At 45.0% G+C, this 138,307-nt stretch overlaps 2 pseudogenes across 1 annotated transcript; both read right to left on the minus strand.

Moving 5' to 3' along the window:
* Window positions 1-5,898: 5,898 nt before the first annotated feature.
* On the minus strand, window positions 5,899-107,941 carry LOC147700866 (GTPase IMAP family member 7-like; annotated as a pseudogene). The gene is made up of 3 exons (XR_015297361.1): window positions 107,886-107,941; window positions 106,724-106,836; window positions 5,899-8,319 (listed from the first exon to the last, which is right to left on the minus strand). The product of XR_015297361.1 is annotated as a GTPase IMAP family member 7-like (transcript).
* LOC147700867 (ubiquitin-ribosomal protein eS31 fusion protein pseudogene) lies at window positions 14,522-15,003 on the minus strand (annotated as a pseudogene).
* Window positions 107,942-138,307: the final 30,366 nt, after the last annotated feature.

A 138,307-nucleotide genomic window follows, 5' to 3' on the forward strand; every position in this document is an offset into this window, starting at 1 on the left:
ACAATCAAGATCTATAATTTAGCTGCAGAGGTATGATTTAGCTAAAAGGGTCTATAAATAGCTAGTTGCTAGGTAATGGCCAGTACATATGAGCTATGTAACATGCATCAAGGCGGTGTCCTGCTAACAAGTAATATGTGATCAGTGAGCTGCAGGGATATGATAATACAAAGTTTCCCGGGTGCAGAGACATGTTTACCAGGTGGTTGCCGATCACGTAGTAGGGAGCCAAGGTGGGGATGGGATCGCGGAAGGAGCGAGTACAGTGTACTAAAGTGCTGGTAGATACGGGGAGGCTGGTGGTGGGAGGCGGGAAAAAAGGATGGGCGGTAGTGAGACGCATGGATATAATCATCGTGAGTAAATACCAGGCCCGAATTGGAGAAGCCATGTTGAGGCGAACAAGCTGTTGGAAGGTTACTGGCCTGAAGCACGACTGGAGGCAAGGTATAGTGTGGCCAACATACAAGTTAAGAATAAGAGGAGTCAGCATGTTTGCCAAAGCGAGTGGCTGTGTAGGGAGTGAGCAGGGAGTAAAGGAAAGCTTGGACCAACGTGGAACACTCGACATGCTTAGAACGTGTTGGAACAATCAGCAGGTCAACCATTAAGCTGTGTGTGGAAAACTGGCATGCTGGTCTTGCTGTTAAGCTGGGGGCTTACTAACCAGACACGCGACGCTGAAAGGAAAGTTCTCGGGTAGTGTTCTGTACATGTGTGAGGAGACACAGGGACCTGGGTGCGGGCGGGCTAAAGTTGAATGCCACAAGAAAAAATTGAAATAGAACACCTTCAAATTGAAAAACTTCCCCTGGCTTCGTATAATTGCACATGTGCACGATTGCAAATCTGTAAAACCCTTGACCAGTAAATGCATATGACAAACAGCCACTAACATTAACATTAAAGGCGAGCCTTAGCCGATTGGTGAAAGATTATACGAACGCGACTCACCCCTAGAGAAACCGTCATGGGCCGACAGGAATGGCCGGAGCAAAACGTTACTCCGGAAGTCTGAAACACAGTAAAATAGAAATAGTAGTAAAGACAGCAGGTATGCATGCTGAGTAACTCGGCTTACTGGAAAGGCAAGGTGGCATGCTGGAGCGGAGGAATACTTACAGGTTCTCATAAGCAACTTGGCGATATCCTACCCAAGCTCCAGGGCCCCGTGTCAGGTGGTTCCGGTCGAGGATATTTATGTGGAAGGCTAGACCGGCAGAAGAGGGGGGCCATCTTGGATGGGAAAGTTTGAAGTTAAAAACTTTATGGAGTGCAAGAGATCACTGTTGGGAAGCAGCGGGCAATAGGGTTATGAAGGTTGTGAGTAACCTGTGGTGTAGTGGGTATAGTAACACTCTCGTTGTCTAGTCGGAATCTGATCTGGCTAATAGTTCAGAATGCATTGAATTGGTGGGGAATCTTACGATTACGAGTGAACAACCCAGGAGTGTTGACCGAGTGATCTATAAGGTGGCCAAATTATGGTGGTATAAGATGAGCCTGCAAGTGGTGACTGTCCCACGGGGGGCTCTAATGGGGGCCAAGAGTAAGTGGGTGTGGGTTTAAAAATACCCGTAGAGGTCTGTGGATGTACACTGAGTGGATGTACACTGAGTGAAAGGAGTTGATTGGCCAGTGGCTTTGCTAGGGAGAATACGCCAGTGAAGGAGGTAGACCAGGGGGTGCGAAACTAGAGCAGAAGGAAACTGAGACGGTTTAGTCCCAATGGTCTGTTGGACAGGATTTACCATCGTGGTTCAGAGAAAGGTGGGGAAACTGGTAATCTGACCGGTAGATAGTAGGGTCAGAGGTACATGTGGTTAGCTTCAGTGGGTCAGTTCTGCCCAGGGAATATCATCGTTAAGGCCTATGGTGGGTGTCCCTAACTTGAAAACCCAACATTGTTCCTTTCTAAAGAGTGCCTTCTTAGTGATTGTGGGGAACGCCTCAATAATTGTCCAATGTAACTCATTGAGTGAATGATTGGATGCCACGAAATGGGTGCACATCCTGGTGTTAGTTTTCTTGCACCGAAGATTGCTCCTATGTTCTGTGATCCTTGTTTTTACAGCACGTCTTGTCATCCCTATGTATTGGAGTCGGCAGGGGCATTTTATTAAGTAGATGCAATTTCGCGTGTTACAGTTTGTGTGTTTGTTTGGAGTCCACTTCCAGCTGTTGGTCAGTGAGATACTTTTGGTGGCTTGAGTGAATGGACAGACTGCGCATTGACCACAGGGGTTGTGGCCAGTGACAGGTGGAAGGTCCTAGAGCATATTAGGGGCTCTGGGGTTTTGCTTTTTTGGTCTGGTGTTCACTAATAGGTCTTTAATGTTGGCTGTCCTTTTGAACGTGAAACGTGGTTTGCTGATGCTTAGTTCGCCGGTCTCCGAAATTCTCCAGTGTTTATTAACAATTCTTTTTAACTGGTTGGATTCAGGTGTAAAGGTGGTGACACATGTGATGATATCAGTGGCAGGTTTGGTGTGTGTTTCTAAAAGGCTTGGGCAGTCAGAGTTCCTAGCTTTTTGTGTGCATTCTTTACGATTCTGGGGAGGGTGGGGGGTTACTGTCTCTTGATCAGGTTGGTACTGAGGTCTGCTGCTTGTTTTTTGTAGTCCTCAACATTGCTGCAATTCCTACGGTTGCGTAGGAAATGCCCATAGGGTAGATTCTTCCTCCGTGCCTTTGGATGAAAACTTTGGTACAATAGGGGACTATGGCTATCAGTTGGTTTTTTGTATGTTATCATCTCCAGCATGTTGGTTGTTTTCTTGATCATAAGCTCTAGGAACGGGAGTTCTTGTTCAGAGCAATTTGTTGTGAAGTTGAGATACGGGTTGCGGGTGTGGATCCAAAGGAGGAATTCATGGATGGTATCCCTATCTCCTCTCCAGAAGATCAAGATGTTGTCGATATAACGTCTCCAAAGGAGTAAGTTATTCGAAAAGGGATTAGACTCAGTGAGGACATACCTTGCCTCGAAGTCTGACATGTAGAGACATGCCAGACTAGGGGAAAAGGAACTGCCCATTGAAGTACCCTGTGTCTGGTGAAACAATTGGTCTTCAAACTGAAAGAAATTTTCAGTGAGTGCTATGTGGGCACATTCCATCACACAGCTGATGGGGGTGGGTGAGGTCCAAGTTGTTTCCAATAGTATTTCTTCTATTACCTCCAGTGTGTTGATTTGGGGGATGTTGGTGTAGAGGGCCTCCACATCCAGTGTCAAGAGTAGATCTGGGAGGAGGCCTCTGTGTTAGTTGTTTAAAATTATTTTAAAACAACCCTGGTGTCCTTGGGGAAAGTAGGTGTTTTGCGAACCAGTGGTTGGAAACAATGGTCACAGAATTTGGACAAGGGTTCCAAGACTGACCCTATGCCTGAAACTATGGGTCTACCGGGAGGTGGAGTGACCTCCTTGTGGATGTTGGGCAGGATGTTAAAATAGGGCAGTCTAGGATTTGGGTTACTAAGAAATTCTGCCTCATTTTTGGTGATCCACCTCTGATTGAGGGCGGCTGTGACCATGGATAGTATTCGGGTCTGCAGGCGAGAAGTGGGGTCTTGGGTAAGAGGGGTGTAGTACTGAAGGTCAGACAACACTTGCCACAGTAATGTCTATCAAAGTGGCTGGCCATGAAACCTCCAGCACCACACTCTTCAGATGGACACTCGCGGCGCAGACGGTGAATCTTTACATTCTCGTCAACTTTGCAATAGTTAAGCACAGCAAGTGTAACCTTCTTTCTCTTATGCTTGCTCTTTTTGGAAGACTTCTTTCTTTTCTATGCACCACCACAAAGTCTTAGTACAAGATGAAGAGTAGATTCCTATTGAATGTTGTAATCAGACAAAGTGCGTCCGTCTTCCAGCTGTTTGCCAGCAAAAATCAGTCGCTGCTGATCAGGAGGAATTCCTTCGTTATCCTGAATTTTAGCCTTCACATTTTCGATTGTATCAATAGGTTCAACCTCTAGGGTGATGGTTTTGAGCACTTAGCTACCTGTGACCCCATAGTGAGTTTTAGTTTACCTGTTATTTACTGCTTTTGCTATATTTACTACTCCAATTTCTTCTAGTTTACACGCACAACATATGCACCTTCTCATCCTTTCACACTTATACAGTATCCCTACTTTCACGCAATGCTGGTCTGTTGTGCATGCTCTTAACATGGGTGACAAATTTGTAATAAGCCGAGAACAATTTCATACATAAATCGTGGCCCAAGAACAGATGATAAACTTCCCTCTAATTAATCAATAGATGAGGTGAGAATAACACAGACGCTATTCAACCCAAACACGTCTTGAGCACGGGCAGGCTCACAGGAAATGACAGTAAATATACACCTGGTCATAAACAACATGTATATGAGGGCAACGCACAGAGTTATTTTGTTTTTGGATGTAAATTCCCTTTGCGAGGCAGGGGACATTTCTCAGAATTCCACATAATGGAATCCGGAAACATCAAATAGAAGTAAGACATTTAAAATGGTCAAAAATTTGCCATGATCAGAATCTTTAAGGTAGAAACGTGCAGCCTTTTTTCTCACCACTTTCATGGATTATTTTTTAAATGAAGTTTATCACTGGCAATTATGAAAATTAGCATTTCAGATGAGGGATATCACTGTTGACGGCTTATGACATAATGCCCAGCTTTAAACTTTCATTGGCACAGTCGATGAAGCATTCAGTTTGTGGGTTATCGCTGGAAATGGACCTGAGAAACGGTTTGCTGCCTACAATAAAAAAATACCCATTGTATCTTGCGAGTTGATGCCTCTTCAATTTTTTGGGTATTTTTCACACTCTGACCTCTTGAACTGGGGAAGTGATTGCCCTGGATGTTTGTATATCAATCAAGAGTAAGGCTAAGTGCACCGCTTTTTAGTTAAGTGACTTTGTGGAATGGTAAACAATGTTGTAGTTGATTTTTAGGGAGGCGTGGGTGCTCCTGTAGGTAACGTATCCGTCCGTGTACGTTTATGAAGTACCATGAAATAGTGCACACATCAAAGGTGAGTGCATCCCTGCGTTGGGCACACCACTAGTTCTTCATAGAAGACTCCAAGTGAAACATTTAGTTATAGTTTGAGTTAATTTATTTTTCACAGCTTTTTTAACCTTAGTTTCATTCAATATTGTTTCTTCATATCAAATGCGTTTGCCAAACATTTTGTCTGTACAATACATTCTCTATAGGTTTTTTTAGTCTCTCCAATGCATTTCGGGCTATTTAGCCCTTTATCAAGGAGCTGTAGAAACGCAAATAAACCATAATGTACATCATTACAAAATTCCCAAAACATGGTCATACTATACATTACATTCATAAGATTTAGCAAGTACACACGCTGAAAATAATCATTAAACGAAAATATTGGTACCTAATCAGTGATATATGTTCAAGTGCTCCGGTGCAATAAAGTGCATCATGCATCGCGCTGGGAGTTAATAATGCTTACGTGAGCCGGATTGGGTTGGTTCACCGACTGAAAAAAGTAATAAATTGAGGATGACGACTAACGGCCTCTCGGGCAGGCGTTTTAGAGAAATAATAATGGTACCAAAAAGTGTTTGCGGGTCAACCGCCGACTTACTTGCAAGTTGTTTGGAGGTTAATGCCGAACAGGGGTCAGAAGCTCGGTGTTAGTCATTGCACGTAAGGTGTTTCACGAGGGTCTCACAGCTGTTGGTGGTTCATCAAAGAAACAGTGGAATATGGGAAAACGGGCATCACAGTTGTGTTTCATGTGTCAAAACGATGCAAGATGTATATTGAAGCAGTTAACATACTCAAAGAATTCAGATGCTAGTAGTTAAATATCATCAAAGGGAATGACACGTACATATAAAAACAAGGAATTGTGGCCCCTACAAGTGATTGCCTTGAATACATAATATTTATTTTTTTAGGTCTGCCTGCTGGCATCTTTTGCTGCCAGGCAGACCTCATGTTTCTATTAAATGCAACACTCCGAATATACATTACATACAAAACATACACCTCGCTCAAGACATATACAGAAAGGAGCATTTGGTCACTTCCTTCAGTCATACGACTAAACTGGAGAACCCTCTTATGGTATTGGCTTGCTTGGTTGCCCACAATGTCTTGGACCAGTCCATTGTATAACTCAGACTTGGCTTCACGTTTGAAGAGTGCCATCTGTTGCGGTTCTTTTGCTGATAAAGTGTTGGGATTCCCTCTGTGTCCTGCCTCCCTCTGTGTCTATCCCATCCATGACCAATGTCCCTGACTATCCTAATATAGCCAGCAGGCGTGCACACTGTGTGAATTTGGCAAAATGCATCTGTAGGGGCCACATTTGAATCGTGGGGCATAAGCTTCTTTGCAGAAGAGTGCCAGTACTCATGCTGCGGCTCGCTGCCTCCAGATAGAAATGGACCGCTGCACGCACATCATGCTGCATTTAGACCCAAGCAATACTGCTCAAGTAGACCAGTTAAGCAGGAATAATCGCTATTAGAGGCTGCTATAGTCTTGTCCGTGCAGAGTTTCCCAAGGGTCGACGCAGCTTCACCCTGCTTTTTGCTTTACCACTAGTACCTGACATGGTTCAGTCCTGGGCCCTTGAAAAATGTCTTCCGTGTTTAAAAGGCGATATAAACTGCAGTAGACCCCATGCAAAGCGAGGTCAGACATTTTACACATGAACAATTTGGCTTCTTTGCAAAATAACAGGGGTGGAGCACAGCACACAATATATAACAGAAGCCCTCAAAATACCACAACACATGATATTGAAAGATAACAAAATAACACAATACAATAGAAAACAGGGTAGCAAAACATATCTTTTCAAAGCAAACCTCAACACAATACCATGGCGAAGCATAACTCAACATGAGGTCTCACAGTAAATCACAACGTACCAGAGAATACCATGTCAAAAGCTGAGATACCACAAGATGAGAAAATAAAATAAACCACAACAAAACATACGTCATGCAGGGACCTACCCGTTGCAACAACAAGAGAGAGTTTTCTTTGATTTGATGGCTGCACATTTGCTTGTCTGATACAGCACCTGTCTTCAGCTCTTCTTTTACCCTCCAGTGGGGATGCCATCTTTCAAGAGAGAAATACTGGCCATTGGTTGTTGTTTAAGAGTCTGCAGTGGCCCGGACATAATACTTTGTAGGGCTTTAAACAAAATTGTGTGTATTCATTTGTAACAAGACTTTTCTGCCTTTATTTACTTTTTATTAGTCGGGAACTATAAAAGCGGCTCCTGAACATATTTAAAAGTGTTTTCTATTAATATTTAGTGTTTGAAGTATGCACAGATAAGGGCTAAAATACGGGGCCGCCCTACCTTCACGGTATAACTGAAGACTCCTCCTCCCGCCTTAAAGTAAATCCACAGAGAGGGTTTATTCTGAGTCACTTGCTTTCCTTACGCTCCTCAGCATCAACAACACCAACAGCAAAACCAGCCTCGGCGCCCTCCCGAGCTCCCTCGAGCTTTACTTGGTATTTCCTCTCTGACTCTCGCAGTTTTCTCCTCATTTCCCACGTCACTTCCTGAATGAGTTTGGTTTTCTCGGCGCTCTCCCGCTCTCCCTCTAGATCTTTCATGATGTCCTCACACTGGCGCTCTATGGCCTCCTCTTCCAGCTTCGCTTCCTCGCGGTTCCGCGCATTAACAACCTCCACTGCTTCCTGTAAGCTCTTCTCCACCTGCTGATAGAGCTCCACTGTGTAAAAGGCCCCTCCTTGGAGCCGCAGCGCCGCGTCTATCTGCGCCATGACCTCTGCCCTCTCCTGCGCCCTCGCGCTCTGCTGCTGATGACGCAGTGACGCCCCCGCACCTCTCAATGAGACCCTTTACAGCTGCCCGCGACCCCTGGACGTGGCTCTTTATCGTCCGCCCCCCCAGCCTCTCTTTCCCCGTGAACAGGACCAGCCCGTGCCCCGGGCGCCCTTCTTCAAAGCAGGCAAGTGTTTCCATTCCTTCTGTGATGCTCTGCCCCACGCCCAGCGCAAGAATGATGGCATGAGGGCCGGGTGCAGAGAAAGTGATAAACTTTACACATTCTACCGGACATTCCACCTCAATATCTTCAAGGTCTGGGGGCAAAGCGAACTCTGTAACCAGCAGCCTCCGTCCACCTTGCACACAGCTCCTCTTGGTGCACTCTCCCATCGCTGGTCTGCATTCTAGCTCGCCCTCTCTGCCGAGGAGGGTGTCCAGTGCAGCGTGTGTCCCATCTCCTGTCAGGTCAAACAGGACAATCCTCAGCTCCTCCACCCCTGGGCCGCCGCTGACGTCACAGGCACCTGCAAGGAGCACAACACACAATGGATAAGACACTTTACGGAAGGAGGACCAAGCCATACAGGCCCAGCCCTGAGAACATTAACAAAGCATGACTTGTGCATCTGGTCAACACCCAAGAGGTGAGAAACGGATGCATAAGATTCCATCTATGGAGGGGATATAATAGTAAGAGGGTGGAAAAGGAGTGGGAATTCATGAATTACAGATCAGGTGCAAAAGAAGTTCTGAATACCCATGAATAGGTCCAAGGGGAGAGGAGTTGGCCTAAAGGCTAGCGCTATCGCCCTCGAATCTGGGGAACTGGGTTAGAGTCTCGGCAATGACAGCTGAACATCCTGTGATTCGGAGCATAAAACTTAGTGGAAATTGATGTCGGGGTACTTTAACAGAAATTCCGCAAAACTACACTGATAAAAGCCGATGACAAGGCTTTTTATATGATTGGCTAATGACTGCCTTTACAAAATGTAAATGTTGTCTTTTGTCCTTATTGGCTGTGTTCTTGTTTAGGATGTTAAATACAGGTAAATTAGTAGGTTTTGTAATTTTTCCCTACCTATTATGTAGTATGTAGGTAAAATTGATTATAATGCCTTCTACTTAAAAAAAATATATATTATGACGTAGAGCAACGCTACTTCCTAGAAAATACAGTGCCCCCCCCCCAAAAAAAATATAAGATCATGTCTTGGAACACAGCTGGTTTAAGGTCTAAGATAAATGACACTGAATGATGTCATTCAGTGGATGGATTTCATTTATGCCTGTTTCAGGAAACCTGGTCGGTTGAGCAGGTACACAGGGGGTATTTTACTACCTTTAACATAGAGGCCAGGCAGTCTGCAGCAGGCCGTCCTGCAGGAGGACTTCTAATTTGGGCCAAAACCTCTTTAGCATGTAAAATGAGGGTGCTGAAAATAGGCTTAGAAGAGATACTTGGCCTAGAATTGAACTCCTTGAAAGAAAATATCCATCTCAGATTGGTTAATATTTATAATCGTTTTAATAGTCCCCATAGGACATCAGACAAGATAACCACACTATCCAATTACATTGACACAATCAAGGGGAAGTACCAACTCATAGTCGCTGGAGACTTTAATATAACTTTCGAACCAGTTGATTACATACAATTACTTACAAGAGTTATTGTATGGAGAAGATCAATCTAGGGGGTTGTAAAGCTCCAGATCCCAGCTATTAAGAAATGCGCTACAGTTGGGCAACAGGTTCTAACATTTACCCTCACCCATGGGGTTCGAGCCTGTAATGGTTGGACACACTCAGACAGTGAAGCCTGCCACACGCAGGGGAAGGTTAAGAGCAGAAGTTAAGAGCAGGGTCAATTATATTTTGGTTGATCTTGATCTATGGCCCAACGTTAAGGACTTTGCTGTATTGGAACGTGAGGAGAGCGACCATAACACTTTGGCACTCACGCTGACTGGTCTTGCAATCTTGCATGGACAATCCCGGCACAAAATGGTCCCTGCTATACCCTCCAATAATAACAAAAGAGTAAATTGGCCGCAGGTTTTAGCTGATGCAAGCCATCTCCCTAAAATGTATTCCCAGGTAGCACATTTCCTCCCTGCTATGAGCAATCCGGTTGCCAGTGTAGTTGACATTATGGCCAATTTTCAGCAACTGACTCGTACACGTAGACTGCTCTTTAACAACAGTGTAATCCAAAATTATTTGAGCGTAGCACTGCACAGTGGTATAATGAGGTCTGCAAAAAAGCGAGGGATGCTCTAATTGTGGCTTTTAAGACAGAATCTCGGTTAGATATTAAAAACAACAGGAACCTATATAAAAAGTCACAAGCTAAGGCTAAAGGGGATTGGGAAACCGAAAACTGGCGCCTACTAATAGAAGCGTCAAGGCAGAAGGATAGCCAATTATTCTGCCATCTTTTATCGAAAGGGACACCCAAACAGAGAACAGAAACAGATTTCTATATACAGCCCCACTTTTGGGAGGAGTATTTCATGATCCTCTTTGCAGGCAAACTGGATGTCTAATGTAATGTTTTTGTTTTATTTACACATACATGTACTTGTCTTATGGCTTATTGAAACAGTAGTGTTTGAGGAGGGTGTGCAGTTCCTATGTGACAGGTGGGGGGGTTGGGGAGAGTGAAGGGGAAAGAGAGGTCTTTCAACGTGCTGCCCTCACACACCCCAAGAGGTGTCATGCTTCATCATAGGGTCGGTGCCCCTCGTCGGGCCGGCACTGCAATGCCCGACGTGCTCATGAAATCGGGGCTCTTTATCAAGGATCTTTTGAGTCTGAAGCCGTTTGGTGCATGCAGGTGTGGGGGCTGGGTAGTACACAGTGAGGTAAGATAAAATGGGTCTAGGGCAGTCCTTTGCAGTAAATTTTAATGAAAAAGGTAGCTCTAGCCTAAGTAAAACAAGTGTGTGCCCCTGTGGGGGATTTATAATGTTCCTAAGGGGCAATCTAAGTGTGTACGGTCAACATGTTTCGTGCCTGTATTAGCCCCTAACGGGTCAATTTGCACTTCTTCAGGATCGTTGATAAGTGAAGTGAATGGGTGCACTACCACCTGGTATTCGAAAATTGGAAATGAATTACAAGGGGTGGTTGGAACCCTAGTTGAGGTTCACTGGGGTAAAAGTAGACCTGTAAGGGGAACAAAAGGAGGGTGTTTTTTTTTGAACGTTCAAGTAGGTGTGAGGCATTGCAATATCACATATGTCAACACTAAATTCAAAGTTGCTGGTGGAATTCCAGAAACTAATAAAAGAACAACTCATCATGTGAAAAAACAATCAAGGTCTATAATTTAGCTGCAGAGGTATGATTTAGCTAAAAGGGTCTATAAATAGCTAGTTGCAAGGTAATGGCCAGTGCATATGAGCTTTGTAAAATGCATCAATGCGGTGTCCTGCTAACAAGTAATAGCACTATTAGCCATTTCATCAGTGAGCTGCAGGGATATGATAATACAAAGTTTCCAGGGTGCAGAGGCATTTTTACCAGGTGGTAGCCGATCACGTAGTGGGGAGCCAAGGTGGGGATGGGATCATGGAAGGAACGAGTACTAAAGTGCTGGTAGATACGGGAAGGCTGGTGGTGGGAGGCAGGAAAAAAGGAAGGGCGTTAGTGAGACGCATGGAAATAATCATTGTGAGTAAATGCCAGGCCCGAATTTGAGAAGCCATGTTGAGGCGAACAAGCTGTTGGAAGGTTACTGACCTGAAGCACGACTGGAGGCAAGCTATAGTGTGGCCAACATACAAGTTAAGAATAAGAGGAGTCAGCTTGTTTGCCAAAGCGCGTGGCTGTGTAGGGAGTGAGCGGGGAGTACTGACAAGCTTGGACCAACATGGAACACTCAACATGCTTAGAACGTGTTGGAACAATCACAGGTCAACCATTACGCTGTGTGTGGAAACCCGGCAAGCTGGTCTTGTTGTTAAGCTGGCAGCTTACTAACCAGACACGCAACGCTGAAAGGAAAGTTCTCGGGTAGTGGTCTGTACATGTGTGTGGAGACACGGGGACCCAGGTGCGGGTGGGCTTAAGTTGAATGCCACAAGAAAAAATTGAAATAGAACACCTTCAAATTGGAAAACTTCCACTGGCTTCGTATAATTGCACATGTACGTGATTGCCAATCGGTAAACATGTTGACCGGTAAATGCACATAACAGACAGCCACTAACATTAACATTAACATTAAAGGAGAGCCATAGCCGATTGGTGAAATATTATACAAACACGACTCACCCCTAGAGAAACCGTCATGGGCCGACGGGAAAGGCCGGAGTAAAACGTTACTCCGGAAGTCTGAAACACAATAAAATAGAAATAGTAGTAAAGACAGCCGGTATGCATGCTGAGTAACTCGGCTTACCGGAAAAGCAAGGTGGCATGCTGAAGTGGCGGAATACTTACAGGTTCTCATAAGCAACTTGCCGATATATCCTACCCATGCTCCTGGGCTCCTTGTCAGGTGGTTCCGGTTGAGGATATTTATGTGGAAGGCTAGACCGGCAGAAAAGGGCGGCCATCTTGGAGGAAAAAGTTTGAAGTTAAAAACTTTATGGAGTGCAAGAGATCGCTGTTGGGAAGCAGTGGGCAATAGGGTTATGAAGGTTGTGAGTAACCTGTGGTGTAGTGGGTATAGTGACACTCTCGGGGGGGCTCTGATGGGGGCCAAGAGAAAGTGGGTGTGGGTATAAAAATACCCAGAGAGGTCTGTGGATGTACACTGAGTGAAAGGAGTTGATTGGCCAGTGGCATCGCTAGGGAGAATACCTCAGTGAAGGGGGTAGACCAGGAGGTGCGAAACTAGAGGAGAACGAAACTGAGATGGTTTTGTCCCAATGGTCTGTTGGACAGGAGTTACCATCGTAGTTCAGAGAAAGGTTGGAAAACTGGTAAACTGACTGGTAGATAGTAGGGTCAGAGGTAAATGTGGTTGGCTTCAGTGGGTCAGTTCTGCTCAGGGGATATCATCGTTAAGGCCCATGTGTGTGTCCCTAACTTGAAAACCCAACATTGTTCCTTTCTGAAGAGTGCCTCCTTAGTGATTGTGGGGAACGCCTCAATGATTTTCCAATGTAACTCATTGGCTGAATGATTGGATTCCAGGAAATGGGTGCACATCTTGGTGTTAGTTTTCTTGCACCAAAGATTGCTCCTATGTTCTGTGATCCTTGTTTTTACAGCAGGTGTTGTCATCCCTATGTATTGGAATCGGCAGGGGCATGTTATTAAGTAGATGCAATTTTGAGTATTACAGTTCGTGTGTTTGTTTTGGGTCCACTTCCAGCTGTTGGTCAATGAGATACTTTTAGTGGCTCAAGTGAATGGACAGACTGTGCATTAACCACAGGGGTAGTGTCCAGTGACAGGTGGCAGGTCCCAGAGCGTATTAGGGGCTCTGGGGTTTTGCTTTTTTGGTCCGGTGTTCACTAATAGGTCTTTAATGTTGACTGTCCTTTTGAAAGCGAAACCTGGTTTGCTGATGCTTCTTTCGCCGGTCTACAAAATTCTCCAGTATTTATTAACAATTCTTTTTAACTGGTTGGATTCTGGTGTAAAGGTGGTGACACATGTGATGATATCAGTGGCAGGTTTGGTGTGTGTTTCTAGAAGGCTTGGGCGGTCAGAGTTCCTAGCTCTTTTTTGTGCATTCTTTACGATTCTGGGGGGTACTGTCTCTTGATCAGGTTGGTACTGAGTTCTGCTGCTTGTTTTTTGTAGTCTTCAACATTGCTGCAATTTCCACGGATGCATAGGAATTGCCCATAGGGTAGATCCTCCCTCAGTGCCCTTGGATGAAAACTTTGGTACAAGAGGGGACTATGGCTATCAGTTGGTTTTTTGTATGTTATTGTCTCCAGCTTGTTGGTTGTTTTTTTGATCATAAAATCTAGGAATGGGAGTTCTTGTTCAGAGCAATTTGCGGAGAAGTTGAGATACGGGTTGAGGGTGTTGATCCAATGGAGGAATTCATGGATGATATCCCTATCTCCTCACCAGAAGATCAAGATGTCGTCGATATAACGTTTCCAAAGGAGAACGTTATTCGAAAAGGGATTAGACTCAGTGAGGACATACCTTGCCTCGAAGTCCGACATGTAGAGACATGCCAGACTAGGGGCAAAGGTACTGCCCATTGACGTATCCTGTGTCTGGTGAAATAATTGGTCTTCAAACTGAAAGAAATTTTCAGTGAGTGCTATGTGGGCACATTCCAACACAAAGCTAATGGGGGTGGGTGAGGTCCAAGTTGTTTCCAATAGTATTTCTTCTACTACCTCCAGTATGTTGATTTGGGGGGTGTTGGTGTAGAGGGCCTCCACATCCAGTGTGAAGAGTAGATCTGGGAGGTGGCCCTCTGTGTTAGTTGTTTCAATTAATTTTAAAACAACCCTAGTGTCCTTGAGGAAAGTAGGTGTTTTGCGAACCAGTTGTTGGAAAAAAAATTCACAGAATTTAGACAAGGGTTTCAAGACTAACCCTATGCCCGAAACTATGGGTCTACCGGGAGGTGGAGTGACCCTCCTGTGGATTTTGGGCAGGATGTAAAAATAGGGCAGTCTAGGATTTGGGTTGCTAAGAAATTCTGTCTCATTTTTGGTGATCCATCCCTGATTGAGGGCCGCTGTGACCGTTGATAGTATTCGGGTCTGCAGGCTTGGGTTGGGGTCTTGGGTAAGAGGGGTGTAGTACTGAAGGTCAGACAACACTGTAATGTCTATCGAAGTGGCTGGCCATGAAACTTCCAGCACCACACTCTTCAGATGGATACTCGCGGTGCAGACGGTGAATCTTTACATTCTCGTCAACCTTGTAATATTTAAGCACAGCAAGTTTAACCTTCTTTCTCTTATGCTTGCTCTTTTTGGAAGTGGTGTAAGACTTCTTCTTTCTTTTCTTTGCACCACCACAAAATCTTAGTACAAGATGAAGAGTAGATTCCTTTTTAATGTTGTAATCAGACAAAGTGCGTCCGTCTTCCAGCTGTTTCCCAGCAAAAATCAGTCGCTGCTGATCAGGAGGAATTCCTTCCTTATCCTGAATTTTAGCCTTCACATTTTCGATTGTATCAGAAGGTTCAACCTCTAGGGTGATTGTTTTGCCCGTCAGGGTCGTCACGAAGATCTTCATGGCGGCCGCTCCACCTCCTCCCAATGGCGGACGGCGAGAAACCTAGACTCACCTAGACTCACTGGTAAATTGTACAAATCCTCCATATATGGAAGAGATTGCCTTTACAATAGAGGAAACTGATACTGATATTAATTCTTTGCAGGATGGGAAAGCTCCAGGCTTAGACAAGCTTTCAGGAGACCTGTACAAAGCAGAGCCTACAATGTAGGGACCACTGTTACAAATGGCTTTTAACGCCATTCTGCCGGGTGGTGATATTCCGGAGTCCTGGAAAGGCGTGGAAATCCTCTCAATTTTTAAAAAGGGGGAAAAGGGCACATCTGCAAACTACAGGCCCTTCAGCCTTATAAATGTTTCACAAAAGATTTTCTGCAAAATCATCCTAACTCGGATCCAAGTTTGGATCAAGGAGAATAACATTTTATCAAACCTGCAGGCCGGATTTAGGGCTTCTACTAGCAATCTGGACCAAGTTTTCAGATTTTTAATGCTTATATGGAAGGAAGTGAGTGTTAGAGGGGGGCTCATTTGTATGTTGTATTTGTGGACCTAAGATCAGCCTTCGTTTCTAAAGATCGCACCCAACTTTGGACTGCCTTTAGAGACCTTGGTGTTCCAAGGTGTTCCTTGGTGTGCCACCTGACCTTCAGGAAAAAATTAAAAACCATACTTTTTCCTAAACCCGACTAGTTCTTTATGACTCATGTACTAGCCCACCGTTTACTCCAGAAATCCCAGCGCCGTGATATCCTATCCAGGATGAATGTTGCGCTTTAGAAGTAACTTAACATTAACATTAACTTATTCACTCAAAATCCTGATTCGTTTACACCAAGGTAATTACGCTAAAGTGAGGTGGAACCTACATGGCAGCCTAACAAATTATATTTCTGTCTGTAAGGGAGTTTGACAGGGCTGTGTTCTCGCCCCAATAGTATTCACCTTGTTTATAAATGGGTTAATAGTAGAATTATATGATTTTGGAGCGATCCACCCAAATTAGCTGGGAGCCCCGTGCTTTCACTGCTTTTTGCAGACAATACGCTATTCATAGCCACGACGCCAAAGGGTATTCAGAACATCTTAAACAAGTTCGCAAAAGCCTGTAAGGACAGGGACTTGGAAATCAACTGCCGAAGACTAAATACGTGGCGTTTAACCCCTACAAATCAAATAAGGGTGAACTGAGGTTGGGCTCTCAAACATTAGAACAGGTTAATTATTTGACTACTTGGGAGTCGGAATCAGTGACAGGCTGATCTGGTCACCCCAAATTGAAAAGAGCGCATTAACTCTCTGTAGGAAGGTGGAATCTGACTACATGGTTGTCCCCACTTTTCCTCTGGTGTTTTGATGGTTTATGACCTAGTATGGCTGTGATCCTGCTATTCAGGACCCCGGCCTAGCTGCTTCCTCTCTAAATTGATTGCATATACTTTAGGTACACTCCAGTATGGTTACTGGGGTACCCTTGTGAGTCCCTAGTATATGGTACACTAAGTACTAAGGGCATAGGTACCCCAGAGGCCTACCAGGGGCTGCAGCATGTATTATGCCACCCCTGGGAAGCCTTCCAAAATGGCATCACAGGACTGCTGCTGTAGCCTGGGTAAGGTGGTGCATGCACCCCTTACTACGATATAGGTTACCTATAGTATCTTCAATCACTGACACATATAAACCTATCAGTCACTCCTTTGGCAGGCCTTATCAGTCCTGAAGGCAGAGTTCTTGGTTTTGCGTGAGAGGGTGCCCATGCATGAGCTGGGCCCCTCTGCAGCTTTTGGAGCCTATTCTCTGAGGCTGTTCTGTGATGCAGCCAGACCATATACTCTTAAGTGCATTATAACCTTGTGGTAAATGCTAACTTTGGAATGTCTGGTGTCAGACCTGGCACAGGGGTAGAATTCCACCCTTCTAGAGGAAGAGACATACCGGTACACCCGGTACCAGTTTAAAAGAGCCCTGGCATCACAAAATGGATGCTACAGACACAAGTCTGCTTCCTACTGCTGACCGAAACTCCGGCAGGGGAGGCCTGGACAATAGGTTTCCTGTCACAGGGTAACCACCTCCCAGACAGGCTTTACTGTATTGGGGCCGGGTGGGTGCACTCTGAGAGTGCGTTTAAGTCAGCACTTGGGGCACATTTGGCGTCTCTGTGCATAGCCCAGTTCAAACCAGTTGCAGGGGCTACTAGCCCCTGCTCTGGCATAAAACTGGACAAAGGAAATGGGTGTAACCACCCCTCTTTCCAGACCCTCCCATAGGTGGGTCCCCAGAGTATGTCCAACCCCTTTTCTTAGTATTAGTAAAGGAACCCTGGCAACAGGACTTTAGATTACACTTGGACAAAACTATGAAACGGAATCCTGGAACTTCGACGCTCCACTAAAGACTAGAAGATGGAAAAATTTCCCTTGGGATCAAGGAGTGACTCCCCTGCTCAAGCAGGCACCAACAAAGCATTTGCCGGTCTGCATCTCCGAGGGCCAATCTTTAGAATTCTGCGGTTTAGATCTAGACACGGATTGCTTCTCACATGGACAATTCTCTGTTGAGTGTTCTAGAGTCGGCAAACCAGAGTATCTCTATATCTGCACAGACAATGGAACAACAAAAACATATTGTATACCCACAAGCATTGTGAAATTAAACTTTTACAAACGTGCGCTTACTCTTTTCTTTTTCTTCCATTTAACCAGACTGAGCCACAGCAACGTGTGGCCGGGTATAGCTAGTATTAGCTAATATTAAAGGTGAAGCAGCATCAGTGGCGATCCGCCAAAAACGAAGAGAATTTGATGTAACTGAGCAACCTCAAGAACTAACCAGAATAATTGAAAAATCCTATGAAGAACTAGGTAGAGATAGTTTGTGTGGTAAACCAGTTATGTTATGTTAAGTCTGCTTATATAGCGCATGGCTACCCCAGCAATGGGGCGTCCCAGCGCTGCGGACATACCTAGAGGCAGTGCAACACAACAGAGAAGGTGGAGTTAGATGGAAGAGAACAGCCAAGTTTTAATCTGTTTACGGAACAGCAGGTGGTTAGAAGTGGCCCGAGCCCCAAGGGGGATCGAATTCCACAACTTCGGCGCCAGATGCCTAAAAGAGCGACCACCAGCTCGGCACCTACGGATCTTAGTCGTGCGTGCCAGTGACAGGTCGGCTGAACGAAGGGCACGCGAGGGGACATAGAAGGAACAGAGTCCCAGCAAGGTTTGAGGGGCAGTATTATACAGGATTTTATGAATTAGACAAAGACTTTTGAACTGGATACGTTGTTTAACGGGAAGCCAATGTAACCGATGGAGGACAGGGGAGGTGTGGCATTTTTTTGGCAGAGCGAATAAAATGCGCGCCGCGGCATTCTGAGCTCTCTGAAGTCTGTTTATCACCGTCAAGTTAGAACCTAGCATCAGGACATTGCAGTAGTCTAGATGGGATAAGACTAAGGCCTGAATTATAGTCTGGCGGATGCAAGGCTCAAAGAATCCGAGGATAGGTTTGAGAGAGCGCAGGCGACCATAGCAGGTGCCTGCCACTCTCTTGTCATGAATTTCCATGGAGAGTGAGTTGTCCAACATCACACCCAGGTTTTTAACAGCCTCTTTGGGGACGGGAGAGGGTCACAGAGTGGGAGGCCACCAATGTGCATCCCATTTCTCGGTATCCCTACCTACAAGGAGTATCTCCGTCTTGGAAGAATTTAGCTGGAGATAGTTCTGTGACAGCCAATTCGATATAGCCAGGATATCTTCCTGGAACTTAATTTGGTCAGCCCCACTGTTCTTAGAAAAGGAGAAGATGAGTTGTGTATCGTCCGCGTATGATGTTAGTTTGATGTTACGGTCCCTGGCCAGCATGGCCAGGGGGCGGACGTACACATTGAACAATGTGGGGCTGAGCGCAGAGCCCTGCGGGACTCCACAGTCCAGGGGGTGTATGCTGGATGAGTACGGCGGGGCGTGCACCTGGAAGGAGCGGTCAGATAAGAACGACGTGAACCATCCCAAGGCACTCTCCCTGACTCCGATATCCCACAGTCTCGCGAGCAGGATCCTGTGGGAGACCGTGTCGAAGGCCGCGCTCAAGTCCAGCAGAACCAGGGCAGATGTCTCACCCTGGTCCAGCCCCTCCCTCAGATGTTCCGTAACGGCTAGCAGAGCAGATTCCGTGCTATGTTTAGCACGGAAGCCGTTCTGAGATTCGTCCAGTATTCCATTCGACTCCAAATAGGTAGTTAGAATGGAATTTACATGGGCCTCCATCACCTTGGCAAGATAGGGGAGCAAGGAGATGGGTCTAAAGCTGTCTGATCTGGTGGGATCTAATGATGGCTTTTTTAAAAGGGGGACAACTTTAGCATGTTTCCAGGATGGGGGAATGGTCGCAGACTGAAGTGAGTTGTTAATTAACATCCGCCCTTCCCGTAGGATGGAATCCTGGAATAATCTGAATAATTCTGGCTTAACAGGGTCTTCCGGGGAACCTGATTTGACTCTTTTGATCAGAGAATCCATCTCAGTTTGCTCAATAGATGGTAAATAATGTAGTGAGAATGGCGAGTCGATGGACCCCATAAGGTTGGAATTAGCACTGGGTCTATCTGAGGTTAGAGAGTTATAAATCCCTTTGACTTTGTCTACAAAGAAACAGGCCAGCTCTTCACATTGGGCATCGGACGCAATTAAATTACCTGGACCTTCTGGTATCTTGGTCAGATCTTTTACTAAGGTAAAAATGGTTTTGGAGCGATTGGTGCTGGAGTTGATAGTTTTATACGTTTATGGTAGGCTTTAGTAGCTACTCTAAAGTTGATTTTTGCCAAATGATCGTACGACCTCCTCCAGAGGCGTTCCAACTGCTTACATTGTTTTTTCTGTAATGTAAGGGCCTCAGAGTACCACGGATGAGTTTGGCCCCGCTTGGGCCTAGAGCATTTCATAGGAATGAAATGGTCAAGAGATTCTTTTATCCACTCCACTACAACTGACTGATAATCCTGAAAAGGTCTTTATTAAAAACACTCTTACACTTCCCAAAAAGAAGTGGGAGAACACTAAACAAATTCCTAAAGAGAAGCGTTCTCAATCAAGAGGTAAGTCTCCTCAAAAGGAGCCCTCTGAAATCAGGTATAACCTCAGGAATAGGGATAATTTGAGAAAACCTGATAGATATCAAGACACTGATACACGTTCCTCTCGTACCTTTCAGACTTCATCACAGAAATCCGAAAGAAGAGGACGGTCAGAACAAAAGGAAGAACGTGTGAAGTCCAAAGACGATTAACACGTTCCAAAAAATAAGAAAACTCAATTCACCCAAAAGAAGGTAGCAGGTCTAAAGATCAGACATGCCGAAGATCTTGAGGACACAACTCAAGAACGGGGAGTGGGCTCAGACAATGTTGGATAGCGCAACAGAAGTCACCATAGCTCGCAAGAAAGATCATCTGGAGACAGTGGACTTGAATGAGTACATCCAAGTTGAAACTGCAGATACCAGAGTTAGTGTCCCATATAAGTTATATGAAGTAACACTCCGGATGGAGGGGGACATAACTAGAAAAATAAGAGCACTCTTTTGGGAGAAGCTCTCTAAGGGTTATGACATTCTTTTAGCTGAACAATACTGCCCACCTGAATTTGTCAGGGAGTGCCTACGGTTGAAGAAATAATTATGCCAGCCTTCTCCAACCATATTCCAATTCATAAAAAATATGCATATACAAGGAAATGGGCAGTAGCCCAGGCTTCAGCATTATATAAAAATCATGTAGGATGGGACGAACATTCTCCTCACCATAAAATACAATTAAAAACTCACCCAACTGCACAAAGGCAGTATCCAGTTAAGCAAGAAGCTAAAAAACAAGTCAAGTAGATCTTAGACCAACTTGAATATCAAGGGGGGATTGATAGATGCGCCTCGTCAATGAACACTCCTTTGTTGGGTAGTTCCTGGTGGCCCCAGTGGTTCTACAGGCTCTAGGCCTTGTATCTATGCAAGTTGTGGTTCTTATACCACTTTCTTAATATATGGTTTGGTATGCTCCTAGGGCTCAATGTATATTGTACTAATTTACTGTGTGTTAATACGTTTACTGAATGTACTTTTGACTCTATCCTCATAAAGGGACTAGAGGGATGTGTTTCGAATAAATACATATATTTTATATATATACCTGGTGTGGTTCTCCTTTCATTTGATCATTCACGAGATTTTAGACTGGTTAAACAAGCTGCTTTACATTCCTCCAAGACTTAGCCTGAAGGCTACTCTCCACAGCTACCACTAGGATAGCGTTCTATTAAGGCTGTCTTTAACCCACCATCAATAAGGGTCATTTGGACTGGTGCAAGGTGCCCACTAGAATAGTGGACAGCATATGCCAGGTCAACTTCTCACATTGGTGTGCAGCGGTGAGAGTCTAGCTTGCCATTGTTTTACCAGATAATCTCAAGTGTTTGATTAATTGAAATCCACTAAAGGTACCAGAGTTACATATAATACAGGCTTAAATACAGTACATTCTACTGAACTTAGAGTTGTGTGTTAAGGGCTTAGCATACCCTTTCTTCAACTCAAGAGAGTTTAGTAGGTAACAACTAGAGTAGGTAGGTGCATACACCACACCTTACTAGTAATGTCTTCAAGGCCAGGAGCCGTGGGTCCCTGCCAGATGTCAGTATGTAACAGGCATCCAAGTATGACACATTCCCTTTTTTAGAATTAAGGGCTCTGTGTACTATAAGGAAATTGAAGGCAAAAGTGTCAATACCCAACACCTCGAAGAGGTACTACTGTTAGATGATCTTACAAAGGCTTCAGTGCCTGAGGGGCCAGGCAGTGGGGATGGGACAGTAGCAGAGAGAGAGCCCAGTGGTACAAACCACCACGACTCAGACTCTGATGCTGACCAGGCAGGTGACAATGACCTGGACCTGGACTATCCAGCTCCTACTGGAGATGAAGAAGGCGGCCAAGGTGGCCCTATCTTTGTCCCCCCAGGAAGAGTTGGGGGTACCCCTAGAAGACACAGATCTCCTTACCAGGAATCTGATCTTTCTGGTGTATCTATAGGGACCTCTGTCTCTTCTCATAGGAGGGACACCTCTGAGGAGAAGAGAAAAAGGCAGAAGAGAATTCAGGAACACCAGCTGAGGATTAAAAGACAGCTGGTAGCCTTAGAAAGGTAGTCCTTAGAGCTTGAAAAAGCTAGAAAAACTATGGAACCAGAGTCCCATGATGGCAGCAACTTCCCTAGTGGTAGAGAAAGATCTCATGACCATAGGAATTTAAACAAGATTGTCCCTCCCTACCAAAGTGGGGATGGCATCCACAAAGGGATAACTGCACTGGAAAGGGCCTGCAAAGTTCAGAACGTCCCCCAGGAGCAGTGGGCAGCTATCCTCTGGCTCTCATTTGCAGACAAGGGTTGACATAAGCTCCCCACTGTTAGAGAAGAGGATGCTGATGATTATACAGTCCTGAAGAGTGCTCTGATTGAAGGGTTTGGCCTAACCACTAAACAATTCAGGATAAAGTTCAGAGATACCCAAAAGCCTCAGACTCAGGACTGGTTAGACTTTGTAGATTGTGCTACCAAGGCTCTGGAAAGTTGGATACATGGCAGTAAGGTTTGTGATTTCAAAGGATTGTACAACTTAATTATGAGGGAGCAGATCCTTAGTAACTGTCAAAACCAGTTTGTTTACCAGTGGACTCTGATCTGACCTCTCCCCAAGAATTGGGAAAGAAGGCAGACAAATGGGTCAGAACCAGGGTAAAGCCTAAGAATCAAGGTGGTGACCAAAAGAAAGATTCTACCAAGTCCCAAGAGAAAGGTGGGGATAAATCAAAAGAAAAGTCCCCTACGGGTCCCCAAAAATCCACTTCTGGGGGTGGGTCCCAAACTCCTTCCTCTCCTGAAAAGAAACCATATTGCCATGTTTGTAAAAAGCCTGGCCACTGTAAAACTGATCACAGTTGACCCAGGATTGGCAATAAAGAAAATATTCCTCCAACTAACACTACCGCTCCTCCTGGTACGACTAGTAGTAATCCCCCAGGCGTTAGTGTTTCACCCAAAAGGTTAGGTGCATTCTCATGGGGAACAGAGGTTAGCCATAGTTTAGACAGGCCCCCCTCACAAGCCTCTTTGGTCTGTGATGGTGGCATGGGATTTGCCACTTTTACCATGGGTCCCGACGCTTTGGGCAGGAACAGTCAGGAGCCCATAATGAATGGTCAGAAAGCTGTGGCCTTTAGGGACACGGGGGCTAGTGTCACCATGGTGACAGGGAAACTAGTCCCCCCCTAAACAGCTTCTACCTGAGTTTAAGTAACAGGTGACCAACATTGATGTTGTCAGAAGAGATCACCCCATGTCCATAGTCAATCTCGGCTGGGGAGTGGTCATAGGCCCAAAAAGAGTGGCAGTGTCCCCAAACTTGCCTGTAGATTGCCTACTGGGCAATGATCTGGACATTTCAGCCTGGGCTGAAGTTGAACACCAAGCCCATCTGAGAATACTGGGCCTCCCTGAGAGAGTTTTTGGGCTGTGAGGGCCACAGCCCAACCCTAGGGAAATTTTGGAGTGATGGAGCCTGAAAGAATGGGCCACTCTCCCCCACAAGAGAGCACAAGGGATGATGAACAGTCTTCTTTCCTCCAGACTATAGGTAAGGGTCAGCCTCCTCAGGGAACTGATCCTACCCCTAGTGAAGGAACTGCCCCAGAGGTAGTCGGGCCTGTCCTGGCAACACCTCTGATGGCAGGGGGCCCTTTCAAGGTGGTACACAGTCTGGAGCAGGTAAACTGCCCCTCTCTACCCTCACTCAGTCAGCCCAGGGCTGCAGAGGTGAGGAAGTCAGTGGACCCCACAGGGCTCCCTGTCCCGAGGAACCCCCCAATTAGCAGATTAGGGGCACCCAGTCTAGTAGCCCTAGCCAGGCGAAAATTCCTCAACCCTCTGAGGGACCCCTTTTGACATTGCATAGGAACCACCCCCAGATGGACTCTGTAGGGCAAAGGCAAACCTGGGACCCAGTGGTTCCAACCCTACCAGGTCCCTCCAGTGTTCCATCCAAAGGGACCCAACCCCAACTGAAGCCAGCCAGAGGTTAACCCTTAGAGCAAAGTGCAACTCAGTCATGGAAAGAAAGGCATCCATGGCGACCAGTGATCTGAGGAAGCTGAGACCAACCTTATTAGGGCCTCACTTCCCTACTCAGACACCTCACCAGCCTTTTACTTTAACAAAACACACCACAGGTAGTGAGTCCCCATGGTCGAGACCCTCTCATACCCTTAGGGTGAGGGATTAACGCCTCAGCCAGGCTCATATTAGACATCCCGCGTAAAGAACATATCTCTGGTCACCTGAAAAACCTCCACTGGCTTCCCCTCAATAAGAGGATCACTTTCCGGCTCCTAACCCACGCACACAAAGCACTCTACGAAATTGGACCCGAATGCCTCAACACACAACTGTCCTTCTACACCCCCTCCCGACAGCTACGATCATCCAACCAAGCCCTTGCCACTGTACCTCGCATCAACAAAACCACCATGGGAGGTAGATCCTTCTCCTACCTGGCAGCTAAAACCTGGAACTCACTTCCCACTTACCTTCGCCTTACTCAGAACCACCTAGCATTCAGAAAGCAACTTAAAACGTGGATATTTGACAAGTAATCCCCCACCCCTCCTCAAGCGCCTTGAGACCCTCTGGGTATGGAGCGCGCTATATAAATTCTTTGACTTGACTTGACTTGACCATAAGACAGGGGGTAACCATGCTAGTGCAGGTACTTCCTTATATGGCCACTTAGTCAATAAAGGCTCAACTGGGCAAGGTTAGCCTTATCATCTTTCGTTTGTGGGGGAGTTATGTAGGAATGTGGAATCTGACTTACTAGTTGCCTCCACTTTTTAGGACTCGCTAGAGCCAGCGCATGCGCTGAGAGACATTTAGTAGAACTTTAAAACGTGCTACCACAAGCTGCTTTGGCTGGCCTAGCGCTTGCGTTCACACGCGTGTGCACACGCGCAACTGCCAGCTATCAGCGCCCGATCAGGCGCCATCTGTCTTCCCTCTCACTTGATTGCTTTCATGCTTTTCCCCTCCACCGCTGGGTCGCGCTGCTCTCACTTTCGCGTGCGGGCAATGCTTGTTTAAATTAGTCACTAAAATAGGAATCCCGGGCTTCACCATATGGGTTTGGTTTTATATTTTTTTAAGTCAGTGTTATGTACTATACCGTGTTTAATTGGTTGTTATTCATTTGCAGGTGGTAAAACACTTGAATGCAGTTTGTTACTGTTTTTAAATAAATAAATACACCAGACGTATTAGGTCTGGCTCGGAGCCGTTTGATGAAGATAAACCTGACAGAAGTGGATAACATGAAAGTCAATTCACCGAAATGTGGTAGTGACTGAGGTAGCAAAAGGCAGGCCCGGAGTGCGTCAGTCCTGACAAATGAGCGAATATGAAAGGCGAATCGTTCCTCGGCCCCTAAGCAGACACAGTGTATGGGGTTGTGACCTGCTCAATGACACACAAGCAGAAGTGATAAGCGCGCAGCGATGTACGCACCAGGATTACGGCCCAGGGACCCAGGTCTGGGAACCGCACCAACGGATTCAGAGCTCGCAGTCGGTGCACCTGGCTGAGCAGTACCTGCGGGGGAAGGAGGCACAGGTTAGTAGTAGTATGGCACAGAATGCTCAGTGCTAACACACTAGCCCACCAGGCAGACGACACTTATTAAAGATAACCCTGCTGCAATCTTCACAAGGAATTCATTTGGCTATGTGTTGTGTATACAGCAAAGGCGTGGCCTTTAGGTCACTTCAGAACATTCACAGATTCTATAAATTCACAGGAACATCACATACACAGAAAAGGCAATACCCCACTTCTGAAAATTTAGTCAGTCACAGCAAATGGAGAGAGGCTCGACCAGCACGGATTTTCAGAAGCTGGCTGAGCGAAAAGTTCATTAAACTGTACAGAGTCATCATTCTTCTAAGCCGAAATTCATAATGGAAACTGCAGAAAAAGCCCTCCAGCACATCAAGCCAGCCCAGTTTGCCATCTACTGTGGCGCAGAAGAACCATGCCTGGGTGTAGTGAGTGTAGACTCTCATACAACTCTCATCGCCTCTGGAGGTCTCAGGCTTTTTTCGCCTAGATTTCAACTTGTCTTGCTTACCAATAGCATGTTGCCTCCTTTCCATTATTTTAATACTCCGAAGATACATAACATTGAAACACAATGTTGCGGCACCTCAAAAGACAGATGTGAAGTAAGGAGAAAGCATAAATTGCCTTGAGATGCTTTTCAGGTAGCTTGGGGCTAAATGTATCAGCAATGTTAAAGCTTTCAAACCTCTGTTGAGGTACAGCTACTCCCCCCAACTCCGTCTCCAATTTTCACTGGGCAAGGGTTCACTTTAAAGAAAGCAGACATACATTTCCTGGTTTTAAAAGTGTTTTTACTGAAAGTGAATCCCCACTTAATCCTTACTGTAACCTGGGGACCCCAACTGAGTCATTAGCGGAATTTGGAGACTCACACTGGGATGTACGTTGTTACAACGCATGCTTTTACAACGTATGCCTTTACGAAGCAACTTTTACAACGCAAGTCGTTACAACGACTTGCGCTGGGAGGCGCTGGATAGTGAATAGTTTAATTTACTATTCCAACTCCAGTCCCCGTGGATAGTTAGGAAGGTGTTGGAGAGTAAATTAAAACTATTCCCTATCCTAGAGCGCCCCCCCAGCGCAAGTCGTTGTAATGACTTGCGGTCCTAGGATGCTTGATTCTGGTCCAGGAAAGACATGGTTTGGCAGTTCGGGCTGGACTGTTCCCATGAGCCACAGGGTCAAGACTGATTTGCATAAGGCCATGTCTGAACTGGGGTGGCTTGGTGAGCAAACTAACGATGGATGAAACCCAGATCTGTGACTGGGGGTGAATATTTTGCCCTTGTGCAACATTCCGTCCATCATCTTGTGTTTTGTGCTGTTCACCCTATGTGGCAAGGGTATGCCCCGAAGGGGGTCCCATGCTCACTAAGCCACTGGAGTCAAGCTATCCTGGCTGAAGACGGCTGATAGCCAGAAACCGGTCCTAGGATGCTTGACTCTGGTCGAGGAAAGACATGGCTTGGCAGTTCGGGCTGGACTGTTCCCATGAGGCACAGGGTCAAGACAAATTTGCATATGGCCATGTCTGAACTGGGGTGGCTTGGTGAGCAAAACAACGATGGATTAAACCCAGATCTGTGACTGGGGGTGAATGCTTTGCCATTGTGCAACATTCCGTTCATCATCTTGTGTGTTTTGCTGTTCACCCTATGTAGTAAGGGTATGCCCAGACGTGGGTCCCGTGCTCACTAAGCCACTGGAGTCAAGCTATCCTGGCTGAAAACGGCTGATAGCCAGAAACCGGTCCTAGGATGCTTGATTCCGGTCCAGGAAAGACATGTCTTGGCAGTTCGGGCTGGACTGTTCCCATGAGGCACAGGGTCAAGACTGATTTGCATATGGCCATGTATGAACTGGGGTGGCTTGGTGAGCAAAATAACGATGGATTAAACCCAGATCTGTGACTGGGGTTGAATGTTTTGCCATTGTGCAACATTCCGTCCATCATCTTGTGTATTTTGCTGTTCACCCTATGTGGGAAGGGTATGCCCAGACGTGGGTCCCTTGCTCACTAAGCCACTGGAGTCAAGCTATCCTGGCTGAAGACGGCTGATAGCCAGAAACTGGTCCTAGGATGCTTGATTCCGGTCCAGGAAAGACATGGCGTGGCAGTTCGGGCTGTACTGTTCCCATGAGGCAAAGGGTCAAGACTGATTTGCATATAGCCATGTCTGAACTGGGGTGGCTTGGTGAGCAAAATAACGATGGATTAAACCCAGATCTGTGACTGGGGGTGAATGTTTTGCCATTGTGCAACATTCCGTCCATCATCTTGTGTGCTTTGCTCCACACTCACAAGAGCGGCATGACAGGAGTCAGCCTTTCATTTTGGGTTAGGCCTGGCATTACGACCTCTGTCTCTCTAATGAAAATGGTAGAGAAAAGTGAGCTTTAAAACATGTTGCTAGATGTATTAACCTTTACCCCAGTCCATACAATTCTTTGCAACAGTGCACTGCAAGTAGATTGTACATAGTGAGGTGTGTCCTTTAAACTAAAAGTGCACTGTGTCAAATTTGAATGTCTGACTCCAATCTTGTGTTGGGTATATCTGCACCTCTATGTTTAGTCTGACATGTGTGGTAGAGCTGCTGACCCTGTTTTAAAAACTATACAGTCTATTGTACCCCTGTACAAATGTTGTCACAGCTACGCTAGCATTCAGTTCCAAAAGCAATGATCTGTTAGACAGGTGTCTTGGAGGCACTTGAACACACAGCTTCATACCTGGCTGCCCTTTGTAATGACGAGAAAGTGATCCATGTAGATTCTAATACATACTTTTTGAGAGCATGTGGTGTGTAACAGAGGTAATCCAGTACTAAAAGGCAATTTTATATATGTCATGTCACCCCTATAAGGCACTGACACACTCTTTGAGGTTTCTAGAACTATGCTGACAGTCACAAGAGTGGCATGACAGGAGTCGGTCTTTGATTTTGGGTTAGGCCTGGTATTGCAAGCTCCGCCCCTCTAATGAAACTCTTAGAGAAAAGCCAGCTTTAAAACATGTTCAAGATGTATTAACCTGTGTCCTAGTCCATATAAGTCTCTGCAATAGTACACTGCAAGTAGGCCGTACTTAGTGAGGTGTGTGCATTAAACTGAAAGCTACTCTGTTAAGTTTGAATATCTGACTGCTACCAATGCGTCAGATATGTCTGCACTTCTACGTATTGTCTGACACGTGTAGTGCAGCTGAGGACCCTTACTTAAACACTATACAATCTATTAGAACATTAGAATGTTGAGCACTCCATTTCAGACAATGGAGTGTTACGGGCTTCTACGGCCCGGTAGAAGCCCGCAGAGCAACATTCTGTTTTTTTTTCATTCACAGCTGCTGCTGTGAACAAAGGCCTCTCGGAGCCCGAGGGGATTTAAATCCACTCGGGCACTGTGAGGCCTTGGTTTTATTTGTTAGAACATTCTGCCCTCTAGTGGCAGAATGTTCTATTAGCTTTATAGCCCTCCATAGTGGGGCTATACCTGCCATTAAAATCCCGCTCCCTTGTTAAAGGCCCTCACCTTCGTATCAGGCTTTTAACGCTGGAGCTGCCCTTTAATGGCTTGTATAGCCCGCAGGCTACAAGGCTATATTATACCCCTGCACAGATTTTTGTCTGAGTTACCTCAGCCTTTACTGCCACAACCAGAGTTCTCTTAGTTAGGCAGGAGGCACGGAAGCACTTGAACACACAGCTTTATACGTGGTTGCCCTGTATAATGAACAGCAAGTGATGCATGCAGCTTCTAGTACGCTCATTCAGAGAGCATGCAGTATGAAACAGTCCACTACCTATAGGCTTATTTACATGTGTCGTCATGTTTCCTAAAAGGCACTGACACACTCATTGAGACATTGTCAGCTCTACCTCTCTAAGGAAACTGGTAGAGAAAAGTGAGGTTTAAAACATGTTCAAGATATATTAACCTTAATTCTAGTCCATATATGTCTCTGCAGCTTTGTTGGTCTTAATGGGGGTATTAGGTGGGCTATTTGGCCACCAAGAATCCTTAATTGCCAAGGGGACTTCATCCCCCTACCAGTAGTGCACCAGGAAGCCCCTTTTCAGCGTGGTGGAGAAAAGGGGCGTCTCATGAGTGATGTAATATGTGAGGTCATAAGCAGTGTATTGCGGGGGTGCGAGTTATAATTAGTTCACCTAACTGCTGAATTTCTCTGGTTCTGTACGAGTGAAATGTCAGCCTAACTATAATGTCCCTATGACCTTTGTTTTTTTCAATGAATATTATATATATATATATGTATATTCACTGAAAAAAACATAGGTTTCAGGCACGTTATAGTTAGAAATTAGCATTTAAAAAAACCTTTGAAAGTCACTGAAAAAACTATAGGTTTCAGGCACGTTATAGTTTGTTGGACATTTTACTCATACAAAACCAGAGAAATTCTGGTGTTCTAGTTAGTTCAGCTAACTATAACTCGCGCCCCCACAATGCACTGCTGATGAAATCACATATTACATAATTCATGACATGGTCAGTGACATAATATCACTGATGACATCTCAAATGAAACATACGATTTTTATGTGATTTTATCAATGTGTGGTTTTTATGATGTTACATATTTATATTTATTTATATGTATATATTTATGACCATTGCGATATATTGCACATATTTATTTCATTATTATTGTGAATTATGTATGGTCTTTACTCACTATGAGTTTCATCATTTAGACTAAGGGCTATCATTTTGTCCCTAGTCAGTCAGTCAGTCATAAAACTTTTATTGGGTTACAATTTTACATAACCATAAAAAGTGCATACACTGGTTAAAAGACTACTTTCTGGATACATCTTAATTAATAAAAACACAATTCATTATATACATTTGTTTTTAAAAAGATAAAAAAAGAAGTTCATTTAACAGATAAGTACATTTGAAACAGTAAACTATGCCATGAGTTATACTACACCATATTTTTGGGCATAATTCTATTGTATTCGTTACAGGATTGACATTAGATCCGAGGTCCATAAACAACAATAGACATTAAGGGTATAATTTTAGCGCAGGTAACTAAACCCCACAAACACTGCGCCGAGTATTAAGACATTGTTTTAAGAAACCGGCTACACATTTTGCGTTATGTACAGAGTCCAAGGACTGTAGTGCCAAATAAGCGGGCCGGCACGTTCTCAAACCCATTGTGCGCAGTATAGGCAAGATCCAGCGCTTACGCAAAATCATGTAATATCTGCAAAACAGTATTATATGAATTGTTGACTGGTCCGAAGTCTCGTCACAGGGGCGGCTTTTTCAAAGTGGACCTGACAAGCCTGGGGTGGCTTGCTTCACCTTCTTCCGCCAGCGGGACCCTGCCAGCTGTCTCCCCCCGCCGCCGCAGCCTCTGACACCGTGCTGCGGCCGCCAAGCGGGGGAGACTACAATCCCCGGCCTGCCTTGCGGCAGGAAGCCGCGAGAGCTCACTTCCGCGCCTGGAGGTGCTACAAAGTCCCTCACCAGTCTCGGGGGTGCGAGCGGCTTTTTCAAAGTGGACCTGACAAGCCTGGGGTGGCTTGCTTCACCTTCTTCCGCCAGCGGGACCCTGCCAGCTGTCTCCCCCCGCCGCCGCATCCTCTGACACCGTGCTGCGGCCGCCGAGCGGGGGAGACTACAGTCCCCAGCCTGCCTTGCGGCAGGAAGCCGCGAGAGCTAACTTCCGCGCCTGGAGGCGCTACAAAGTCCCTCACCAGTCTCGGGGGAGCGGGCGGCTTTATCAAAGTGGACCTGACAAGCCTGGGGTGGCTTGCTTCACCTTCTTCCGCCAGCGGGACCCTGCCAGCTGTTTCCCCCCGCCGCCGCAGCCTCTGACACCGTGCTGCGGCCGCCGAGCGGGGGAGACTACAATTCCCGGCCTGCCTTGCGGCAGGAAGCCGCGAGAGCTAACTTCCGCGCCTGGAGGCGCTACAAAGTCCCTCACCAGACCCGCGTCGCGGGAGCGCCGGGCTAAGCCCGGGCAAAGGGCTGGCCCCCTGTGGCCCTCAGAGGACCGAGAAGGACGGGACGGGACACCCCCCTTGCCTCCATCTGAAAGAGGGTAAAAACTTTCACCTGCTAACTCCTACCTACTATTTATCTTACCAACAAGGTACCTTTTGTCGTTTGTCATCCGTTTGAGTAAATATTATCAACTGACTATACATTCTCCGGTAATCACGATGTCACGAAAGGGGGCACCTAATAAAGCTATTCCACATAGGAACTCTCCAAAAGGGATACAAGATTCACTAGGAATTAAGCCCACACAGCAATCTCCCTTAAATCCCGGGGCAAATCGAACGTATACAGTCACCCGAGTGAATAACCACTATTCATTCATGCGTATCTGCCTTTGATTATGGGAATAGCTTAACAGGGCTAGACAAACTGAACAGTCTGTGTGGAACTAAGTACACCTTAGCGGCAAGCAGCCCTGAACATATTAGCGCCCCAATTGGTTCACAAAACCTGAATAACAGTCCGTATGAACGTCCCCAAATTAACCTTGCAGACGCCAGGAGCACAGCAACTGCACGACCCCCACCTGGTAAAAGGAAGTGCGAGATAGGCATTCAAATTGGGAATCTCCCAAAACATCCCAAATTTTCCTCTAACTCCTTGCTGTCTGCGACTACTTCCCCTCCAACTCCAGTTCCGGGTGAAACTGTGGGAGGGTTAGATCCTTCAGCACCGCCCTCACAGTCGTCCTTACTGACCCTTATGGAACGGCTAATTAACTCCGCCACTTCACCATTGATGGCAAAAATCGACCTACTGGGGGATAGACTTACGAAATTAGAAACCACGATCAATACTAACCTGGCCCCCATAAAAAATCAGGTATATACTAGGCAATCCCCTTCATCTGCTGTTCCTGGAACCCCTAAACCAACTGTACTAAGCATTAATGCCCAGACTCAGGCCAAGTCAAGTCAAGTCAAGTCATAAAATTTATATAGCGCACTACATACCCAGAGGGTTTCAAGGCGCTTAGGAAGGGGGGAGGGTTATTTGTCAAAAATCCACGTTTTAAGCTGTTTTCTGAACGCTAGATGATTCTGGGTGAGGCGAAGGTAAGCGGGGAGTGAGTTCCATGTTCTGGCAGCCAGGTATGAAAAGGATCTGCCTCCCATGGTGGTCTTGTTGATGCGAGGTACAGTGGCGAGGGCTTGGCTGGAAGATCGAAGTTGGCGGGAGGGGGTGTAGAAGGACAGTCGAGAGTTGAGGCAATCTGGTCCGATGTCGTAGAGTGATTTGTGTGCGTGGGTGAGCAGACGGAAAGTGATCCTCTTATTGACGGGTAGCCAGTGGAGGTCTTTAAGGTGACCAGAGATGTGTTCGTTGCGTGGGATGTCTAATATGAGCCTGGCTGAGGCGTTTTGGATTCGTTGTAGTTTCTTCTGGAGTTTAGCGGTGGTACCTGCGTAGAGGGTGTTTCCGTAGTCCAGTCGGCTCGTGACCAGGGCATGGGTGACTGTTTTCCTTGTTTCGGTGGGGATCCAGCGAAATGTTTTTCTGAGCATGCGAAGAATGTTGAAGCAGGAAGAGGATACGGCGCTGACTTGTCTGTTCATAGAGAGTGAAGAATCCAGGATGACGCCAAGGTTCCGTGCGTGGTCTGTCGGGATGGGTGCATTTCCGAGGGCTTCCGGCCACCAGGAGTCGTCCCATGCAGAGGGAGATTTACCTAAGATGAGGACTTCTGTTTTGTCTGAGTTTAGTTTTAGACGGCTTTGTTTCATCCATTCGGCAACTTCTTTCATTCCTTCGTGTAGGTTAGTTTTGGCGGTGCTGGGGTCATTGGTGAGAGAAAGGATTAGTTGAGTGTCATCCGCGTAAGAGATGATGTTGAGGTTGTGTTGGCGGGCGATGGCCGCGAGGGGGCTCATGTATACGTTGAAGAGGGTGGGGCTGAGTGAGGATCCTTGTGGTACGCCGCAGATGATTTCAGAGGCCTCGGACTTGAATGGTGGGAGGCGGACTCTTTGGGTTCTTCCGGTGAGGAACGAGGTGATCCATTCCAGTGCCTTTCCTTGGATTCCGATGTTTCTGAGGCGTTGTAAGAGGGTGCTGTGGCAGACTGTGTCGAAGGCTGCAGAGAGGTCGAGGAGGATGAGGGTGACTGTGTCTCCATTGTCCAGTAGAGTTCGAATGTCGTCTGTTGCTGCGATGAGGGCGGTCTCAGTGCTGTGTTTGGCTCGGAAGCCAGATTGTGAGGGGTCGAGTGATTTGTTGGTTTCGAGGAAGGCGGCGAGCTGGTTGTTGACAGCTTTCTCGATGACTTTGGCCGGGAATGGAAGAAGCGAGATGGGGCGGTAGTTTTTGAGTTCGGTGGGGTCTGCTGTTGGTTTTTTCAGAAGGGCGGTGAGTTCAGCGTGTTTCCAGTCTTCTGGGAAGGTAGCGGAGTTGAAGGAGCAGTTGATGACGTCTCGGAGGTGCGGAGCTATGACGGAGTCTGCTTTGTTGAAGATGTGGTGAGGGCATGGGTCTGTGGGGGATTCAGAGTGGATGGAATTCATCAGGCGGATGGTGTCCTCAGTGGAGATTGGGTTCCAGGCGTTAAGGGTGTTAACGAGGGGAAGATGGTCAGCTGATGGTAGGGTGGGTTGGCTTCCGGGTTGGTTGTCAAAGCTGTTGTGGATGTCAGCAATCTTGTTGTGGAAAAAAGAGGCTAGGGAGTCGCAGAGGGTTTGAGAGGGGGTGATGTCGTTGGAGTTGGCCGAGGGGTTGGAAAATTCCTTGACGATGTTGAAAAGTTCCTTGCTGTTGTGGGCGTTGTTGTCAAGTCGATCCTTGAATGCTGTTTTCTTGGCTTTACGGATCAGTTGGTGGTGAGTACGGATGGCGCTTTTGAAGGCGTCCTTGGTGTTGGTGGATGGGTCTTTTTTCCAGGCCTTTTCGAGGGAGCGGCACAGTTTCTTGGAATTCTTGAGGTCGTCGTTGAACCATGAGGCCTTCTTGATGCCAAGTTTGTGTTGACGTCTTTTCAGTGGTGCTAAGGTGTTGGCGGTGTTGGATAGCCAGAGGGTGAGGTTGGAGGCGGCTTCGTTGGCGTTAGAAGAGAGGGCTGGGGAGGTTTGAAGGAGCGATGTGGAGATCTGCTCCGTGGTGATTTTGTTCCAGTTTCTTTGTAGAGTTGGTTGGAGGTGGATGATGGGTTTCGGCTTGTTGTAGGTGAAGTGAACGCAGCTGTGGTCAGTCCAGAGGAGATCCGTAGTGTGGCTGAAGGAGACATGGTTGCTGGAGGTGAAGATGGGGTCGAGTGTGTGACCTGCGATGTGGGTGGGGGAAGTGACCAGTTGTTTAAGTCCGAGATTGGCGAGGTTGTCCAAGAGGGTGGCGGTGTTGCGGTCGTTGATCTTTTCAAGGTGGAAGTTGAGGTCTCCCAGAAGGATGTATTCTTTGGAGGGGAGCGCGTGTGGGGTGATGAAGTCCGTGATGTCTTCACTGAATTTTGCGCGGGGTCCTGGTGGTCTGTAGAGGAGAGTGCCACGGAGTGTGGTTTTGGGGTCGATGTGGATCTGGAAGTGAAGGTGTTCGGAATTAGCGAGGTTGGTGTCAGAGCTGGTTGAGAAGCGGATTGATTTCTTATGGACGATAGCGATTCCTCCTCCTGTATGGTCTGTGCGGTCCTTGCGTATGATTTTATAGTCATCAGGGATAGCGATGGCGATGTCAGGGGCGGAGGAAGCGTTCATCCATGTTTCCGTTAGGAAGGCGACGTCTGGAGAGGTGGTGTCTAGTAGGTTCCATAGGTCAATGGCGTGCCTGTGCATCGAGCGGGTGTTGAGAAGGATGCATTCTAGGTGGTTGGGGTTGGTAATCTGTGTTGTAGTCATAGCGGAGATGTTGTCGGTGCCGCTGAATTTGCAGGAGAGGCAGGAGAACGGTCCATGGGTGCGTCCAGGAGCGGCTTGGACGCAGTTGGGGGCGCGACCGGGGTTAAGGGCTAGGAGGGTGGCGGCATCGTAGGTAGTGCGGGGGGGCTGGGCAGCGTGAGGGGCAGGGGGTCTGGCGCTGGGCGCGGTCCAGGCGCGGACGGGCGTAGACGGGCTTACCTTTGGCGCACCTTCGGCGCGACTGGGGCGCGGTCGCTGCGCGTGAACGCTGCGCGCGGGAACAACTGTCATATATGGATGGTGGAGGGGGAGGGGCGAGGGCGTCTCAGCTGGGAGGCGGGTCGTGCACACGAGGACGACAACAAACACCCAAAATGGAGGCGGGGGGAGGGGCAGAGCGAGCGGAGCGCTGTAGGTGAAAGCGCAAACAAAATGGGAAAGTAATACAATGAGGGCTAGAGCGCTAATACCATAAAGCGCTAGACAGAGCACACAGCAGGCTATAAACGCGAGTAGCTAGCAAAGCGAGTGATCAGCAGAGCAGCGCTATGTAAATGGTGATATAGAGCGCTATTTCTACAGAGCAATAAGCAAAGCACAGAATATGCAGGCTATAGGCAAAAGTAGCTTTCCAAAACGAGTAATCAACACAGCAGCGCTACGATACCAAGCTTCAGGCAGGGACCCAGGGAGCGACCACTCAGTCTGTGAAGGATGAGTGAGTCACAGCTTCTGCAGGACGGGGAAGCGCTGATAAAGTTTGTGGGAGGGCGTCTCAGCTGGGAGGCGGGTCGTGCACACGAGGACGACAACAAACACCCAAAATGGAGGCGGGGGGAGGGGCAGAGCGAGCGGAGCGCTGTAGGTGAAAGCGCAAACAAAATGGGAAAGTAATACAATGAGGGCTAGAGCGCTAATACCATAAAGCGCTAGACAGAGCACACAGCAGGCTATAAACGCGAGTAGCTAGCAAAGCGAGTGATCAGCAGAGCAGCGCTATGTAAATGGTGATATAGAGCGCTATTTCTACAGAGCAATAAGCAAAGCACAGAATATGCAGGCTATAGGCAAAAGTAGCTTTCCAAAACGAGTAATCAACACAGCAGCGCTACGATACCAAGCTTCAGGCAGGGACCCAGGGAGCGACCACTCAGTCTGTGAAGGATGTACTATACAATATACTAGATCCAAAGAACCCCATCCTCTGCCAAATTGTGTATTTCCACAGCGCAACATCGCCAGTTCAGGGTCAAACTTAGCACCTCATATCCACTTACCACTAGAGGCTGCTCCGTTTGTTTACGTTCTATCAGGGGTGCCACCAATCAGCCAGGGGAAAACTGAAACCCAACAGGAGTTACAGAACAAAGTTACCCATTGGCTATCTAGGAATAGACCCCTGCCTGCTGAACTTAATGGTAGAATACTAGCCGTTAGAAGGGTGGGCTGGTTAGGTCCCCTTCGAAAGGATATCGTCGGGGATCTGGTCTTAGTGAAATTCTGCAACAGAAACATTGTTTTGTACCTCCAATCTTGGTACCGGCAAGATGTAGATGGCCCGATACATACTGGGGACCTTTATGACTTTTACCCTCATTATCCCGCACTTGGGCCAGGGGCAGGCTGCACCCATGCTATCGATAAATCTGTTTGGAGAACGATCAATAGCAACCCCCCTGCACCTAACCGTCTTGACATGCTACGCTACAGAGGCTTTTATTATCAGCCCATGGGGAGGGTGATACTTATGTAAAGGCAAGATTGCTAGAATATATAACTGTCCAATTATTGTGTAAAGTTGTTTCCATTATGAGTGAGGTATGCACATTGTAGGAACAATTTTTTAAGTCTTACCTTTTAACTCCGTCAATATTTTGTGGGCTTTGTTAAGGTTGTTTTAATTGTATGTTTTTATAATTGTACGCTTTTATGATTTGTACAAACAAAATCGAATAAAGCTAAATTGATTGATTGATTGACTGGTCCGAAGTCTCATCACAGGGACATTTCGTTAGGTTATGTGACCAGTCATGCTGCTTCGGATATGTGACTAGGTGGTGAAATGTATTAAATCTGAACCTAGTCAATAAATACTTATCATAAGTACTTAAGTAAAAGGTTAAATATGGCTGGATCCCCAGGGAAGTTTGAAGAGTTAAAATATGTGCGTTTGAGGATTTGTTTATTTCCTGTGTCAATCGTAGTTCCCTAAGGTGGGAAAGACAAAGTTTTTTCAAATCTTTCCTAGAAATATCCGTCAGCACAGATGGATCCCAGAAGTATACAATACGATCCAGATCGCATAGGAAATTCTTTACGTATTGGAGCCATGGTATTTTATGCCAATTAGCTAAGGCCAAACAGTCTGTTAAGAGTGAGCAGGTTAGGTGGCACTACATTTTGGTCCAAACACGGTGCCACAAAAGGATCGGCTGGATCCTGATGTTATCGAGCAGATAATCGATTCCCAGCTCGATGTGGCAACCATACCCGGGGGCGCTTTGGGGTACGGCCAGCAGATATTTTATAAACCCATTCTCTACTATTTGAAGGGCTTCAACTGGTGCGTACCCCCAGACCCCTGCGCCGTAGGTGGCTATGCTATGGCATTTAGCGTAATATATTTTTAATAGTTCTGCTGCAGCAGGCTTGCCCAATTTCCTTGAAAAGGAAACTAGGGCTGACGTTGCTCTCTGAAAGAGCAATTTTTTACTAACTAAACCTTGCTTCCAGCCTAATTTGTCATCCACTAGGATTCCTAGGTATGGATACATACTAGTTCGTTCCAACCTAACATTATCAATGACTATTGGTTTGGTTTTCTTCGCCTTAGGCCCAATATGCATTACGAAAGTTTTGTTTTTGTTTACTTTTAAGCCCAGAGAAGACATACATTCGCAGTACTTATTTACTTGAGATTGAAGTTGATTGAGAGTTCTTGCTAATATGACAGAATCATCTAGGGCGATGGTTAATAGTTGGAAGGTCCTGGCTCCCTTCAAGCATGGCCACTTCTAGGCCGTTTGTGTACAGATTAAATAAGAAGGGAGCCAGGACACAACCCTGTCTGACCCCCCTGTTAACAATGAAGGATGGTGATAATTCTCCATTCACTCCGTATCTGACGCAAGCAGAGGCGTCAGAGTAGAGTTCGTGGAGAAAATTGATGAGGGGGGGGTTGACTCCTAGCTTGCCAAATATGGACCACAGCTTTGAATGGATGACACAATCAAAAGCTGCGCTAAGGTCGACATACACTAGGTATATTTATTTATTTTTAACATTTATTGAGCGCGAACAAATGCCCGCAGGCGTCTCGGCGCTGTACTATTTGTTACTCTCCTGTATTGTCTTAAGGGGTTTTAAAGGTCAAACAACCATGTTTTCAATTTCTTCCTGAAGATCATAAGATTTGGGCTAGATCTTATGGATTGCGGGAGAGTGTTCCATAGTTTTGGGGCAGCAACTAGGAATCGTCTGTCTCCCCAGTTGACCCGCTTGGTCTGTGGCACTACCAGGTCATTTTGATTTGCTGATCGAAGTGTCCGAGATGGAATGTATGGAACAAGATGGTCAATCAGAAATTGTGGCGCTTGATGATGTAGTGACTTGTAGACAATGCACAGTGTTTTAAACTTAATTCTGTTCCTTACAGGGAGCCAGTGAAGACTTCTTAAGGTCTCAGCTATTGGCTTAAATTTAGGGATGTTAAGAAGAAGTCTGGCTGCTGCATTTTGGATTGTCTGCATTTTCTTGATGATCCTGACTTGAGCATTAGCGAGCAAGCCATTGCAGTAGTCCAATGCTGATAGGACAAGAGCGCTGACCAATGTCTTGCCTGCACTTTTGGGAAGAAATGGAAGAATCTTCCTGACCAAGCGTAATTTGTAGAAGGCTGTGGAGGCCGTCTGATTAGCATGTGCCATGAAATTTAGATTGTCATCGAAGATGACACCCAGATTTCTCACTTTCGTGGCAGGTTTGGGCACAGCTCCGAAGGAGGATGGCCACCATGCTGGGGACCAGTCAGGACTGAGATGGCCAAAAGTGACCACCTCAGTTTTATCGGAATTTAGTTTCAAACAGTTTGCTGACATCCATTGTCCGATGGCCAGCATACCTGTTTTGAAACTCTCAGCTACTGTTTCCCCATCATTTCTGATGGCCAGAATCAGTTGTGTATCATCTGCATATGAGGTAAGGTTCATCCCATGCGCTTTGATGGTTTTAGCGAGGTCCGACACATATATATTAAAAAGTGTCGGACTTAGGGATGAACCTTGGGGTACCCCACATGGCAGTGATAGTTCTGCAGATTCAAATTGACCCAGGATAACTGCCTGGGATCTATCTGCCAGAAAAGATGCCAGTAGATTTTTTGCTAGGCCTTGTACGCCCATCTTTTCGACACGGTTGACTAAGATCTTATGGTCAACCGTGTCGAAGGCGGCCGATAAATCTAGAAGCACCAATAATGCTGTGCCACCTTGGTCTCTGATTAGACGGATATCATCCGCTGCTTTAATAAGCGCTGTTTCCGTTCCATGATACTTGCGGAATCCAAATTGTGTTGCATCGAGCAGATGATATTGCTCGATGAATTCCGCAAGTTGGGTATTTATGGCTTTCTCAACTATCTTGGACAAAACGGGTAGGTTAGCTATGGGCCTGTAATTTTTCAGTTCAGTTTTATCTAGCCCGGGTTTTTTCAGGAGAGGTTTTAGTAAGGTCTTTTTTAGCTGGTTAGGGAAGATGCCAGTACGAAACATTGAGTTGCATATTTGGGTTATAGCTGGGGTCACAGTGTCCATTAGTAAACGAAGGGTGTTCAGGGGACAGGGGTCCAAAGCCGATCCGGATTTAATAGTTTTAATGATATCCTGGATTTGATCTTCAGTGACTTCTGCAAAGCAGGAAAGATTACTGTTCGTCGATGAAATATTTATTTTTTCAATATTTTGATTCTCACCTAGGTTAAATGCTGAGAAAATATCATTCAACTTGGTGAAGAAGAAGGATGCCAGTGAGTCACAAAAATGTTGTGAGCAGGGTGGGTTAAGGTCTGGGGCACTTCCCGCCAGTTGTTTAGTTATTTCAAAGAGCTTTTTATTTGAGTTTTTAGCACCTTCGATTTGCTCAGTATAATACTTTTTTTTTGTCTCTAAGATCAGGAGTTTATATTGGGTTAATAATTCTTTATACGCTTTCCTATTATCATTATCATACTTTCTCCTCCAATTTCTTTCTTTATTTCTACATTGCTGTTTTAGTTTTTTTAGGCTCCTCGGTATACCATGGTGCTGAAGGGGAGCTTCTGTTCCTGGACATCCTTTTTACTGGTACTAGATTATTGGCAGCCTGGCCCACCCATGTTTGATATTGTTCAGTAGCAATTTCTGGGTCATCAGCCCAAGTGGGTATTGAATTCTCTAACGCATCCTTGAGGTTGGGAATATTAATGTCTTTCCAAACCTTAAACGATTCTCGTTTGGGGAATGGTGTTGTTGCGGTTGGTGTTTTATTGATTTGTATTGTAGCCAGTACCAGATAGTGGTCGGACCAGGTCATTGGTAGGACGTTAGTCACTAGTAGATTCTCCAGATTGGTAAATATACCATCTAGGGTATGGCCTGCAGTATGAGTAGGTCCTTTCACCAACTGTGATAGACCAAAAACCTCCATTTCTGACTGCAGTGACATGGTGTCTTTGTCATCGCTACAGTCCAAATGGAAATTAAAGTCACCTAGCAATGTTAGAGATTTATCAGTGGCTGAGGTTTCTAAAATAGTGGCGATTTCTGTAAGGAATCCTGACCGGGTTTCTGGTCATCTATATAATAGTACACCTTTGAAGTTATAGGAGGGGGACAAATAGATATCAAATTGAAATGCCTCACAAGTCGTAGAAGGAATGACTGTGGTACGGATTTTCAAAGTATCACGGGCAATTATGGCAATCCCACCTCCTCTATTCCCAATTCTATCCAGTCTATAGGAGGTGTATCCTTTTGGAACGGCTATCACGAGATCTGGGTCTGAAGCTTTGTCCAACCAGGTCTCTGTCAGGAACATTATGTCAATGTTCCTATCTATGAGTATATCGGCAATTTCTTGCCTATGTTTGGGCAGCGAGCGCACATTGATGAGGGCTATAATGAAATTTTGTGTTATCAGTTTAGGATTGTCATTTCCCACCATTTTATTTGATATGGGGATGGACGCCTGACAGTGTTTACAGTTTAATGCAGTCATAGATGATATGTTGTCTAGACTATACCTTGTGCATTCTTCCTTGGTTTGTGGGCGGAGGATTAGTCAACGCGGAGTGAAAATATGATGGGAGGCGAGCGCATACAGTCGAGCCAGGGGTGGTGGCCCTAGGACCGTGTCTGGCGCGGACGGGCGCAGACGGGCTCGCCTTTGGAGCGCCTTCGGCGCGCCCGCTGCGTGGACGGAATAGCCTCATCATTTTATACTCTACAGAGGAGGGTGGGAGGCATCCTGCCACTAGACCGCCAACCCTTCCTCCCTCTAAGATGGCGCCTTTCCCCGCGTTGTCAGCCCCTAATCGGCCACGCCGGGAGGAGAAAGGTGAGTCTTGCACACAAAAGCGCGTTCATGCAATGCGAATTAAAAGCGCTACCATTAAAATATTTACAAATCTTAAAAGTTGTCGCTTCTATCACCATGAAAGAAAAGAGAATAGAACCCCCGGCTTTCCGCCTCAGGGGAGAGTAAACAAGTACACAGAGTGCTTATTCAGCTCGGTTTAAATATCCTGGAGGGCGGGAGGCGTCCTGCCACTAGACCGCCAACCCTTCCTCCCTCTAAGATGGCGCCTTTCCCCGCGTTGTCAGCCCCTAATCGGCCACGCCGGGAGGAGAAAGGTGAGGGAATGTGCCTTGGTGCAACGCGAGTCTTGCACACAAAAGCGCGTTCATGCAATGTGAATTAAAAGCGCTACCATTAAAATATTTACAAATCTTAAAAGTTGTCGGTTCTATCACCATGAAAGAAAAGAGAATAGAACCCCCGGCTTTCCGCCTCAGGGGAGAGTAAACAAGTACACAGAGTGCTTATTCAGCTCGGTTTAAATATCCTGGAGGGCGGGAGGCGTCCTGCCACTAGACCGCCAACCCTTCCTCCCTCTAAGATGGCGCCTTTCCCCGCGTTGTCAGCCCCTAATCGGCCACGCCGGGAGGAGAAAGGTGAGGGAATGTGCCTTGGTGCAACGCGAGTCTTGCACACAAATGCGCGTTCATGCAATGCGAATTAAAAGCGCTACCATTAAAATATTTACAAATCTTAAAAGTTGTCGCTTCTATCACCATGAAAGAAAAGAGAATAGAACCCCCGGCTTTCCGCCTCAGGGGAGAGTAAACAGAGTGCTTATTCAGCTCGGTTTAAATATCCTGCAGGGCGGGAGGCGTCCTGCCACTAGACCGCCAACCCTTCCTCCCTCTAAGATGGCGCCTTTCCCCGCGTTGTTAGCCCCTTTGGCTCCTGCATATTTGCCAATCAAGAGGGCTAGATTTAGAGCCTGCTCCACAGTGCCAAGGCCCTCCTGGAAACCATATTGCAGGTCGGTCATGATGTTCGTGGTTGCCCATTCCTGGAGACACTCCAGGATTAACCGACCCGCAACTTTACCCAAGGAATCCAGGAGGGAAATCAGCCTGTAGCAGGCTGGGTTATTACGCTCACCCTTCTTAAAGATAGGAAGGAGAATTGAGGTGGACCAAGAATCTATTAGGCCTACATTTGTAACAGCGGTCATAACCTGTGTGATAAGAGGTGTCCAAAGGTCAGGACAGTATGCAAAGATATCCAGCGGAACCCCGTCCGGGCCTGGTGCCTTGCCAGTCTTAGAAGAAGATAGTGCTTTAATGACCTCCTCATGGCTAAACACTTGATCTATAGGATATATATGGTTTGTATGTCCATTTCCAACCTCCCTACCTTCAGTGGTGGTCTGTGTAAGTAGACCACCAAATATTTTGGAGAAGTGTGCTACCCACTCTTCGGCCGACACCGCCACATCAAGATGGCGGGAGGTGGTGGAATCAAACAAAAAGGGTGATTTAACCGTGCGCCAAAACAGGGAGCTGTCTTTTGTTAGACAACTCTCATGAAGTTGGGCCCACAGTTTTTTCTTAATTTCTTTCCTGCGATTGTATAGAGCTAAATTATAACCCTTTCTGAGTGTTTTGATTTCATCATGGTCTCTAATAGGCTTGTATAGAGCTAATTTTAAATTATTCAGGGCTTTACGACAATCTAAATTAAACCAGCCATTAGTTTTTGGTTTCTTGGACTTTTGGTTGCTAGTCAGCTCTTCCCGGATTATTCTGACAATTTCCAGAAAACTGTCGATAATCAATTTAGTAGAAGAGTCTGGTGCCAAACAAGTATTCAACCAAGGTAGGGCTCTGCTTATAACTTTTTTCGAAATTTCTGCTGGATTGATTTTAGCCCCTTTTACTGAAAACCAATTTGTTTTGTCCATAGTCAATGATTGTTGGTTCAATAGACTCAGCTTATCAGGTTGAGAAAAAATATTCCGAAATATTAATGAAATGCTGTTAGGAAAATGGATCACTACTGGAGTCAGAACCTGTGGTAAAATTAGACAGTTGGCCATTTAAACTTTGGGAACAAAGTATGTAGTCAATTACACTTGACAAGCCCCTCCCGTGAAACGTTGGCATAAAATCAACAGGCGGTTCGACTAAGTCGTTTGCAAAGTCCATTTCTAAAGAGAATAAACAATCATTCAAACAGTTACCTTCCTTTGTATGGTGATAATGTGTAAGTGGAGAGCCATTTACATCCGTAAGGCCACAATTACCGTTCTTACAGTTAGTACATAATGACATGTTGAAGTCCCCTCCCCATATCAGATAGGATGTCTTAGTATTAGGCTTGGTCCGCAGGTCGTTCAAGAGACATGTTATTTCGGTTAAGTTATTTACACAGTCTGCCTGAGAAAGATTGTTATAGAAGTTAACAAAAAAGATCGTCACACATTTTTTGAATGTAACCCTTAAAATGTGGTAGTTCTCGTGACACTTCATGATATTTGCTTCCATCGATGGGAGATTATTTGCTACGTAAAGAGCAAGTCCACCCTTGGATCTGCCTGAGATACTAGGGCTGGCAGGAACATAGTAGGTTTTAAAGCCTAGTAAATGTACAGGTACAGTGGACCATGTCTCCTGTAAGCATAATATCTGGTGAGGTTTAACTGTGTCTAACGAAGTCGGGAGGTTGGTTTTCGTGCGAAGACCAGCTACGTTCCAATATAGAACAGAGAGAGTTAAGTAGGGATTTGGCGTGACATTAATTTCAGGTTTCAGTGTGCCTTGTGGTATATCCTCTAAGTTGTCAGAAGTAGCTTGAGTGTGGATAGTCTCCTCAAAAGGCCCTAGATGTAGTGAGCTAGAGATTTCCACCTCCCCCATATCTGTTAATAGCTTGGTTTCAGTGGTAACAGTTGTAACAGGCCCTAAATGGTCAGTACTGACGCCTGTTAACCCAAGCTTTGGCATTGTTACCAGGGGAATATCCCTATTAATCGATACTGTATTGATTGGAACTGTGGAATCAGCCCAACTGGGTTTCCGGCCATGATATAAAAGATGTAAACGGCCCAGCCTGTCTTGTGGAGTACTCGGTGATGGTCAGTCGACCAATTCTAGGCAGTCAAACCTGTTGGAAACTGGTACGCCTCTCCAATCTACATTGAATGGCCTGCCTCTGTCTTTGTTACCTGACCAATCTACCCACTCCCTTCTCCTGTCCCATTGCCCTGCTTGGGACCAGCCCCCACCTTGACCTCCGTAACCTGGCCAATAAGCCCAGTCCCTTCTTCTGTCCCAGTTTACTACTTGGGTCCAGTCCCCACCTTGATCTCCATTGTAGCAATGTGCTGGGGGGTAGAAAAAAGCAAGTCTTTTAGTGTCAATTCCGTCGTTCTTAACAGTCGGGCCCATTATTATTATTATTATTATTATTATGTTTCTTATATAGCGCCTGAATCGACCCCCGAAGGAATATCTCCGCGCTTGCCTTGGGAACCCGTCCTGGCTTTTCCCTGTGAGATAGCCCCTACAGGGCATCCCCAAGGTGAAAGCCAGGCATCCCGCCGCGGGGGGCCGTTGTGGAAATTAAGCAAGCTTAATGCCCAGCGTTGCAGAGTGTGAACCCATGATTAGGTCAGGCACCGAAGCGAGAATTATCGAGTCCATGGACATTTGAGCTCAAGACCCTGCCGCGTCGGGAATTGAACCCTGGTTCCGGGTCTGACCTCTGCTTCAGGGTCTGCCTGCTCTAACCAGTGAGCCACACTTCTCCCATGAACAAATGTGATCAACTGTGCGGGGATCGTCAAAGTTAACTATAACACAATCCCCCGGTATATTTTTCAACTCCTTGCCTATCCAGGGGACTCTGCGAACAGTTGAGATTCTACTCGCACAGTGTGGGGGCAATGGTATGTTTATGTTGAGCCAGTGCTGTACCTTGTTTTTAAGGGACCAGCTAGGTTCCATCGTATTGGGACTCAACTCTGGAACCCCCGTCATTATCACTACAAAGGGGCTACAATCCGGGGGTAGATGTACTGGAAGCGCAGTTCTCCCCCTATTCCTATCGTTGGCAAGTTGTATCCCTGCTGGTTTAGCTGGGGCAACCTTCTGCGAGTCAAGTGTGACGGCGTTTTTTTGGACCGCAGGGGCTTTTTTCGCGTCTACTGGGGCAGATTTCGTCTTTACATTGGTGGCCTGAACGGTGGCTTTAGTTATTGGAGTGCCTACTGGGCGAATATTCTTAATCGAGTTTTGGACCCCTGTTGGGGCCCCCTCTACTCCCTTGGGGATATTTGCACGCACCTTAGAGGTGTTTACGGGTGCCTGCTAATCAGCCAATTTCTTTTCTAGATTTGAAAGGGACGTTGCTATGGGCTGTATATAGGATTTTATAAGTTCACCTAATCTGATTAAAAGTAGATTGTTTAACCCACAGATCTTACACCCACCCTCCGGGCTATCAGTGTCAATAGAATTTTCTATGTTTAACGAGGGAGTTACAATATCTATGTGATTAGTCTGTGACTCCTCCTGCCTTAAAAAATCTTGGCCCTGGGCCTGTGGACTGGGTAAATCGGTTAATGTAGTATGAGCTTTCCCTTTTACTTTTGTTTTTGTTGGCCTCTTTTTCTTGGGTATAGCACCCTCCCTTTTGCCCCTGGAAGTTTCCAAGGCAGGACTTACTTGCCTCGGGGTGACAAAAAGTTCAGGGGTTTTGTCCAGCCATTGACTAAGTTGTGAGTCCGTTAGGGCCAGCGAGGCCGACAAGTCGACCGTATTTGGGACTGTGTGGATGTCAGCAAGTGTTTCAACTACGGGATTATTTACCCGCGGGTTATTGGGTGTCCTTACTGACGCTAATAATCCCAGTGAGGAGCGCTTAGCTGCAGCCAGATCTAATGAGACCCTTCGGTCCAACAAAAGTATGCCTTGGTCTATGGCATCGTTTGCTCTGTTGATATGAGGAAATATGAATTTTTATGGTCAATTGTGTCCCCTATCGTAGACCCCAACGGCTCCATGTACGTGTTTTCTAGTACATGTAAGTTCCCTCCACAACCAGCTATGAAGACGCAAATACATTTGCGTCCAACGTTAACATGTCCTCTTTCAGATCCACCATGAATGGGTCCGATATTCAGTTCCTAAGTGTGCCTTGCCAACGTCTTTACATGGTGCACTTTCTCGTTTTTCCAGCCATGGCGAGTTGGGCCTTGTTTTCTGCCATTCAAGCTTTCTCCTGCCTTCTGCCTCTGGAAGCCGCAGCCTGGACTCGCATCTGTACCCATGACCTTTCACTTACTCCCTGCGCGGCTAGCGGTGCCTGGCTCAGCCTGCCGGCCTGCCAAGACTGTATTCAGCCTTCAAGTTATCTGCTCCGCTCCTCGAAAAATACATTCCTGTCTAGTAGTTTTAGGTAAACATCCTTCCCAGCTGCAGAACAAAGGGCCCGGCCTTTCTGTCTCCATGCAAGTAATTCATATCCTCTGTCACCATGGTAGGCCCATGGCCCCTTGCTTTACACTTAGACACGTAGTCACATATGCACGCATTAGCAGTCAGTATAGAATAGCCTCTGCCCGAGAGACCTTTCCTTCTAGATAATACAGTTCCTCAAACACAAGATATAAGATATGATTTGGGATTAGGTTGTTCTGACACTCCAGACTTCTGTCTCCACATGTAGGGCTAAATGTCAAGTCCCCTTCAACCTCCAGTTGCACGTCAATCATACGTCATGCTGCTGCGCGCGCATCTCTGCCACATGTTATGTGACGTTTTCTAGCACACACCTCCGTGTACGCCCTAGTGCACGCCTACTGTTACGTATTTCTGTTCTTATCTCGTTTCTCTCAGCTGTTACGCCTTCTGCATTCAATGTTACTGTATGAAATGACTATATATATGATTTTCTGATAATAATTCATTGTACATGTCCATTGCAATTCCTACCCTGATCCCTCGTGGTGATGGGCTTCTGTACCTGGTTCGAACCAATTCCTTTTTAAGGAATAAAACCCCTTTTAAACCTCAGATACCACGGATTCTGCCTTCTTATTTTACTGAGTTATTCTTATTGAACTTTACCGCATAAATTCCGCATAGGTAATTAAAATTTACCACATAATTTGGCGCCCGAACAGGGACCCCTCCCCCACCCCACGCGCCGGAGGTGCGTTGCAGGCCCGGACCCCTGCCACAGCGCTGACGGACAACTACGCATACCCGCAGGATTTCCTGTATCTCCCTCAGGCCAACAGAGGTGACTGAGGCTGCGATCGACACCCAGACGAGGCGGTGAGGAGTGCGGAGGATCCCGACCAGAGCCTAGCTGAGAGAGCAAAGTCCGAGGTATCCGGAGGCCCACCAGTTCGAGTCGAGTCGAGTCGAGTCCAGTCCAGTATCGAGTTTCCGAGGCCTTCTGTTCCGTGCTTCCCGGTGAGTACCGTTGCTGGGGACGCATCTAGACGAGCGCATTAATTTGTGCCGGTCAAGACGGGTTTGGGTACGCAGACCCGGTCTGCACTGTTTTAGCGGTGTATCTGTACTGTTTAGCAGTATATCCAGGATGATATCAGCTAGTTTTATTCTAATCATTATTGTTCGTTCTGAAATGTTTTAGTATGTATTAATGTCGTGGTATGAGTGATTGTTCGATCTGTATTCTTGTGTTTACTGTATTAGTTGTGTTCAAACTCGAGTGAGTAGCAAGTCCAGAGTAGCACGGCTGAAACATGCGGCTGTTCTCTAAAGTAAAACAGATAGGAACTAGAAAAGGGATTCTAGAAGAAGCAGTGCCTGTTCCATCCAGGGACACTCCAGGGCACTTTATGTACCACAAGCACGGCTTAGATGCTGTATTATATCTCGATTTGTGGGTAGACTATACTAAGGATCTAGCAGAAAATCAAAGATGGCCCGCTAGCGGGACATGGGATGCCGAGTGCATCATGAGAGTAGAAGAAGCATTATGGAAAAAGAAAGCCAGACAGTCACAGAAGGACGCCATTGAACTATGGCGTAAAGAATCGCACAGGCGCACAGAGAAAGCACTCAAGAAAGTTGAGAAACATAAAGAGGATTCAGACAAAGTTCAAGAAAATGCACTAGTAGAGGAGGGAATACGAGTAAAAACAGAACAAGTAGACCGACAACGAAACACTCTTATGAACGGTATGTATCCTCTACTGACCGAGGGTTTACCCAAGGCCACTCCGGAAATACCGAAGGATCTGCCCCCTCCACTGCTCCCGACTAAAGTACATCACAAGACAACAAAAGACGTATTCCTTTCTTCCTATCTAGACGACGTAGCTCCCGCATATGTAAATAGACGTGTTCAAGCACTACCCGCTGATGGTACCCCACCCCGACATAATGCACTCCCACCTCCGCAACAAACTCCTTCTCCCGTTCCACTTCCTGCACCTGTTCTCCCAACCCTTCCTGCACCTATTCTTCCGACCCTCCACCCAACAAATCCTTTTGGACCTGGCACCTCGGGAGGTGCGACAGGAGGTTTTCAAACGCCACCACAAGCACATAGAATGACCTATAGGGATTTAGCGCAACAACGTACACCTCAAGCACCCGATTATGACATACTTAAAGAACGTCTCGCAGACTGTAGATATGACCCAGTACCCGGTAAAGACGACAGAATGATGCTTGCATCAGTACGTCTACGACGAGTTACGAACTTTTTATTGTTACTACCAGGAATGGTTGATCATCTAGACAGAATATATCATTTTGTTCAAACAGGGGAAGGCCCTGAAAGTATTGGAAAGGCCATGGCTTACCAGAAAGTTGACACTCAAGCCAAGATATTACGGTTTTTCATAAACTGCCTAATAAGAGAACAAGACAGGCCTGGTGTAGACCCGGAAGAAATGAGAGCACTTAATAAATGGGGTCAGAATATAGCCGATGGAAAACATGATAAACAGAACAGCATAAACAGTATGTATAATAGGATCCGTAAGGCAGTAGAACTAATACACGAAAGAAGACAGAATGCACCAGAAATAGATTCAGATAAGAATGAATTTTCGGAGGAGGAGGAACAGCAAGAAACGGCCACGGGCCAATCACAATTACCAGCCAAAGAAATGATAGCGTATGTAGGTAAGGGACGGCCCTATAATTCAATGCGTCCGGTACGTCCGGAAAGTAAAAGAATCTTTCGAGCTGCCATGTCAAATCCAAAGACCCCTGAACATCTATTTCAGGCCGCCGATAGAATACTTCAAGAACGCATGGGGTACCATGTATTAAATTCTATGGATGAGCAAGAACTGGCCAGGTCAGCCGTACAATGGACTGATGATTCTGATAAATATAGTGATGAGGGTTTAGTGCAGACCTTTTTAAACCTTTCCCCTGACGAACAGAAATTAGCTGGTATCTATATGGTTCAGCATCTCATTACACTATTCAAAGGCCAACATTCCGATCCAGGTCCCTTGCCTGATATTTTAATAGAACTACTCTCACCACAGTGGAGAGGTCTAGGTACTGACTTGATTAAAGTAATTCTAGAACATCGACGTAGGTATAATGCTTTTCTGGATACACGTTTTGTTCCAGCTCCACCCATAGATAGGAAAATGTATTACATAGACAGACAGAACCCCTTGCGAGAAGTGCATCCAGTCCAGAATGTTGATAATTCCTTTAGACGCGTGTTTGTGTACACGCCCATAACGGAAATGGAACTGTTAGAAATGAAGAAATTAGTGCCCAGTCACGACAAAGACCCAGCAGGTTTCCACCGTGAAATCAAAGATATGTTACTCATGGGGGATTACACCTATCCCGACATTATGAAAATATTAAAAGTGTTAATGCCTGCAGGTATTTACGAGAAACTCAAAGAAAAAGATTGGGAGGTAGGAGAACAAAAGATAGATTGGGCTGCATTAGAAGACGAAGACAAGACTCGTACCCCAGGAACAGGGCTTGGGGACAAATCTAAAGCATTACCAGGATTGTTAGTGCAAGTATTGCCACGTTTATTAGCAACTAAAAAGGAGGACTGGGATGCAATCTCAGCCTGCAAACAGAAACCCGATGAAGACACTAGTGATTTTTATTCCCGATTTGAGAAATGTTTTGGTATTAATAGTGGCCTGAAAGCGAGTAGCGAGTCATATCCACATCTCTTCGTAACAAAGCTAGTTGAAAATTCACTGCCCCAGGTTAAGAATCGTGTACAGAAAGTCGAGAGCACATGGCAAGCAAATACGCCTTCACAAATGTTACAAATGTTACAGTACCACCAGAATAGAATCAGAGAGGAACAAGAACACGAACAGAGACGCATGAAAGACACAAAAATGAAAATGTTAGTTGCTCAGTCAGTTCCAGCTGACAGTCAGAAAAAGGGCACGACACAGTCTAATAATTCAGCAGCTCCTGTTAAAGGGACATGCAACTATTGTAAACAGCCAGGTCACTATATAAACGATTGTGCAGTTTTGAAACATAATATACTTACAGGAAAAACTAAAGAGAGACCGCGTCCTCCTAGACAGGACCAGGTCCAACAACAAGTACCACAGAATATTCAGCCTATGCAAGCCGCACAACAGACAGTACAGACAGTAGCGGTACCACAGCCCCAACCGATTGCTGCAACTCAACACGCATCCCAGCAGATGTACCAGTATGCCCAGACCGATTATCCCGATTATCAGCGTTACACATGAAACAGCCTAGAGAGGGAAGTTGGCTTGCCTCTTATTGAGGTTCCTGTAGATCAAGAGGGTCCTTATGTACACAGTCAAGTATTAGGGAAAGACAGAAAGTTTTTAATTGATACAGGGGCAAGCCGAACAACGATAAGTCATGACGAGGTCCCAGGGGCACCCCTCTCAGGCTCACAGAATGTTTCCCTTGGTTTTTCAGGCAAGCCTATTATTAATGAAGTATCGCAACCACTTCCCCTTGCAGTTGGTCCGTTAACACGTACTACAGATTTATTGCTCACGAAGTCATGTCCAGAAAACCTGTTAGGTATTAAGACTCTGAAAGCTCTAGGAGCTGTTATTTGCTGTTCTCCGGAAGGAGTACGGTTGTTTCTACGTGACTTTAAAGGTCACTATGTGTTGAGAGATATTGATCCCCGATTACAGAATGTACCTGCACATTTATGGGCGCAAGGCCCCACTGTTGTAGGCTGTATGCACATTACACCATACCGAGTCACACTCAAGCCAGGTGTTGTTTTACCACGAATTCGACAATACAAGTTACCCCCAGATGCTGTAGTGGCTTTACTGAGAATAATTGAAGAGCTCATTGCACAAGGAGTGGTTGTGGAAACTAACTCGAATTTATGTAATTCTCCTATCATTCCGATTCTTAAACGTACAGATCCCAATGCACCACCAGTTTACCGATTGGTTATTGATTTGCGCGAATTGAATAAATGCATTGTACCGCAGTACCCTGTGGTCCCAGATATCTCATCTCTATTGACTGCTATTGATTCTGAAGCAACGTTCTTTACTGTTATTGATCTGAAGAACGCCTTCTTTAGTGTCCCTATCGATCCGGAAAGCCAATACCTTTTCGGATTCTGTTTAAATGGACGAAGCTTCAAATTTGCACGCGCACCTCAAGGATTCACAGAAAGCCCCAGCATCTATAGCCAAGCACTGAAAAGACAACTCGACAGTATCCACATGCCTGAGAACACTGCCCTGCTCCAGTATGTCGATGACCTACTGATCACCGCCCGAAGTGAACCTGAATGTGAACTAGCGTCACTGACGGTTTTGCATTTCCTGGCTGACAAGGGGCATAAGGTATCCCCTTCAAAGCTACAATTCTCTGTTCAGCAAGTGGTGTACCTTGGGCACTTGCTGTCCAAATGGGGGAGACAGCTAACGCCTGATCGCATCCGGTTGATTGCAGGCATGTTACCACCCAAGACACAAAAGGAGGTGCGGGCTTTATAGGCCTCACTTCTTACTGCAGACAATGGATTCCTCAGTATGCATTTCTAGCAAAGCCACTCATTCAGTTAACAACACAGGAGGCAGCGTCTTCGACTGTCCTCCCTTGGACCCAGGAACATACACAAGCTTTTGATGACTTAAAGAAAGCCTTATGTCAAGCACCAGTTTTAGCAACACCATGTTACAGTAAGCCTTTTACACTTTTTGTCACAGAACGTGAAGGTACTGCATTGTCGGTCCTCACTCAAGACCAAGCGGGTTCACACAAACCGTGTGCCTACTTTTCTAGTACATTGGATCCAGTAGCCCAGGCTCTGCCTGCGTGCTTGAAATCAGTTGCAGCAACTGCTCTAGCAAGCAATGAGACAAAGCGATTCAATAGTGTTAGGACATCCATTGACAGTACAAGTTCCACACTCCGTGGACGTTCTTTTAAATCGTACACAGACTCAACACTTGACTATAGCAAGATTGACAGGTTATGAATTGACATTTTCAGCCACATATAGAAATCAGACGTTGTAATACATTAAATCCTGCCACACTTTTGCCATTAACTGAAACAGACCCATTGGCACATGATTGTATTGAAGTCATTACTATCACGACGAAACCCAGACAAGACTTGACAGACACTGCATTACCAGATCCAGACCTGACACTCTATGTAGATGGTTCATGCATGAGAACAAGTACAGGAGAATTAGTGGCCGCCTACGCAGTCACCACAGAAACTGAAGTCATAGAAACAAGTTGTATTGACACCCTGTCAGCACAAGCAGCAGAGCTCATTGCTCTGACTCAAGCCTGTATTCAAGCCAAGAACAAGAGAGTGAACATATACACAGATTCCCGTTATGCATTCGGAGTTGTACACGACTTCGGTGTCCTCTGGCGAGAGAGAGTTTTTTTGACTTCTCACGGTGCCAAGATACAACACGGTCCCCTCATTCAAACTCTGTTAGACGCAATACATCTACCTACAGCAATATCCGTCATGAAGTGCAAGGCACATACAAAAGTTACCGATACTATTTCCCAGGGTAATGACCTGGCAGACCGAACCGCAAAACATACTGCTCAGAATCAGATTCACACCACTGACTTGACAAAGACAATAGTTGGGACACCGACACATTGCATGACAGTTAAGGATCCCGCCCTAGATGTAATTGACATACAGACACATGCTACCCCAGACGAAATCAAGAAATGGACTGAACTAGGAGGGATCCAGACAGATCAGGGGTGGATGACGAAGGGAAAATCCACATGGTTTCTCCCCGACTCTATGGTTCAAGTTATCATTAATACAGTACACAGTCCAGCGCATCTAGGAGAAAAAGCTATGTTAGACAGTATTCAACATATCTGGTTCAATAAACACTTACGAGCAGCAGCCAAACAGAAAGTGCGTACTTGCATGATTTGTTGTCAGTTCAACCCAGGTAAAGGCGTTCCCGTAGAACAAGGTGGTTTTCATCTTCCCGATCACCCTTTTGAAGTCCTCCAGATGGATTATATCCAGATGGAACGTTGTCGAGGTTTTAAATATGTCCTCGTAGTTGTATGTGCACTCTCCCGTTGGACAGAAGCATATCCAGTCCCAGATTACACTGCCCCGACCACTGCCAAGCAGCTGGTTCGTGAATTCTTCCCTCGATATGGTTTGCCCCGTGTCGTATACTCAGACAACGGTCAGCCATTCTCGTCCGAGCTTATGAAGCAGGTATCACTCCTGCTTGGCTACCAATGGAAGTTCCACTGTGTCCGACATCCCGAAGCAGCAGGTCTCGTAGAGAGACACAATCAGACCCTGAAAATACGCCTTGCCAAAATCTGCAGGGAGAAGGGTGTCGACTGGATCGTAGCTTTGCCAGTCGCCCTTTTCTATATGAGAATGGTTGCGCATTCCAGAACAGGGCTATCCCCGTACGAGGTGGTCTTCGGGAGGCCACCAAATATGTGGGGGACGCCTTTGCCTAGAAAGATCACTGATGTCGATTGTAATATGTTGACAGATTACCTTGCCTCCTTGATGTCTGCACTACAATCATGTCGTTCACAGGTAGCTGCAGCCTTTCCCGACAACACCGAGGTGAAACCGCACGACGTCGTTCCAGGAGACACTGTGCTTGTAAGAAATTTCGACAGGAGGAGCCCGTTGGAGCCCCGCTGGCAGGCGCCGAAGTTGGTTCTTCTCACCACCCGGACAGCAGTCAAAGTCGAGGGCAGGAAAGGGTGGCTCCACTCGAGCCACATAAAGAAATTCCAGGCATTACCAGAGACTGACTCCCCCTCCCCCTCTAAGGACTGTCCAGATTCTAGTGACTCTAAACTTCCCCTGATAGAGAAAACTCCACAGCAGATATATAAAGAAAAACTGAGGTCTAGCAAGTCAGACAGTTTAATTGTTTAAGTCCTCCCCTAGGTGAATCGGTTGAACGAGTTTCTGACATGTATCCCCTAGACCCCAATAGAGAGAGAGATAGACAGAAACAGCTCAAGAAACGTGAATATTGCAAATCTCTTCGCAGCCATTGCATTGTGACTTTATTGATTATGTTTTTTCTGAGTCTTATGATTATTGCTGCAAGTGTGCTTTTACATATATATTATCCTATATTCAAACGTGCACAGTCTCCCTTCAACGTCACTGCCGAGCATTCTTTTAGCGAACTGCCCCCGCATGAATTGTCCTACAGACTTGCGCTGCGCAACAATACATTCATTAGTATGTTACATCATTCCCATCAGACCAGCAATGCTACTGATTGTTGGATATGTGGCCGACTCCCTCCCTATCAGAAATACAAAGGAGTGCTGCCTCTTTTTCCGTACCCATTCACACACAATGGATCCTGTGGCGCATGGTTTAGTCTGATTAATTCCTTGAATTCAGATTCTGTAGTTTACCAGGGTAACTGGGTATGGGGAAACCTGAACACTGTTTTACATAAAGTATGTTTCCCTGACAAGGAGGGTCTCCCCAAAAGGACAGGAACTGATCTAGAAAACGAAGTATATGGACTAGGGAACTTTACACTTAACCTCATGATTCTCAGTGTTGAATCCGAAACAGTACCAGTCTTGCCCGCTATGTCCGTACTTCCAGTCAAAGGTGAATTATGTGTCAGAAAAAATGGTTCAGTACACCTGGGTCATAGTAGATGTACTACTGTGGTCGAATTCAGTGATAAGGGCAAGTCTACGTTCAAAGCTTCACGTCATTCCTACTTCATTTGTGGTCATACCGCATATATACGCTTACCTCTAGACTGGGATGGCACCTATTACATTGCATTCCTTCTGCCACCTGTTTTCCTAGCCCCTCCTGACTTTCATAGGAACACTCATCTAGTACACAATAGACCGCAGAGAGATCTCCCGATTGTCGACTATACTGAAACAGCATGGGAGCAATACACAGATTTCAATAAAGGTTTCTTCCCCTACTTAGGTGCTGTTTTTAATAGTAAACTGATACGAAAATTAACTAGAACCCTTGAAGCTGTAGTGAATGAAACTACTTCTGCCCTGGGCAACTTAACAGAGGAGCAGTCTGCTATGCGGATTGTTGTTCTTCAGAACCGTCTTGTCCTTGACGTCATCCTGGCCGATAGGGGCGGAGCCTGTAAGGTCATTGGGTCGAGCTGCTGTGTTTTCATTCCAGAAAACGCGCCATCAGTATATAAAGCCATTACCCGTCTTCATAAGATTGCAAGTCTGATTCACCAGAATCCAGGCACCTGGACTTGGTCCGGTTGGTTCTGGACCACGTTGTCAGCCTGGGGATGGAAAGTCCTATCCTTCCTAGGTATAGCCCTTCTCATAGTATTCAGTTGTTGCCTATGTCTACAATGTGGGCCAGCGATTTGCGGCTTGTGCGCCACATCATGTATTCCTCATTCAAGTGCTCCGTCAAAACGTCGTAAGAAGAAAGAAGAGCAAATGATGTTGCATGAACAGATTGATAGATTAATGAGGATTGATATATCATGAAGGGTCCGTAGGGGACAAGGAGGGAATGAGGAAATATGAATTTTTATGGTCAATTGTGTCCCCTATCGTAGACCCCAACGGCTCCATGTACGTGTTTTCTAGTACATGTAAGTTCCCTCCACAACCAGCTATGAAGACGCAAATACATTTGCGTCCAACGTTAACATGTCCTCTTTCAGATCCACCATGAATGGGTCCGATATTCAGTTCCTAAGTGTGCCTTGCCAACGTCTTTACATGGTGCACTTTCTCGTTTTTCCAGCCATGGCGAGTTGGGCCTTGTTTTCTGCCATTCAAGCTTTCTCCTGCCTTCTGCCTCTGGAAGCCGCAGCCTGGACTCGCATCTGTACCCATGACCTTTCACTTACTCCCTGCGCGGCTAGCGGTGCCTGGCTCAGCCTGCCGGCCTGCCAAGACTGTATTCAGCCTTCAAGTTATCTGCTCCGCTCCTCGAAAAATACATTCCTGTCTAGTAGTTTTAGGTAAACATCCTTCCCAGCTGCAGAACAAAGGGCCCGGCCTTTCTGTCTCCATGCAAGTAATTCATATCCTCTGTCACCATGGTAGGCCCATGGCCCCTTGCTTTACACTTAGACACGTAGTCACATATGCACGCATTAGCAGTCAGTATAGAATAGCCTCTGCCCGAGAGACCTTTCCTTCTAGATAATACAGTTCCTCAAACACAAGATATAAGATATGATTTGGGATTAGGTTGTTCTGACACTCCAGACTTCTGTCTCCACATGTAGGGCTAAATGTCAAGTCCCCTTCACCCTCCAGTTGCACGTCAATCATACGTCATGCTGCTGCGCGCGCATCTCTGCCACATGTTTTTGCTGACTCTGCAGGATTCTTCTAGGGATCCACCCACTTATGACACCTTTATGTGACGTTTTCTAGCACACACCTCCGTGTACGCCCTAGTGCACGCCTACTGTTACGTATTTCTGTTCTTATCTCGTTTCTCTCAGCTGTTACGCCTTCTGCATTCAATGTTACTGTATGAAATGACTATATATATGATTTTCTGATACTAATTCATTGTACATGTCCATTGCAATTCCTACCCTGATCCCTCGTGGTGATGGGCTTCTGTACCTGGTTCGAACCAATTCCTTTTTAAGGAATAAAACCCCTTTTAAACCTCAGATACCACGGATTCTGCCTTCTTATTTTACTGAGTTATTCTTATTGAACTTTACCGCATAAATTCCGCATAGGTAATTAAAATTTACCACAGATAAACTGGTCTATTGGGCCAATCACCGGTGCAGCACCCTGAGCAGCTTTCTTCCTCATACCTCTCGTCGTCATGATAGCTGGAAATAGGTGGCACTCAGAAGGATAGTTGACAACCTGCTAGGGCTTAGCAAGACATGATAAACAATGTTAGATATGTGTGGTCAATATAAGCAGAGTATATCTTTTAGTTCAAATATAAGAGGGATGGCCCAGTCCAGTCTTTCCCTAGTCTTTCTTTTGTTTCCTTGGAAATAACCCATGACATGTGGAGGGCGGGAATCAATGGTCCGCCCTCTGTGCTTACTATTTATACCTCACCTGTGGCATAGCAATTACATCATGTGATCAAGACTGTGGAGGCAGTCGAAATGCGTCATGGCGGCAAGCTGAGCAGAATTATGCACAAATAAAGGCACCTTTGTTCTGGCACCAAATCGGGTTACATTCATCGTCATTCTTTCCAGTTGAATCACAAATTGGTGGCACTGCAAAGCGCCTGGCGAGTCTTTGTTCATATATATATATATATATATATATATATATATATATATATATATATATATATATATTCACTGAAAAAACCATAGGTTTCACACCAGTTATAGTTAGCTGGAAATTTTACTGATATAAAACCATTGAAATTCCCACGTTATAGTTAGTCGGACTCACTATAACTTGCGCGTGCAATGCACTGCTGATGACATCACATATTACATCACTCATGACATGGTCAGTGACATCACTCATGACATCACTGATGACATCTCAAATGACATCACTGATGACATCGTCCAGTGAATGGCGCAACGTAAGTGCCCTCGGAAGCGCCTACGTTCGCGCCGCGTAAAAGCACCCAGAAGCGCCTACGATCGCGCCACGTTTGCGCCCCGGAAGCGCCTACGATCGCGCTGCGTAAACGCACCCGGAAGTGCTCCGGAGCGCGCAGCGTAAACGCGCCGGGTCATGTGACCCTAAAATAACACTTTTCATTGGTTGCTAACAGTTTTTTTTACAATGAATGAAATCCCCACCCATTTCCTTCACTTCTTCTTTCACTTTTGTGACTGAAAGACCTGTTTTTTGCACCTGGATCTTTCGTGATTTACCATGGCTGCCAGAGAATCCAGCAGTGAGGATGAACCTGAGTTCATCAATGAAGAGCCTCCTACCCCAAAGGTGAAGGAACATTTCATATGGAAATTTTTTAAGATTCCAGCTGACCAGAAGAAGGTGAATGCACCAAAAGTGGAGTGCAGGATCTGCAAACAGGTCCTGTCACGGGGTGACCCCAAAAAAAAGTACTCTTTTGGGAACTTTACGATGATCCGACATGTGGAGAGGAGGCACCCCCAGAATTTTGCCCGGGAAAGTGTCAGGGCTCTGGCACAAGAGGTTCCCAGAGATGGGGCCTCTACATCAACCGGAGGAGCAACTTCTTCTGGGAGAGGGCAATCGCAGGAGCAGGTGCCAAACATACAACCTGCTTTTAACCATGGTGTCCTCAGATGCAGATACTGCAATCAACTGCTTACCTTTGGAGAACAAAGTGTCCAGCTCATGGTTCGAGCATTAGAAAACCATCGCTGCCCTTTCCACCCCTAATTTTTTTTGTTCTTTTTGCTCCTGTTGAGCAGTTTCCATTCCCTGTTTTTGTTCCTGTTCAGTTAAAAGAAGAAAACCAAAAGTTCTTTTCAGAACTACCTCCAATTCTCATCAAAGAGCTATATTCTTAAAAAAATGAAGAGTAAGTGAAATATAGTGCATTGATAATTGAAAGGAGAATGAGTAAGAAAGAACAGAAAGGTATGAGAGGAAAAAAGAAGTGAAGTAGGAGGACTGAAAGAAGGTGAGTGTTAGAAAAGAAAGTTATGAGAAGAAGAATGAATATGGGGAATGTTGATGTTCAAAGAAAATGTTGAAAAGGAGGGGTGTGGAAGGGTAAGAAAAGATGCATTGCTGGAGTTGAAAGTAGAAGGCCTCATTTATGAAGCCAAGCGTCACTTTAACGCCACCAAAGCATCACTTTTTGTGACACAACATTCCAATAAAAAATGCACCTTATTTATTCATATTTACAAAGTGGTGTTCCTTGGTAAATACATCACTTTGTAAACCCCTGTGCCACATTATTCCTACGTCAGGTGTAATGTATGCAAAAGGGACGTATTGACGCAAGAAAGGGTCGTAGAGGTGACACAGTGAATAAACTGGAGGCCTCATTTCTGAAAAGTGACGCATCGCTACGTGAAAACAGCAATGCGTCACTTTTCTGGACGCACTCCTTATGACATTCCAGATATGTCATATTTAATATATGACTAATCAATTCGCAAGGAGTTACAGATATGTCAGTATTTCTGACGTATCTGTAAACACAAAAGTAACGCATTGCTGGAGTGCGTCACAAAAGTGACGCAACTCCAGTAATGTGTCCTTTCACATGGAAAAAGCACCACGTGAAAGGTCTGCTGTGAAGCAGGCGCAAGATTTTGACGCAACAGCATCCTAAAAGTGACGCACTGAAATCTCAAAGATTTCACTGCGTCGCTATTACAAAGCTTTTTGCGGGGGAACACCCCCTCTGCATGCATTATACCTGACGCAGATCTAATGTGGCGCAGGATTTTAAAAAGTGACCCATCTACCTAGATGCGTCACTTTTTAAATATAGCGCAACGAGGCGCATTTTTTTACACCACTGGTACGATGCGTCACTTTTCTGTGCGCACTCCTTATGACATTCCAGATATGTCATATTTAATTTATGACTTATCAATTCGCATGGAGTTACAGATATGTCAGTATTTTTGACGTATCTGTAAACACAAAAGTAACGCATTGCTGGAGTGCGTCACAAAAGTGACGCAACTCCAGTAATGTGTCCTTTCACATGGAAAAAGCACCATGTGAAAGGTCTGCTGTGAAGCAGGCGCAAGATTTTGACGCAACAGCATCCTAAAAGTGACGCAGTGAAATCTCAAAGATTTCACTGCATCGCTATTACAAAGCTTTTTGCGGGGGAACACCCCCTCTGCATGCATTATACCTGACGCAGATATAATGTGGCGCAGGATTTTAAAAAGTGACCCATCTACCTAGATGCGTCACTTTTTAAATATAGCGCAACGAGGCGCATTTTTTTACACCACTGGTACAATGCGTCACTTTTCTGTGCGCACTCCTTATGACATTCCAGATATGTCATATTTAATGTATGAGGAATCATGTCGCAAGGAGTTACAGATATGTCAGTATTTCTGACGTATCTGTAAACACAAAAGTAACGCATTGCTGGAGTGCGTCACAAAAGTGACGCAACTCCAGTAATGTGTCCTTTCACATGGAAAAAGCACCATGTGAAAGGTCTGCTGTGAAGCAGGCGCAAGATTTTGACGCAACAGCATCCTAAAAGTGACGCAGTGAAATCTCAAAGATTTCACTGCGTCGCTATTACAAAGCTTTTTGCGGGGGAACACCCCCTCTGCATGCATTATACCTGACGCAGATATAATGTGGCGCAGGATTTTAAAAAGTGACCCATCTACCTAGATGCGTCACTTTTTAAATATAGCGCAACGAGGCGCATTTTTTTACACCACTGGTGCGATGCGTCACTTTTCTGTGCGCACTCCTTATGACATTCCAAGTAACGCATTGCTGGAGTGCGTCACAAAAGTGACGCAACTCCAGTAATGTGTCCTTTCACATGGAAAAAGCACCATGTGAAAGGTCTGCTGTGAAGCAGGCGCAAGATTTTGACGCAACAGCATCCTAAAAGTGACGCAGTGAAATCTCAAAGATTTCACTGCGTCGTTATTACCAAGCTTTTTGCGGGGGAACACCCCCTCTGCATGCATTATACCTGACGCTATTTTTAAAAAGTGACGCATCTAGGTACATTGGTCACTTTTTAAAACTCTGCGCCACATTATATCTGCGTCACGTATAATGTATGCAGAGGGGGCATTCCCCCGCAAAAAGCTTGGTAATAACGACGTACTGAAATCTATGAGATTTCTCTGCGTCACTTTTAGGATGCTGTTGCGTCAAAATCTTGCGCCTGCCTCGCGTCACTTTTATGTTTACAGATATGTCAGAAATACTGACGTATCTGTAACTCCTTGCAACATGATTCGTCATACATTAAATATGACACATCTGGAATGTCATAAGGAGTGCGCACAGAAAAGTGACGCATCGCACCAGCAGTGTAAAAAAATGTGCCTCGTTGCACTATATTTAAAAAGTGACGCATCTAGATAGATGCGTCACTTTTTAAATATAGCGTAACAATGCGCATTTTTTTACACCGCTGGTGCGTCACAAAAATTGACGCACAGGCGGCGCAAAACTGGCAGCGCAAGGCCTTCATAAATATGGTCCTGGATTTTCCCCGTGCTTCGCTCCCCGGTGCGCGTACCATGCGCTTCCCCCGCGCAAAACGAAAAAAAAAAAAAAAAATTTAATGCCCCGCAGGACCCTATTTTAGCCCCCACATCAAACCTAGGGGGTCAGAGGGGGTCTACTCTTCCCCCTTATGGTCATTTGCCCCTTTTTTTTTCAAACCCCTTGTGTCTCGATTTTACCGAGACACAAGATGGCGGCCGCTCCAGACTGTTTAGAATGTTTACAGACACCCAAGAGCCAATCAGCTTTCTGCGCGCAAGTCGCGTGTCGCGCCAGGAGCGCACTCCGGTGCGCGCACCGGAGAGCGCCTATAGATATATATATTTTTTTGAACCTAAATTACTCAAAATCCACTGGAGCACATATCTTGAGACATAGCAAAGGCACATCGGGCTACCAGTCCCTACAATTTTGCCAAGTTTGGTGGAAATCCATTCAGCCGTTCGAGCTAAAAGTGAAATCGACCGCCCTATGGAAATTAACATGGGGAAAACGCGTTTTGGGACCCCCCTTTTATCTCGGCCCCCGCTTGACGTATCCCCCCCAAACTTTCAAGGAAGAACCGGAGCTCGACGAGGCCATTTTCAGGACATTTTCAGGCAGATTCGTCAACCGGTGCCAAAGTTATTCCAAATAGAATTTTGAGATTTAACATTGAAAAAAATCCTAACTATAACTACCTACTGGCGACCGCCAGTAGGTAATATATATATATATGTGATCAAGGCCTGTGAGAGGCCGAAACGTTATGCTGCCGTTTGTTGCCAAATAAAAAATATCAACTCACGGAATACCTGGTCCTGCTGTTTTTCTTCAAGGTAGCGTGGCTAAACGATGCTCTGAGTGCCTTGGTGAGGACCCGTTTGGATATATGTATATATATGTATATTCACTGAAATAAAACATAGGTTTCAGGCACGTTATAGTTAGAAATTAGCATTTAAAAAAACCTTTGAAAGTCACTGAAAAAAACTATAGGTTTCAGGCACGTTATAGTTAGTTGGACATTCTACTCATACAAAACCAGAGAAATTCTGGTGTTCTAGTTAGTTCAGCTAACTATAACTCGCGCCCCCGCAATGCACTGCTGATGAAATCACATATTACATAATTCATGACATGGTCAGTGACATCACTGATGATATCACCGATGACATCTCAAATGACATCACTGATGACATCGTCCAGTGAATGGCGCAACGTAAGTGCCCTCGGAAGCGCCTACGTTCGCGCCGCGTAAAAGCACCCAGAAGCGCCTACGATCGCGCCACGTTTGCGCCCCGGAAGCGCCTACGATCGCGCTGCGTAAACGCACCCGGAAGTGCTCCGGAGCGCGCAGCGTAAACGCGCCGGGTCATGTGACCCTAAAATAACACTTTTCATTGGTTGCTAACAGTTTTTTTTACAATGAATGAAATCCCCACCCATTTCCTTCACTTCTTCTTTCACTTTTGTGACTGAAAGACCTGTTTTTTGCACCTGGATCTTTCGTGATTTACCATGGCTGCCAGAAAATCCAGCAGTGAGGATGAACCTGAGTTCATCAATGAAGAGCCTCCTACCCCAAAGGTGAAGGAACATTTCATATGGAAATTTTTTAAGATTCCAGCTGACCAGAAGAAGGTGAATGCACCAAAAGTGGAGTGCAGGATCTGCAAACAGGTCCTGTCACGGGGTGACTGAAAAAACTATAGGTTTCAGGCACGTTATAGTTAGTTGGACATTCTACTCATACAAAACCAGAGAAATTCTGGTGTTCTAGTTAGTTCAGCTAACTATAACTCGCGCCCCCGCAATGCACTGCTGATGAAATCACATATTACATAATTCATGACATGGTCAGTGACATCACTGATGATATCACCGATGACATCTCAAATTACATCACTGATGACATAATCCATGTGACAATCTGATGCACCTTCTCACACCCTAGTATAATATACACATACCCCAAAAACAGAATACCATTTTTGAAGGCATAGACACACCAATATCAGTTATTACATATCTAGGCACTGGTTCTTAGGTCTACACACACATCCAGTCATTCACCCATACAATCACTCATACATGCAGTCACTCATCAATACAGCACTATCATATGCACTTGTACACCTACACAGACACTCACACACCTGCACTCATCCAGACTTACTCACACACCTAGTCAGTCATGTAAATCATCAATCACACTTCCATTTACTGACCTATGCAGTTATACACACAGCACATCACTTATTCAAACAGAAAGAAACGCATAATTAAGTACACATTCATCCATACAGCCACTTTCCCAATCACTGACTCTCATGTATAGTCATTTATATTCTCCAACTCTCACATATACTGCCTTTTACATATGTAGTTACTTGGACATGTAACACTGAGCCATCCATTCACTCACTAACCTACCCATACACACACTCACACACGCATACAGCTATTTCCACATGCACTCTTGAACCCACACACCCAGTGAATCAACCACTCAAACATGTATGCACAGTCACACACCTCCCACGCACCCACACACACACTCAGTCATCCATACAAATACTCTGGCAACCAATCAATAACCCATATAGACACTCATGTAGCTACTCACCAACCTGTGAAGCAGCTTACACAACAGAATACAGACTGATACAGATATTCACATAGTTTAGTCACTAACCCATGCATTCAGTAAGACACATGTAATAAGTTACTTAACCTCTTCGATGCTCATGACGGAACGGTTCCGTCATGAGCGTCGGGTGGCCTGTGCTCATGACGGAACCGTTTTGTCATGAGCCCATAGGTTCTTTAGAACCTTCAGCACCGCAGCGGAATTTGCGCAGCCCTGAAGGGGTTAAACAGTCAGTCACACACCTACTAAATCCTAAATCCTAAATCCTCCATCCAGACACATATACACCCGCTCATTCTTCAATACACCTTGGTATTCATATAATACATATTTAAACTTTAAAGAAAAAACACATTTACTGGATGATGTCATCAGTGATGTCATTTGAGATGTCATCAGTGATGTCATCAGTGATGTCACTGACCATGTCATGAATGATGTAATATGTGACGTCATCAGCAGTGCATTGCGGGGCGCAAGCTATAGTTAGCTCAACTAACTATAACGGTGGAATTTCTATGGTTTTGTACCAGTGAAATGTCCAACCAACTATTACGTCCCTGAAACCTATGGTTTTTTAAATGCTAATTTACTATAATGTGCCTGAAACCTATGGTTTTTCAGCGAATTTCAAACGTTTTTTAAATCCTAATTATAATGCTTATTAAACCTATGTTTTTTTCAGTGATTTTAAATTATCATTCCATCCTCAACCTAGTGAAAACAGCCAATATCGCCAGTTTTCCAGCAATAGCTTTTGCAAAACAATTCGCCACAAATGAGAGCGTCAACGAACGAAAAAAATTTGCAGAGTAGGCGTTCCCGTGCAAAAATAACACAAAAACACCACTTCCCGATATTTTCAATGAGCAGCTAAATCTGGGGTGCGATCCAAAAACAGGCGATAAGCTGAGTTAGTAGAAGGAATTTAACATCTGCCTTTTACTGGTATAATGGAGGATGACTACCTACAGTGCGAAAGTGAGCCCAGCATCACATCTAAAGACCAACACATGTCATAGAGTTACTGATAATGCAGCTCCGACACCCAAGAAGGCCACAACACCCACTGCCACCACCCTCAGGACCTCCCCCCGGACCACCCCCCTCCCTACTACCACCGAGGCAGCGGAGTACAGGACAGCTGACCTTCCAAAAATGGCATGGTTCCTCAGCCACACAATAGCTGAATGTGGGGAGATGTGGCAACCAAGTATGCGTGGAGGACGCAAGTCACCCATTAATAAAAATGCACACAATACCAAGTTTAGCTGTGATGTGCTGGACAGAACTCACTATGCAGAGCACAAACCTCTCCATGGGGACATATACTGCTGATGCTTGTAGTGTTGTGGACAATAGACGCAACCATGTTACCTCACTCAGTGGGGAAGATCTCGGTCATGTAGCTGTGCTGTCCCCCCTGGAAGCGGAAGCGGAGTGGGCTGGTCCAACGTACGCCACTCCAGCATAGGAGTAGGAATAAATAGGCTGGGGCTCTGGGCGAGGTTCACTTGTGGGAAGGCCAAAGCGTCTGCCAGGTTGGCAGCCCTCACCCTGTCACGAGGCCTCCACCATGACTGTCGGGCTTCTCGACACAGGCCTCTGGGCGTAGTTCACTTGTGGGAAGGCCAAAGCGTCTGCCAGGGCAGCAGCCCTCACCCTGTCAGGAGGCCTACGCCATAATTGCCGGCCTCCTCGACACAGGCCCCCTGCGAACCCAGCAGCACAGCACCACAGACTTATGTCTGTACAGACTACTGCCTTCGATCTACACTGCGGATAGCAGGGCTCACAATTCAGATCAAGTCACGATTGCAGATTGTACAAGAGTAGGATCTGCTTACTATGGTTATCCCCACTTTTTGCTGGTGTTTCACAGTTTTTCGACTTTAGTCTGGCTGGGGCCCTGCTATCCAGGACCCCAGCCTCTCTGCTCCCTCTCTTAAGTGATTGCTTGTACTATAGGTACATTCCAGTTTGGTTACTGGGGTACCCTTGTGAGTCCCTAGTATATGGTACACTGGGTACTAAGGGCATCGGTACCCCAGAGGCCTACCAGGGGCTGCAGCATGTATTATGCCACCCCTGGGAAGCCTTCCAAAATTACACCACAGGACTGCTACTGCAGCCTGGGTAAGGTGGTGCATGCACAGCTTACTAAGATATAGGTTACCTATATCTACCTTAAATCACTGCACATAGAAACCTATCAGTCACCCCTATGGCAGGCCTTATCAATCCTGAAGGCAGGGTGCTTGGTTTTGTGTGATAGGGTGCCCATGCATGAGAAGAGCCCTCTGCAGCCTTCAGAATCTATTCTCTGGGGCTGTTCTGTGATGCAGCCAGACCATATACTCTTAAGTGCATTATAAACTCAAAATAAATGCTAACTGTGGAATGGCTGCATGGAAACATGTTGTGTTTGGTGTCAGACCTGGCACAGGGGTAGAATTCCACCCTTCTAGAGGAAGAGACATACCGGTACATCCGGTACCAGTTTAAAAGAGCCCTGGTATCACAAAATGGATGCTACAGACACAAGTCTGGTTCCTGCTGCTGACAGAAACTCCGGCAGGGGAGGCCTGGTCAATAGGTTTCCTTTCACAGGGATGTGTAACCTCCTCCCAAACAAGCTTTAGTGTATTGGGCTGGGCGGGCACAATTTGAGAGTGTGTTGATGTCCACAATGGGGGCACATTTGGTGTCCCTGTGCATAGTCCAGTTCAAACCGGTTGCAGGGACACTCAGCCCCCACTCTGGCACAAAACTGGACAAAGAAAATGGGTGTAGCCACCCCTCTGTCCAGACCCTCCCATAGGTGGGTCCCCAGAGTATGTCTAACCCCTTTCTTCAGTATACTCTAGATTACACCTCGACGAAACTCTGAAACTGAATCCTGAAACTTCAACACTCTACTAAAGACTAGAGGATGGAAGAATCTCCCTTGGGGTCAAGGAGTGACACCCCTGCTCAAGCAGGCACCAATTAAGCATTTGCCGGTCTGCATCTCCGAAGCTCCCGCCTGACTCCGGAGTATTTGCAGCCCAAGAAGAGGATTTCCAAACTTCTCGTAGGCCAACACAAGTCCCCAGCAAAGCTGAGACCCGCAGCCCTCACGAGTGACGTGTAACCGGAACTCCTGTACACCATGCACATTTGCAGTGCATTGACTTCTCGACATCCCTTGAAGTTCTGCTTTGGTTTACTTGTAGCCCAAGCCCCGAGCACCACCTTCACCGAAGATTGTGGGTCTACACTCCACGAGTGTTCCGTGGGCCCGCTTCTTGCATTTCAGCTCAAGGCTCCTTCGCAATCCCTGGTCAGTCGACTGGTGGGTCCCTGTGAAGGCAACTCTTATTTTCCTTGGGCTTCCCTGGTTGCTCCAGACGTGCCCTGACTCCCCACCACGTGGTGAGTCCCTCAGACCTTTCTGGTCTGCACCAAAGCCTTTGTCTGCTTTCTGCATGGGTTGCTGTTGCCAAGGCTTGTTGGGTCCAATCCGGGCACCAACACTGTAGCACTCAACATCCGCCTATCTTGCTCCTGGTCACTGGCTAGTGACCCTGACTCTGTCCCCTCTACTTTCAGGTTCTTCTCATCCTCGATCCCGGCTTGGATCACTCCGGACACTTTCCTCTTCAAGGGCAGCAGCACTTTGAAGCAGATCGCCATTGGAAACAACGACGATTCCCGACACCAAAAGACACCTATGCACCCGGCTTCCCTGGGTGAGGTAACTCGAGTACTCCGGTGCTCCCGTGGGTGTTGGCTCTGTGGAAATTAGCAAAATTGATGTACCTAAGCGGCGTTCATTTGCCTTTTCCCATTCCCCTCCCTGTAAGCACCATGAATACCGTGAAATATTGACCGCATCATTCCGCCAGTAAAAGCCCGTGCCCATATGTACATGACAGCCATTTTAGGCTCCATGGCCTTCTTGCCCGCTCATTGGAATCCCCGGGTTCCCTCCTGCGCGTATTTGAACTCCCCCCCCTCTCACATGCATAGACCATAACACCCTCACCCTCTGCGCGACCCTGCTCTGAAAAGCAACCCTCCTGCTTGACCCACGCAAACCCCCGATTTCCTCTCGAAGAAGCATCCTTCGCCTCAGCTGACATAAACCCCCCCCAGCTGTACCTGACTGCCCCCGTTCTCTCATGTACGGGTCATAAGACCTCTCTCTCTGTGCGACTCTGTCCCTGGGCATCACACCTCGTGCCTGACCATCACCTCCCTTCTCCCTATGAATACCCCTCCCTATGAATACCCCTCCCTTGATGACCCCTCCACTGAGCCCGATTGTCCGCACGGACCACTGGTGATCTCTTTCGCCTGAGGATACAGTTCATTGCCCACCACTGTATGCACTCGTCCCTCTTCAAAAGAGCTACTATTGATCATGACCTCCCCACCCCTCCGAGAATCGATCAGGCGCACACATTCCAAAGAAATCAGCGGAACACTCAGCTGAGCAATAGCCCCCTCCCATTGTATGGTGTGAGGACCTGTACTGTCGCCACGTGTTGGATTGCGCTAGAACGGGGTGGGGTCGGGGATGTCTTTTCCTTGCCTCACAATGTTATTATTGTAATAAGGAATGTTTGTGATGTATAAAAGGCGATGTCTCAGAGAACTTTTTAGAGCACCTCCCGAAAGACACTGTGTTTCGTGTCCGAAATGACAGGCTCTCCTCATGAGAAATAAAACTCTGTTCTTGTGTTCCTACTTCCAGCGCCCGTCTCTTTATTTGGTAACTATTCAGAATGGGAACTAAGAGGCGTCTTGAGCTAGCAGCCTGGGCATCGGTTGTAAATTGGGCTGACTTTCCACAATTGGCGTCCCAACGCGGGGTCCATCAGTGACATAAGGTCCAGTAAGAGAGATCCAGACGATGAGGTGAACATCTAAATGATTGGAGTATACCTGCCTTGAGAGGGCCCTCGTCCGGCTGCCTATTGAATAAACTTCACCGATTCTGAACGGACCTCTCTCGAGTGACCCATTGTCCTGACTGGAATCCCACAGGAATGCTGCATGGAGTAAGAGAACGATCGGGCGCTGGAGGAGGAAGACGAAGAACTGTCCACATGGTCCGGTCCGGGTAAGATTAAGTAGGGCGTTTTAACGCCTGATTGGTAGGATGGTTTTATCATCTGATTGATTGATTGATTGTATTGGAATCAGTATTTAAATACTGATATTGTTTGTTTATTGGTTCATTTAGCTTTGGTTGCTACTTGAAATATTGGTTCTCTTCTTGAGAACGAGACATTCTCTGTTTGCAAACAGCGGCGAATAGGAACGTTCGTCTCTCTTTGCAGATAGAGAAGGGTAGGTAATGCCCCTTTATGATTCGTCATGCCTACCTTTCTCCCCACTGATTGTTTGATATCGATTTATATCGATTGTTGCTCTTTGAGATCTTCCCTGTCTACAAACAGAGAAGAATAGGAATATTCTGTCTCCTTTTGCAGATAGCGAAGGGCAGGTAATGCAGACGTTTGTCCCCGTTGTAATCCGTCATGCCTGTTTTTCTCCCCACTGATTGATTGATTGACTGGACATTTATTGTTCAAGGAATTGTGCGTTTGAGGTATTTTCTGTTTGCAAATAACGTGGAATAGAAATATTCTGTCTAGTCTTTGCAGATAGAGAAGGGTAGGTAATGCCCCTTTATGATTCGTCAGGCCTACTCACTCCCCACTGATTGATTATTTATTGGAGGTAGACCATCTGGTCAGTCCAGGTGGATACCCTAACGAAGGGACATGTGCTCCACACTCATTGGAGGTGATCATCCGGTCCGTCCAGGTACCTTAATGAAAGGACATATGCTCCCCACTGATCGATAATCTAGTTCCACCCGGACCATTTATTGGAGGTAACTCATCTGGTCCGTCCAGGAGTACCCCTAATGAAAGGACATATAAAAATATGAAGTGATCACCGTACCCTGTTAACAGAAACTTTAGCGTGAAACAAACTGGAAAGGAAGGAAAAACAAACTAAAAAGAGAAAAAGAGGAAAGACATAGGAAAACGAAATCAGTAGGCCACTGATGAACTTTTATTTAAATAACGAACAAAGAAACGATAACAATACGTAATGATAAAACCTATTATTGTCCTAGAAACAAGAAACGTTAGAAATAAGCCCATAATAAGAATCCAGAGAACAGTAAGAAAAACCAAGCGTGACATTGCAACGGCCACGAGGCAACGAGGCTTCATCGCCCCTCACTGCCCCAAACGTGCCTGTCCCACCGCCTGCCACGCCCAAATAACGGCAAAATGGGAAAAATACAAGTCACCAGACATCCGCCCCTTTTTCTGGAAACTTCCAAAATGCAACAGGCTTACGGCTACGCCCAGCAGGAAACAGCATATATAGGGCGGGTCCTGCTGCCAACCGTCGGCCAGGAGATCATCACGTAGGGTGTAGCCGGAGGAGAGGCCGAGGCCAGCGGAACCCGGCCAGGGGGATTGCTACGACAACACAGGAGAGTTGCAGGGGGGGAATGTCTGTGTCCTCGACCCTTCTCTCTCTCTCCCAGTCCGGCCAGAGGCCGAGGCCAACGGGGTCCGGCCGCGGTAACACTGGAGAGTTGCAGGTAGCCCCTTCAGCGATAACACTGGAGAGTTGCAGGTAGCCCCTTCAGCGATAACACTGGAGAGTTGCAGGTAGCCCCTTCAGCGATAACACTGGAGAGTTGCAGGTAGCCCCTTCTGCGACAACGCTGGAGGGTTGCACATGGCGGCACTTCTTCTTTCTTCTATGATGGCCGTGACAACGGAGGGGGTGGGGATGTCTTGCCACAGCCACCGACCCCCCCCCCTCCCCCTCGCATCAACTGGTCTGCCGGTCTGGCCGCTACGAAAGGTCCAGGGAAAACGGTGCCTTGCAGGCCACAAAGGGGGGGGATGTCTTGCTGCCTCCGACCCCCCCCCCCCATCTTCATTGCCTGGTACGGCCATACCAAAGTGGTGGAGCCAAGAAACGGCGCGGGGTCGCTGGAAGGGGAAGGCGGCGCGAACGAGCCTCCCCCACCCCCCTCCAGGTGGAGGCTTCCAGCGACACCTCAACGCTCCTGCTCAAAGAGGGTCCATATCAGAAAGGTGGGTTTTTTTGCCCAGAACTGACGCGCGCCCTGTGCTCCTCGACCTTGAAGATTCTAAAAGAGCCGGGGGGGGTCCGACCTCTCCACAAGGCGCCCCCCGCCCCCGTCCTCCGATGGAGCCACGAGACGTCGGCGCACTCCTGCCGGTGCCAGCCTCAGTTTGGAAATGACTAAAAATCCTGCAAAGATACCGATTTGTTCAGTTCCGGTGGAACACCAGAATGACCCGGTAGGAAAGATTGTTGCCTCCCTCCCCACTTTTTGATTGATTGCTCATATCGCCAGTCTGTTACCCTATTACGAAAAACTTTTTGAACTGCCAAAAGAAGGTTCTGGTCCAACCACGAGTCAGTAGAGACAATCTGACTATACTGGGACCTGCCTGACCTCGCCCAAAATGGCGCCGATACAAAATGAAACTTTCAGCTCTTTGTTGTACCCTGATCGCTCAAGCCTTGATGTTCTGAGATATGTATGTAGTTTTTGGACAAAGAAAGTAGTTAAGATGGATATTGATAATGTGTTCATAAAAAGAAGTGATATAGGATGGATATTGATTATTTGTTGGGACAATGAACTGATATGGGGTGGGTACTAATTATGTGGATGGATAATGAACAGATATGAGATGGGTATTGATCATGTATTTCAACAATGAACTCAGCATAAGATGAATACTGGTTACGTGATTTTTCAATGGATTGATGCACGATAGGTATTGAGTGAATAGTTGGACAATGAAATGATGCAAAGTTTGAAACCAATGGTGTTTGAAAGTTCGAATTTTCGACATTTATGATGCTTGCTCCCAATGAATTTCGATACGATTTTACTACACTGCTGCACTTTATATTATGAACTAGATGGCCACCGACTTCGTTCCTCTTATGCACAGTTCCAGTCTGCTCCGTAGCCGGCCCACTGGGTTGTAGGCCCGTATTTGTGCGCCAACATTTTTATTAAAGGGTTTTTGAACACGCAAATATAATTGTAGCCTTTGGATTGATAAGTTTCGAAATATATGGCTACTGTCACCGATATAAGTGAAATACATGCAGCATGATTAAGGTTGAAGGTTAAAAAAAAAAGGCCCGATACTTAGCAGCCACATTATGTGTCACAGGCAGCCGGAAAAGTGTTTTAGACGCCCTTAAGCGATACCGAAGAAATGCCACCTGACCACCACCCTTGCACATGACCTAAAAGGCCACGATCAAGTGATTCATGTAGATACGCAGACCATCGATGATTATCTATCTAACAATACTGGTCCCTCTGGGCTTAAAACGCCGAGATGGTAGAGAATGCACCCCGTGGAGATGGGTCGAGTATGTGGTAGGTAAAAACATTTTTCGGATTATTGCGCGCTGATGTGTTTTGAATGCTGCCCCCATCCCCTTCTTTCTCCTCCCTTCTGCAGGTCGCGCCGGAACATCGGCTGAAGTATGGAAGAGCGATGATCGAGCGACCGACAGAAGGGGAAAAAGGGGATCTGAGCATAGTACTTATGCTAACGAGCTTTGAAAGGCGTAGACTTAGATATGACTGTTCCTCCTTAGAACGTAGCGACTGGGAGGATGGACTGACATAGTAACTTGACGGGTTAGTACTGTATGACAGAATTTGACTCGAACCAGCACGCCAGATAGTGCAACTATGACGTTTTACTAGATAGGGAAAGGACAAGGAAAGTTCCGGGGTAAGGTTTACCTAGGCACCACCCGTCTGGAAAAGTAGGAATGATGTTGATGTTCAAAAATGTACCACCTCCTTCTCGCACTCTTATAGATATAGCCAAGCTGTCCGACTGTTCTCCCGATTAATGCCCTCCGTTGCCTCAGCCTGGAGAACTTCTCGCCAAAAGGAGAAACTAAAAAAAAAAAAGTGGTTCAAGATCCAACCGTGGGCAATAGCCCGACCAGGTTAATTCCTGACCAACTGACCGAGGTGTAGGTATTAGCGATCGAGAACGCTCGCAAAGATAGCGAACGAAAGGAAAAGGAGGAAAAGGTAAAAAGAGCTCAGCACATAGACAAATAGGATACTAAAGATACGCAGCATGCAGAAAGAGATCTTTTTGGCCAATAACTGTTTTATGTTTTGTCATGAACATTTTTTTGTATGTACTACATGTACTGTCTTCCTTTGACTGAGTTTGTGTGTATGTAATGTATGGGTTTATGTCTCCCCTCTGTTCGCGTCTCTGTGTTACCTGACCCCTGCTGTTCTGTGTTGTGAGCGCACTAAATGACCCATTACTGTACACCTCTCTCTCTCTCTCTCTCTCTCTCTCTCTCTCTCTCTCTCTCTCTCTCTCTCTCTCTCTCTCTCTCTCTCTCTCTCTCTCTACATGTCCTACGTGTACCAAATGGCTCGTTTAGGTTGCGGACGACTCTCACTCTCTATGAGAGTCTCCCTATTCCCTCTTCCCTTTCGTGGTAAAATTGTGCCCCGTCTGCACCAGCCTAATTGGGTTCCTTTTTTGAACGCAAAGGTGTTCAGCAAAATTGACAGAAACTAAAACAATTGTGACTTGCCATATTACTACCTCTCCTTTCTGCAAAATAAATGAACTTGAATTGGCTAAGAAAGAAAGGGCAGGTAAGACGACTGATATCCCCCAATCTGGCCTTTTTATAGGGGGGATTACATGTCAATGGCTTCTTATTCCTCAGTTCATTAGAAATACGATCCCCAATGCCCAGATTGATCCCCAATGTCCAGGTTGCCCCACCCTTATGTACTCAAGCGCGAATGTTCAAAGCGTCCCCGCTTCTCCCGTTGACCCCTGCTCCATATCAGCTACCCCCGAAGTATAATTGATGACCTTGATTAACTGTCACTCCTCGATGAAAGTCTGTTTACCCCCCCTCTCTCGATGATAGCACCCCCGCCCTGTTTGAAAGGGTTAACCAGCTCTGAAGGGAAATGTTAGACTGTTAAGGCTCGGGTTAGAAAGACAAGTCTCCGCTGGAGGTTCTGAAATGTTGAATTTGATGAAATGCGCAGTTGATAGGAGTCTGATTTCTCTCCATTTGTGTCATGAATAGACGATGAATAAACTTGGCATGAACTCAGTAGGAATGCCGACATATACACTGCATGGTAATAGACTTCTGACTGTGACCGATGAACGTATCCCCCAAGTGCGTAGGATTGAAGGAGGAATTTACATGCATAAATGTCTTCTCCTGTCAGTTCTCTAAAGCTTGTTTTGTACCTATTCAGAGATATACGATCACCGGAGGAGAAGGGTCGGACGTGACGTACAGCCTGGCTGCAGATCTTGAGACACATGTGACCTCGACCAAAGGTGGAGCTGCAGAGCAACAAGATACGGGACGAGACAGCAATCTCAAACGTGGAAAATGGAAACTTGACGGGCTGCCCTGAAGCCCTCAGTCTGCTAACCCACGTGTGCCTGAAGTCTTCGCCCCCTTTTTGGGCCCGATTGATGGGCCTGCTTGCTCGTTATCCTTTGCTCCCTTGGTCCCTTGGAAGTGTCCGAAAAGATCTGATCCCACTCCGCCCTCTCTTCCCTCGACTATCCAACAACCCCCTCTTTTTCCACATGACTTTTTGACTCAGGAAGAAGAAACAGCATTTAGGTGGAAATGAGGTTTGCAAATGGAAGTAAAAAGAAATATAGGTGCCGAGCATAAGGCACCACCAAAAGGATTGGTTAGGGAACAGGACTGTGGTCTAACAGCAGAGGACTGACCGCATCCTGCAACGTGTAAGGATAGATCCGAGCTGGACCTATAGCTCCACCGCCGGTGCTCAACAGCGCCAACGAAAAGATACGGACGAGAGCCTACCAGTGATGGCTCGCTGCTAAAAAGACACTGTGACGAAGATATGTTGGACTGAATTCCTCCCTCAACCACTTGGTATTGTTTTCAAAATGTTTGTCGGTCACCTTTAGAGCTGTACATTGATGAGAAAGACAGAAGCATTTATACTGTGTAGTATGCTGCACCCTAGGCTTGTAGTAACTCAACAATTGTAAATTTCTATGTATTGCATTCTGCCGATCACATCGACTGCTCATGGTTATATGCAATCTGCTGGTATTGATATGTTTTCATCAACCATACATGTTTATATGTACACCCGTTAATTAGGAAATGAACTAGCTTATGGTAAAAGCGGCGACTGTGGAAATTAGCAAAATTGATGTACCTAAGCGGCGTTCATTTGCCTTTTCCCATTCCCCTCCCTGTAAGCACCATCAATACCGTGAAATATTGACCGCATCATTCCGCCAGTAAAAGCCCGTGCCCATATGTACATGACAGCCATTTTAGGCTCCATGGCCTTCTTGCCCGCTCATTGGAATCCCCGGCTTCCCTCCTGCGCGTATTTGAACACCCCCCCTCTCACATGCATAGACCATAACACCCTCTCCCTCTGCGCGACCCTGCTCTGAAAAGCAACCCTCCTGCTTGACCCACGCAAACCCCCCATTTCCTCTCGAAGAAGCATCCTTCGCCTCAGCTGACATAACCCCCCCCCAGCTGTACCTGACTGCCCCCGTTCTCTCATGTACGGGTCATAAGACCTCTCTCTCTGTGCGACTCTGTCCCTGGGCATCACACCTCGTGCCTGACCATCACCTCCCTTCTCCCTATGAATACCCCTCCCTATGAATACCCCTCCCTTGATGACCCCTCCACTGAGCCCGATTGTCCGCACGGACCACTGGTCATCTCTTTCGCCTGAGGATACAGTTCATTGCCCACCACTGTATGCACTCGTCCCTCTTCAAAAGAGCTACTATTGATCATGACCTCCCCACCCCTCCGAGAATCGATCAGGTGCACACATTCCAAAGAAATCAGCGGAACACTCAGCTGAGCAATAGCCCCCTCCCATTGTATGGTGTGAGGACCTGTACTGTCGCCACGTGTTGGATTGCGCTAGAACGGGGTGGGGTCGGGGATGTCTTTTCCTTGCCTCACAATGTTATTATTGTAATAAGGAATGTTTGTGATGTATAAAAGGCGATGTCTCAGAGAACTTTTTAGAGCACCTCCCGAAAGACACTGTGTTTCGTGTCCGAAATGACAGGCTCTCCTCATGAGAAATAAAACTCTGTTCTTGTGTTCCTACTTCCAGCGCCCGTCTCTTTATTTGGTAACTATTCAGAATGGGAACTAAGAGGCGTCTTGAGCTAGCAGCCTGGGCATCGGTTGTAAATTGGGCTGACTTTCCACAGCTCTAGAACCCCTTAAGTCTCAAGGGGTTTGCTCCAAGTCTTCCTCGAAGTGTCCCTTTTCTTCGGGCCCGAATCACAGAACTAACTCAAGACAAAATCCTAAACTTACTACTTTTGGTATTCACAGAAGTTACGATTTTGTCTTAAGTTTGTCTTAAGACAAACTTAAGACAGACTTAAGACAGACTTAAGTTAGGATTTTGTCTTAAGTCTGTCTTAAGTTTGTCTTAAAACAAAATCCTAACTTCTGTGAATACCAAAAGTAGTAATGTTATTCCAGCGCAGAGCCTATTGGGAATATAGGAACTACACTACATGGCGCCCAACTTTTGGTAAGGCGACAATTTAACGCTAGATACTAGAGTAACTCAGTCGTGCTTTTCACACAGACCCCTTTTTCCGGAAAAACTCCAATAGACGTCTGGAGTGGGTAAAAGGTTAGTATCCGCCAAAACTTAGTAGGACAAGAATCCTATGTATTAGTTTGTGGTTTATTTAACGTTGAAGGATACAGTGTTCCAAAATATTGTGCACCTAATCTTTGTTTCCTTGAAATTGGAGTTCTGGACTTTTTGGTTCCGTCCAGAGGTGTCAGGGTACAACACCCAAAGACCCCGGAGTTCCACCTGCCTTGGTGCACAAATGAACAGAAACACGGGCTTCTCGATGGTGGCGTCAAAGACCAAAGGTTTATTACTGCAGGGACACAGAAGTCACAGAATCTACACACGGGCAGAGACTAGGAGCCTGTTCGATTTGTACAAAGTGGGTTGCTCCTTATATACAGTTTTTTATGCTAGGGGCAAATTCTTTACATGTAATACATTCCAAAAACCTTTGTGTCTAAAACAATAAATATTTGGTGTTACACAGGAACCGTCGATAATATCTGAGGCCAAACATTGAGAAGAGAGGGGTTCCCACTAGTTTGTCACAATTCCCTGTCAATATTGCATTCAGGACCCGGACCGCCTCATCGTAAAGTTCGTTACCTCCCCCTAATAAAGATTCAGAAAGAAAGAAACAGAGCCAGGTGTAGAAGATAGAAAAGTGGGATAAGGGATGTTTGTGGGTTGTAAATGGGCAAGGCTACCGGCTTCGGCCGCCTAATCATGATCAGGTACAATGGACACGAAGACCAGTTTGGCAGGACTGGCCTCGGGCAGAGGAGGCAGCCTTTGTCGAGTCATGCAGCTACAGCGTGATCTGGTTTAAGGTGCACGTGTCATGTAAGAGGTGAATCTCCGGCTAAGGCTACGTGTCCTTAATCAAAGTGGAGTGAATGAAGTGATCAGAGGCTATTGCATATGTGAGGGCAAGGAAACACAAAATGGCGGCCATGATCTAAGATGGATGCCGTGGGTATATCAGAAATATGTCAATGGAAGGAGTGCTCTTGCTCGTAGCGTAGCGAAAACACTAGGATATACTAAATGGATCATTTGCGGTTCACTGATACCAATATTAGGTATTTCCGACAAACTTAAAATCACGGGTTCAAGTCGTCACGGAACCGTCACGGAACCTCAGACCCTCCTTTTGCCCTTACATAGGCAATTACTCAGTCTATGTCAGAATCTAGTTCTATGCTCATCAGGTCAGTGACATGTTGCTGTATCATCATCCTTTCTCGTGTCTTTTCTCCAAACGCAGGTGGTTTTCTGAGACAAGTCGCAGCACAAAGACTACACAGAGCAGGACCACACTGGATAATCAGACAACATGAGAATAGGAATACTAGGATGACACCAATGACCATTAGAACCTTCCATCCCCACGCTGAGATCAGAGTCCAAAACCACTCCATGAAGGACCAGTTTCCCTTGTCTACATGTATGGAGTCTGAAATCTTGTGCAACTTAGAGATCGCCTCATAGACTGTTGGAGCATTATTAGGAATAAAGACACAGCAGCTCGATTGGATCATTCTGCATACCCCACCTCGATCTGCAAGTATAACGTCTAGAACCATACGGTTCTGCAACGTCATGAGCCTATCCGCCTGAAGCTCAGCTGTCAGATTGCTAAGGGCACCAGCAGTTTCAGTGATAGTAGATTCAACTACCCGTGTTAGCTGACGTATGTTTCTACTATTGGCCATAGGTCCCCAGAACGGAAGGAAGCCTTTGAAGAAGTCTCCGGCTTCCTGACCAGCGGTATCTTCCTTGCTGAAGACACCTCTCGCTACTCTTGTTCTGTGGTAATCAGGTGAAGCAGTGTATGTCGGAGGCAATAATCGAGCAATATAACATGATCCTGAGAAGTCGGCAGGCAACCATGTATAAGCTCTGTCTCGACAAATGAAATAGGTACCCCTAGCAGTAAGAAAAGCAGGGGAAGAGTTAGCCGGAAACACATAAGTCTCTACGCATTCACTCCTCCCTAGCTGAGCTCTCGGATTTCTCCCATTACCTTGCAAACAGACCTGACCTCGGTGAGGTACGACCCAGATTGGAGTTGAGCTTTTACGCTTGCTTTCTCCTAAACTAAGGCGATACTCTGAAGTATTCCAACTTAAATATACTCGCAATTCGTCTCTAGGGTATGATGGAGTATTATTGACGTCCTTGACCATGTCAATAATTCCCTGGACTAAAGCTTTGTTAGCAGAGTTATATTTAGTGGAACGCGGTGGACGTGGAGGATAGGTTTCAAGGGCATAAGCAAAGATGGTTTGGAAGGCCTGAAATGATCCATTATAGCTGTAAGGCAAAACCAGATATGGAATACCTTTATCCATAGTGTGAGGTATCAAGCCACATACCCAGCAGTCTGTAGTGTTAACTACCAGTTGGTGTTGGTGCAAGAGCTGTACAAAAGTGTTGTTGGTGAATTCTGAGCGTCTGGCTTGCTCATGTTCCGGAAACGAGTGAAAAGAGTGTATAGAAGAAACAGTAGAAATAGCAGGATCAAGGGGAGGTACTGTAGAAACTGGCACAAAAATCAAATTTATGCTAAAGACGATTCCACCCACCAATGTTGCTAAAACAGTCAAAAATGTAACGGCACATTGCATCAAGAAACATTTGCTGTGAAGAATTCTATTAAGTCTGTTTCTGCGAACGTAAATCACATTCTTTCGTTGCAGCGCAGGAAGCTCCATCTTCTACAATCCGCTCGCGACCACTGATGATGTGTACGTAGATGAAAATGCCTCTATCAGCTCTGGGAGTTCCCAGAACCAACAGAAAGATCGACCTTGTGTCAGACCCCTGCAAATTCAAACTAGGCACACAGCCACGACCCTACGGCTACCCAGACGGCAAGGCAATTTTAAAAACAATAAACAATAGCAAACTTCCTGGCTGAAGGCAAAAGGTTCAATATATCAAAAATCACAATATGCAGTTGCCTGCTTTATTTGTCCTTTTTATGGCTTCTAAGGTTGTATCTCTTCTTCGCTGGTACTGTCTGATCGGAAAATAGTGTATTACTAGCAGCTGTTGCAGAGTTTAAGTTCGCAGATAGCAAAGTTTCTTCTGATGCTGGAGACAAATGTTCAGTGTTCAAAGGAGTCTTTTCAGGAGGAGAGTCAAGTTTCAAAGTGTCAGTAATCAAATCGGCATCGCTGAAAGGGATAAACTTCGGAGTGATTTCAGATTCGGAGGCACCAATTCCCTTCTTCACCCAGTCGTCGTAAGGCAGCGGCAAAGGAACACGCTTTACGTGAGAAGCGTGAATCCAATGCTTACGGCCAGCGACACGTACGGCTGTCCTCGTTGCCAGCAGGACCTGGAAGGGGCCGATGTAGCGAGGCTGAAGATTCTTTGTCCTCGCAAAGTTTCTGACCACCACGTGGTCGCCGGGTTTCAGCTGATGCCCTGGACTCTCCGGAGGTTTTGGCAAAGCATCGAAGACCTGTTGATGAATAAGACTTAATTTAGCAGTCAAGTCGTAAAGGTAGTCTATCAACATAGGATATTCAATGGAGCAAAATTGTTTAGGCCTCGGCACACCCCAGATATTTGCCGGGCGGCCAAACACAATCTCATATGGAGAAAGCCCTATTCTAGAATGCACTGTTGCTCTCGTTGATAACAAGGCCAAAGGAAGTGCGTCTGGCCAGGCTAAACCTGTGGATGCTTGTATTTTGGCTATCTTAAGCTTCAGAGTGCCATTGTAACCCTCGACTAAACCAGCAGATTGGGGATGGTTTGCACTATGGAATTTTTGTTTCAATCCTAGACCGGCACACACACTCTGCATAACTTTCCCTATAAACTCACTTCCGTTATCTGACCATACAATCCGTGGCATTCCATACCTAGGAAAAAATTCCTTGAGAAGAATTTTGGCAGTTGATAAGGCAGTGTTGTCTTTTAGTGGGTATGCTTCTATCCACCTGGAAAAAGCACAAACTACCACCAGGACGTACTTTAAATTGTTGCAGCGTTCCATGTGAATGAAGTCTAACTGAATCACTTCAAAGGGGCAGGAAGGAGGAGCGAAATGACCAGCTGGAGTTGGAGTTCCCTTGCCAGGATTATGCATCAAGCACACCATGCAATTTTTCACCACTCTCTCTGCACACTTACTGATTCCCTCATTCTTCCAGACCGGAGCCAACATCTTACATATCCCTTTAGAACTTATATGCGCTACTCCATGCGCCATCGTCACTACTGCAAGCACATATGCATCAGGCAACATCCAACGCTGCTGTTCTGTCAAATCAATCCAACATCCATTCGAGTCCAACTTGCCCGTACTTTCTCTCCATACACGTTTCTCTTCCTCAGTCGCTTCTTTCTGAATCTCTTTCACACTTTCCATAGTGTCCTCACACATTCCAGACTCAGCAATCCATCTTGCAGACGTAGCAACGTACATTCTACTCATCGTGTCTCTAGCTGTCTGTTTAGCAGTTTCATCAGCAAAGGCATTCCCACGACCAACATCATCCGTGATTGCTTTATGAGCACTGCACTTCACAATCGCAACTTCAGTCGGCAAGGTTAGAGATTCCAACAAGTCGTTAACTAGCTGACCATGTTGGATCTTAGTCCCATGGGACGTAATGAAACCTCTTTCTCTCCACAACCGGCCAAAACTATGGGCCACGCCAAATGCGTACTGACTATCTGTAAACACATTCACTCTCTTTCCCTTAGCTAAAACACACGCTCTCGTTAGAGCTATTAATTCTGCAGCTTGGGCAGAATTCTGACTCACTCTTGCAGTCTCCACAATCGTCTTCAAAGTCGTTACCGCGTAGGCAGCAGTCACATCACCATTCTCCAATTTAAAACATGACCCGTCCACATATAGCGTACCATCTGGGTCGGATAGGGGAGTATCTTTTAAATCGATACGTCCTTTTGTCTCTTCCTCCGTTTTGAAATAACAGTCATGTGGCTCAAAATCACTCGACTCTTGATCAGTCGGCAACAATGTTGCTGGATTCAATACATTGCATCTTTTGATCTGAATATGACTCGCTAATAATGTCAGCTCGTAACCAGATAATCTCGCACTAGTAAGGTGTTGTGTCTTCGTTCGGTTCATGAGTGTATCCACTGCATGAGGAACCATGACCACTAGCATATTATTCATCACCAAACCAGCAGATTGTCGAATGGAAGCCGCAGCTGCCGCTGTAGCCCTCAAACAACTAGGTAACGCTCTGGCTACCGGATCTAATGTTGATGAAAAATACGCACAAGGACGTTGTTTATCACCAAACTTCTGTGTCAGAACACTCAACGCGCAACCTTCTCTTTCGTGAACGTAGAGCGTGAATGGCTTGCTGTAATCAGGTGTACCCAATACAGGAGCTGAACACAATGCTTTTCGTAATTCAGTAAAACTCTCTTGGCATTCATCAGACCATGGCACCGGACTCGGAACATTTTTCCCAGTCAAAGCTACCAATGGTTTCGCTAAAAGAGAAAAATTTGGGATCCACTGCCTACAGTAAGAGGTAATACCTAGGAAGGCACGTACCTCTCTCTGTGTGCGCGGAACACTCATCTGTGTAATGGCTTTTATTCTTTCTGGGGTCAACTTCCTTCCCTCCTTTGACAAGAGATGACCTAGGTAGGTCACTTCTTGGCAGCAGTATTGCATCTTGGAAGGAGACACCTTATGATTCAAATTAGACAAATGATGCAATAGGGAAATTGTAGCTGCTTTGCAAGTTTCCTTGTCATCGGCAGCCACTAAAAGATCGTCTACGTACTGTACTAGGGCAGAACCTGGAGGAAGGACAAAAGAATCTAGCTGACTTTTTAAAGCTTGACTATAAATGGATGGACTTTCACAATAGCCTTGTGGAGCGCGTTTAAATCTGAAACTGCGACCTCCTAAACAGAAGCCGAAAATATCCCTACTTTCTTCGGCTATCGGAATGCTAAAGAAAGCATTCTTTAGGTCAATAACTGAGAACCATGTAGCTGTAGCAGGAATCAATGTTAACAAGGCAGTAATGTCTGGTACTACAGGAAACTGCGGAATTACAATCTTATTAACTTCTCTAAGGTCTATGACAAACCTATAAACTGGAGGTTTTGTAGGGTCAGTTCGCTTCAGAATCGGTAATACAGGACTGTTACAGACATTTCCTCTAGTTTCTTCAACTACACCCTTCTTAATCAAGTCTTGCACAATCAATAAAAGTGCACGCTCACCTTCACTCGATATTTTATATTGGGGAATTCTTGGAAATTTCACATTTGCTTTCAAAGTTACTACATACGGTGGAATTTCTAGGAGACCTACATCATTAGGACCAGTCGCCCAAAGAGAATCAGGGAGTGAACGTAGCTCCGGCGGGAGTGCGTCCATTGACAAGTACATCGGAGAGGTGATATTTTTACCCAGTGTAAGCTGTACTCCTTCCGGAGAACAGTACAATGTCGCATATAGTCGTTTTAACAAATCTAAACCAAGCAGATTTTCATTACAACCTGTCGTCAAAATCAGGGGTGCTTTCAATTGGCACGGTCCAACAGAAATAGACAAAGGACCAGATATCGGGTTGTACACAGGGGCGCCTGAAAAACCTACGGAAACATTTGTTGAGCCAGACAAAGGTGCGCCAGGGAGTTTCGCATGAATGATAGAACTTTTTGCGGCACCAGTATCCAACAGAAACGGTTCGACTACACCTGATGTTGCTACTGCGACATAAGGCCCACTCTGATCCACTGGAACTGATACTACTCCCTCTCTCTGTCCATGGCTGTCCTAGTACCCATTTTGTTGAAAACCCTCATCTACTTCACAATAATCTTCAACAAGATATTGCTGAGATCTATTTTGCTGAACAGATTGTCCATTTCTCTGATCAAAGTGATTGGAGGGACGATCATTCGTTTGTGGAGGCATAGCACCTCGTCCTCGTCCTCTAGAATTCTGCACAAAACCACCACGACCTCTCTGAGCTGCTGCTGCATTATTTTGCGCTAAGATCGGACATTCATTTTTATAGTGACCCTCTTTCTTGCAGTACGCGCATTGATTCCATTGATATTGAGGTCTTGACGTACCATAATCTGCCCTTTGGTATGAGTTTTGCTGCGTATTAGTCTGATTCGTGCGAGGCGGATATGCCTGCTGCAAAAGAACTTTAGTTTTTAAATCTTTCGTTTTCTTTTCTGATTTCTCCTTTTCCTCTTTATCTCTATTTTCGTAGTACTGCGCAGTCGCAAGTATTTGCGCTGTCGTAGATACAGCCCACGCACTTTCTGAGTCTTTTAATTTATTGCATAACTCAGGTAACAAATTATGCACAAATTTATCTACAAACAATCTCTGTCCTCCTTCTGTACTCATGTCCTGACCACTATGATCCACAAAAGTCTCTTCGAACCTCGTGAAGAAGTCCGAGACACTTTCGTCTTTCTTTTGCCTACATGCTGACAACTTGTCCCAATTAACACGCAATGCTGGCATCAGAGTCTTCATTAGATCAATTATTCTACCTGGCAGATTAGCGATCAAAGGTTCGGGTTTCGCACCACCTATTTGTTGATTATCTGCTGCAGTGATAGCTGCCCAATCACCACCTAAAGCAGCCTGATGATCCTCTCTACGAATTTTAGCCCACACTGGTTGCGGAACTACATTACCAAACAACATATCAATGTCGGCTAAGTTCATTATACAAGCCTCAACTGTCTGTGTTAATTCCTTGTAATATCCGGCTGGATTCTTACGCGGATCTGGCAAGGCCTGTTTCACTGCTAACACTTCTGCTCGCTTCCATGGAATGTGTATCCACACTCGTTGGAACTGTGCTGGAGCAGCTACAACACCATTCGGTGCGTCAGCTTGCACAGCTTCGCGCCAAATTGGAGGAACCTCCCTCATAGGATATTGGCGACTTAGCTTCATTTTACCTTTCTCTAAATCTCTCGGAGAACGAAGAGATGGATCATTCCTAAAACTTAAAATGAGTTCCATCGCTTGCTTTATTTTCTCACCCACTATCATTCCAGCAGCAAATTCCTTTTGAACCCTAATTAAATCTTCCAAATCTGATTCGACATCGTTTTCTTCTATCTCTTCACGTAACAACGAGCACATCTCATCAAAGACGTATCGTTGCGTTGGTTCTCCCCACTGCATAAATGTGTCTAGCACATCTCTCGTGCTATATCTTCTACCCTTCGAAATCCATCTGAGAGCCGTGGAGTCTAAAACTCCCCGTTCCTCAGTACTCTGTACAGAGTCAGGAGTAGGAGTCTTAATCAAAGTTTTATATATAGGAGACAGCATATTAGTAACCGAATCAGTGATTCTTCGACGAACAGAAAGTGGAGTTAGTACACTCGCAGACATAGAGAATGCAGTGGAGGTAGGAATAGATGAGGAAGCAGTAGGAGTATCGAGGAAAATAGTTTCTGGAGCAGTAGGTACAGAGGTAGGTATAGGGGCTGGCAGTGTAGGAAGAGGAGGAGCTGTAGGAACATTTACATTCATCACAGGAAGTACAGGAACTTGATTCTGAGGGATAGGAGCAGGAGCACCAGGTTGTCCAGCAACCGGCAATTGAACATTCGGGACGAGTGGAGTCGTAGCACCTTGTGCATACGGTGGAGGTGACCGTAACAGATAAGATAGCAGAGGATCGTTTTCGGAGTCCTCCAGTATCTTAGCCATTTTCGATGGCAAGGCAGGATAGCACTTGTCAATCGCTAAGTTATGCTCTCTAATGGCTACATCTATGACCTTCTCACACTCGTTAGCCTGCAACTGTTTAGTCGCTTGCTCTAGAGTTAACTCCTCTTGTTCTTTCTGCTCTTTCTTCAACCTTCTCATTTCTCTCTGTTTGGATTCTTTCCGCCAATAACGGAAGGAATCAAACATTGCCGGCCGGGCTTTCTTCTTGAACAATTTCGCTTCTAAGTTATCGAGAATCTCTTGCTCAAAACTACCATGCAGTGGCCAACTAAGGACACCATCCTTCTTACAATAGCGGACCCATATCTCATTATAAGTTATAGGACCCACGCCATACTTACAATATAAATCATATAGGGGAGTCCCAATCGGAGGAACCAGACAAGAGTCCTCCAATCGTGAGTCACTGTTGCAACTAAAACAAGACAACATTTTCCGACTTACCATTTTCAGTCCGGAACACAAAAACAAACAAAACACGGAACAAATATGTGCACTCGAACCAAGAACTTAGGCCTACCAAAACGAACTGATGTATCGATACCCAAAACTAAACCAAATAGATTATCGTAACTAGAACAACCAGTGATAATCTGACAAAACCAAACCAAACCAAGAACCGATCAAGGATTTTTAACAATCCTCACAAAGTAACCAGCTAGCTATCACTAAATACTTAACTGAGTCACTGAAGACGTCACCAAGGAGAAACCCGTCACGTTTCGCCGTACTAAGGACTGCACCACTTCGGGTCCAAGACAGGGCGACGGTCAAGGCAACGGCCCACTGCAGCCGTCCTGAACGGGAAACCCTCGTGGAAGAGAACTTCGGGCCACTTTTGCGATATGCCGGGATCGATGAAGTGGGGCGCCTCCCTCAGGAATCTTCACACGAAGCTTCTCGAACTCTTCAGGCTTTTGGACCGGTACCGAATGACGTCGCCCCACGTTGGGCGCCAATTGGAGTTCTGGACTTTTTGGTTCCGTCCAGAGGTGTCAGGGTACAACACCCAAAGACCCCGGAGTTCCACCTGCCTTGGTGCACAAATGAACAGAAACACGGGCTTCTCGATGGTGGCGTCAAAGACCAAAGGTTTATTACTGCAGGGACACAGAAGTCACAGAATCTACACACGGGCAGAGACTAGGAGCCTGTTCGATTTGTTCAAAGTGGGTTGCTCCTTATATACGGTTTTTTATGCTAGGGGCAAATTCTTTACATGTAATACATTCCAAAAACCTTTGTGTCTAAAACAATAAATATTTGGTGTTACACAGGAACCGTCGATAATATCTGAGGCCAAACATTGAGAAGAGAGGGGTTCCCACTAGTTTGTCACAATTCCCTGTCAATATTGCATTCAGGACCCGGACCGCCTCATCGTAAAGTTCGTTACCTCCCCCTAATAAAGATTCAGAAAGAAAGAAACAGAGCCAGGTGTAGAAGATAGAAAAGTGGGATAAGGGATGTTTGTGGGTTGTAAATGGGCAAGGCTACCGGCTTCGGCCGCCTAATCATGATCAGGTACAATGGACACGAAGACCAGTTTGGCAGGACTGGCCTCGGGCAGAGGAGGCAGCCTTTGTCGAGTCATGCAGCTACAGCGTGATCTGGTTTAAGGTGCACGTGTCATGTAAGAGGTGAATCTCCGGCTAAGGCTACGTGTCCTTAATCAAAGTGGAGTGAATGAAGTGATCAGAGGCTATTGCATATGTGAGGGCAAGGAAACACAAAATGGCGGCCATGATCTAAGATGGATGCCGTGGGTATATCAGAAATATGTCAATGGAAGGAGTGCTCTTGCTCGTAGCGTAGCGAAAACACTAGGATATACTAAATGGATCATTTGCGGTTCACTGATACCAATATTAGGTATTTCCGACAAACTTAAAATCACGGGTTCAAGTCGTCACGGAACCGTCACGGAACCTCAAAACTTGCTCTGCAAACTTTCTGTCAGCAAAATGACGTAGAGTGACGACGAAAGGGAGAGAGCTGCAATAGCAACTCAACTATTAGAAGAAGACACAAGTCTTCAGCAAAACAACCCGGATGAAGTAATCATCCTGGTAAATGTAAGAAAGAGTGTAACTTACAAACTAATGAATAGTGGTGTATCATCGAGAGGTGGTACAGTCATATTTGTGGTAGAGGCACATGAATAACGGCAGACAGAGGTATTCTATTCATGGATAACTTTTCCAGCAGCAAATGCAGAGGAACCTCCAGCGGAATACGTTCCTTTCGAGGACGTTGAAATTCCACTAACTTACCAGGAGCATCAGCTCTGTTTAATGGTGCTCTAAAACATCAAAATCACATTACCAGGCTCGGTCCACTAGGTAGACCAGGAGCCACATGGCCGATTCTAGCCAGCTATACACCACATCCTAACATTGAAGAAATGTCAGACAGAGAACTATTAGTTTAACTAAAACAATTAATTAAAATACAATTAGTCCAATATGTCATGCAGACTTTAACAGTCCAACCAGCTATACAAATTCCACAGCACATCCCTCACTAGGGGAACACAAATAAAATTACCCCACAGACTATTCAATCAGTCATTGGTAAATTACCCGCAAAACGGGAACAAATTCTGTACTGGCTGGCTCAAAAGATTACTCAAATAGAGGCAGTATTCCCTGATAGTACACCTCATGAAAAACACAGAATTCTGACAATCTGTTTACCAATGGGGATCGCACCACATGTGGAGGACTGTGACACTTGGGGAGCAGTCTTTGCTTCGATCTACACAAAAACACATGGTGTTCCGTCTATGGCGGTTATACCAGACGTACTAAGACAGATTCAAAATGAATACGGTCCAGAACCTGCTTTAAATCTAGGTATGAATTTACTGAAAGACTTTAAGCAAGTCTCGGCTATACTACTAGCCAACATAAAGGAGAAGCAGCATCCGTGACGATCCGCCAAAAATTAAAAGAAACAGAAATAGCAGACCAACCTTTTGAACTTGCCAGAATAATTGAAAAATCCTATGAAGAATTAGGTAGAGATAGTTTGGGTGGGAAACCACTAAAACCTCAACTAACAGAAAATCCTGAAAATTTTTTCATTAAGAATAATTTAATAACTCCTAAAAAGAAGTGGGAAGGTAATAAACAGACCTCTTCCAGAGAAAAACAGTTTTAGTCCAGAGGAAGGTCTCCCCAACGGAGAGATAGATCTCCAGACCGGGGGGGGGGGGGGGGTAGGTCTCAACAACGGGAGCCCTCTGAGAAAAGATATAACCTTAGAAATAGGGATAATTTGAAAAAACCTGACAGATGTCAAGATATTGATACACGTCCCTCTCGATCTTTTCAGACTTCCTCACAGAAATCGGAAAGAAGAGGATGGTCAGAATTTAAAGAAGAGCCCGTCAAGTCCAAAGACCAAAGTAAAAAATCTCAATTTCCAAAAAAGAAGGTAGCAAGCATAAAGATAAAACATGCCGAGGATCCTGAGGACACAACTCACGAACGGGGAGTGGGCCCAAACAGTGCTAGACAGCGCAGCAGAAGTGACCATAGCTCGCAAGATCCTGATGAATCTTCTGGAGACAGTAGACACAAATGAGTACATTCAGGTGGAAACTTCAGACACCAGAGTTAGTGTACCCCATAAATTATATGAAATAACATTGCGTATAGAAGGGGACATAACCAGGAAAATAAGAACTCTCTTTTGGGAGAAGCTATCTAAACGCTATGATATTCTTCTAGCTGGGAAAGACTGGCCACCAGAATTTTTTAGGGAGTGCCCACATGGCGAAGAAATGATTATGCCTGCCTTCTCAAATCGTATTCCAAATCATAAAAAATACACATATGCAAGAAAATGGGCAATGGCCCAAGCCCCTACATTATATAAAAAATCCAGTTAAAAAATCAACCTACTGCACAAAGGCAGTATCCTGTTAAGCAAGAAGCTAAAACACAAGTCAGGGAGATCTTAGATCAACTTGAGTACCAGGGGGTGATTGAAACATGCACCTCACAAATGAACAATCATTTGTTTCCTGTCTCCAAACCAGACAATTCAAATTGTCTAGTATTGGACTACAGACATTTAAACTCTTGTTGCAAAACATTTGCAGTACAAAATTCACACAATGCAGCACTGATGAATAACATCTTGTGCAAAAAATATAAAACAACATTAGATATTTCAAACGATTTCTTCTTCAAAACATTGCACCAGAAAGCAGGTATTTGACCGCTTTCTCAAGTATGGGGGTCCAGAGGCAATTTTGCCGTCTCCCCCAGGGATTCAAGAATAGCCCAGGATTATTTTCAGCCAGAGTAACAGAGTTACTACAAATGTATGATGATGAGGCATTATCTTATGTCGATGACATCTATCTAACAGACGATGATTTGGACAGGCACCTGAAAAGAGTGAACACCATTATACTTGGGTTCGCATCTGAAGGGTACAAATTCAACTTTAAAAAATCACGGATTGCCCACCTCCCTGTCCTATTTCTAGGATATGAGCTATCAAGTGAAGGGAAAAGCCTAGCAGCCAATTTCTTAGAGAAATGTGTGCTGCTCCAAGCACCAAAAACGCTGAAAAATTTACAATCAATTCTAGGTTTCCTGAATTTTGGAAGAACTTACGTTCTGAGTTACGCAGAGAGGGTTAAACCTCTTTACAAATTAATAAAACCGGATTTCAAACAAAATAATTGGACTCATAAACACACAGAAATTTTACGTTCAATACAAACAGACATGTTAGTTAAGACATGTTAGCTAAAAGAAAACTGCAAACACGCGTAAACGAACGCAACCTTGTAATCCGAGTCATCCCAGGAAGATGCAGATTCACGTACCTGACCTATAAAGAAGGTGAAACAGTACCAATAGCTTACAAATCACACTTGTACACACAAGCTGAAATAAAATTCACTTCAACTGAGAAAATTCTCACAGCGGTTCAAACTGCTATAGCAAAAGAAAGAGCCCTGGCACAGAGAAAAAGCAAATCAGTCGTTACACCTGTACCTGCCTTAGAGGCAGTCACAAGAGCGAGCATTCCAAATGCTAAAGCTTTACATCCACGATGGATACAATGGGTTAATTCTCTTGCTGCAACAGACGTTGAATACATTTATGACCCTAGCTTGAAAACACAAGAATTTCTCCAATACGAGTACGAATGTCCTCAGCTGACCGAAATTCTGCCACTTGAACATTACGGCTGTATAATATATACAGACGGATCAGCACAGCCCGCAATTGGGTGTAAACAAGCCTATAGTGCTGCGTGCGCGATTGTAAAATGTCGCTGGCGCCAAGGTAAATTCTGACCTATTGTCACAAAAACCCAATCACTCGGAGACTGTACAGCTCAGCGAGCTGAACTACAGGCTTTCAAGATGGCGCTTGAGAATACCGATCGCAAATTCCCCACTCTCATAGGCCCAGATGCATCGACCTATTTAGGAAGTGCAAACGGTACGAATCGCAAAATTCGGCCGTTTGCGATTCCTAAATAGGTTTCTGGGATGCATCAAGCATTTTTGGAAAATCGCTATTTTTAGGGAATTCCAAAAATGCGATTGATTTTAAGGAATCGCAAATTTGCAATTCCTTAAAAGCAATTTCAATGTTATTTTTATAAAATTGCGAATTCTCAATTAGGGGGTGCAAATTACCACGAGGTTGAACCTCGTGGTAATTTGCGAAAATGTGTCAAAATGCCCAAAGATGCATTTTAAAACACTGTCATGTTACAGACATACATGTCCTTAGGACATGTGTGTGTGAAACATGCACTTCAAAATACATTTCAGGGGTAAAGGGGGGGGTCCTCTGCACCCCCCCCCTGCACCCATGGAATGCATTAACATTTTGCGAATTCCAATTTGCGCATTCGCAATTCCCATTGATTCCTATGGGCCTTTTGGCCCATAGGAATCAATGGGAATTGTGAAATCGCAAATTGGAATTCGCATAATATTTGGGATTCGGTAAAAATTACGATTTTTACAGAATCGCAAATGTTATGCAATTTCAATCATGCATCCCGTTTTGCGATTCCTTATTTGCGATTCCCTAAAAATCGCAAATAAGGAATCGCAAAAACGGACTTTGATGCATCTGGGCCATAGTGTGCGATTCGTATTACTGCGTCCAGTCTTACAATGAATACTTGCAGAACTGGGTTCAAAACGGTTTCAAAGATGGAAAAGGTGGCACAATAAAGCATAAACGGTGAAACGCTACTAGCAGTAAAAGCCTCAATGGAAGGCAATTATGCGGCGTTACCTCTAAACTATCCACTCAGAAATACATACATAATTGATGCAAACTCCGTTCCTTTTGCTCAAATCCCTGGAGTGGGGGACAGAGTAATTCCAAACAGGAAGCAGAGAGTTTTCTTGATTCAAGAAGCACACATGGGAGTGGGTCTGAGGCACCAAGGGATTTTAACTTCCCTAATAGAATTACAACTGAAGTACTGGTGGCCGGGAATGAGCATGCAAATTTATAAATTTGCAATGGATTGTGAAAACTGCAACAGACATCGCAGTCATGAACCGGACCAGGGGACTGACAATAGCACAGTCAGTCCAACCCAGACACCTCTGTTAGATAACATTAGACTATCTACACGCAGACGTCCCTACGGACAGATGCGACCCCACAACTACTAGGACAAGATTCATTTGGATGTGGCCCGAGCGCTCGGCTGACACCAGAACTGTTATAAAAGATTTGCGAGTCTTTATCGGCACATACGCAATTGGCACTTTACATTCTGACCAGGGTCCTGCATTTAGCTCTCGGGCTTACAAGGAGGCCATGGCCAGCTTGGGCATTGCATTGCGGTACTCTAGTCCCTTCCATCCTGAGGGAAATGCGGTAGTGGAAAGAAAAAACCATGCCATAAAGCAATCTATGACAGCGAGGGTATTAGGTTCAGGTGACGGGTGGGTCAAACATCTTATAAGTGTCCAAAGTAGTCTAAATAATCTGCCAAGAAATGCTCTGGGTGGAATCACTCCGTATAAACTTTTGTTTGGTACTAGAATGATAATCGAAGACCTCGATTGTCAAACGTCAATGGTGGAACAAAAAACCTTTGATATCAAAGATCGTTTGGCTGTTTTACAGGACTTAAAAGAAACAAGAAGAAGTCTGAGTAACAAAGCAAAAGTCTACGGCCACTGAAGAAAAACCACCTGTCCCAGCAAGACCTGTCTGGATTCCAAAGATTGGGGATCTGGTCAGAGAGAAGATTGCAGTGAAGAAGGAATTTGGGCCTTCTTACAGAAAAGCAGTACCTGTCTTGGCAATCAACGGAACAAGATCAGTAGTACTACCGCCTTTGCTGGTAAAAAGGAGAACAGAGTCAATCGACCTGGTAAAACCACATCCATGTGGCCAATAATAAGTAGTAGGCCCAGTGGACTCCCAAGATGTAGCAGAAGACCACACCTTGCTACAATTCAAGAGGTTCAAACTGAGAGACTAATCACAGTTGATAAACCTGCAGTGAATAAAGAAGGACTATGCAACAAAGCCATGGAACTTGTGCCTTTGAAACCCAAATTGCAAAAGTTCGTCAAGAAACACCTGTCTACAATGATGTAGCCTCGGACTATATTAATATGAAAAAGGAAGAAGCAACTACAAAGATTAATTACAACCCTGATGCGATTCAAACAATTGACAGGACTGCCTCTGGCTATTTCATCACTTTTCTGAAGATCCTAGTGAACATGAAGAAAAGCCAGTAAACAAGACACTCAAAGAAAAAATAACAGAACTCTTTCATCAGCTTGGAGAAATATATCTGATTTCACCATGGATTGAATAGTGGATTGTGTTAGGTGTACTTTTCCTCCTGCTCTGGCACATTTTAATTTTACACAGCAAGTCAGAACATCAACTTGGTCCTAAAGCCACACAAGTCATCAGATGTTGAAAAAAGAGACCTGTCATCAGTAAACATCACAGCCACTGATTACGACATCTATAGCCTGGTTGAACTCTTGAAGTATCCACAACAGTTCAAGGTTTCATTAAGTGACTTTGTCTCAGCGAACAGTTTCTCTGATGATTGGGACTTTGAGACTATTGATAATATGATGTCTGATTTAGAAATGTCAGCAAAATGTACAAATCATGATTATTTAGAAGGTTCATGTATTGCTTTAATCATTTTGGGCACCACTATTTGCAGAAATCTGCAAAACCTAGAATTTTTTTTACTTATAATCAATGAGAACATTGTCCGACACCGCCAAAAGGCAGCTCGAAAACATTTTATGAGAATTTTCATACTTCTCAGGGTTTAATGTCACAGATCCAGAAAGGTTTTATTTAAAAAATGTGAATAAGACAGGAATGAAAAATATGTTAACCATTACAAAACTGATTTATTCTGCTAAATGTTATGAACAATTGTCTACATTTGGTTTTGAATTCTGGAAAGACAACATTGAAACAAAAACAATCTGGGGTTCAAAAGATTGGCAAGTACAGGGATTAGAATCATTATTCAGAGCCTGCATGATCCCAGAACAAATAATGTTCCTGAATGACACCATTCAACAAACAACCTGTCTTGGCCTAGCTAAGATAAAAGATTTAAACAACCCGTCTATACCAAAGCCTATGCCTGATAGAAATAACACTACAGATGAGGGGTTAGACGTGTCCCATATTTTACACCAAAACCGAACTAATCCTGATTGGAAGAAATGGTTGATCTGGCCAACAGACACTAATAACTGTCAAGATAGATTCCTGGACAAAACACAGGGGTTCAAACAGAACAGGCCAGACCCATCCAGGGATAATAACAGTGTAGGAAAACTATGCCTCGAATGGTTCAGAAATCCACACTACCTGAAATTAAGCAACACTTGACTTGACTTAAAGAAGGTGCTGACTTGCGAGATTTCGTATTGGGACCTCGCAAACAGCGTCAAAAACGTTTCATATACGCCGGTATATATGAAACTGCTGTAAAAATACGAGAAATTGATCGTATTAATTTGGAAAAATCACTGTCTGTAGTGGACAATGGGTTAACGACTCTGTCCTCCAGAATTTATTCTTTGAATAGCATTGTATCATCTGCTATTGATATAATAGAACAGGATATGCTAATGTAACAACATTGCCAGTCCCAATTACGTTCTATTGTACATTTAGGCTGGACGTTAAAAAATCTGCGTTCAGGCTACGTGCCTTGGAGTCTAATCAAAACAACGTCATTATTTTCTATCTTTAACCTTACAGATAGACAAATCTCTTTGGCACAAAAAGGAGCAGACTATACGGTGCTGAGCATTGAAAAACTAGAATGATTACCATTAACAGTTTCCGAGAAACCTGTCATTGAATGGATAATACATGGTACCATAACAATACCAATAACGAGATTCCAGTTTTAATACTGCCTACAGCATATACCAGCGGGCCTGTATGAAAGGTTGGGTAAAAGATACATCAAGTCGACCTGGAATTTACCTTATACACATAGATGTTGGAGTAGGAGTAACAAAGAGGTATTTCTTAGTGGAAAAAACTGTGAAAAATCACTAAGTGGTACACTTCTGTGTCAAGAAATTAATATACATGGAGCCTGTGAGGGTTCATCTAATGATCTTTCTTGCCACTTTCACGGCACTCCAGCAACATAAATAGGACCTGTTTTCAGGCAACTTTCCAACGATAGCTACGTTATATTAAGTGACCACAGCTGTTGTGGCATGTTGCCAGAACGCCCTATCTCGTCAGTGTTACATCCAGGGTCACTTGTTGTATGCAAGTATTGTATCCATACAGCAAGCCAGACAAGGAGGCAACAATTTGGCCTTCTTTGAATATCTCTTCTATTCGAATTGATACATTAAGCAGAATGAAAGCCATTCTTTTACAAAAAACTGTGCCTTTGACCTCGTCTAAAGAAACGTATGAAATGCAAGTTGCAAGGACCTCGGCAGAGATACATACATTATTATCAACAAATTGCCCCGTACATTTCGTAGAAATGTTAGGTCAAATTTTAAACATGTCAGATACCAGTGGCATCGCACATGTATTTAAGACATTTTTTTCACGACCCTTTGAAGCAGTCTTGAGCATTTTTCCGAATTTCGTGCACTCTGTGTTCGGTGGCCTGCCTCTCATTTTGGGACTCGTAGCAGGAATTCTATTTTTGTTCCTTCTGCTCCAATATGGCAAGTCCAGTCACCAGCGATACCCAGGTTACCATGGAACAAGCGATCCAGGCACTGCGGTACCGAAATAGGATAACACAGGTTCTCGGCTTGGCTCGTCTAAGAGATCTGAATACCACATGGTTTCTATCATTCAGACCAATCTAGCAAAATTCCTACGATGCATGCTCTGCGGAGAAGAATGCGTGTTAGACATCTGTCTTTCACTTCCATCAGCAGTACCTATGGATGTCGATACTTTACTTGGTTCAGTAACGGCTCATGCAACGTGTTATCCCCAGCGGATACCAATTCTGATGACGGCATTCGTTGAGACCTCACCATTACGATTAGGTGGCGGTGAGGTACGAGATGAAAGCTGCACACAGGTACAACCTTCTGTGAACATTGCTGATCCAGATTACGCTGACGGTAATGCATCTCACATATGCACTATTTCCACTTTTTCGGAAATGGCCCAACTTTCACCTACTGTGGTAGACAAATTCTTTGCCAGCCTATCTGAGTTAATGCTTTCTCCTACCAACGAGAATAACTCTTGAGAAACGAGCACACAGCGTTCCCTGAACTTTGATTTCGGCCTTCAGTTTTGATAAACAGAACTTCTTAAAATTTGGAACTATTTTTTACTACAACAAAATTATTTGGTCTCAAATACCAAAATATTTTCCCCTTTTTTTTGGGCGCAGAGTAATCTGCTTAATGTAGAACTATTCTTAGAGAACAAGATTTCTATTTTTTGATACCTAGAGACAATATTTTGAAAATAACCTCTAGCACATGTACAGTATTATATAAATCTGTGATGAAATGGTCTCAACCTCCTCTTCTGTATTAAGAGCCATTTCATAAATGTAAATTTCATGAATCATTCAGCCATTATTTGAATGATACCACTGCTTTGAAAACGTACAGTACAATACTAATTTTTCGTGTACAAACCATTTCAAATGCATTTATGTATTTTTGGGGTGGGATTGTAAACACCTGCTTAGAAATTTTATAACTGCTTAGTATTTAGTAAAGATGGACATTCTACGTGGAGTGGGTGTTGTAACATATCTAGGTCTCTAGTGTAATTTTCCTGATTCATGCCCTTACATAGATATAACTTATCATATCCTTATATAGGCATACGAATCAAAACCATATTTAGACACAGCCAATGCAGTCCAAATACGGCATGGCTACTTCCACAAAGTCCCAGAGTACAACGAGTTCTTAAAGACAACCAGCCTTCAGCAGCCCGGGAAATCCCCCTGCTTCAGTATTGATTTGTCCCAGATCTCCTGGAGTGTGTAAAGAACTTCGAGTTCTTATTGACGTTATTATGTCCACCCTTAAGTCAAACTCGGCACCTTCCAGGTATAAATATGCCCACACCTGCCCTAGCAAAGCACACTGTTGTTTTGGAGCAGATCGACTAACTACTTGCCCGACGCCCTGCTGTATGCGAGTGCCAAAGGAAGCCGACCCTCCCTGCTGATGCACTGAGAGACACGCTGTCTTTTCTCCTGCCAAGAAATCCATCTCCAGTGTTTCTCTGCTACCCTTGCGGGTTACTGGGAGATCGAGTCCTGAGAGAGAGATACAAGACCTCATTCATTCTATAACCAAGGTACGGAGCTGATTAGACCTGTAGAGAATTCTTGGATAGATTCTTGGCAGAAACTATTTAACTTAAGCTACACCTCACTTACTTCTTCCCTTGTACTAGGCTTAGGTTAGGTACACCGGGGTAGGCGTATTTTAGATGCACCAGTTGAGTACTTTTAGTCATTATTTATCATTGTATGTATTTTTTCTATTTTAAGTATCATATGGCTTAGAAACCATATAAATGCTTTACCAGTATTATTTCATAATACTCCTATTACTGTACAGACTTTACTTCATAGCAAGTATTACGATTGTAGCAATTCACTTCTCTTGCATGAGAAAGCAGACTGCTCAATAAATAACCTTTTTGTTGAAAACGCCCGTCTCTCTATTTCTCTGCACTTCTGGTGAAACGAAGCATGCACGATTGACTGAGTGAAATAGCCATCTATTGTTTCCGCGATTCTGGAGATATATTCCTTATTTCAGGGGGAACAAAGTTGTCATGTTATATGGTTGTCAGAAGCTAATCCCTTCTTGTGTATTCGAGAAAGTTTCTAGTGACTTCTGAGCTAGCTGGCACATACACGATTAAGTCTAACATATTCAATAGAGACCTAGTCGACCTAAGTCCTACGTCTAAACTATCGTTTATGTTATTCCAATGCGCAGAGCCTATTGGGAATATAGGAACTACACTACAAAGGTGAGCAGAGAGGCTTGTTTCCGCAGCAGCAGGAAGTCACCTCTGGGCGGTGGGAGTGGATAGTGTGCAACAGCCTGGGTGCACAAGAGCAGGCAGACGCCTCCGAGCAGTAGGAGTGGATGGGGTGCAGCAACCTGGGTGCACAGGAGCGGGCAGGCACCTCTAGGCGGTATACACCTGTTACAACGCATTTTTTACTCCGCACTACCATTACAACGCGACTTTTACAACGCATACCATTACAACGCATTGCGCTGGGGGGCGCTCTAGGATAGGGAATAAGTATAATTTACTATCCAACACCTTCCCTAGGGTCCACGGGGACTGGAGTTAGAATAGTAAATTATACTTACTACTATCCAGCACCTCAAAGCGCTATGCGTTGTAATGGTATGCGTTGTAATGGTCGCGTTGTAATGGTAGGTAGTTGTAATGGTATGCGTTGTAACGTCATACATCCCCTCTAGGCAGTGGGAGTGGATGGGGTGCAGCAGTTTGGGTGCAAATAAATGGGCAGTCACCTCCGGGCAGTGGGAGTGGATGGGGTGCAGCATCCTGGGTGCCCAGCAGCGGGCAGACACCTCTGGGGGTGGGTGTCAATGGGGTACAGCAGCCTGGGTGCGCAGGAGCAAAACAGAGAATTAGGGGTGGGCAGTTGTATGTAGGTATGTATGAAAGGTGAGCTGTGAGGATTTTCTCCAGTGTCAACACTCACTCTCCATCTCTTCCTTTCTGTCACTCACACTCTTTCTCTCTCTCCCACTCTCTATCTCTTACTTTCTCTCTCACACACTCTTTCTCTATTTCTCTGTCTCTTCCTCTCTCTCATTATTTTTCTTTCTCTCTCTCTTCCTCTCTCTCTCGCTCTTTCTCTCTCTCACTTCTTCTCTCTCACACTTTCTCTCTTTCTCTCTTCCTTGCATCTCACTCTTTCTCTATTTCTCTCTCTCTCACTATTTCTCTTTCTCTGTCTTTCTCTCTCTCTCACTCTTTCTTCGTTTCTTTCTCTCTCTCATTCTTTCTGTCTTCCTCTCTCTCTCACTCTTTCTTTCTTTCTTTCTTTCTTTCTCTCTCTCACTCTTTCGCTCTCTCTCTTTCCTTTGATGGACGCATGACGTACAATCTTATCTTGCAGGCTGTGATTCACAAATTGTCGAGGGTTGACAGGCCATGCCTGTACCTACTTTTATTTTGTTGTTTTGTTTAAATAAATTGTTTTATATGTAAATCCAGATGACTGAGATTCTTATTTGTCCAATCTCACATGCATCTTCTTAATTATAATTGTGCGGCATCAGCCAATTTGTTATGTTCCAGCTTTCCTAAGGTTGTTGTCAAATTTGTTTGTGGGGGAGGGGATGAAGGGAGATGGTGGACAAGGGGCTGGTGGCGTAGCAGTGTTGGGTGTCAGAGCTGCATGATTGTTGGCTCCATTGCAACTGTTGTCATTCAGGTGTGGCTCTAGCTGTGCTCCCTTTCATGTTGCAGGTTGTACACCAGCTCAGAGCAGGTGTACACTTCCTGCTACTAACCCACCTTATCGCTTGTTTTGTACTCTCTTCGACGATCTTGCTGGTGGTTGAAAAACTTGCGAAGTGATGTTTACGCTGCATTTTGCACAGGAACGTCTACTCTACATCCCATTACCAATATTTGCCGGGGTCATCCGTGACAATGCTTTCCGAGACTGCTAACGATGGTAAACTGGTGATATGGGCTGTTTGCTCCAGCTTGTGAATGGTGCGTTAAATTTATCACCATTTTGGTTGCAATAAAGTGCCGTTAACTCTGCGATGTGTCCTTGAGAACATACCCCTTGGTGTTTGGAAGACTTAAGAAGTACTCGAGTGGCGTGCTGAGAGCTGCACACCCATCGCTTTCAAACGGGGGACCGCGCTGAGAGCCGTGCTAGTCACAACTAATTTTTTTTAAACCGTCCACTTTCACTAATTTACATTTGCCTCGGGGACCCCATGCCCTGAAGCATGCAACATGTTCATTATAAAAAAAACTAAAACCAACGAGAAGAGGGCCGCGTGGGCCCCCCTCCCGTAGCTAATTCTGGCCCCAAGGACCCCATCCCCCGGGGACCTGGCCTCAATGTTGGGGACCGTGGGGGGAGCCCTAATGCCCCCACGGTCCTGCCGGCTCCACACTTACTGCGGGAGCCGGCATTTCTTTTCCACACTGGGAGCTGCTGACATGCTGATCCCCTTGTGGAAAAGCAATCAGCTTTGGATTTTAGAAGCGAGAGCAGGTTGCCCAGCTCTCGCTTCCAAAATCCAAAGCAAGTTTGCTATGGTAGGCCGGGAGCCGCGCGGCTCTCGCCCTGTCATAGCAAACAGCAGTGTCCCGGGGGTGGGCAGCCAGGGATACTGCAGGAGCTGGCCCTGGGGGGTGGCAGTCCCCAGGGCCATCATGGGCTCCAGGAGGGGAGCTGCACGCTGTTTCTACCCTGCCCCCTTCTCTTGTTTTATATCTTTGTTTCTCTGTTTTCTGGTGACCCACTTCTACCGAGTCACAAGATGGCTGCCAACACTTCCTGGTTTGGAATGTTGACAGCCAATTAGAGTGAAGCTCGTGGTCGGGAGGGGTCGCGACTCCACCGCGTCCCTAGATATCAAAATTTTTATTTATTGAATTTCTCAGCAACTACTGAACGGATTTGCAACATTTAAAAAAAGATCGCTTTCTGATCCAAGCACTACATTTTTGCCAAATTTGGGGTAATTCCGTTTTTGTAGTTTCGGCTGTAGCCTCGCCCAAAGTTTGCTATGGGAAATTGATTTTTTGACTCTTATTTTTTGAATTTCTCAAAAACACTGAACGGATTTAGGTCGCTTTCTGAACCAAGCTCTACCTTTTTGCCAAATTTGGGGTAATTCCGCTCAGCAGTTCGGGCTGTAGCCTGTTTCGAAATTTCCTACAGAAATGAACATGGGGAAAACACGTTTTGGGAACCCCCTTTTTTCTCAGCCCTGCTTGACGAATCAACCTCAAACTTTCAGGATATGAGCTGACCTGGATAGACTTTTGTTTTGAAGAATTTTGCGAAGATTCATCAAACGAAAAATGCTTTTCCTATGGAAACTAGGTTCTAATTGTAATTACCTACTAGCGAACTCCAGTAGGTAATATATATTTATATATATATCTCCTCACACACTACTTGTGAAATCCCGCTGCTGCACCAAAACAGCGGGTGCGTCGCCTAAGTGATCCTCTCAAGCTCGGTCCAGTCAATATTACTTGATTCCTTCGTACCACAAAGGATGATGACGCCTTGTCTCAAGCCACAAAATTAGATTTGTTTGTCGGGTTTGTCGGCTACAATTGGATGTGTTCCGCCTGCCCAGTAGGCTTGCTCACTAATGAGCAACGGATGGTGAGCAAGCCTGCTGGGATGTTATAGTTAGCTGAGTTAACTATAACTCCAGCCCCCGCAATGCACCGCAGGTTTTTTTAATTCTATTTACTAACTATAAAGTCCCTGTAACCTTTGTTTTTTTTCCGTGAATTTCTAAGTTTCTTTTAAACTAGCAGTCACATTTGCAAAGTGGTGGAGAAAAGGGGCTGGGCCGCGCACGAGGTGACTGACTTTGCCCATTGACTAATGTAATTTCCAGGTACGGTGGCCGACATTGGCTTGGATTACGCTTGACAAATTATACTACAACTATGGATTGGTAATCAGCATTTTATTATCAAGATCAAATCTTATGACCTGATCTATAGAGAAATGCAAAAACAACAGTTGATGGACAGAATGCAGAACAATGTCATAAATTCACCCCAGTACAGAGATCTGGGCCTAAATCCATCGTTTTTTTGCACTCCACACCAACCCAGGTCAGACATGGCCATATGCAAATCAGCCTTGACCCTGTGCCTCATGGGAACAGTCCAGCCCGAACTGCCAAGCCATGTCTTTCCTGGACCGGAATCAAGCATCCTAGGACCGGTTTCTGGCTATCAGCCGTCTTCAGCCAGGATAGCTTGACTCCAGTGGTGTGGAGAGCATGGGCCTCACGTCTGAGCATACCCATCCCACTCGGGGTGACAAATGCAAAAACAAGTTGATGGACCGAATGCAGAACAATGCCATACATTCACCCCAGCACAGAGATCTGGGCCTAGATCCATCGTTTTTTTGCACTCCACACCACCCCAGGTCAGACATGGCCATATGCAAATCAGCCTTGACCATGTGCCTCATGGGAACAGTCCAGCCCGAACTGCCAAGCCATGTCTCCCCTGGACCGGAATCAAGCATCCTAGGACCGGTTTCTGGCTACCAGCCGTCTTCAGCTAGGATAGCTTGACTCCAGTGGTGTGGAGAGCATGGGCCTCACGTCTGAGCATACCCATCCCACTCGGGGTGACAAATGCAAAAACAACAGTTGATGGACAGAATGCAGAACAATGTCATACATTCACTCCAGTACAGAGATCTGGTCCTAAATCCATCGTTTTTTTGCACTCCACACCAACCCAGGTCAGACATGGCCATATGTAAATCAGCCTTGACCCTGTGCCTCATGGGTACAGTCCAGCCCGAACTGCCAAGCCATGTCTTCCCTGGACCGGAATCAAGCTTCCTAGGACCGGTTTCTGGCTATCAGCCGTCTTCAGCCAGGATAGCTTGACTCCAGTGGTGTGGAGAGCATGGGCCTCACGTCTGATCATACCCATCCCACTCGGGGTGACAAATGCAAAAACAACAGTTGATGGACAGAATGCAGAACAATGTCATACATTCACCCCAGTACAGAGATCTGGGCCCAAATCCATAGTTTCTTTGCACTCCACACCACCCCAGTTCGGACATGGCCATATGCAAATCAGCCTTGACCCTGTGCCTCATGGGAACAGTCCAACCCGAACTGCGAAGCCATGTCTTTCCTGGGTATGCTCAGACGTGAGTCCCTTGCTCACTTTGCCACTGGATTCAAGCAAGCCGGGCTGAAGACGGATGAAATGCCAGAAACCTGTCCAGGGAAGCTTGTTTCCGGTCCAGGGAAGGCATGGCTTGGCAGTTCGGGCTGGACTGTTCCCATGAGGCACAAGGTCAGACTAATTTGCATATGGCCATATCTGAACTGGGGTGGCAAATTGGGCTAAAGAACGGTGATGGATTAAACCCAGATCTGTTAACTGGGTGTGAGTGTTTGATTGGTTCAGATGCTCCGTCCATCACCACCCCCTTTTGTACCGCTTTGTTCACCATAGGTTGGCAGGGTATGCTCAGACATGAGTCCCTTGCTCACTTTGCAACTGGATTCAAGCAAGCCGGGCTGAAGATGGCTGAAATGCCAGAAACCGGTCCTAGGAAGCTTGTTTCCGGTCCAGGGAAGGCATGGCTTGGCAGTTCGCGCTGGACTGTTCCCATGAGGCACAGGGTCAGACTGATTTGCATATGGCCATGTCTGAACTGGGGTGGCAGAGTGGGCTAAAGAACGGTGATGGGTTAAACCCAGATCAGTTGACTGGGGGTGGGTGCTTGTTTTGTCAACGCTCCGTCCATAATTTCCTTTGGTTTTTCTCTTATCTATAGAGAAGACACAGCGTATAATATATAAGAATTCAGTATATAAGATCAAGCCCTGAAGAAGTCCCAAGACGGGACGAAACGCGTTTGATACTTTTGGAAGACTTAATCTTTGAAAAGAATAAAGAATTTGAAAACTTATAAAGGCGTCTCCATGGACATAATTTTGATCAAATTAAATATGATACCTTGAATTTGATGCACTATTGAAATTGTTTGATAACAGTGCGTGCTGATCATTCTTTTGCTAATATATGTGTGAATTATTTTCACTATTTGGGGAATAGCAGCTTTTTCCCCTGATCCTTGCACCACTCGGATACTATCCCTACAATGTAACAAGTGCAGTATTTTAAGTCTAAGGTCTATTTGTAAATCTTTTAAATGGACAGCTTTTATCTGTATCAAAACACACACCAAGTCTACATTAAGAAATTAGGTTGATATTGGTAGAGAGCTGAGTACTGTAAATAGTGCTTATACTATAGAGAGAGTTTACTTTATACCACACTGTTTGCAAATATTAAAACTTTAATAAAAAAGACACCACAGACCGTTTAAAAATATCTACTAAGAACAGTGCACACTCTATGCAACAGCTGTCAAAAAATACACTATTTTCTAAAAATAATCAAGATTTGAAGCTGCTGAACCTTCTACTACTTGCACCATTCATACTATGGTGAAAACATTGCAGATAGCCTGTCTTCTGAAACAAAAGAAGCACACGTACATAGGATTGTACCTGGTGCACACAGTCTACAATGTTAAGTAGAAATTGTCATGCTGTTACGATTCTTTTCAATAACTCATGGCTGCTTATAATACTTAGTATGGGGTACCTAGAATCTTTTGCCTAGCTGAAAACTTTTTCTGCAGTAGCAAAATACTTATCTGAAACATAATGAACACGTCTACTGTCACCTGCACACAGTTACTTTTGATACAAAGATTTATTACGTGTTCAATACCTCTCTACACAACTATGGTGCTTTAGGGGGACATGTGTTTTCTAAATACGTACAGCCATTAGCTTAACCCAAACTGTACCAAATTAAGTGAAAAGTAATATGGTACTTATTCGCCATAATCTAAACTGTACAACAAATGAACACACTCATTGGTTGATGTCATTGACTGACATTTGGTTTTGTCAGTGATGTCATCAATGATGTAATGTGACATGTCATCAGTGATGTCATAAATGATGTCATAGAACATCTAATGAGTGATGTCAAGTGTGAGGTCATAAGCAATGCATAGCGGGGCTCGCAAGTTATAATTACCGCTGCTAACTATAACTGGTGAATTTCTGTGTTTTTTTTGTTCAAATCGTTAATGCTCACACTGACATATTCACCTAATTCTAACATTACTTTAACCTTTGTTTTTCATCTTCAAAAACAAAAGTCTTAAAGTTTTTTTGGGGACAGGTGTGTATAAAAATAAATGTATGCACCAGCAATCCAGTAGTGCCCCCATTATTTTCCAAATTTGGTGGACGATGGATGTGGTTGGATGCCACCAGGAGTGCATCGCCCCCAAACTAGATTGAGGAAGGGAAGGAAAATAAAATAGTCTGAAAAGGCATGAAGTGGAATCAAGAGTGCACTGCCTTGGCATTAGGCACCTTCGGCAATAACACCAATTCAGGGGTCTTTGAGCAAACCATTTGATGCTGGCACTTATTCTTTTACAAATCAGGCCCTGTGGTAAGTACATTTCACAGGACATAGAGAATCAGTGGCTACGGAGGACAACAATTGTGTAGATCAGGCGTAATAGACAAATTTGCTTACCACTATATTTTGCTGACATTTTCATCAGGACCAGCTCCTTAGTGAAACTATAGATGCTGTCACTCAGTTCAGTAGACACCTGCACTGGCTTCTTTGTGGTATCACTCTTGAACCTAGAATGATAGGGTCAATGTTAGAGGTGGTTTAAGATTGATGTGTAAGAAACTCAGATCAGGTTACTTTCTGTTGTTGACTGAGGCGCCAGATATGGAGAAATAGGTTGGAATATGTAATGGGATACTTAAAAGTGGAGTATAGCTACCCTTTGCCTACTGGAGGAACTCAACATGGTTCAAGTGAGAGAAGTGCAAGTGATTGGTGATATTGGTTTTGGCATGCGTTTATGATTACAGAGGTACATGGTGGTGCCTGGCTATGAAAATCAAATGTTGTAGGAAAATATTCCAGCCAAATGTTTCACTCCTGAATGAAGAGAGTATGAACATGTGCCTCATGAGAACAGTCCAGCCCGAACTGCCAAGCCATGTCTTCCCTGGACCGGAAACAAGCATCCTGGGACCGGTTTCGGGTTCATAACCCTCATCAGCCAGTCTATCTTGAATCCAGTGGCAAAGTGAGCAAGGCACTCACGTCTGAGCATACCCTGCCAACTTAGGGCGAACAAAGCGATACCAAAGGGGTCAGACTGATTTGCATATGGCCTTGTCTGAACTGGGGTGGCGGAGTGAGCTAAAGAATGGTGATGGGTTAAATCCAGATCAGTTGACTGGGGATGAGTGTTTGATTTGCTCAAACGCTCCGTCCATCATCCCCTTTTGTATCACTTTGTCCGCCCTAAGTTGGCAGGGTATGCTCAGACGTGAGTCCATTGCTCACTTTGCCGCTGGATTCAAGATAGCCTGTCTGATGCGGGTTATGAACCCAAAAACGGTCTCAGAATGCTCGTTTCCGGTTCAGGGAAGACATGGCTTGGCAGTTTGGGCTAGACTGTTCCCATGAGGCACAGGGTCAGACTGATTTGCATATAGCCATGTCTGAACTGAGGTGGCAGAGTGAGCTAAAGAATGGTGATGGATTAAACCCAGATCAGTTGACTGGGGATGAGTGTTTGATTTGCTCAAACGCTTTTGTATCACATCTGGTTGTACAAGGCCCACATCACCTCAGAGCAAGACATACTCACACACTTTACATTCATTACCCTCTATATGGGATGAACAGTGGTGTGGCCAGCACGTTGCCCACATACTTTGCCATCTACAAGAGTGAGTGGAGCATACCGAAAGTGCAGAGGACATGAGTGTTAAATAGCATTTCCAGGTTACACCAGGCTTTTAGCCAAATGACCACTTGCTCAAGTAGGTTAGATGGTGATTCCAAAGGGCTTAGGACAGGTGAGAGTGATTGTATGCCTCAATATCGGCCTTAAACAGGCATCAGAAAGGACATTCCACGCAGCCTGCTCACATAAGGGCAGGTCTACTCAGCTTGTCTTCCTTCTGAGGTCGATAAAACAAGTACCTCTGAGTTCTGACCTAGGTGGACACGGCATTGTTTGTGCTGAATAGACGCTGCAAGCACTGCCTAAACAAAGGTGTTTTTAACCCCTAAGTTGTTTTCTGGTTTTAAATTGCTGGCTAAACCTTGGATATTACACTGCTTACTTGTCTCTCACGTTGTGCCCTAAGCCCCGGTCCGACACGGCTTGTGCCGATTGATCGGAGGGCTGCAGGGACTCACTTCCGCTTTCCATGACCAGGTTAGCGCTCCAGATATACCAGCCTCATTTAGTATTTAAGCAGGCATCAGAGCGCACGCGCGGTGGACACGGCATTGTTTGTGCTGAATAGACGCTGCAAGCACTGCCTAAACGAAGGTGTTTTTAACCCCTAAGTTGTTTTCTGTTTTTAAATTGCTGGCTAAACCTTGGATATTACACTCCTTACTTGCCTCTCACGTTGTGCCCTAAGCCCCGATCCGACACGGCTTGTGCCGATTGATCGGAGGGCTGCAGGGACTCACTTCCGCTTTCCATGACCAGGTTAGTGCTCCAGACATACCAGCCTCATTAAGGATTTAGGCAGGCATCAGCTCGCACGCGCGGTGGACACAGCATTGTTTGTGCTGAATAGACGCTGCAAGCACTGCCTAAACGAAGGTGTTTTTAACCCCTAAGTTGTTTTCTGTTTTTAAATTGCTGGCTAAACCTTGGATATTACACTGCTTACTTGCCTCTCACGTTGTGCCCTAAGCCCCGGTCCGACACGGCTTGTGCCGATTGATCGGAGGGCTGCAGGGACTCACTTCCGCTTTCCATGACCAGGTTAGCGCTCCAGACCTACTGTTAGAAATGAGACCACCACTCTAAGTCAGGGCAAGGGAGTTACACGCCAAGATAACCCCTGCTCACCCCCTTGGTATCGTGACACAAGCAGTAAGGCTAAACTCGGAGGCTATGTACGTTAAGTGTTTGCGCGCGCACCCAGAAACAACACCCAAGGCCCACCACAAAGGAAACTCCACACAAGGTTATATATAAAAATAGCCTTTGTATTATACCTAAACACATTAGATAAAAACACACACTTTACAATGTGCCCACAGGCACGGGCAGAATTTACAGGGGATATGTACAAGACAGGGCCACCTGGACCACTATCAGGAATATGCACTTGTAGATTTTAGAATACTTGTAGAAATTAGCACTTAGAACATAGAATATAAAATTACTGTAGCACAAAATAGAGAATAGAGCACACAACCAGTAACTACTGGTAACAGGCAAGTACCACCTACGCAACCCTAACCACCTAAGGAACCAGGACCTCACTAGCAACACCTGTACGAGGAGAAAAACAACCACCTAAGTATCACCATACATTTAGGGGTATAGGCATAGGAACATTACACATGATGCATCACAACATTCAGAGGTGTAGGAGAAGGAAAACACATGATGCATAACCAAACATTCAGCGGTGTAGGAGAGAGCACATGACGCATCAAAACACATTCAGAGGTGCAGGAGAACACAATTGCGCATAACTCACATAAGTCACCACCTGTGACTGTCCCTAGGCCAACTGGCCTTGTTCGGGCTAGGAAGCCCTGTGTACCAAAGTCAGGGGGGCCTAAACGTGGCAGCTGCCCACTTAGTGCTGGGCGGCTGTAGCAACAAGGCTCTGAACAAAGGAAATGCCCCCTGAGCCTCGTGGGCTCTCAAAACAACTGTGGCGCCTGGAGCCTCTCGGGGCTCGATGAACAAATGGGGTGCCGTGAGCCTCTCTGGGCTCGAAGAACAACTGTGGTGCTGTGAGCCTCTCGGGGTCCAAGAACAAATGTGGCGCCGTGAGCCTCTCTGGGCTCCTCAACAAAGATGCTGGGTCTAAGCCTCCCAGGCTCTGAAGAACAAATGCCCCCTGCAACGTAGTAGCCCCGCTCGGGGGTTCAAAAACAAAGATATGCCCCCGGGGCCCTCGTGGCTAAATCAAGATGCAAATGCGGCCCGTCGGAGTCCCTCTATGGGGAACTCGAAACCAAAGATATGCACCCTGAGCCTCGCAGGCTCGTAAAACAACGATGCCGCCCGGTCGGAGCCGCTCCGGCTCTGGAGGAATGCCGCCAACAGAGCCCTAATTCAAAGTGAGGCCCCACGGCCTCAAACACAAAGGCCCTCCCACTGGAGGGGAGGGGCGGGCACCGGCAATGTGCCCCGACGCCCCCCTCTCCTCTACACAGCCCCGGGCCCCACTCACCGGATGTACGGAGTCCTGCTGACTCCTTGGTGCAGCGGCCGAGCTCTGCTTCTCCTCAGAGCCCCGCCTGCTCCTCCAGGCGGTGGCTCCTCTCCCAGGCTGCGGGGCTCACCGGTGACTCGCGGCTGATGCACAGGAGCGCGGGGTAGGCTCCCGCCGCTTCCTGTTTGTAGATTCTGCTTCCGGTTGTCCGATTTTCCCGCCCCCGGTCTGCCTGACTTCCTGGAGGTGCCGGGCGGCGGCGGTAATTTACTCGGGGAAATCCGTGGTAGGCTCCCATAGTAATTAAATAAATAAGGGCAAATATGCGGCGTGGGGAGCCGCTATAGGGGAATAAAAGCGCTACCAAGCGCTTAGGGGCAGAGTCAAACCTTCCCAGCGCTAAAGACAAAATACAGCGCTCCCTGGTGCTTGGGGTGAAAGTAAAGAGCTCCCAGCGCTGGGTCACAAGTAAAGGTCCACAGGTCCAGAACAAAGTCCTCCTAGGACTGCAGCAAGGTTGGGGGGGGGGGGGGGGGCAAGGCAGGGCCCAGAGCCAGCTCACTGGGCCTCCAGGCAGGGAGGCAGTCCAAGTGGCGGTCCTCCTGGCGCCCAGTAGCCGCAGCCCCCCTCAGATAGAATCCAGGAAGAGAACAGATTGTAAGGGGACACAGCCCCTTTTTATACACAGTATTCCTTTGTCTGGCTTCTGGGTGAGGGGATAAACCAGTCGCAGCTGGTTTGTGAGCACTCTTGATGTGCTCAGCCCCTCACTTTATTCACTGGCAGGTCTAGGGACATTAGACGCACCACAGGGGGCGGAGCCAGCATTGTTTGGGGAAAGCCCAGCCCTATTCAGGACCCAGGTGCACCCCTCCCTCATTTCAGCATGCTAATCTCTCCATTCACCACCGGGGCAGACCCATCCAGACTCCTGGAGCCAGGCTCACCAGCCAGCTCTAGCCAATCACGTGCCAGCACACTCACTGCACACGCACACCCATGTCTAGAAGTGGCACTTCCACACTAGACACATTCACGCCGCACCATCATTGCGCAGAATTCAACCACACGAGTCCGCACATACCAAACTCGAGCCTGCACACCTCACGTATCAGGAACTACCAGGGTCACAGACATTCCCCATGCATTCCTATGGGATGGCAGGCCAACCTTACTCCACGCACTCAGAGTGCGCACGCACTTTCCACTGGGACACAGTGAAAGTGCGCAGAAACCAAAAATCACTACCACCAATTCACATTCAAAAAGCAAAAAGTTTAGGGGTGAACCTGCCAGAAGGGCCAAGTCCAACACATACCTGCCTCATTTAGGATTTAAGCAGGCATCAGCGTGCATGCACGGTGGACACGGCATTGTTTGTGCTGAATAGACGCTGCAAGCACTGCCAAAACAAAGGTGTTTTTATCCCCTAAGTTGTTTTCTGTTTTTAACTCCATAGCTGCTATTACACATTCCTCCCCAGTGCTGCGCTGTCCATTAGAACTAGTGCTGAATGGACGTTCAATGGTCGTGCGCAGCACTGGGGAGGTAGCGCTGCTGACGACCATTGGTCGTGCGCAGCACTTAAGGGGTTAAATTGCTGGCTAAACCTTGGATATTACACTGCTTACTTGCCTCTCACGTTGTGCCCTAAGCCCCGGTCCGACACGGCCTGTGCCGATTGATCGGAGGGCTGCAGGGACTCACTTCTGCTTTCCATGACCAGGTTAGCGCTCCAGACATACCAGCCGCATTTCGGATTTGAACAGACCTCACAGAGCAAGCGCAGCGGACGCGTGCAGCGAGCGCGCCAAAGGCAAGCCCGTCTGCGCCCGTCTGCGCCAGGACCGGGACCAGGGCCATAACCCCTGGTCTATTATCTACAAAAATAATGAAATCTTACTCGGGAAGTGAACTTACTCAGTTACGTCCGGCACCAGATCACAACTGTATTGTGGTGGGAACTGAGGGTATGGCTTGAAATCAGGAAATAATATGTCCCCACTGTGATTTCAATCTATCATCAGCACTCATCCGAAATGCTATCAATATTCGCGGTTCGAATAATAGTAAAAGTCAAACCACAGTAACCGCACTTATCAATGCCCGCTCTCTGGGCAAACACAAGCAGGAAATAGCAGACAAACATACTGTTTGTGATGGAAACATGGACCGATAAATCCTCCGAACATGATTTGGTGGTAGCTACCCTGGAAGGCTACACTTAAAAGAAGGGGGAGGTCCGGCGATAATCGCATGGAATAATCTTTCTGTAAGGGCAACCCATGTTCCATCTTCCACGTGTGAAGCTGTTCATTTCGCTATTACGCTTACTCCTGCGCACAATTTTAAAGGAGTTCTTCTTTATAGACCCCCAGGAACTAGAACAGAATTTTTAGCCACCTTCAACAATCTGATGGAATCTTTAGTGATAGAGGACCCTTTTACCATTTTAGGGGATTTTAATTTCCACTGGGAAAAAACTCACAATAATGAAACTATTTCATTATTAACAGATATGGAGAAGTTGGGTCTCACCCAGCTGGTCATCTTCCCCACTCATGAGACTGGCCATACGCTGGATGGCATATTTTCCAACTCAAATAATGTCTCAGTAAAAGACATCCTGCTGTTAGCATGGACTAATCACCACACCATTGTATTCAATATACTATCAAATAATACTCCGGCAACCAAGGCGGCAGAACACAGCTCAGGGACATTCAAGGTATGGAAAGATATAAATAATGATCAACTGAAAGTATTCCTAACCTCCACTTGCCCGGTCATTCCAACTGACCCAAATATAGCCATTGCCAGATACACTACTTGGTTGGACAATGCAATGAATGTGCTAGTGCCAAAGAAGACTATTTCCAAGAACCGATCTTCTCCTTCAGCACCCTGGTTTACGGATTCTCTTAGAGAACAGAAACAGAAATGCAGGAACTGTGAAAGACACTGGCGTGAATTTTATACCATGGAACTAAAAGTGCGCTACAAAGAAGAACTGGCCAAATACAAAATGAAGATTGTGCAGGAAAAAAGAAAATTCTACACTATTCAAATTGAATTGGCTAAAAACTCAAATAAACAATTATTTGAAGTAGTTATTAGTTAGCTGGGCGACCACCTGAGGCCGCCCCTGTTCCATCACTTTCCCTGTGCGACTCCTTAGCCGATTATTTCTATGAAAAAGTTAATACAATCTATTCGGAATTTACGACTAATAAAAAAGTAAAACACAGTTAACCTTCACTAATCCCCTAGACCATTGCTTGGCGCAATTTGATAAAGTCACTGAGCAACATATTGCTGAGATAATGAAAATCACAAAGTCAGGATCTGCTACAGAACCTTGTCCATCTAAAGTGCTCGCCCCTGTCACCGATCTAATAGCCCCAGTAATAGTGCAAATCTGTAATTCCATGTTCACAGCTGGAATCAATCCTGATTCGCTGAAAAACACCATCCACAAACCACTCTTAAAAAAACCCCACCTGAATCCAGAGGATACTAAGAACTACAGGCCTATAGCCAGCCTACCTTTTCTGGCCAAGGTGGTAGAGAAGGCGATGAATGCACAACTCTCTGAATATATTGAGGACCACCACTTGCTGGATGACACGCAGTTTGGGTTCCGCAAACTACACGTCACTGAAACAGCTTTAATTAAAGCCTCTGAAAATATAAGAATTATTAGGGACCAGGGAGGCACAGCTGTTCTCCTACTGCTAGATTTATCAGCGGCATTTGAAACGGTCGATCATTCCATCTTGATCGACCGTGTCTCGGCTATGGGAATCCAAGACAGGGCTAAAGAACTGCTATCCTCCTTTCTCTGAGATAGGACTCAGTCGGTGACCTTAGGCCCCTTTCAATCAGCCTGACTGATTCTACCGTGTGGAGTTCCCCAAGGCTCATCCCTAAGTCCGACACTTTTTAATATCTATGTGTCGGACCTAGCTAGAGTCATAAAAGCTCACAGGATGGGCCTTACGTCCCCTGCTGCGGCCCGACTGGTGACAGGTCTGCCTAGGCGGTGCTCGGTGTCCAATGCCCTGCGCTCTCTCCACTGGCTCTCCGTGCAGCAGAGGATTAGATTCAAGGTTCTCTGCCTTGCATTTAAAATCCTCAAGGGTTCTTCCCCACAAATCTTGGAGAAACTGCTGATCCCCTATGTCCCCTCTCGCACTCTTAGATCGCTAGGCCAGAACTTAGCAGTGGTCCCGCATTTTAAGTTGAGCAGAATTGGTGGCCGCTCCTTTCGAGTCCTGGCAGCGAGCTGGTGGAATTCTCTTCCTCCACAAATCCGGGCCATCGATGAGCTCCTTCAGTTTAGACGGGCTATCAAGACCTTTTTATTTGTTTAGCTCATCTGTTGTGTCTCTTCTCCTTTCTGCCCGCTTTTAATGCTGTGTTGTGTTTACATTCTCAAAGCGCCAGGACGCCCCTTTGCTGGGGCAGCTGTGCGCGGTACAAATAAAAATAACATAACATAACATAACATAACGTAACATAACATAACATAACATAACATACGCGGATGGCACTCAGTTGGTGCTTGCAGTAAACAATGATGGAGAGAAGGCTGCCGAAAGCTTTCAAGAAGGCATGCTGGCCATCAGTAACTGGATGGCCAGCAACTGACTTAAACTGAACACCGAAAAAACGGAGGTCATTATTTTTGGAAAACTGTCTCCTTCATGGTCTTGTTCCTGGTGGCCATCGTCACTGGGAACTCTGACTAACCCGGTCACCAAGGTTAGGAACTTAGGAATTATGTTGGATGACAGTCGGAATTTTGTCTCTCATGCTAATCAAGTTGTCTCGACAGCATTTTACAAACTCATATTGATCAAGAAAATTATTCTGTATCTTCCCAAATGAGCAGGACAAACCTTGGTCAGCACGCTAGTGATGTCACCCTTGGACTACTGCAATGGGCTGTTTGCTAATGCACAAAGCAGGGTGATCAACAAACTGCAAACTATTCAAAATGCTGCTGCTAGAATGTTTTCAGGGACCCCCAAATTCAAACCTATATCTCACGTGATTAAAAATTACCACTGGTTGGCAGTTAGGAATCGCATAAAATGTAAAGCTTTATGCATTGCCTTCAAAGCCTCACATAAACTAGGCCCTCAGTTTCTGTTAAATCAGCTATCCACTTACTGTCCCAATAGACAACTCCGTTCTTACACTGCACACCAGCTACAGGTACCACAAACAAAGACAGTGTCTTGGGCAGACAGGCGTTTCATGGTGACAGCGGCAAGATTGTGGAATGCTCTGCCGTCGCAGATTCGTTCATGCCAGTCACTGTTGCACTTTCGCAAGTTGATAAAAACATGGTTGTTTAACCAATAAGCTAGCCTCTGACTCTGCCTAGTCCACAGCGCTGAGACGCCCAAGGGCATTTGTTGCGCTTTATAAGTTTAAAAAATAAATAAATAAACATCGGCACACTGCCCTCTTACATTCGCAAGGAGGAAAGCTATGTGAATTTCAGAAAGAACATAAAAACGTGGCTTTTTAATAAATAATTGCTTTGTCTGTTCTCCCCCCAGTGATTTCTGAGTGTTTCGCGTTTCTGGCGCCGGGAAACCCTTTGTGGGTAGCTGCGCGCCTTATAAATGCTATAAAATAAAAATAAAATAAAATAATATCGGTATTCAGCATCAGGATACACTCCAGGTGATCATGCACACAAACACACATTATGATGGGTGATCACACGTCTTCTTTCACTTGATGGAAGGAATGCTGCCACTGTACAAATGGAGCAAAACGTTAATTGCTGTGAGAATGAGTGCCCGGTGAGAAGGGATGTATCTTTCTCATAGCTGGGGTTAAGACTTGTGATCAGGATAAGTGAAAGGACTGGTTTTCTGACACTCTCAAAAGTCCAAGTAGCATCAGTGTTGAGAGATATTTAACCCCTTGCATGCGTCGGACGGCCCCCGGCCGTCTGACGCTGCGGTGGGGCTGTGCGTCCGACAACCGGGAGCCATCGGATCTGCGCACGCGAGGAGTTTTGACGCACCGCAGCAAAATATCGGCCGCGCCCAAGGGGTTAAGAAGCACCTAAATTAACAACTCTGATCTCATACAGGTGAAAAGACAAAAATACTGCAGAGTGCTTAGGTCAGAAGAGTTCCTATTGTGAAGTGTAGCAGTCTTCACGACTTGCTGAATTCGAAAAAGTACTAAAGTGATGGCGCAACTCAGAAAAGTTCAGACAGAAGTTCATCCGGGTTCGAAACTTTGCATTTTTGACGGGACACACGGTTTTCGGGGGATTCCACCACCATATTACTACACTTTTACCATTGTTGCTAGGTGTCTTTCTTGAAGGCATGCAAGTGCATTGCTAGAAAAGTATCTAGGTTATTCAAGGTGAAGCAGAGGGGTCCCTGCAGGACCCACAGTAAGGTGGGCTGCGTTGGAACTTAAACTGTGAATCTTAGATTCAGACATTGCTGTCATTGGTCTCTCATACTGTTAAGATTTATACAGCTGGGGAGTGTGAGCAGATTGTACATTAGTTGCAGCACGTGAGAGGGCAACTCCACCACAGCAGGCAACAGTTGGAGAGCCCACCAGCACTAGCTTCTGTCCTAAATCCATTTGGGTCACGTATCATCCATTTAGTTGATGATCTTACTCCTCTCACACAAAAGGATCTAATGATAGTAGCTTAATTTTTACAGACTTAGTTCAAAATGCTTCACATTTACAGACACAGTGGAATTCTCATTTTCCTGTTTATAGTTTTATTCAGAGCGTGTACAACAAGGACCCCCTGAACAATAGATAGTTCAACTCCTAGGTCAGGGATAAATACATGTGTGAAAGAACAAACCTAGGCAATTGTAATTACTTGTCTATTCAATGATAGATGGGAGAGAGGCCATTTCCAAGATTTAGAATACAGTTTTTATTGTCAGTGCATCAACAATTTGTATATTAAAATGGTGTTAAAAAGGCTTTTAAATAAAACAAAGATACAAAATTGCAGACCAATACACTAGATGACAATATGATACACAGTATAAAAAACAATCAAATGACAAAAACAAATAAAAAAGTTAAAATACAATGTGGCACACAAGTAAATTATCGACGCACGTTTCGGCGAACTAGCGCCTTCTTCAGGACAGGCCACTTAATTACCTAAATGACAAAAAAATACATAATAAAATATAATCATTAGACTAACATTTCATCTACTAATCTGTATACATATTCCAATTACAATGCATCTACCAATACTATGACAAAAAAACTCAGCATCCAACAACATGGAAATTGGGTAATTACCTACTTATGGACAAGTGTGCCTAAATACATACTAGCTATATACTAGTACCTTATAATGGTTAATAGAGATATAAATACATTAACCTCGATATTTAAACAGAGAGACACTTAACGATATTTAAGAGATTGGATAAACAAAGAGGAACCATTCTTATGTGCTTTTCGTATATATTGATAGTGATGAATTATTTTGTCTCAAAATGGATAATAAAAACCTGAAAATTAGTCTTAATGCAGCCACATATTTTCAAAACTCATTGTTTGCTCGATATCTTTTCATTTTTACTTCCTTCCTTCCTCGAAGCGAAGTTAATTCAAATGCCTTCTGACTTCGTGTTAAAGATAGTAGTTATTTTTCGATGTAATTATATTTTCAATTTTTCATATCTGCCGATAACAGAATTTTTGGTTAAATCACAGGATTAATATATATCCAATCGTTACACTAATGTCTTATTATGTCTCTAACTATCCGAATTGCAATTGGAAGGGTTACAAAAATGTTACCGTAAAATGAGATATGTCGGCAGTATACCGTTATATGTTAATACTTAAGACGATTCTTTTCCAAGTTAGAAACCCATTCAGAACAATAAAATAATTACCCGATTTTTTATTTTCACACGCTTAGCCTTCAAATTCTCAGAGTGTCTGAATAACAAAGAGCTGCGAAAGACATTCAAAAAATAAAAAACTACCATGAGATATGGCTCACTTTCGAAATAGGACGTGCTTAGAGATCTCATAAGGAGTTTAATTTATTCAGATCATATTGCTCATGATTACCCACCTTCAGTAAAAATATATTTCTATAAATTGAAGGCGAGCATCAAGGGATTTGTGATGTCGTCGTTAGAACAAATATGAACACGGGATACAGTGCGTTGCATTACTCTCGTAAGGATCACCAGATAGCGGGATCTATAGTAAATACAAAGATAAACTTATTAAACAACTACTTGAGAACACACTCTAAAACCAATTCTGGATAGATGTTTCTCGAAAGTTACCTAATTACGGATTTTATTGTGCTTGGCCGCCGTGATGATTCACTTGGATAAAAAGCAATACTACGGGACAATCAGGAAACAGGAGAAAAAGATCTGAGTTTTAATCTCATTTAATATTATAAGAATCTAGTTCTTTGGAAGAAATACGAGCACATATTGCAATAATCGTAGTAGGCAAACATAAATCAATCTGACTAAGCCGATCCGACCCTGGTTTAATCTGGAATGGATGAAAATTGCTTAATATGCATACACAAAGCCGAAACATACCTGCGATTAGGTTGCAAGATACATGAACACGGAGGCTAGCAGATGCAGCGTATGACGTCACAATGGGCGTGATGGCGGTAAAATATCACCAATGCATTCACAAACAGGACTTTACATATTCTCACTCTAATTGGTTTGTGACCCAGATAACAGTCACATGGAAAAATACGTTGTGGATAGGCGTTCCCTTTCATGGAGATAGAGAAGGGACTCTCTCGTATGTATACTCGGCAGAATACACTACAACAAACCACGGCAAAATAAAGATGGCCGATCATCTTCAAGATAACCCCGCGGTCTCTGCCAGGCATTCTCTTTAATCAAAACAAAAAAGAGACTCTCTCCTATAAATCGCAAAAGGCAAAAGGCTGGAGGGTCGAGGTGCCAATAACCTCACAAATATCTTAAATATCCCAACAGTCAACCGTCACGATACAACTTCAATGTAATATATAATCTAATGATAAAGAGAAAATTAGCGAAATATATGGGAGGTTCTAGGATGAATATCATTTAGATGAAAGCTAATAATCATATTTATATAAGGACGCTAAAAATAAATATTTCATATGTCAACACACTAACAATACGCTATTAACACTCTAATCGTATCCTTTAGATAAAGAGATTTTAGTTTAAAATATATATGTGATCACCGCTGGCCTAAAGAGCAGGTATAACATTATAGCCAACAACGGCCACATAGCAGATTCTGTGTCGTAGCAGGATTATATAATTGCGTTTTCCCACGGGATCTCGCTATTTAATCCATTCCAGAAGGTATCAAGTGTAAAAATCCAAAAAACCTCACGCTTTTTACTGATACGTGCGCCACCTTTTGAATCAGGGATAATAATTTTCTCCAATATTTGCCATTTAAAGTCTTCTGGACTCAGCTCACTGATTGTTTCCACCTGTTGCTGTGTCATAAAAAACTTCAAGTCCCAAGAGGCAATTCGTGACGATCTGACAATTCAGTATGATGCTGTTTGTTTAAAGTCACTAATGCATGAGAAGCGCCATGCTGTTCATAAATGTTCCAAGTTGGTTAGTGTTCATAACTCAATATTAAAACTCCGTCCATAATGAATCACAATGTTATTCCTGTCTGTGTAGAATCTGTGTTTTACATGCTACTGAATGCTGCATCCAGCCCGAACTGCCAAGCCATGTCTTTCTTGGACCGGAATCAAGCATCCTAGGACCGGTTTCTGGATATCAGCCGTCTTCAGCCAGGATAGCTTGACGCCAGTGGCGTAGTGAGCACGGGACCCACGTCTGGGCACACTCTTCCCACATAGGGTGAACAGCAAAACACACAAGATGATGGACGGAACGTTGCACACTGGCAAAACATTCACCCCCAGTCACAGATCTGGGTTTAATCCATAGTTTTTTTGCTCACCAAGCCACCCCAGTTCAGACATGGCCATATGCAAATCATCAGTCTTGACCCTGCCTCATGGGAACAGTCCAACCCGAACTCAAACCAGTTTTGGCACCATTAAGCTGTTAGTTATGGTTTGCAATCAAATAGGTCTATGCCAGTCAGTCAGTCAGTCAGTCAAAATTCCTTTATTCGATAACTTAATATAAAAAAAGACATGGTGCAATCAAGTAACAATTTAAACACTCAATTAAAAACATGAATATATAAATATTAAAAAATGCATGGTAACATTTCATTTTATACAGTATAACAAAATGTTGATACATACATAATTACAATGTTAAAACTGTTAAAAAAGACTGCCATATTATGCATGAACCTATAGCCGGTTTATCTAGGGGGATTAGATTATTCTACTCAGGAACACTTAGAGTTTGCGCTGGAATGTTATACTTTTTCCTGATGCGAATAGCAGCAACCAGGAAATTTGCGACATGGAACATTATTCGAGGTGAATTTAATTGCTGTAAGTACACAAGTGCTGGCCTCACTTGTGTAAATCCAACCTCTCTCAATATTGGTAATAAAAACTTCCTTCTACATTCCTGATTCCTTCATAAATCCCAACATGGTTTTAGAAAGTGCCATAGCACTGAGTCTGCCCTTATAGAAATGGCCGACTATGTGCGGTGGAAACTTGTGGGGGTTCCAGAGCGGTGCTGGTGCTGCTCGACTTGTCGGCAGCATTCGACACTGTCTCTCACCCCATCTTGATTGACCGTCTTCGGTCGAAGGGTATTCAGGGGAAGGCCCTGGAGTGGCTGACCTCTTTTTTGTCTAATCGCACCCAGGCAGTCTCTACTCACCCTTTTACCTCTGTTAGCCGTACCCTGAAATGGGGTGTCCCTCAAGGCTCGGCTTTGAGCCCACTATTGTTCAATGTTTATTTTTCTCCTCTGGCTGAACTCATTGCAAGGTCGGGCATCATAGCTACTTCCTATGCAGATGATATTCAGCTGCTTTTCTCCTATGAGAGTGCCACGCAAACTACTTTTGATCCTTTGAAGGATTGTCTGCGGGACATTTCAAAATGGATGGACCATAACTGCCTCCGGGTGAATGCGGCGAAAACGGAGGTTCTCTTTTTCCATCAACCCTCCCCTCTTGATTCAACTCTCTGGTGGCCACAGGAACTCAGCCTTCCCCCTGTCCCTAAGGACTCTGTAAAAAATCTAGGGGTCAAGTGGGACTCTAATCTTTCTTTTAGCAACCAAATACAGACCGTTTCAGCCGTTTGTTTTTCCAAGATCAGGATGATTAGGAAATTCATCACCTATCTCCCTAGTGACACCAGGAAAACCATAGTCCAGGCATTGATTACATCTCACCTGGACTATGCGAACGGCCTGTATTTAGGGTTGCCCGCGGGCCTCCTACATCGGCTCCAGACAGTCCAGAATGCGGCTGGTCGGCTGGTCTGCGGGGTTTCCCTACGCACCCATATTTCGCCACATCGCAGAGCATTACATTGGTTACCAATCCATCAAAGAGCTGCATTCAAAGCCATGACCTTAGCCCATCGAGCAACTAGGGGTAGGGGATCGGCCTACCTCTCTGTTAGTATCCGTCCTTATTGTAACTCTCGGAACCTCCGTTCCAACTCCCAACATCTGCTTTCCATACCAAGATTCAGGAAAGCACGTTCTGGAGGTAAAACCTTCCAGGTCTGTGCCACAACTCTCCGGAACAAACTCCCGATCGCAATTAGGATGATCCAGGAAGAATTACCCTTTCGTAAGGCACTAAAAACTTTTCTGTTTTGTTAATTCCCCCAGGACTATCACTCTGCTTTCACTCAGAAGCGCCGGGACACCCCGTTGGGGTAGCTGCGCGCTATATAAATTACACAAATATATAAATATAAAATTCGCAAAACATAAGAAAGTGTAATGTATCCTGGGTAGAAAAATTGTCACATTTACAGGGGTCTGCCTGGTCTGGGGAACACCAAATACGAAAGAATCCCAAGGAGTAATGTATAAGGTTGAATCGGAATCTGATCAGGAGGTACCGATGGTATGGGATATTCACTGTAATCAGATAGGGTTCAGGGCCTACACAACTAACCAAGGCATAGTTGGCTCTTGCCATTGGTTTCACTAGTTCGATCTCCTCTCGCTCTAGTGATAACAGGTCCAGCATAGCAGTGTCAGTGCGATATCCTTTTTAGTTATAGATTCGGGTGAGGAGAAAAGGGTTGCACGCCCAATTTTTTGAAAACCAGATTTTATATATGCCAACCAAGGGATCCTATTGGCTTTGTCCAGCGCAAGACAGTTTTTTAATATAGTATGGTTTAGTGAGATTTCCTCATTTAACCAGATCTTTAACCAATATATCAATGGAGCAATTTTGATCTGGTCGGTAACATATCTAACTCCCAATTCAGTATGGGTAGAGAAAGTAGGTGTAGACTGGGGGACAGAAAGGACCCCTCTCAGAAATGTATTCTCTATTAGCTGGATTTTACTCTGAGCTGTGTAACCCCAAATCTCACAACCATAAGTGGCAACTGTCAGGCATTTGGCTTTGTACACCATTAAAATTGCTTCCACAGGTCTAGCCCCAGCTTTTTTTGTGAACCCTGTAAGTCTTGAAATGGTCCTTGCAAACGCTACACTACGGCTATTATTTTGTGGGCGCCAGGTTCCCTTTTCATCAAATACAACCCCCAAATAGGGGGAAGTAGGGACCCTGCAGACCTCTTCCCCGCTACAAAAAAAGTCTTTATTCTAGTGTTCCGCTTAGCCCTCCCAGCAATCAGGACTTGCGATTTTTTTGCATTTATTTTTAAGTCCAAACTCTGCATATATAGGTCTATGCAATTGTCTGGTCTAAGTCAGCAAAGTAGGTGCACTCTGGAACCAACGACAGGTTACAGGTTGCTTCAGTCAAGCAAAACAATCCTGGCCCAGATAGCAAAAGTAGCTAGGTTGACTGTGGAAGCTGTCAACTAACAAGCGTGCTGTGGTCCCAAAAGTTGGGGGAACAAGGTGTTATAGCACAAAAGGCTACAATGTATTATGATAATTTGCCATGCCCGTTATTCAAGAAAAGGCAGGTATATGTAATTTGTTTCCCGTCTCCACCCACTTGTCTGCTTCAGGGTACACATTAGCAGAAGTTGAGAAGCGCCCTACTTGCCCTGGGAGGAGACATCAGCTTTGCGTCACAGCCGCCAAATAGTGCAGTCAGAAGGTGAGGGGCGGGCATGCAATATCATCATGTAATGAAGCAGAATACGGGGGGCAGGTACAACACTATAGGCATTACCGTGGCCATACACAGGGAGAAGGGTGCAGTGCCAGGAACCCTCAAATAGATTGTTTTTTTAAAGGTTTTTTTTAGAGAGGGGTTGCGTAATCTCGCCTTTCCAAACAGTGTGTGCTGCGTACCCAGATGAGGGGGAGAAAGAAGGGTTCAGTGCACTCAATCAGACAGTTCTAGTCACAGCGGGATACAGGTCTGGCAGGAGCAGGTATACTTTCACTGCTGGTGCTGTACATGGTTATCAGTTTGAACGCCCCCTGTTTAGGAAGAGTCTAGTATGGGGGTAAACAAGGGCTTAGTCAATCTGAACGTGAGGTACATATTGCACGCAGTGCTCTATGGATTAAATCAGACATTCCTGGGTTACGAAGAGCAGTAGTTTTTCATCCCCGTCTGGGTAAGATGTCTGGCTGGTGTGGTAATCCTATACAGCTTGCAGAGAGAATGGGATAGTGTTAGCCACAAACAATAACTTGTTACAAATACACAGTGTTCCTGGGAGGCGAATTCCAATATATATTCCAGCATATTCTGAAATCAGTGACTGGGCGGTGTTGGGTAATGCACAACCCAGCAATACCTAACAAATAGGCCTGTATTGGCACAGTGCTCCATGGGGTTTTCACCCTGATCTGTGGTCAAAGTAGAGAGCAATTGTTTATTTTCCGGGCAGGACATCGAACAAGCCTAGGGATGGGTAAATACATCTATGGTTAAAACAGAACAGTAGTCCCCAAGTTAAGTGGAGGCCAGCATACTTGCCTTCGATGGGGTATACAAGCCATGCACAAGCCAATCAAGCAGGAGGGCTTAATGGAACCTGAATGCAAAATCAAATGAAATAAGGGCTTGGTATATAAGGCATGGTCTCTTGAGTGAATACGCCACTAGGTTTATCCGATAGGGGTGAGGTACACCTGCAGAGGTGGATGGGAATGGTGAGCTAGAATGACTGGGGACCATCAGAGGTAGAAGCGAAGTGACTGGCAAGATAGACTGGTAATCACACAGGGTATTTCGATGACAATGGGGTACACCTGTTTAGAGTGGGCATGGACTGGTTTCTGTTGGACCTGGGCAACGCCCTAGAGTTAGCAGGGTGTAAGTAAGAATGCCTGACTCAGTGGGGGGACCTGGGTGTTATGGGTGCCACACCCAGAGCTATGGCGGAGTTACAGGGCGATCCAGAGGCTGAATGGTACATAGGAGTACCCTCTTCAGGAGCACAAGAAGGGTGCAAATGCCAAACAACCCCAGGAAGGGAGTAACGACCGTGCCCCGTTAGTCCTTCGGACAGTTGTAAACCTGAGCAACCAGTGACTTGCCTGGATACGCTCCACCCTCTCAAGGGGCATGTGTAAATGGGTGGCCTGGTGGTCCACAGGATGTATGGGGTAATCCACTAAAATGGTTAGCACCAATTGGTTAGGCCATGGTGCAATTTGGCTCTTCAGGTGGGCAGGGCCGCTTAGAGGTGTCACTGCTGCCTGCCCTTAGATCGCCCGTAAGTTGACCCACCACGTTGGCATATTTCTTAAGCAAAATAAACCTGCAGCAATGTTTTCTCAAACAACCTATGTGTCTTGTGTGTTCTTTATTATGGTATTGCTGTGTTTGCGGGTGGGGTGTGTTGCCGATATTGGCTCTATGAGGCTGCCTGTGGTTCACGCAGGGGGCCCCGTAGGAGGGCCGCCACCTGAGTGCCACATGAGGGCACAAACCCCGACAGGTCTAGTGTTTGGAATCCCTCGGGGTCCAGGGGGACCTGCGTCATTTCCAGTGCACGAGTGTGCGTGGGACAGGTATATCTACCTCCCCGCCCATCTGGCATTCCTTTAGCGCCCAGACATCACGCCGTCTCCCTCCTTACTGCGTACCCAGCGTGTCGGCTGTAAGGGTGGCTAGGGTAGGAAGGCTGCTAACTTGTTATTGTCTGTTGCAGGTCGAGTTACAGGGCGACCCAGAGGCTGAATGGTACATAGGGGTACCCTCTTCAAGAGCACAAGAAGGGTGCAAATGCCAAACAACCCCAGGAAGTCCTTACAGCAGGACCCTGGAGGAACGGCGGTGCCCTGTTAGTCCTTCGGCGGTTGTAAACCTGAGCAACCAGGGACTTGCCTGGATATGTACTGACCCCTCAAGGGACGTGAGTAAATGGTGGACTGGTGGCCCACAGGATTTAAGAGGTAATCCCCCAAAATGGTTAGCGCCGATTGGTTAGGCCACGGTGCAATTTGGCTCTTCAGGTGGGCAGGGCAGCTTATGGGTGTCACTGCTGCCTGCCCTTAGATCACCCATAAGTTGACCCCCCCATGTTGGCATATTTCTTAAGCAAAATAAACCTGCAGCAATGTTTTCTCCAACAACCTGTGTGTCTTGTGTTCTTTATTATGGTATTGCTGTGTTTACAGGATGGGGTGTGTTGCCGATATTGGCACTATATGCATTTCACAAAAGGATGGTCGCGCACTCACAGAACTTGCTAGTACCAAAATGTATTGGCCATTTAACAGAAAAGAAATATGACAGATGCCTTTCGGCACTCTGCCTTTGTCACTGTCACGATGACTGGCATTTTTCTGGTCATTTAAATATATAAAGCAAACTGATTGGTTAGCAGCATAAAATTCATCGACAGTGTGGACGCACTCAATAACATTCATCATGAGGGTAGAGTGGTGGCTATTTTACAATGCAGTTGTTTGCCCACACAACCAAACTATGCCTTTCAGAAAATCGCACGACAAGCCCCATACACCCTAATTTGTAACACATGTGATAAGCTTAAAATAACATAACTGTGTGACAAGAGCACATTTTACGATATTCAGCATATTTACCTATATTACACATGTTTTTCATCATTGCAAGGGGTAAACCATCATGCTGTATGGTTGGAAAAATTCTCCAAACTGCGTGAAAACATTGATATCCAATCATGTCAAATTCGGTGTTGTTAACATATCGTTTTCCCCCATACATATTTGCAAGACTTTATGTCATTTATTAATAGGATCATCACGCCGCCCCTCACTTTTCTATTGAGTCATTTTGGGGGACACATTTTAAGAGGATTATACTTGCATCCACATGTCAAGTGTTCCTTAATGAGTGAGGCCAGTTTAACTCACCACTATTGCACTCTGTATGGGCTTTTGCAGGGTCCATCCATAAGGAATGATTATTGTTAAATTACCGTCCTGTCAGTGATCAAACATCTTGTCCTGAATGGGCATATAGTGGATCTTTCCATAGATGTTTCTATCCATATGTAGTTCACTTCAAACGATCATGAAACTACTCAATGTGTGTCCACAACTCTGCATCCCTGTTTAACCCCCTCAGGGTCCTAGTCCGCATCTCAGTGTATATCTGGACCAAATTGTCTTCACTTATGGATCTTGTACCCTCATCTCTCATCTCTCTGGACGTGATCTATGCAGAAGAATCGTAAGAGATTTCTATTGCTACCTTGCTGCATTTGGAAGTGCCTAACAACTGGATACGAAGTAGCTGCATTAGTTATTGCACGCATGTGCTCCAGTACTCTCTTTTTAGCTATATGCACATTACATCCCACGTACTTTATGTCACATGGTCATACAAGACAATACACTACATAATTGAAAATCACAATTCAAAAATGTTGTGATGAGTTTGTTTTTACTCCTTTCCCAGATTCTTACAGTCTCTTACTCTGAAACTCGATTTACACACTTTGCAGCAAGTGCAAGGAAAACATCTTGTGATTTGGGATTTCTCTGTCTTACTGTCAGTAAAATGACTATGTATGAGTAAATGCCTGAGAGAGGGGTTTTCTCTATGAGTTAACTGTGGTGCTGGTGGTAGACTCAGACCTATGACCTGGTCTGCATGTAAAATATTCCAGTTCTCTTTGAGTATAATATAGAACTGTGTAGAAATGGCCGAAAAGCTCATAATCAGCTTCACCACAATTTCTTCCTGAGACCTTCCTGTTTGAATTTGTCTTCAGTAGCTCTTGCCTCCCAATGGGTTGCACTCTGTTAACTGCCTGGCTGAGTGTCTTTTTTGGGTACTCCTCAGCCGAAACCTGCTTAGGGCATCTCTTTCAGCTTGCGCATACTAATTGGGTGAGGAACAGTTGTGTTTAATGCACAACCACTCACCATAAGGGATATTCTTACTCAAACTGCGTGGATGCTGACTTTTGACCCATAAACTAGAATTTCCAGATGTTGGCTTTTTAGAGTGCCCTTCTGTCATCAGTTATGTCATTTGAGATGTCATCAGTGCCACTAACCATATCATCAGTGATGTAATATGTGAGGTCATAATCAGTGCATTGCAGGGGCATAAGTTATAGTTAGCTCAGGCAACTATAGCTGCAATTATGGCATTTGGCTGAACAAACTAATGTTGAATTAGGTATGATACTATTGGACGCAGAGAAAGCGTTCGACCGGGTGGCATGGGGTTATCGTTTGGCTATTCTCACTGCACTAGGAGTACCTGATCGATTTTTGATATGGTTAAAGGCGCTCTATCGCTCACCTCAGGCTAAACTAAGATATGCTGGTCTACAGTTTAGGGCTTTTCGGAAAAATTGGAGCACATGACTGGGATGCCCCCTGTCTCCCTTGTTGTTTGCTTTATTTGATGAATCAAGGTATCTTACCACTTTCTCAAGAACCAAATGAATTCAAATTTAACGCCTACGCAGATGACATTGCAATCTTCTCGACGGATCCAGCTCAATCCTTGGAATTAATCACTCAAGAGGCTGAAAGATTTGGTATTTTTTCAGGATAAAAATTGAATATTAATAAAACTCAGGTCTTATTAAACTTTAAACTACACAGCCCTATAATGGGCACTTGTTTAGACGCTACATACTTCTGGGTTTGTATCACCCCTCAGAATCAAAATGTTATTAAATTGAACTACAACGTATTGCTGACGGAGACTGTTAAGAAATTTAAGAATTGGCATAGATTACCTATTAGCATCATTGGACGTTGTAACATTGTTAAAATGACAATCATTTCTATGTTTCTATATTTGTTTAGGTCCATTTCTTTGAAACTTTTGTATTTTGTTTTCAAGAAACTAGATGGTGCAGTGGGCAGCTTTATTTGGAGACAAAAGGGTGCACATCGGGCTATTAAATCATTAAAATACCCATTTAATCAAGGCGGTCTTGCACTTACTGATTTTAAATTGTACTATTGGGCTTCTTTTACGAACAGATTCTCTAGCCTTTTTTCTAACAAGGACCAAGACTTTAGCCATAAACTTTAGCTAAATCAAGATAGCTGTAGGTTTCTCTACCGAATACACGATCCAAGCTTCTTCAAGAGAGTACGTTTTAAGACACTAAGGGGCCTAGCTATTGTTTGACGGGACATAGGTAGTATGTATTTTCTACTGATTTATTTCACTAAGTTTCCATTGTGGGATACTCCACTTCTCCCAGATATATTTCAAGGTAGTAATGCTAAACAATGGGCTAGCCTTGGGGTAGATAAACTAGCAGATCTCTATGAAGGCAATGCCTTTCGTATGTTTCAAGATCAGCAGGATTCTTCTATCATACCAAGTCAACATTATTATAAGTACCTTCAAATTAGGGATTATTTTGTGCGATCGCAAGGGCTTAAGTTGCTGGAGCCTCCGCAACTATTGGCTCTTTTTCATGACCCTTCTCAGAAAAGATCAATTTGTGTTGCGAATTGGCTAGTTAGCCAGGATAGATTGGATCCTCCTGCTCCTCTAGCTGGGAAATGGAGTGCAATCCTTGCTGAGGAAATACCTGCTACAACTCTAGAGGATGTATTAGCCACAGTAAAAGATGCACTATGGTCTAACAATTTAAGACATTTCAAAACTATGTGTATGCTGTACTATACACCTGATAAGATAACTAGATGGGGACAAACAATGATTCAAAATTCAAGTAACAAGACGAACTGTCCTAAATGTGGGGAATATGTTGCGAATATTGCCCATTTGTTCGCCACGTGCCCTCTGTTAATGGTCTTTTGGAGCGAGGTCATGCTCGTTTTAAAAAAACCTCTTGGATTGGATGTGGTTCTTACTATTTAAGAGACATTTCTGAGCTAAACGGATAATTCCAATCGAGAGAGGTGTGCATTAATAGCTATAGTAATAGTTACTGCTAGACTAGACTCGATCTCTCCAAAGCTGTGTAATGTAATGGAATAGTGAAGTATTTTTATTGAGATTTCTGAATGAGAAAAAGCTTTGTCTAAGATCAGTGGTTTAAAGGCATGGTATTAACCAGGATTGATTTTCTAAATTTGCTCTATTCTTATTTAATGCCTATTATCTCCTAATCTCTTTATCTTCATATGTCTTCTTTTTCTTTTGTATTCCCCTTGAAACTGAAATGTACATGCAAAAGTATGTAATATTGTATTTCTCGTTTGCATTCTCTGTTTGTCTCCTTTGCAAAAACGGTGTCACTTCTGCTACCCCTGGCATTTTGGTGAATTGCCGTCCATTCTCTAGAGCTATACATTTTGGCGTAGGTATTAACGTAATGTATACACCTTCACAGGCATATTATAGAAGGAGGGGATTGGTGATAGGGGTGAACAGAATGAAGCTGGAGACTATCATTAGATTTACCTGCATGGAGCTGCCCTGAAAGCTATGGCAGAGCTCAGCAAGAAAATCAATTAATGGTCAGGCATGCAGGGAGAAAACTCCTTGCTTGGCAGGGTCATTGACTATTTGTTTTATAAAAACAATGCCCTACCATTAGGAGTTTTGTTTTTGAAAATCAAGCGTAAATGCACAGAAGGGCCAAAACAATATGGTACCCACTCAGCATTTCCCTCAGCCTGCAGTGGAGATACCGGTGCGATGACAGCTCTGTAGGCTTAGAGATCCCCACCAGGGAGGTGCAGGATCTCTAAATAGGATGAGGAGGTCCCCCACAGGGAAAGAGAGCTAGCTCTTCGCCTCAGCTGATCTTCTGCACAAGCGCCCTGCCAGCAAAGCACTAAATTAACCCTTTAGGGCGCAAATAAGCCACAACGTTTGTTGTGATCATGTTAAGCCTGTAAAGAAATCATATTAAATGGATTCATGTTTGCATTTACATTGAGTTACCAGATTTCAGAATTAACATTTGCACTGCAAATTGGTGATGTTGCTCTTACCTGCTGAGAAAATCTTTCACATCCTAAAAGAAAACATGAAAAATACAGGTACATTCTCCAGGTTTTATTACACATATAGAAGTATGTCATGATGCAGTTATGTGAACATTGGGCATCATTTCATATTGCATACGGGCTGCTGACTCTATATTGGGTTTTCCAAAAATATACAGTCTGGTCCTCATCTCACAATTGGATTAGGAGGCACAGATATTGAACAGAATACCCCATTAATAGCTCAACTTTCGCTTTTCCATTAAACAATCTGCTTCATTATGAAAGAATGGTTGTCTTTCTTGAATGTATGACAGATCAACAAGGATGTCTTTATTCAATTCAATTTTAATTAAGAGTTGGAGCTCCAAAGAGCTCCACATAAAAATATACACGAAAGACTCCAATATACCAAATCATCCAGAGCTTAATAACAAGATAAAATACATGCAAATACCTAAAATTTACAGATTTCTTTGTACAGTACAAAATTCATAATAGCACCCGAGATGACGAAAGTGCAGGTGTGCAAATATAAAACCAATTTCACAGATCCTTTACAATGCCATGCTAACTAGGTCAGTGCATATCAAATTGTACCATTAAATACTCCAACAGCTTCAACTGTATAATGCAAAGACCCAAGATTCTATTTATAATATGAAATGAATTTTACCCAAAGAAGACTATATGTAGAGTACATGCAGAGAACTAATAGTTACAGATTTCATTGTACAGTACAGAATACATAGCAGCATGGAAGAAGTCGAAAGTGCAAGTGCGCGAGTAAAATACCAATTTCACAAATCCTTTAAATGATTCTACTTATAATATGAAATGAATTTTGCCCAAAAAGGACTCTGTGCAAAATACATGCAGAGGCCTAACGGAAACAGTTTTCATTATACAGTACGGAACTCGTAGCAGCATGCTAGATGTTGAAAGTGCAAGTGAGCCAGTATAATACTAGTTTCACAAATCCTTTAAAATATCATCATAACTAGATCAGTGCAATTTGGATTATACCATTAAATTACTCTAACAACTACACCTGTATAATTCAAAAGACCCTAAAATTCTGATTATAATATACAATACATTTTGCCCAAAACGGAACCTTTTCAACCTAATACAGCTAAACACAAGACATTAGTCCTTCTCTAAAATTTATTTAAAAATTGTTTAAAAAAACAAATGATGTTGAACACACTGGTTCGGAAGGAGGGCCCAAAAGACATTTTCGAGCCTTCTCGGCTGTAGCGATGTTATATTTCAGATAGAGTGGTCTCAAAAAACGACATCATAGTGGTTGTAATAGAGGACAGCCACATCAAACATGATTTAGATCCTGCACCCAGTTTACACACAGATGATAAAGTCTGTCCATCCTGGCTCATCCCTCCTATGCCCCTGTTATAATTCGTAAAGGAAGCAAATTCAAGTTTAGCAACAGGATAGCTCTGCTCACTCCATGAGGAATATTCCATACAACATACAGTTGAGGTTGTTTATAAATGCTACTCCCCACTATTATATCATTACTGGAATACCCTGAACACAATACGATATCTCTTTTATGGCAGACTTCGTAGATTGTTTTATTAATTTGAGTTTTCAAAACTTGTTTTGGTAGAGAGCGTGTGCCGCTATGGCCAATTTCAAATAAGTCTGTGCTTTCTCATTATTCCTGAAGACAATGTTTTCCCCTTAAGGCAGGCAAATATTTCCTGACGCAATGCTAACCATAAAGGGTTCTCAGCACTATTCAGTAATGCATTACTCCATCTTAAGCATGCAGCCATGGTGAATACATGAGTCGAGAGAACCCCGAATTGGAGCTGGATCGCCGCTATGGAGGCTACATGGTTCAGATTTCAAATTTGTCACCAAATACACCCTTCCACCTTCTCAAAATAATACCATGGCTGTTCGTCCACTGACTCACCAGCATTAAAATGTAAAGAGTATGGATTTAGAATACGGCAGTAAGTGTACGGGCGGGATTTTTATTCTGTAAACAGATAAAACACGTAGGAAGTGTCCTAGCCCGCAACATTTATAAAGTCTACCAATAGTGCCGCCTGAGATATAGCCTTACTTCTGCACTGGTCAATGTGATCACTGCTAGAACACTTGCTTGTAAAAGTTCTTCCTAAAAATGGTTACAACTTCACTACATTAAGTGTCTTTCCCCAGAAACCAATTCATATTTTTCCTAACTCTTCATCTCTGATATCTAAAATCGATAATTGTACTTTTTGAAGGAATTTATTTTAAAAAAAATTGATCATCTGAGTATTGTGCTAACTCATTAAGATGCCTTTGTAGTCCTATAAGGGTTAGGTCTTGCACGATGGCTTCATCCGCGTAAAGCAGGCAGCTCAGTTTCATTGTTCCTAGTTTAGGGGAGCCCCCTTTACAGAGCCCCACCCTACTCGGCAAGTCATTAATATACAGAGGAAAAAGGAGAGGAGCTAATAGGCACTCTTGCTTCAGTGAGTCTCTACTTTATTCGACAGGCCCTGATTACCTCCTATCAAGACCAGGGTCCAAGTTCCGGAATACAATGCAATGATCAATCTGAGCATGTGCATGGGGATCCCCATTGCGGTCAGGATCGCAAGGATTGTTGTCGCTCTTGAATGTATGACAAATCAACAAGGATTTGTTGCAAGTCTTTATTGGATGTGTTCGGGATCACCTGAGAAGGCCTTTCCAGTCTGAACTATAAATGTAGCATCACATTATTATAACATTCTTTCCCAGGAATAGGTGTGTATGAGCTTAGATACCCCCTTTTTAAGGTTAGGGCTATTGCCCACTCCTCTTCAATCACATGGGGTTCAGGAGGGTTTAAGGTTCAGTCAGTACAAACTCCCAAGTCAGTATTAATAACTGAACTAGTACTGAATGCCATTGTGTGGGTGAGTCTCGGGTGCTCACAGCTTCAGGACGCAAGGTTGTCTCCCACCTACTAGGTGCCTGCTTCATCTTCAGGCTCATCCTGGATCTGAGCCGTGAAATCACAGTGTGAGCTTCAACCCACTGAATTGTTGGGGTACTCCAGAGGTTTTTATACTGTGTGTGTGTGGGGGGGGGGGAGTTGAGTGTGAGGGTGATATATGTTGTCCTCTGCTAGTGGGTTAAATTAACCAACATCTTTATTATAATCCGATCCCTGAGGCCAGAATAAAACAGCTACAGTCCATCCAAGAGATAGTTTTATTTTACATTCCTCTTTCCCCTCTGCACATTAACACCCAATTACAAATCAGAATTGTATCACCTCGACCCCCCCCCCATACTTTATGAAACCCCTCAGGAGCTCCCCAACAATTCAGTGTTTTGTAGCTCACAGTTTGATTTCACTTATCAGTGGCAGAAGGGGTCCAAGGACGAAGCATGCACCTGATAGGCGATCCTGCTCAGAAGAAGATCATCCTGCCCCATACCTAAGGCCCTTTTGTCCCCTATCTGGAAGGAATAAACATCACGCCATAGGAGAATTATTAACAGTAATGTGACCCTGGGCACTGGAAGAAAGTCACATTTGGTTTAGGAATGAAAATTGGAATTTTCTAGAATTGGCATTTTCAGAGTAGTAACTTCAAATCTGACTTTACCATTAAATAAGATTTTAAATCACAATTCAAATCAGTGAAAGACATAGCTCTATCTTCTTCCAATATGAATATATCACTTATTAAGTGTAATAAGGTAACTCTGTGCTATCCAGTTATGTGAGAGTAAGCCTTGATACAGTAAAAAATGACTTTAGGAGTTTTTCACTGTCAGGAGATGTAAAGTTTGAATACAAATCGTCTCTTAAAATATCATGCACTCTGCTCTATGAGCCTTTATGGCCTATCTTAAGGGTGACATTTAAGTATTAAAAAGGGAAGTTTGGGCCTGACAAAGGGTTTATTTTAAGGAGTCAAAATGGCAGTTGATAACTGCACTACTGGTTAATATAAGCTTTGCAGTGCACTGTTAGTGGGTGGCACAATGAACGCCGCAGCCCACTAGTAGAATTTTGATTTACAGGCCCTGGGTATATGTTGTGCCATTTATTAGGGAGTTATAATTGAATTAACCACTGGTTAGTAGCAGTAAGGTACACAAGGTCCTAATAACACAACATGCACAGCAAAAACAAGGTATTGAGGGCAAAACGCCGAGGGGAATACCACACCAAAGGTTGTCAGATCTAACACACATAATCTCAAAATCTTGCAAGAATCTTTTATGCACCATAAAAACCTTCCCTCTTGCCAGCTATAGAATCACCTCACATGACATGTCACCATGAATTCTTTAATGCAACAGCCTGTTGTTAAATAAAAATCTAACAACAAATAAAAGAAGGCATAAACCTTATGCAATCTCAAATGCACAGTCATCCCAGAGGACCCTCATACCACTCCATCAGGAATCTTTGCCCGGAACCTCAGAACCTAAGACTGCTCCACCTCATCAGTTTACATTCCACACGATCTTGGATAATAAATGTGTGTCCTTCTGAGATATCTTAAGAGCCCCAACTGAAGAAACAATTTTGTGGCAGGCTTATCCCAGTAACTTGTGACCTCTTCCCTTCCTTTCTTCAATCAGTATGCTACTGGACAAAGTAGTCACTAATACGGTTCACACCCTCCTTGATTAACGTCAAATTCTGGGTACAAGCCACTCAGGGTTTGGACAACGTGATCGCAGGAGACACAGCATATCCTTCTGATGTTCCATATGCCACTCTCTTGTCAAACTACTTTGGATGGCAAAGGACACAGGAAATATTGTCCTAGTATCGGGGAGCACAGAGAGGAGCGTAGGTAGACTGCCCTTAATCCTCGGCGAAACTATTCTGTTCTCCCGATGAGATACCCTTCCCTCTGCCCCCACGAAGCATGTCAGACTCGCAATACGAGTCTTGCTTTTCCCTCGCCTATTTTAGGTTTGAGCTTATGCCATTTGCCTATTTTTGCAATTTGGCACAAGGAATCTAGGAGTGGCTGCTCGTGAGTGTGTGTGGACCACCCATTTTCCTCACTTTTGGTCCTGGCGAAAACCTGTGATTTACCTTTATGGATGAAACATATAGACCACTTCATATAGATACTCAAGGTCATAATCACCTACTAGTATCTTTTCACTCCCTTTTTTAATTTTGTCCAGTAGCCCTTGAATAAAAAATGTTTTGGTCATACCAGGTAAATTGTTAACATCACTTTTTCACTTTACACTCAAAAAACCAGCTCCACTGTAGTTCAAGTGTCGCAGAACACCCTGATGGCACTCGGCCATCAGGGTGGACCCCAATGATGAAGCATGTCACCAACCAGGTTGATGAGTGAGGGGTTTTTATAAAAGGAAACATTTTCCTTTTTCAGTTGAAATCCCATCCAGAACCTCTTCTTGAGGTAACGGTGGTGATACTCCATTTGTTTTTCAAATTTTTCTTATGTTGTATATGGCCCAGGAATGCCAGTTAATATCACACCTTTATTGAAAAGAAATGAAATAAAATAAATGAAACTTATATAGCGCACGACTTACCCTGGGGCATCTCCGCGCTTGCTTAGGGAACCCGTCCTGGTATTCCCCTGTGAGATAACCCTGGCAGGGTATCCACAAGGTGAAAGCCAGGCATCCCACCGCGAGGGGCCGTTGTGGAGATTAAGCAAGCTATTGCCCAGAGTCGCAGAGTGCGAACCCGTGAGTCGAGAAGCACCGAAGCGAGAATTATCTAGTCCGTGTGAATTTTTGAGCCCCAAGACCCGCCGAGGTGGGGAATTGAACCCTGGTCCAGGGCCGAACTCAAGCTCCAGGTCTGCCGCCTCTAACCCCTGGGCCCTGCGAGATGACCTGCCAAAGGAGGGCTTCCATGCAGGCGAAAATGGGCACCTTCTCGGAGACTGAGTGGGCAAAGGTCCATGAAGAGGCCAGCATAGTAGGCTCTAATGCATGTTTAAACTACTCCAATATACTTTATCCACCAGACCTTCCTTACCCTGCATATGCTACATGATATTTATCCTGACTGTTCGAAGGAGTGCCCACGTTGCAGAGCCCAAAGGGCAGATATATGCTCACATGCATCAAGCATTTTTGGAGTCGCAAACGGTGCGATTCTTTAAAATCGGCCATTTGCGATTCCAAAATGCTGTTTGAGATGCATCATTTGTTTTTTGTTGAAAATCGCTAATTTTGCGATTTTCTAAAATGCGATTGCATTTAAGGAATCACAATTTTGCGATTCCTTAAATGCAATGCATCATCCTTAATAAAATTGCGAATTTAAAGATTGCAAGTGCAAAATACCACGAGGTTGAACCTCGTGGTAATTTGCGAAAAATGTTTAAAATGCTCAAATTAGCATTTTAAACACTGGCATGTTATAGACACACATGTCCTTAGGACATGTGTGTGTGAAACATCATTTTAAAATACATTTCAGGGGTGCAGGGGGGGTCCTTTGGACCCCCCCCTGCACCCATGGAATGCATCAACATTTTGCGAATTCCAATTTGCGAATTCGCAATTACCATTGATTCCTATGGGCCTTTTGGCCCATTGGAATCAATGGGAATTGCGAAATCGCAAATTGGAATCGCACAATATTTGCGATTCGGTAAAAATTGCGATTTTTACCGAATCGCAAATATTATGCATTTTCAATAATGCATCCCGTTTTGCGATTCCTTATTTGCGATTCGGTAAAAATCGCAAATTTGGAATCGCAAAACAGGAGTTTGATGCATGTGGGCATTAATCTACAAGGTGTCGACTTGCCCATTCTTTGCCTCCTAAGGCAGAAAATTCTTAGCTGTCTCAATGAGGCTTTAGGGTAGGGGGGCGCCAATCGAGATAAGGCAGGTGGTGCCCGAAGCTGCTAACATCCCCCTGTGGAAAAAAAATTGAGCAGGAAGTTTGTTGTTATGGCTCGTGTTGGCGAAGAGGCGTACTGTCATCACATGGCTTATCCTATGCCCCTACCTACAGGACATGATAGAATGATGGCTGTGAATGGGCAACTGCAGAAGAGGTGCCGAACGAGACATGTCGAAAGAGGATACACAAACATGAGGATGATCTGAGAACCTGGGTTGTCAATGTATCAGTAATGAGGAGCCGCAGGGAGAGCCTGCGCATGGCAGTGGGGCTGCCAAACCAGCACCCTCTAACCCCGGGGGGAGTGATTGCGGAAAGACATAACAGTTGAAGAAGGCTATGACCTCTGTGAGTAACTGGTAGTCGATCAATATGTCAAAACAAGATTAAGATCCCATTGGGGCATAACAAAGGGAGTAGGTGGAAACCTATTGGTAAGGCTTTTAATAATATCTCAAAAGTATAGGAGGTTTAAATAAAAAGGGCTGATCAGGTAGACACAGAAAAGCTGATAA

This window comes from Lissotriton vulgaris, chromosome 7 (genome assembly GCF_964263255.1).
Source record: "Lissotriton vulgaris chromosome 7, aLisVul1.2, whole genome shotgun sequence".
NCBI classification, from domain to species: Eukaryota; Metazoa; Chordata; class Amphibia; order Caudata; family Salamandridae; genus Lissotriton; species Lissotriton vulgaris.